General features: G+C 44.4%; 3 protein-coding genes and 1 pseudogene across 8 annotated transcripts; 2 read left to right on the top strand and 2 right to left on the bottom strand.

The window, feature by feature from the left end:
- Positions 1 to 17,997: 17,997 nt before the first annotated feature.
- Positions 17,998 to 22,726, top strand: LOC108938281 (diablo homolog, mitochondrial-like; annotated as a pseudogene).
- A 4,315-nt stretch (positions 22,727 to 27,041) lies between these two features.
- On the bottom strand, positions 27,042 to 29,167 carry LOC108938321 (testis-expressed protein 26-like). Of its 4 annotated transcripts, none has more exons than XR_001966407.2 (3): positions 28,874 to 29,167; positions 27,593 to 27,754; positions 27,042 to 27,486 (listed from the first exon to the last, which is right to left on the bottom strand). XR_001966407.2 is itself a non-coding variant. In XM_018758811.2 (3 exons), exons 1-3 carry the CDS (start codon positions 28,023 to 28,025, stop codon positions 27,347 to 27,349), a joined length of 471 nt encoding a protein of 156 aa, XP_018614327.2. In that variant the 5' UTR covers positions 28,026 to 28,606; the 3' UTR covers positions 27,042 to 27,346. The 4 variants fall into 4 exon arrangements, 1 of the variants encoding a protein (XP_018614327.2); XR_001966406.2 differs by having other exon boundaries at positions 27,042 to 27,754; positions 28,874 to 28,922; positions 29,063 to 29,167; XM_018758811.2 differs by lacking the exon at positions 28,874 to 29,167 and adding an exon at positions 27,857 to 28,606.
- Positions 29,168 to 29,209: 42 nt separating this feature from the next.
- LOC108938268 (diablo homolog, mitochondrial-like) lies at positions 29,210 to 34,221 on the bottom strand. Of its 2 annotated transcripts, none has more exons than XM_018758734.2 (6): positions 33,923 to 34,221; positions 33,351 to 33,486; positions 33,021 to 33,143; positions 32,495 to 32,605; positions 32,122 to 32,218; positions 29,210 to 31,815 (listed from the first exon to the last, which is right to left on the bottom strand). In XM_018758734.2, exons 1-6 carry the CDS (start codon positions 33,964 to 33,966, stop codon positions 31,613 to 31,615), a joined length of 714 nt encoding a protein of 237 aa, XP_018614250.2. In that variant the 5' UTR covers positions 33,967 to 34,221; the 3' UTR covers positions 29,210 to 31,612. The 2 variants fall into 2 exon arrangements, with proteins under 2 accessions (XP_018614250.2, XP_018614251.2); XM_018758735.2 differs by having other exon boundaries at positions 32,495 to 32,578.
- An 8,198-nt stretch (positions 34,222 to 42,419) lies between these two features.
- Positions 42,420 to 88,117, top strand: nectin3a (nectin cell adhesion molecule 3a). Of its 2 annotated transcripts, none has more exons than XM_018758829.2 (6): positions 42,420 to 42,764; positions 70,293 to 70,640; positions 74,840 to 75,139; positions 76,462 to 76,579; positions 78,817 to 78,968; positions 85,017 to 88,117. In XM_018758829.2, the coding sequence occupies exons 1-6, from the start codon at positions 42,578 to 42,580 to the stop codon at positions 85,679 to 85,681; spliced, it is 1,770 nt and encodes a 589-aa protein (XP_018614345.2). In that variant the 5' UTR covers positions 42,420 to 42,577; the 3' UTR covers positions 85,682 to 88,117. The 2 variants fall into 2 exon arrangements, with proteins under 2 accessions (XP_018614345.2, XP_018614346.2); XM_018758830.2 differs by lacking the exon at positions 42,420 to 42,764 and adding an exon at positions 51,469 to 51,492.
- The last annotated feature ends 22,029 nt before the right edge of the window (positions 88,118 to 110,146 follow it).

The following is a 110,146-nucleotide window of genomic DNA, read 5'->3' as shown; positions in this document are numbered from 1 at the left end:
CTGAATTGCTTCATGAAAACTTATCCATCCATCCATCCAGCCTCCTCTGCTTGTCCGGGACCGGATCGCGGGGGCAGTAGTCCAAGCAGAGCCCCCCAGATTTCCCTCTCCCCGCACACCTCCTCCAGCTCCTCTGGGGGAACCCCAAGGCGTTCCCAGGCCAGCTGGGAGGCGTAGTCTCTCCAACGTGTCCTGGGTCTGCCCCGAGGCGTCCTCCCAGTGGGACATGCCCGAGCCACCTCAACTGGCTCCTCTCGATGCGGAGGAGCAGCGGCTCTACTCCAAGCTCCTCCCGGGTGACTGAGCTCCTCACCCTATCCCTAAGGGTTCGCCCAGCCACTCTGTAGAAGAAACTCATTTTTACCGCTTATATCCGCGATCTCATTCTTTCGGTCATGATCCAGAGTTCATGACCATAGGTGAGGGTGGGAACGTAGATCGATCGGTAAATTGAGAGCTTCGCCTTACGACTCAGCTCCTTCTTCACCACAACAGACCGGTACAATGACCGCATTACTGTGGACGCCGCACCGATCTGTCTGTCAACCTGTCGCTTCATTTTTCCCTCACTCGTGAACAGGACCCCGAGATACTTAAACTCCTCCACTTGAGGGAGCAACTCCCCCCTAACCCGGAAGGAGCAAACCACCTTTTTCCAACTGAGAACCATGGCCTCGGATTTGGAGGTGCTGATTCTCATCCCCGCCGCTTCGCACTCGGCTGCAAACCTCTCCAGTGCACACTGTAAGTCTTGATTTGATGAAGCCAACAAGACCACATTGTCCGCAAAAAGCAGAGACGAGATCCTGCGGCCACCAAAACAGACACCCCCCATTCCCTGGCTGCGCCTAGAAATTCTGTCCATGAAGATAATGAATAGAATCGGTGACAAAGGGCAGCCCTGGCGGAGTCCAACATGCACCAGGAACAGGTCTGACTTACTGCCGGCACTGTGAACCAAGCTCCTGCTCCGGTCATACAGAGAACGAATAGCCCATAGCAGCGAGCACTGAACCCCATAATCCCGAAGTACCTCCCGCAGGATGCCACGAGGGACACGGTCGAATGCCTTCTCCAGGTCCACAAAACACAGATGGACTGGTTGGGCAAACTCCCATGAACCCTCCCAACACCCTAGTGAGGGTATAGAGCTGGTCCAGTGTTCCACGGCCAGGGCGAAAACCGCATTGCTCCTCCTGAATCCGAGGTTCGACTATCGGTCGGATTCTCCTCTTCAGTACCCCGGCATAGACTTTCCCAGGGAGGTTAAGGAGTGTGATCTCCCTATAGTTGGAACACAATCTCTGGTCCCCCTTCTTAAAAAGAGGGACCACCACCCCAGTCTGCCAGTCCAGAGGCACCGTTCCTGAGCTCCACGCAATGCTGCAGAGGCATGACAGCCCTACAACATCCAGAGACTTGAGAAACTCCACTCCTTGACACCGAGGAGTTTTTTGACTACCTCAGCAACTTCAGCCAGGGTAATGGACGAGTCCCCCTCCGAGTCTCCAGCCTCAGCTTCCTCTACGGAAGGCGTGTCAGAGGGATTGCCGCCGTGACAGGCGCCGGAGACTCTATGGCCGCAGCTCCGAACTGCCGCCCCGACAATGGAGGTGTGGAACACAGTCTATTCGGACTCAATGTCCCCAGTCTCCCTCGGGACCTGGTTGAAGCTCTGTCGGAGGTGGGAGTTGAAGACCTTTCTGACAGGGGCCTCTGCCAAACGTTCCCAACAAACCCTCACTATGCGTTTGGGCCTGCCAGGTCTGTCCAGCTTTTTCCCCTGCCATCGAATCCAACTCACCACCAGGTGGTGATCAGTTGACAGCTCAGCCCCTCTCTTCACCCGAGTGTCCAAGACATATGGCCGAAGATCAGAAGAAACGACTACAAAGTCGATCATCGACCTCCGACCTAGGGTGTCCTGGTGCCAAGTGCACTGATGGACACCCTTATGCATGAACATGGTGTTTGTTATGGACAAACCGTGACTAGCATAGAAATCCAATAACAACTCACCACTCGGGTTCAGATCAGGGAGGCTGTTCCTCCCAGTCACGCACCTCCAGGTGTCACTGTCGCTGCCCACGTGGGTGCTAAAGTCCCCCAGTAGAACGACAGAGTCCCCAGTGGGAGCGCTTTCCAGCACGCCCCCCCAGGGACTCTAAAAAGGCTGGGTACTCTACACTGACGCTAGGCGCATTAGCACAAACGACAGTGAGAGACCGTTCCCTGATCCGAAGGCGCAGGGAGACGACCCTCTCGGTCACCGGGGTAGACTCCAACACATGGCGGCTGAACTGGGGGGCTATTAATAAGCCCACACCCGCCCGCCGCCTCTCACCCTGGGCAACGCCAGAATAGTGGAGAGTCCACCCTTGGTCGAGAAGAGTGGTTTCAGAACCCAAGCTGTGAGTGGAAGTGAGCCTGACTATATCTAGACGGTATCTCTCAACCTCCTGCACTAGCTCAGGCTCCTTCCCCGCCGGTGAGGTGACATTCCAAGTCCCAAAAGCCAGAGTAGGTGCCCGAGGTATGGGTCGGCCGGGCACTCGGCCCCGACCACCACCCAAAATCACAATGCACCGGCCCCTTTACGTCCTCTCCGGCAGGTGGTGAGCACAACGAAGAGCGGCTCCACATCTTGGCTTCAGGCTGAGCCCAGCCAAGCCCTGGCATAGACCTGGCCACCAGGCGCTCGCATGCGAGCCCCCCCCCCCCAGGCCTGGCTCCAGGGTGGGGCCCCAGTGACCCCATACCGGGCGGGGTAAACGAGAGCCTTGATTTAATAGTCATAAGGGGGTTTTGAACCGTGCTTTTTCTCATCTGTCACCCAGGACCTGTTTGCCATGGGAGACCCTACCAGGGGCATATAGCCCCAGGCAACATAGCTCCTGAGATCATTCAGGCACTCAAACCCCTCCACCACGTTAAGGTGGCGGTTCGTGGAGGGGTAAAAATTATCCAGGTGTATAAATTGACTAGCTCATTGTAAGCAGCTCAGTATGCACACTTCATGGTAAGTCACTTCGGAGAAAAGCATTGGCTAAATAAGTAATAATAATAACGATAGCCATTGACAATAATATTGTAATGACGCTGGAGGGGGGGGGGGTGGTGTAGATTAAGGTAAACAGCTTGTGTTAGTGTCTATTCTTGTAGTCCTGTGTTCCTTTCTGATTGGCTGTCATGTTACTGATGCTCAGTCTGCCACTGGGGAATTCTGGGGTGTTCAAGGGGTGACTCTGTAACTACTGTGGGGTATAGGGGGGCTCAGAATGACCTGGGGGAACTCTCAAGTGTTCAGCAGACTGTCTTGTACTGCCTTTATCAGGGCTGCCATTGAAAAGCATGTATGCCTTTAATAAACAGCACTCTTTCAGAATTCTGTCTGCAGTAGCTCCATAGGGGGAAGTTTCAAGTTTATTGTCATAGGTACAGGTACCATGTACAAATATCATGCAATTCTTCTTGAATGATTCCCCACAGACTATGAGCAAAAACAATAGAAATACTGCACAAAACAAAACAATAACAATGACAATGAGTAGTGCTAATAACAATATCAATAAATAACGATAACTATAATAACAGTAGTCAGCCAGAGAACTCAGAGCATGAGAATGAGACGTTGATGGGCCTTTTTGATGGTTGGTGCTGTGTGCTCAGTCCATGTGAGTTTGGCAGTGAGGGTCACCCCTAGGAATCTGAAGCTCTTCACCCATTGTACAATGTCCCCTCCTATGTAGATGGGTGCATGAGCCGTTTCCTGAAGTCAATCACCAGCTCCTTAGTTTTACTGACATTGAGAGACAGGTTGTTGTCCTGGCACCACTCTGCCCGGAGCCTCATCTCCTCTCTGTAGACCGTCTCATCGTTGTTGGTGATCAGACCCACAATGGTGGTATGGTCAGCAAACTTTATGATGGTGTTCGAGCTGTGACTGGCCACACAGTCATGTGTGAATAAGAATACAGCACCAGGCTCAGGGAGCTTCCCTGTGGAGTGCCAGTGTTGAGGGTCAATGGGGAGGAGGTATTTCTGCCAATCCAGAAATACCTTCCACTTCGAAGAACTCTTAAACCCGAGTGACATGCCTCCCTTACAGGAGTCAGGGCCAGAGACTTTCGGGCCGTCAGAGTCCATTTCCCTGGTGGAAGTCACTGAGGTAGTTGGTAAACTCCACAGTGGCAAGGCACTGGGGGTGGATGAGATCCACCCAGAAATGCTTAAAGCCCTGTCATGGTAGACACGCCTGCAATGTTGCAAGGACCTCAGGGACTGTGCCCTTGGATTGGCATACTGGGGTGGTGGTCCTTATCGTTAAGAAAGAGGACTGGAGAGTGTATGCTAACTATCGGGGCATCACACTTCTCAGCCTCCTTGGGAAAGTCTATGCCAGGGTGCTGGAGAGGAGGCTCCGGCCTATAGCTGAACCTCAGATTGAAGAGGAACAATGCGGATTCCGCTCTGGCCGTGGAACAGTGGACAAGCTTTTTACCCTCTCACAGACCATTGAAGGGGCATGGGAATTTGCTAATCCAGTGTACATGTGTTTTGTGGACTTGGAGAAGGCCTATGACTGTGTTCCCCGGGAAATTCTGTGGGAGGTGCTTCTGGAGTATGAGGTACCGGGGCCACTACTGCGGGCCATTCGGTCCTTTTACATACGGAGCAAAAGCTGTGTCCGCATACTCGGCATTAAGTCAGGCCTGTTCAGTGTGGGTGTTGGACTCCGCCAAGGTTGTGCCTTGTCTCCACTCCTGTTTGTGGTTTTCATGGACAGGATATCAAGGTGCAGTTGAGATCAGGAGGGTATTCTGTGTGGGAGTCGGAAGGTGATTCTGCTTTTTGCAGATGATGTATTTTTGGCACCGTCACATGGCTGCCTCCAGCACGCACTGGAACGGCTTGCAGCTGAGTATGAAGCGGTGGGGATGAGGATCAGCACCTCAAAGTCTGAGTCTATGGTTCTCTCATGGAAAAGGATGGTATGCCCCTTCCAGGTAAGGGGAGAGTTTTTGCCCCAGGTGGAGGAGTTCAAGTATCTTGGGGTCTTGTTCACGAGTGAGGGAAGAGGGGAGCATGAGATCGGTCACAGACTGGGAGCAGTGGCAGCAGTAATGCGGTCGCTGTACCGGTCTGTAGTGGTGAAGGGGCAGCTGAGCCATAAGGCGAAGCTCTCCATTTACTGGTTGCTCTACGTCCATCTCACCTATGGTCATCAACTTTGGGTGATGACCAAAAGAATAAGATTGCGGAAACAAGCAGCCAAAATGAGTTTTCTCTGCAGGGTGCTGGGACTCACTCTCCGTGACAGGGTGAGGAGTTCAGACATCCGGGAGGAGCTCAGAGTAGAGCCGCTACTCCTTCATTTGAGGTGGTTTGGGCATCTGCTAAGGATGCCCCCTGGGTGCCTCCCTTTGGAGGTATTCCAGGCACGGCCAACTAGGACGAGGCCCCGAGGTCGGCCCAGGACCTGCTTGAGGTATTATATCTCACAGTTTGCCTAGGAATGGCTGGGGATCCCCCAGGTTGAGCTGGAGGAAGTTGCGGGGGACAGGGGCTCTCTCTGCTGGCCCTCTCTGCTCTCCCTGCTGCCACCGCGACCCTTTTAGGACAAGCAGGACAGAAGATGTATGGATGGATGGAGAAAACGCAAAAGCACAAATGGTTCTTGAAAAAGCTTACTAACTGTTTATATTTTAGCTTGTGCAGTTCGCTACAGATGCGGTTTGCTAACTCTGACTAGCACACTCTCTGACCATTCAATCAAAGGACGTGAAAATGCCGATGTTATTGTACACCTGCTAGATGGCCCTGGTGTCGCCAACTCGAAATCTGATTGGTTAAAGCAACAGTTTCATTGCCATTTATTTTAAGCTACAGGTGCCTGCATTGTTGATTCTGAAGGCCTTAAGGCAGATTCCTTTGACCCTGGCAACAAATGATGGCTGAAATATGATTGGATAATGCTCTAACATCAGCATACACTACTGGAAGCAGCCCAACCAAGAGAAAAGCTATGAAATGAAGAGAATAGACTATTGGGAATAATTTAATACACATTCATGGAAAAAAATATATTAAAATGGAAGTCAGTGATTCTGATAGTTTTAGGCCAGCAGAGAAGGCCTTGCTGGGCATGATGGTTCACCACTGCTTTTTCATGTCCCATCACTGGCACAGCTCTGTGTTTCTTGTGTTGCACTTTCCTACTACTCTGTTTGCATACTTGTACAGTAAATATGATTCAAGAAAAAAGGGTTTGCTAACTTTTTACAGTATAAAGAGAAGCCTCTTTATCCATAATGGTGTGTAAAGAAATGGTGGTGGTTAAATCTTTTTACAGAATACATTTCAGTGGAGAAAATGCCAGCCTCTTCTAACATCAGAAGTACAAGCTTTAAAGAATTATGGGAAACTTTTTCTTTTCCAGAATATATATTTGAAAAGTTAAGGTGTTACATACTGTGTATTGTGGATTACTTTAGGAGTAATGGATTATATCTTTCAAGTCTTTTTTGCTGGAATCAATGACTCATCCCCCATTACATTCGCCTGCAACGGCTACTGTTGTAAACATAAACATCTTAAAAATAAAAACTGCGAGAATTAAACCAAGTTTAACAGTACAATAATAATAAGGCTACTACATACATTGTACCGTTATTTGCTTCTTATGATATTGTTTTCCTTTTATGACTCCTATGTTAATTTCTGTTTTCTTTATTTTTATTTTCTTTATTTAGTTTTTCTGTATTTTACATTTTATTTAGTTGACAAGCTACTTGTAATGTTCAGGTATTTACACATTTATACATGGGTAGTTTTACTGTAGAAATTTAAGGTAACTGCATTGCTCAAGGGTACTACAGCTGGAGGTGGGAACCGAACTTGCAGCTTTTCAGTCCAAAGGGAATAGTTCTAACCAGTATGATACTAGCTGTCTCATGTTATCTTACAAGATGCAAGCTCTTTGAACTCAAATATACTTATACATTTTAATAAATATAAAAATATCCACAAACATATCAGCTTAGCAGACCTATGGAGACAAAGATAATTATATTTGAAGGTAGACAAATAATTTTAACAAATGTGTACTTACATCTAGCGAACGAAAGAAAAAACTTCACCAGATAATTGAATTAAAATATTTTATCATCTAAAACATACGGGTTCATGAACACAGTGTCACATTAGAGTATGCAGTACCCTAATGGTTAAATTATTAGAAACTCTTAATGATGCTACAAATGATAAATAAAATACCGCAGAATTAAAATAAGTTCGATATGATTGTCATGAACATGTCCACACCTCAACCAGAAGCACCTGGCTGTTATTAGAGCACCTGACTGTAATTAGAGCAATCAGCTATAAAGCGCACCACTTCCCAGTTGTGGAATCTCATCTGAGCTAACTGGCCCCTCTACGCTCACCAGCACCTTGAACCCAGTCCTTGCTCCATGTTCCCCTGCACAGCTCCAAGACACCCCGGTACTGACTTTCATCCTTCATGACCATGTCCCTGGATCTATGCTCCCGAACGATGTTTGCTGATCGACTGACCCTTGGCCCATTCCCCAACCACGATACTCACCTTGTCCTCCCAGTTCCCACAGCACCACCTGACAAAGGCTGGGCTTCCACACCGCCCCCCGTTGGCACCACATCGGTTGGCTTTCTTGTTCTGCGGGAGAGATCTTCCCCCTACTGCACTGAGTACAGTGGTGGGGGCCTACGCAGTTCTTGGCCAGGTGGCCTATCTCCAAACATCACTGGCATTTCATTGTCTTGCAAGATCATCCGGTATGTCCCTGATCAAGACACAAATGGCAGGAGGGAAGGCTGACCGTGATAAAATAGCACAAGGTAAAATACGCATGTTCCTGCATCTAACTATCCATCCCTGCAGGGTTGGGATGCAGACGAACTAAAAAGTGTCTCCATCCAGTCCAGATGCCCAGAAGGTCCTGGTCTTCCTCATGTCAGCAAAATCCCCCAGGAAAGCCACCATAATGTCACCCTGTGGGGATGGCAGTGAAACCACCCAAAACCTTGCACATTAGGCAAATAAAATAAAACAAACTCCTACAAGGGAGCAGCGCTTCGCCCCAGGAAAGCTGCAGACATGTCATACACAGTCCTGCATTAGGCTCCACTCTGCCCCTGCTAAAATCTCTGGAACAGCACTTTGATCTTAGCCAAAAGGTCGAGAAGCAATCAGCAAGATGTGATTATAATGGTTCAGGTCAGGCTGCTATTGGATGGACAGTCCTTTCATGGGTATGTTGGTGTATGGAAGATGTAGGCCAGTCGTATATTTTGAAGCCAGGAAGGGGATTGTTTTCATTTTTATGAGTTTTGAATGTATGTTATTGGAGCAAGACTTTATGTTACTGTATTGTGATATATTTCATTTAATGATTTCAGAGTTTTTTTGGGCAACTGTAGGAAATGTAGTTTTTATTTGTTTAGTTGTGAACTTATTGACAATTGTTTTTAACCGTGTATGATATTAATAACTTTACACTACGTTGAAGAAAATAACTTTCACCTTTTACTAACGATTTCCCTGGAGAGATTTGCATTTTGAAATTATTTTTGGAGGCTTCCTCTCCCAGAACGGGTAGTGGGCTACACCTTGTGTGTATTAATGACAGACAAGCGCTTCATGGTATGTTTCTCCCATCAGACCAGATTCCTGGTGTAGTTTTTTTTTTTTTTTAGGTCTCTTCACTTAAATTAAAGTGCAGTATCTCTTCTTATCAATTGCGTGTCTGATATGTTCCCCATCCAGGAACCGCGTAGCCTATTTCTTGAAAAAGGAGTCCAATGCTGTGCTTGGTCACATTTAAGCATGTAAGCATTTAGAAAAGCAACAACTTACATAGACACATTCATATTTGAGTAGTCTGACAGGTAACCAGATTTGGCTGGCAAGAACACAATTCAGCAGACATCATTTTGGGCTGTTAGAGAGGCAAACATTTCGATACTTGAAAACTCATTTTAACAGACTAACCTTTTTATCATTTTAACAGACTAACCTTTTTAACTCATTTTAACAGACGAACCTTTCAGCAGGTAAACAAATTGATAGGGAAGATCTCACATTGGCAGAAAGCATTTCAGTCTGCTTGAAAAGCAAGCATTGCAATAGTCAAGAAATGTTTTAGGGCAGTGACGCCAGTAACCTTTTCGTTAGGCAAACACTCACTTCAGTATACATGATTTGCTACTGTTAATTATTTTGATAGTCCACAAAACAAGTTGGCACACTTTTGAGCAGTTACATAAGGAAGCATTTCGGTAAGCAAGATCTCACATTGGTAGAATGTCTTTTAGGCTGTTTAGGAAATCAACATGTCATTTTTCACATACTCACTTTTGAGCAGATACACAAAAAAGCATTTTGGTTAGCAAGATCTCAAATTGGTAGAATGTCTTTTAGGCTGTTTGGCAAATAAGTATTTGGGAAATCATCTCATTTTCACATACTCACTTTTGAGCAGATACTCAAGGATGCATTTTAGCAAGGAAGATCTCACATTGGTAGAATGTCTTTTAGGCTGTTTGGCAAATAAGTATTTGGGAAGTCATCTAATTTCCACATATTCACTTTTGAGGAGATACTCAACAATGCATTTTAGCAAGGAAGATCTCACATTGGTAGAATGTGTTTTACGATGTTTGGCAAAAAAACTATTTGCCACATCAACATGTCATTTTCCATATCCTCTCGTTTGAGCAGATACACAAGAATGCATTTTGGTTGGCAAGATCCCTACATTTGTAGAATATGTTTTAGGCTGTTTGGCAAATAAATATTTGGGAAATCATCTCATTTTCACATATTTCTTAGCAGATACACAAGAAAGCATTTTTGCAAGGAAGATCTCACATTGGTAGAATGTCTTTTAGGCTGGCAAATTAGAATTTGGGAAAGCAATATTTCATTTTCACATCATCTCGTTTGAGCAGATACACAAGAATGCATTTTGGTTGGCAAGATCTCACATTTGTAGAATCTGTTTTCAGCTGTTTGGCAAATAAGTATTTGGGAAATCATCATCTCATTTTCACATACTCACTTTTGAGCAGATACTCAAGAATGCATTTTAGGAAGGAAGAGCTCACACTGGTAGAATGTGTTTTACGATGTTTGGCAAATAACTATTTGCGACATCATCATGTGATTTTCCACATACTTTTGAGTAGATACACAGGGAAGCATTTTAGTAAGCAAGATCTCACATTGGTAGAATATGTTTTAGGCTGTTTGGCAATTTGGGTTAGTAAGATCTCACATTGGTAGAATGTGTTTTAGGCTGTTTGGCAACTAAGTATTTGGGAAATCATCATCTCATTTTCACATACTCACTTTTGAGCAGATACACAAGAAAGGATTTGGGTTAGCAAGATCTCAGATTGGTAGAATGTGTTTTAGGCTGTTTGGCAAATAAGTATTTGGGAAATCAACATTTCATTTTCACATATTTCTGGGCAGATAAACAAGAAAGCATTTTTGCAAGGAAGATCTCGCATTGGTAGAATGTGTGTTAGGCTGTTTTCAAGTAAATATTTGGGAAATCCTAATTTTGACATACTCAGTTTTGAGCAGATACAAAGAAAGCATTTTGGTAAGCAAGATCTCACATTGGTAGAATATGTTTTAGGCTGTTTGGCAATTTGGGTTAGTAAGATCTCACATTGGTAGCATGTGTTTTAGGCAATTTGGGAAATCATCTCACTTTCACAAATTCACTTTTGAGGAGATACACAAAGAAGCATTTTGGTAAGCAAGATCTCACATTGGTAGAAGGTGTTTTAGGTTGTTTGGCAACTAAGTATTTGGGAAATCATCAGTTCATACTCACTTTTGAGCAGATACACAAAGAAGCATTTGTGTAAGCAAGATCTCACATTGGTAGAATGTGTTTTAGGCTGTTTGGCAACTAAGTATTTGGGAAGTCGTCTAATTTTCACATTCACTTTTGAGCAGATACTCAAGGATGCATTTTAGCATGGAAGATCTCACATTGGTAGAATGTGTTTTACGATGTTTGGCAAATAACTATTTGCGACATCAACATGTAATTTTCCACATACTCACTTTTGAGTAGATACACAAAAAAGCATTCTAGTAAGCAAGATCTCACATTGGTAGAATATGTTTTAGGCTGTTTGGCAATTTGGGTTAGTAAGATCTCACATTGGTAGAATGTGTTTTAGGCTGTTTGGCAAATATGTATTTGGGAAGGCGTTTCATTTTCACTTTTGAGCAGATACCCAAAGAAGCATTTTGGTTAGCAACATCTCACATTGGTAGAAGGTGTTTTAGGTTGTTTGGCAGATAAGTATTTGGGAAATCAACATCTCATTTTCACATACTCACTTTTGAGCAGATACACAGGGAAGCATTTGTGTAAGCAAGATCTCACATTGGTAGAATGTCTTTTAGGCTGTTTGGCAAATAAGTATTTGGGAAATCATCAGTTCATACTCACTTTTGAGCAGATACTCAAGGATGCATTTTAGCAAGGAAGATCTCGCATTGGTAGAATGTGTGTTAGGCTGTTTTCAAGTAAATATTTGGGAAATCCTAATTTTGACATACTCAGTTTTGAGCAGATACAAAAGAAAGCATTTTGGCAAGGAAGGTCTCACATTGGTAGAATGTGTTTTCGGCTGTTTGGCAAATAAGTATTGGGGAAATCATCTTATTTTTCACATATTTCTTAGCAGATACAGAAGAAAGCATTTTGGCAAGGAAGGTCTCACATTGGTAGAATGTGTTTTCGGCTGTTTGGCAATTTGGGTTAGTAAGATCTCACATTGGCAGAATGTGTTTTAGGCTGTTTGGCAAATAAGTATTTGGGAAATCACCTCATTTTCACAAATTCACTTTTGAGCAGATACTCAAGAATGCATTTATGTAAGCAAGATCTCACATTGGTAGAATGTGTTTTAGGATGTTTGGCAAATAAGTATTTGGGATCTCAACATTTCATTTTCACATACTCACTTTTGAGCAGATAGACAGGGAAGCATTTGTGTAAGCAAGATCTCACATTGGTAGAATGTCTTTTAGGCTATTTGGCAAATAAGTATTTGGGATCTCAACATTTCATTTTCACATACTCACTTTTGAGCAGATACAAAAGAAAGCATTTTGGTAAGCAAGATCTCGCATTGGTAGAATGTGTTTTAGGCTGTTTGGCAAATAAGTATTTGGGAAATCACCTCATTTTCACAAATTCACTTTTGAGCAGATACTCAAGAATGCATTTATGTAAGCAAGATCTCACATTGGTAGAATGTGTTTTAGGATGTTTGGCAAATAAGCATTTGGGAAGTCGTCTAAGTTTCACATATTCACTTTTGAGCAGATACTCAAGAATGCATTTTAGCAAGGAAGATCTCACATTGGTAGAATGTGTGTTACGCTGTTTCGTAAATAAGTATTTGGGAAATCATCTCATTTTCACATATTTCTTAGCAGATACACAAGAAAGCATTTTGGCAAGGAAGATCTCACATTGGTACAATGTGCTTTAAGCTGTTTGACAAATAAGTACATGGGAAGTCATCTCATTTTCACATACTCACTTTTGAGGAGATACACAAGAATGCATTTTAGCAAGGAAGATCTCACATCGGTAGAATGTGTTTTAGGCTGTTTGGCAATTTGGGTTAGTAAGATCTCACATTGGTAGAATGTGTTTTAGGCTGTTTGGCAAATAAGTATTTGGGAAATCATCTCATTTGCACATATTTCTGAGCAGATACACAAGAAAGCATTTTGGTAAGCAAGATCTCACATTGGTAGAATGTGTTTTAAGCTGTTTGACAAATAAGTATTTGGGAAATCAACATCTAATTTTCACATACTCACCTTTGAGCAGATACACAAGAATGCATTTTAGCAAGGAAGATCTCACATCGGTAGAATGTGTTTTAGGCTGTTTGGCAAATAAGTATTTGGGAAATCAACATTTCATTTTCACATACTTTTGAGCAGATGCACAAGAAAGCATTTTTGCAAGGAAGATCTCACATTGGTAGAATGTGTTTTAAGCTGTTTGACAAATAAGTATTTGGGAAATCAACATCTAATTTTCACATACTCACCTTTGAGCAGATACACAAGCATTTCGGAAGGCAAGATCTCACATTGGCAGAAAGCGTTTCAGTCAAATTGAAAAGCAGGCATTGCAATAGTCACGGGGGGTGCGGTGGCGCAGTGGGTTGGACCGCAGTCCTGCTCTCCGGTGGGTCTGGGGTTCGAGTCCCGCTTGGGGTGCCTTGCGATGGACTGGCGTCCCGTCCTGGGTGTGTCCCCTCCCCCTCCGGCCTTACGCCCTGTGTTGCCGGGTAGGCTCCGGTTCCCCGTGACCGCGTATGGGACAAGCGGTTCTGAAAATGTGTGTGTGTGTGCAATAGTCAAGAAATGTTTTTGGGCAGTGAGACCAGTAACCTTTTCGTTAGGCAAGAACTGACTTCTGTATACATGATTTACAGCTGTTAAACAAATATTTCTATAGTCCCCAACACAATTTGGCTCACTTTTGAGCAGTTACGTAAGGAAGCATTTGCGTAAGCAAGATCTCACATTGGTAGAATGTGTTTTAGGCTGTTTGGCAAATAAGTATTTGGGACATGGTGTGGTGGCGCAGTGGGTTGGGCCGCAGTCCTGCTCTCCGGTGGGTCTGGGGTTTGAGTCCTGCTTGGGGTGCCTTGTGGCGGACTGGCGTCCCGTCCTGGGTGTGTCCCCTCCCCTTCTGGCCTTATGCCCTGTGTTACTGGGTAGGCTCTGGTTCCCCGTGACCCCCGTAGGGGGTGAGCAGTTCTGAAAGTGTGTTTGTATTTGGGACATCAACATGTCATTTTCCACATACACAAAAAAGCACTTTGGTAAGCAAGATCTCACATTGGTAGAATATGTTTTAGACTGTTTGGCAAATATACATTTGGGAAATCAACATTTCATTTTCCACATACTCACTTTTGAGCAGATACACAAGAAAGGATTTGGGTTAGCAAGATCTCAGATTGGTAGAATGTGTTTTCAGCTGTTTGGGAAGTCGTCTAATTTTCACATATTCACTTTTGAGCAGATACTCAAGAATGCATTTTAGAAAGGAAGATCTCACATTGGTAGAATGTGTTTTAGGCTGTTTGGCAAATAAGTATTTGGGAAAGCAACATTTGATATCCTCTCGTTTGAGCAGATACACAAGAATGCATTTTTGCAATGAAGATCTCACATTGGTGGAAGGTGTTTTTAGGTTGTTTGGCAACTAAGTATTTGGGAAATCATCAGTTCATACTCACTTTTGAGCAGATACACAAAGAAGCATTTGTGTAAGCAAGATCTCACATTGGTAGAATGTCTCTTAGGCTGTTTGGCAAATAAGTACTTGGGAAAGCAACATTTCATATCCTCTCGTTTGAGCAGATACACGAGAATGCATTTTGGTTGGCAAGATCTCACATTTTTGGAATGTGTTTTAGGCTGTTTGGCAAATAAATATTTGGGAAATCATCTCATTTTCACATACTCAGTTTTGAGCAGATACACAAGAAAGCATTTTTGCAAGGAAGATTTCACATTGGTAGAATGTCTCTTAGGCTGTTTGGCAAATAAGTATTTGGGAAATCAACATTACATTTTCACATACTCACTTTTGAGCAGATACACAAGAAAGCATTTCGGCAAGGAAGATCTCACAGTGGTAGAATGTCTTTTACGCTGTTTGGCAAATAATTTTTTGGAAAATCATCTCATTTTGAAATAGTCACTTTTGAGCAGATACTCAAGAATGCATTTTTGCAATGAAGATCTCACATTGGTAGAAGGTGTTTTTAGGTTGTTTGGCAACTAAGTATTTGGGAAATCATCAGTTCATACTCACTTTTGAGCAGATACACAGGGAAGCATTTGTGTAAGCAAGATCTCACATTGGTAGAATGTCTTTTAGGCTATTTGGCAAATAAGTATTTGGGAAGTGGTCTAATTGTCACATATTCACTTTTGAGCAGATACTCAAGGATGCATTTTAGCAAGGAAGATCTCACATTGGTAGAATGTGTTTTCGGCTGTTTGGCAAATAAGTATTTGGGAAATCATCTCATTTTCACATATTTCTGAGCAGATACATAAGAAAGGATTGGGGTAAGCAAGATCTCGCATTGGTAGAATGTGTTTTACGATGTTTGGCAAATAAATATTTGTGAAATCATCTCATTTTGATATACTCAGTTTTGAGCAGATACACAAGAAAGCATTTTTGCAAGGAAGCTCTCACATTAGTAGAGTGTCTTTTAGGCAGTTTGGCAAATTTGTATTTGGGAAAGCAACATTTCATTTTCACATCCTCTCGTTTGAGCAGATACACAAGAAAGCATTTTTGCAAGGAAGAGCTCACATTTGTTGAATGTCTTTTAGGCTGTTTGACAAATAAGTATATGGAGGGAATGTAATGCATGTAAGGTTAGTTTATCTCAGGGAAGATATACTTGGAGGCATAATGAAGTGTTAAGATCCTTGACATGCTTGTTGGAGGAAAAGCGGGTTGAAGTTAATTCACTCCTGCGGTATGGAAGAAATAAGCTTATTTCTTTTGTGCGGGCGGGGGAGAGTGTTGCAAGTCACGCGCGTGGTCGTGGTGATATGAGTTTTAAATGGGGTGAAGTGCATGACTGGAAGTTGGTAGCGGACGTGGGAAAACAGCTGCAGATGCCACAGTGCATTGCGATCACGGCGTTGAGACCCGATATTGTGCTGTACTCCGAGGGCGCACGGATAGTGTACTTCATTGAATTAACAATACCCTTCGAAGACTCATTGGAAGATGCCTTTGAGAGGAAGAAATTGAAGTACACTGAGTTGGCTGGTGAGGTGAGGGAGCGAGGCTGGCAGTGCGTTATTAGACCAGTGGAGATCGGTACTAGAGGGTTTGTTGCAAAATCAACCACGGCGCTACTGTTGGAGTTTGGTTTTAGGGGTCAGTCGTTAAGAGCAGCCATTAAAGGCTTATCAGAGGTAGCAGAAAGATCCAGTCAGTGGTTGTGGGTGAGAAGGCACCAGGGTGTTTGGGGGAAGCACACTTGAGTGGGGAGTACTCGCCTAGGTGAACATCAATGGTTTGAGTTTTGTTGTCACCTCCATATGCTGATGTGGTGTATTGGTTGGTTGGGGTGGTTTTTTTTTTTTTTTTTGTGGGTGGAGTCGCTGGGATGGCACTGTGGGCATGGAGGGGGGTGGGTCTGGGACGTCAGATCTCGCCGTTGAGCCTTCTGGAGGTGTCGTGGGCTCAATTCAATGAAACATCAACGAAGGAAGGTGCCCACTTGACAACCCCAACGAAGTGCACGCGGTGGCTCCCGGCAAGGAGGATGGTGCTTGCCCATGATGTGGGCTGATTTTTTTTTTTTTTTTTGTGAAGGGAATTGTTTGGTGGGGTTTTGGGAGGGATGGAATATTGTGGCGTGGTTGGTTTGTGTCTAGCCCCCTTGATTTTGGCACGAGGGGTTGAACATCTTTCCCTGTGTATTATTGTATGTATGGGAAGTCGTCTCATTTTCACATACTCACTTTTGAGCAGATACACAAGAAAGCATTTGGGTAAGCAAGATCTCACATTGGTAGAATGTGTGTTAGGCTGTTTGGCAACTAAGTATTTGGGAAGTCGTCTAATTTTCACATCACTTTTGAGCAGATACTCAAGAATGCATTTTAGCAAGGAAGATCTCACATTGGTAGAATGTGTTTTAGGCTGTTTGGCAAATATTTGGGAAATCATCTCATTTTCACAAATTCACTTTTGAGCAGATACACAGGGAAGCATTTGTGTAAGCAAGATCTCAAATTGGTAGAATGTCTTTTAGGCTGTTTGACAAATAAGTATTTGGGAAAGCAACATTTCATTTTCACATCCTCTCGTTTGAGCAGATACACAAGAAAGCATTTCGGAAGGCAAGAGCTCACATTGGCAGAAGGCGTTTCAGTCAAATTGAAAAGCAGGCATTGCAATAGTCAATAAATGTTTTTGGGCAGTGAGACCAGTAACCTTTTCGTTAGGCAAGAACTCACTTCTGTATACATGATTTGCAACTGTTAAACAAATATTTCGATAGTCCCCAACACAATTTGGCTCACTTTTGAGCAGTTACATAAGGAAGCATTTTGGTAAGCAAGATCTCACATTTGTAGAATGTCTTTTAGGCTGTTTGACAAATAAGTATTTGGGAAATCATCTCATGCTCACTTTTGAGCAGATACACAAGAAACATTTCGGCAAGGAAGATCACACATTATTAGAATGTCTTTTACGCTATTTGGGAAATCAACATTTCATTTTCACATACTCACTTTTGAGCAGATACACAAGAAACATTTCGGCAAGGAAGATCACACATTATTAGAATGTCTTTTACGCTATTTGGGAAATCAACATTTCATTTTCACATACTCACTTTTGAGCAGATACACAAGCATTTCGGAAGGCAAGATTTCATACCAGCACTCAGCAAAAGCTATCAGCATGAATACTAGAAAAGATTACTTTTGATCCAAGAACCTCCTTACCGCCAAAGAGCTGCACCTAAAGCCATCTTTTCCAGCCTGTTGGCACCCTACAGGCTTTCTTCTCATTTTCACCGCTCAACACACTCACCCACTTAAATTCCCCATGAATTCCCACAGTGGTTGGACACTACTCCTTTTTACCCACAATCCAACTATTTACAATTAAACCATTTTCCCATTCAAACTCCTGGTAACATGGGTCATTACAGGATTTTGGTTATATAGTGGTATCATTTAATTTCTGGAGATCGTTAATTTGAGACCCATTGATATATTTTCAATACCGAAAAAGTTTGTTGTTTGTTTATATGCAAATGTGTATTTCTGAATGACTGTTTAAAACCAGGAAACAGTGGGGTGGCGGCAGTAACTTGTGCAGACTTGTGCAAACCCCCCCCATGTCTTCCAGTGGTGGGGCGCATGCTGACTGGGTGTCTCCCAGTGCGTGTGGAGGACTGTGCGCCATACCGCTTTCAAAGGCATGTGGCACAGCGGCCAGCACTGCCGCAGTTGGGACACTACTGTAGTGGAACAGCGACACACAACAGGCCCAAACATGTCCAGTAAACGTTACAGAAACGGCACCCTGTTGAGGTGCAGTAAATTGACAGGAAGGACAATGCAGAAGTGAAATGCAGTGATAGTGCATGAGCTTGGGCATCATTTGCCTCTTGTTTGTTGCACTAGGTGGAGGAGCTCTCCCATGAAGCCCTGATCCGCAGAGCATCATCCCTGGTGACAAATAGCGCTAACATGTACCTGTCCCAGACCGCCCTGGCTCTGATGGAGATGCTCACGCAGTACACCACAGTAAGGCACTGCGCATGAGGTGTCACAAGATTGGGACCTTTATTTTGGATCTTGTGTAAATGTAAAACCTGCACTTGTTTTTTTTCTATGAAAGGTATAAGTCTAAAAAAATAAAACCATAACCTCTTTCATTTTTTCCTGCATCATTTAGCTTTAAAATGTTTGCTTTGTAGAAATGAGGTGAACGTTTTGCGCTGCTACAGAATCAGAGTTTCAGTGCCACCTCCACCAGGTTTATTGTTGTAACTATTATTTCTGTGGGTTTAAATACACACCAGTTACTTTTTCCTTTTCTGGTGCTTTGGCACAAGTCCATGTTCTCAGATAGTCAAGTACCCTTTGGTTTCAGATGTGAAGCAGCAGTTGTGCTGTTTTTCATATTCTGGCCATATGGCCAAATTCTGCACCCAGCATTGATGTTTTGGCCCTGTGGACTATCCAGCAAAGTGTTGCTCTTGCTCACTCTGGCCACAGGCTGTGCATGCGGTCATTGCTCTGCAGAAGCGATATTTGACGTTGCTAGGAAAGCTCACTGAGAGGAGGAGGACGCCATTTGACAAGTGATCATTGCCCAGCTTGTGGAGGTAGGTGTGGTGGGTCAGTGCCCTCTTATTAATGAATGCATCTATTGTCACATTCACTGTCAATCGCTGAATGCTAATGAATGTAGTTTACGTTGTACGTATGTGAGCTTTTGGGGTGGGGATGAAAGTTGTCTTATGGAAGAAGATGTACAAAAGAAAAACAACAGGAAATCTAGTAAGGGATATCCCAAAAATTGGACATTCATTTTTTTAAACGTATCTGCTGTCCCTGTACATTACTTTGAAAGTTTGTCAGAAGAAATTACTATAAAATGCTCTTCCTCAGGATTCCAAAAATCAGAGAACATGAAAGGAAAACTGTTATGTGGCCGTCATTCTTTTTTCATTTTCTAGGTGGGTGACAAGCTGGATGAGTGCAAGTGATTTGAATCAAACCGGAGGAATGCAATCAGCCTTTATGAGCTTGCTGCTGAGACAGCACACAAAGCAGGTGTGTGCATGGAGGGTTGGCACTGTTGTTTATATAATAATGTTTTTCAGTTAGCAACTGTAGTTAAATTTAAACTATAAAAGCAGGAATTTGGAACTTTTAGTTGTAAATCCGTTTCCTTAACCCTTATGCTTTCTTGTGTCCTGACAGCGCGCTACATCTGCTGGGCTTCCAGCTGTTCAGAGCGGATCGCGACGCAGAATCAGCGGGGAAATTGCATGGCGGTGGGACATGCTTCTACATCAACGAAAGGTGGTGTACAGATGTAACAGCACTGAGAAAGATGTGCTATCCCGATTTAGAAGCGCTCTTCATCAACTGTAAGCCTTTCTACTCGCCGCGGGAGTTTTCCTCGTTCCTTCTCGTAAGTATTTATATTCCACAGCAAGCGTGTGTGAACGTAGCGCTGCAATAGCACCTGGACTCTGTTATTATCATTCTGAGGGACTTTAATAAAGCAAATCTCTCCCGTGAACTGCCAAAATACAGACAGCACGTTACATGTCCTACCAGAGACAGTAATATACTGGACCACTGTTACACCACAATAAAGGATGCATATCACTCTGTCCCACAGGCAGCTTTGGGGCTCTCTGATCACTGTCTGGTTCATCTTATACCGACCTACAGGCAGAAACTGAAATCAGCTAAACCTGTAATAAGGACTGTTAAAAGATGGACTGAGGAAGCAGAGCAGGACTTACAAGCCTGCTTCAAGTGCACTGATTGGAGTGTTTTTGAGGCTGCTGCTACCGATCTGGATGAGCTCACAGACTCTGTAACATCTTATATTAGTTTCTGTGAGGATATGTGCATCCCTACCAGGATTCATTTAACATACAACAATGACAAACTGTGGTTCACTGCAAAACTCCGACAGCTTCGTCAGGCCAAAGAAGACGCCTACAGGAATGGGGACAGAGTCTTGTATAAACAGGCCAAAAACACACTGACAAAGGAGATCAAAGTGGCTAAGAGAAACTGCTCCGAAAAGCTGAAAAGACAGTTTTCAGCCAACGACCCAGCATCAGTGTGGAAAGGCCTGAAAGACATCACCAATTACAAGACACCATCCCCCAACACTGAGTCAAATCAGCCACTGGCTGACGATTTGAATGAGTTTTATTGCAGGTTTGAAAAACCCAGTCTCACACCCCACACCCATTCTGACCCTCTCTCCACGCATCGATTAACACCTCCAGTAACCCCCACCGCACCTTTGATCTGTGAAGAGGAGGTGTGTCGGGTCTTCTGCAAACAGAAGACAAGGAAAGCACCAGGCCCAGACGATGTCTCACCAGCCTTTCTAAAAACCTGTGCTGACCAGCTGGCCCCTATCTTCACAAAGATCTTCAACAGATCACTGGAGCTGTGCAAAATCCCTTCCTGCTTCAAACGCTCCACCATCATCCCCATCCCAGAGAAACCCAAAATCACAGAACGACTACAGACCTGTTGCCCTAACGTCTGTGGTAATGAAGGCATTTGAAAGACTGGTGTTGGCCTACCTGAAGGACATCACTGAACCCTTGCTGGACCCCCTGCAGTTTGCTTATCGAGCAAACAGGTCTGTGGATGATGCAGTCAACATGGGACTGCACTACATCCTGCAACATCTGGACAAACCAGGGACTTATGTGAGGACTTCAGTTCAGCCTTCAGTTCAGTCTGTGGACTTCAGTTCAGCCTTCAACACCATCATCCCACACCTCCTCCTGTTCAAATTAACCTAACTCTCTGTGCCCACCTCCATTTGTTGGTGGATCACCAACTTCCTGACAGACAGGCAGCAGCCTAGTGAGGCTGGGAAAATGTTCATCCAATACTCGCATGATCAGTACTGGCGCCCCCCAGGGATGTGTGCTCTCCCCACTGCTCTTCTCCCTGTACACCAATGACTGAACTGCCAAAGACCCCTCTGTCAAGCTCCTGAAGTTCGTAGATGACACCACACTCATTGGCTTCATCCGGGATGGTGACGAGTCTGCTTACAGACAGGAGGTTAAAGAGCTGGCTGTCTGGTGCAGTCACAACAACCTGGAGCTGAACATGCTCAAAACGGTTGAGATGATTGTGGACTTTGGGAGAAACACCTCAGCATTATCCCCACTCACCATTATGAACAGCACTGTGGCAACAGTGGAGTCATTCAGGTTCCTGGGCACCACCATCTCACAGGACCTGAAATGGGAGTTCTACATAGACTCCACTGTGAAGAAGGCCCAGCAGAGGTTGTACTTCCTTCGCCAGCTGAGGAAGCTCAACCTGCCACAGGAGCTACTGCTGCAATTCTACTCTGCAGTCATTGAGTCTGTCCTCTGCACTTCTATAACTGTCTGGTTCAGCTCAGCTAGGAAATCGGACATCAGAAGATTACAGCAGATAGTTTGGACTACTGGAAGAATCATTGGCACACCCCCCCCCCAGCTCTCTAAGAACTGTACTCATCCAGAGTCAGTAAAAGGGCTAGCAAAATCATTCTAGACCCCTCACATCCAGGCTACTTCCTCTTTGAACCTTTGCCATCTGGCCGGCGCTACAGAGCACTGAGCACCAGGACAGCCAGGCACAAGAAAAGTTTCTTTCCTCAGGCCATCTACCTCATGAACAGCTAAATCCCCCCTACAGAGTAAACCAGTGCAATACACAAGGCTATTTATATCTATTTATCACATCATATCTCTTACTCACATTCCCTTGCATTTGTATAGAACATACATATAATGTCTAGTGACTGTTTTTGTATATTGTGTACTTTATATTTTTTGTATATTTTTTTTATCCTTTATTCACATATTCTATCTTCTCATCTGCGTCCTGTCACTGTCATTCTGTCTGTGCTGTGGAAGTTTCTGTCACCAAGACAAATTTCTTGTATGTGTGAACATACTTGGCAATAAAGCTCGTTCTGATTCTGATTCTGAGATTTAGGTCTAACATCCGTGGACATTCTCAACTTCTAGAGGAATTCTTGCATAGCTAATTTATGAATCATTTAATAGGGTTAAAATTACAGATGCAGTAATGAGCCCAGCCATTGACAGCTACGATCTCAGCATTCAGCCTGGTTTTGTGTTCCTAGGGGTCATTGCATCAGTCACAGCACAAACCAACCTACAGGTAGCGTAGTCCCAAGTAGACAAGGTACGGCAGCTGTCACTTGTGGCTGAGAGGAAGCAGTTGGAGACTAAGGCTGAGGAGATCCAGAGAATTCCAAAGTTTGCTGGTGCCATGGAGAAGGGGGCCAATGACATCCCAGAGGCCTACCTTTGAGAGGATTAAAAACTGTGGGAAAAAATAAGGAATACAAATTTATATCACAGTAATTGTAGTGGCTGCTAGTTTGCATTTTAATTGTAATGTGACATTTGTCCAGTGAGTTTTGTCACACACACACACACACATATAATTGATTTCTCTACAACTTTTGTGGGAGTTTTTCTAAAAAAGATCTTAATTTTCCCTGAACAGTCAGGAATAATGATGTGACAAATTGACACCATTTGACAAATTCTGCATGTATGGAATATTTTTTTAGGCATGTGAAAGTTGCCAGTTGGAAATGACCATCTCCCTGCAACTCTCCACCTTCATCACTAAGATCATCAACTCCTTGCTCTCCTCTGGCTGCTTCCCATCTGTCTTCAAAACTGCTCTCATTTCACCTCTGGTAAAGAAACCCTCTCTAGGGCCTAACTCGGCCCAGAACTATAGGCCAGGCTCCCTCCTATCCTTTCTGTCTAAAACTCTAGAACAAGTGGCCTGTCATCAACTTTCTGAATTCCTCACCCAAAACCATCTCCTCGATTGATATCAGTCTGGATTAGAAATTGGCCACTCCACAGAGACAGCGCTCCTGGCAGTGTCTGGTGCTCTCCAGTCAGCCAGAGCAGCCTCCCTCTCTTCGATCCTCATCCTCCTTGACCATGTCTGCAGCATTTGACACTGTCAATCACCAGGTTCTACTCTCTTCTCTTATTCAGCTTGGAATCAAAGGAACAGCACTTAAATGGTTTGAGTCCTACCTATCTGACCGATTCTATCAACTGGTCTGGCGGGGGTCCCGTTCTTCTCCTCTGACTGTTTTGCTCTGACTTCTCCTCAATTGGTGTCCTGCAGGGCTCGGTACTGGGTCCTCTGTTCTTCTCAATATGCACCTCCTCCCTCGGCCCTGTCATTGCCTCCCATGGATTCAAATACCACTGCTACTCTGATGATACCCAGCTCTTTCTCTTCTTTCCACCTGGAGCATCAGATATTTCCGCATGCATTGTTGCCAGGTGTCAGACATCTCTGCATGGATGTCTGATCACCACCAACAGCTCAACCTCTCCAAAACTGAGATCCTACACCTCTTAGCTGGCCTGTCTTCCTGTCATGATTTTTCAATCAAACTGGACAACTCACTCATTTTGCCTACCTCCTCGGCTAAGAGTCTGGGAGTGATAATTGACTCAAGTCTACAGCATCTTTTTCTCAGCACATTGAAGCCACAATCCAGACCTGCAGATACATCCTGCATAACAGCCGCAGGATCCATCCTTAACTCACAAACGACTCTGTGCAATTACTTGCCCAGGCTATGGTGACATCCTACCTGGACAACTACAACTCTCTTATTTGGCCTTCCTGCTACTGCTATCAAACTTCTAGAGCTGATACAGAACGCTGATGCTCGAGTTGTGTTTGACTTGCCCAAATGTTCCCATATATCTTTTCTACTTGTTTCTTTGCATTGGCTTCCCATAGCTGCCCGGATCAAATTTAACACCCTGGTTAAGGCCTACAAATGCATCAGTGGAACTGCTCCCAGCTATCTACAGAACTTTCAGTGTGGCACTGTTTTCCCTTTCTTCTCCCTCTGTGGTCAGCTGCTCCTGGACCCAGCATCTCCTCATCCTGCCCCCTCTCACTTCTTATACCACTGTGGCGCACAGAGCCGTGGTTTGGATAGAACGAAAATGGACGCGGAGACAGCGTTCCCAACAAATGATTTATTTGAACACTGGCACAAGGGAAATGATGCTCTCAGTCCAAGGCCCCCATTTCCTCTAGGACCTATACTTACAGCCAGCCAGCCCACGCTCTCTTCCTAACACACTAGGAGACACGGTCGCCCCATCATTTTCGCCTTAAGTGCCCTCAGTAGTTACACACGTTATTTACAATTTTCCCATAATGCAACTATTTACACAAAACCAGTAACGCGGGTCGTTACAATATAAATATATATATTTTCCTTGTCATTTAAAGCTGTAGCGCAACACTGCTGTGAATGGTATAGGGGCAAGTTTTTTTTTAAAAAAAAAAATGTGCATGTGTTTATGCTTAATCATTGTTAATAACTTGTTTCATAACAGAAAAGCCCATATGCAGCTACTCATGTGATGTATACTGGTCCATATGGTGATATGTGACAAATTGATCGTACTCTAGAATCACATCTGCATCCAAATCTCTCCTTCTGCTGATGAAATGTTCTTTTGTATTATATCATTGTATATCTGAGATGGACGTCGCTTTGGAGAAAAGTGTCTGCTAAATGAATAAACGTAAAAGTAAGAAAGAAAACCTCAGCTGTGAATGGAACTGAGATAAAGTTCTAAGGACACCAAGGAATGCAAGCTCTTCAGTCATTCTTTTTTGGTATCAAATGCTTATGAGCCTGAGTCTGCATCCTGTATGGAGCTTGTTAATGATTTGCAAGCTCTATCTTTTCATTTTTTACTTGGACATTAATCATGGCATTGGAAGGTGCAGAAAAGTCTAGTGCAACTGAAATAATCCTGCATTTGACATTCCAGCAAAAGGAAAAAGTTCAGTCCTCGTGTAGCCCTCCTAAACATGCCATTCCTGCACCTGCTTTCTTGCTTTGCCTTGATGGCATATTGAAAACCAGCTATTCCCAGTTGGGGAGAAATCAACAATGATATCTAAAGAAAACAGTCTGAGACCGGATAATTGGAAGGAATGTAGGGAGGGTGCAAGAGGGTTCCCAGAGCTGTACCATGGGAGCCTTCTGTTCTGCTGTAGTTTCTTTCCTCAGTTTGTGTCCGTTCTCTTGGTTTGTTTGGCTTTAAAAGCAACTGTGTCCGTGGTTGTTTTGGCTTTGTAGTGAGACCAAAACACTTCTCAGGCTTGAAACTTGCTGCTCCCATTTTTTTCTTACCCATGTGGCCACCTCCAGTCCATGTCAGGCTACATAAACATGAATAAGCCATAGAGTGCAGAAAACAGGATGATCAGAAGCCTAACCATGCATGTAATTTTTTGCACAACCCAGAGAAAACCTTTAGTGTGGTGGTTAGAGTTACTGCCTTTGGACAAAAAGGGTGCAGGTTTGAATCTGTAGTACCCCTGAGCAAGGTACTTACGCTACATTGCTCTGGTAATATTATCCAATGGTATTTAGGGGTAAGTAATTATAAGTAACTTAACACTGTAAGTTATTTTAGAGAAAAAAGTGTCACACACACACACATTTTCAGAACCGCTTGTCCCATACGGGGTCGCGGGGAACCGGAGCCAACCCGGCAACACAGGGCGTAAGGCCAGAGGGGGAGGGGACACACCCGGGACGGGGAAAAAAGTGTCACCTACATGAATAAATGTAACTTCAGCAAGGGGGTGCAGTAGATTTGGCCTGTACCTGCTCTCTGGTGGGTCTGGGATTCAAGTCCTGCTTGGGGTGTCTTGCGATATGTCCCATCCTGGGTCTGTCCCCTCCCCCTCCAGCCTTGCACCCTGCGTTGCTGAGTTAGGCTCTGGCTCACTGCAACCCTGCTTGGGACAAGTGGTTTTAGTTAATGTGTGTGTAACTTCAGCATATGGACTGAAGTCTTGTTTACCATGCTCACAGGCCACTGTACATTGTCTGACATTAAAAGACTTTGTTGACAAGGATTTTTTTAAATGAGCAAAGAGCAGAAACTGTAGAGAAATGACCAAGAGTTTGAGAAGACAATATGTTAGAATTCAAACTTAAATAGCATCAACAATTTCAGGTGGTTTTAAAATAGAAATACAGCCACTTTTACACTCAGGTGACAGACATGTTAAGTATAACAAGCCTTTGTCTTTCTGAGCACAGCAAATACCAGTTATCAGAGCACCACCTTGGTCTGTGTTTTTAGAACCCATCTGTAGTTTCTGTATAGCATCATGGTAAAAAAACCATTACTTTGTGGATTAAGTCTGGAGGTGAGGGAGAGTTTGTATAATTGTACTGCCAGCTGACAAATGGAGCATTTCAAAGCTTGCTTCTAGTTTGCTCTCATAGGAAATTAATATTGAAATAAAAGAATGAAGAATGATTTCATTACAGGCAATTTATTTTTATACATTTCAAACATCAATGTACAAAGAAACAGGTGAAACACTTTTCAGTTCAACCAAAATTAACATTACTATTATTTATTAATTTAGAGGGGTGCGGTGGCGCAGTGGGTTGGGCCGCAGTCCTGCTGTCTGGTGGGTCTGGGGTTCGAGTCCCGCTTGGGGTACCTTGCGACGGACTGGCGTCCCGTCCTGGGTGTGTCCCCTCCCCCTCCGGCCTTACGCCCTGTGTTGCCGGGTAGGCTCTGGTTCCCCGTGACCCCGTATGGGACAAGCGGTTCTGAAAATGTGTGTGTGTGTGTGTATTAATTTAGATTATGCCTTTTTCCTAAGTGACCTATGAGAGATTTATGAACTAAGCTACTTGAAATTATTTACACATTTACAGACTGGTATAAGTTTAGTGGAGCAATTCAGGGTAATTACCTTACCAGAGGGGACAACAGAAGGTGAAAAGATTCAAAGTTGGATCTTTTGAACGGAAGGCAACTGCTCTAACTACTATGTTACATGCTACCCCACATGACAAAGTCCAGCTTGGACTTTGGTTGACTGAAACCAGCCCATTTACAGAGGCCCCGGCCATTCTGATATCCATCCTGGTACGTGTTCGGTGACCTGAGGGTGGATAGTAGCCACATACTCTGTACTTTGTGCAGGACTGGATGGAGCAGGACTTTGCACAGCAGCTTCCAGGACCTGCTTATCTATAGAAGAACAAGTACCAGTCAGACTCCAGCTGCAAGACACATGGTAATCAAAAAATGTTGTTTAGTAAAATGAAAGCAAGAGAAGGTCTCAGCACTGTATTACCAGTGCCTGTAACATGTCCAGAAAGCTGCTGGTGCTCGCTGGGTTGCAGGGACATGAGCATACCACGGTTGTCCACTATTTTGACTCCAATGTGCCTGGAATAGGTGGTGAGTGGTTTCTTGGTCTCTTGATAGCGAATTTGACCAAAAACCACATTTGGGACTAGCAAAAAAAAAAAAAGAAAAGAAAAGAAACAAAGCTACTACTAGTTACATAAGCAACTGAATTGGTGGTGTATTATACTGCACTATATGTAAGGTGTACCTATGCCTTTGGCGTACACGCCATGCAGGGTGTTACATCCATAGCGGGAGGTGTTGTTCTTTAGCTTTGCTAGCTTTTGTGGTTGCTGATAACTGTGTCTCATTTCCGTCACAAAACACTGAGGAACAGCTTTCTTTTTCCTAGGAGCAGTTGCGGTTTCATATTTCATCTGAAACCCTGAAATGGGAAAAACCGCCAAGAACTATGCCTCCAAAAATGACGTAATGACGTTAGTTTCACCGTCATTTTAGAGTTTACATGACAAAATATGTCATTATATTATTTACCTTTGTGTGTACCCACATAGTCTGCTCTATAAGTGGAGAGATATTCGGTAGACAAGATATGTGTAAACTCTTGTCCAGATGGTGGCCTTTTCCATGGGGACCTGGCATCTTCTGAATTTGACTGAAATCCCTTGAGAAGCCATCAAATCATGAAATTCAACGAAATACCAAATGTGCAGCATTCTAGTGCTGAGATCATATGGGGATCTCGATTTCACTGGTGAGTTTCTATATATTTGGGGGCATGTAATAATACGGAACCTCGACCGTCTAATTTACAGACAGCACATCTCCAGCAAAGTGCTGTGGACATAATCAGCCTTTATAAAAACACTCCTAACATAAATTATATTTACACATGAGATACAATTAGTTTTCACCATAAAGTATGCGTATACTGGACACGTAATTCTCATACTCCTTAAATGGTCTTTACCTGAGACACAGCATTGAACACATTAAATTATTTCTATACCTTAAGACATTGTTCTTTTATGCCTTGTGCAAGTTAAGAGCAACTAAAGAGTAAGAGCACTTTCATCACTGGTTACCTGAGTATTGGTTATCTGATCATTGGTAACCTCACTGAGATGTGGGTTGTTACAGGTACCTCCATAACGTTTCGGTGCCATGGAGCTAGCAGTTATTTCAGAAAAACATGTTAAAACTATTAACAGAAAGGCACGTGGGCTATAAAAATGACCTCACATAAAATTTGTTTTGCTCCTACCGTTAACCTGGTATTTTCATACTGACCAGTCAGTTGAGGTGTTTTGGACCTGAAATAAGTAAATACAGTGTTTAAATTGTTGGAACTTTCATACTTCACACTGTAAAAAAAGTCCAAGGCATACTGTAGTTAGTCTAGCTGCTGTTGACCTGCCAGAAAGCATTTAAAAAGCTGCCGCAGCTCACCCACCAAAGCCACGTGTATTGCCTGTTTAATGTCACACACCAAATGTTGCTTTGTGATGTCATCATGACAACACAACAACAAACATGTTGATTGGCAAACTGTGTTTTGTTTCAGCTTATGAAGACAAGCCACTCTGATAAAAAATAACTAGAGAGAATGATTCACTTGATCGGAATGGGTATGATATATAATTTCTATATAATCATTGATGTACAGAGTATTACAGGCTTCACTCTTACTTTTTTTATGTTAACTGACATGTACGAGGCTTTTTCATGCCTCTCCTATCCAGCCAGTCATTTCCACTGAACAGAGTCCTGATAATTTCTAACATGCATTACATCATTGGCACAGTACATGCTTAGATTAACATTTATTGATTTAGCTGATGCTTTTCTCCAAAGTGATTTACAATTTTAAACTATTCACAATTATTTACCCACTTATACAACTGGGTCATTTTACTGAAGTAATTTAGGGTAAAAGACCTTGCTCAAGACTTGTACCAAAGCTGGAGGTGGAATACCAACCTGCACAATTTTCGGTGCCATGTAATTGTCCTAGATATATTGTAAATTCTTGTCAATCTCATACATGCATAATTTTCTCAAAACACTGCACAAAATTCTTTAACGTTTGCATAATAGTTCATATAACCAACCAGAACTTTATCAGGAAAAAAGCAACAGCAAATTTTTATTACTGTAACACATTTATGTACCATTTTTCCAAACGCAACAAACGAGACTCATTTGTTAAATTCTCAGTTACACATGGTATGTGTTCTCAATGAACCCCAAATTAATATCTGCTGAGTTATTAATACACACAATACAGGAAATGCAAATTTCATAATCGTTTACACACACACACACACACACACACACACACACACACTCCGAAGCCACTTGTTGCAAGCAAGGTTGCGGCGAACAGGAGCCTAACCCGGCGACACAGGGTGTAAGGCTGGAGGGGAAGGAGCACAACTGCAAGCACCTGCTCGCAAGCAAAGCAGCTGGGTATAAAGAAGTCTACTACTCGCTTGCGGAATCTTTTTGAGACAACCGTCCCTTCTGCGCTCACGATAGGCAGACCTTGCCTTACCTACCCTTCTCCATGTATTTCCCTCCTTGTTCTCTTGCCCAATTCCTTGTCCCTGTCTCTCACAGCATCGCCCACGTCTTCGGATTTGCCTCAGATTGAACCACGCCTGTCCCCAACCACGGAGCTTTTGCCCCTTATGCCTTTGTAATAAACAATCCCGCAACTAGGTCCACACCCGGGTCTCCTGTTTGCTCCGTGCGACAACTCTTAAGATCAAGTTGCTGAAATTTACATTCATTAATTTAGAAGATGTTTTCCCCAAAGTGACAGATAATCAAAACGGACATTTCACTAACAGCAAGAGAAACTGCTACATACAAGTCTCAAAGTAGCCTGCTAGCCCAATACCACTGTGCTACCAGTGCATATTACATTAGTAGCTGCAAGTAGAATTGATGAGCTCCTTACCAACCTGTCACATTCCACTTCTGAACTACAATTTAAGTAACAAACCATCTCTTGATCTCAATTAAGTTTGTAAATTAGAGAGCAACCATATCTGATAAAAAAAAAGTACAAATAACACAATATGGGATAATTATTTAATAACCTGCACCATTATTCCAAATACCCCAATAAGCTATCTCTCTTACTGTAGAACACAGTTCTACAGTTTAGATCAGCAACTTATGGATTTTCAATAAACTTATTTCCAGGTCTTGCCATAAAATCTGAGTTTTAGATCTGTTCTAAGATATGCTCTCACACTCTAGCCTAACTGCATTTACAGTACCTCTAGAGAAAAAAGAAAAAACTCCTGTAAGATTTAACATATTTAGTTAATCTTTATATTGTTTCTTCTTTACATATAAACAAAAAAAAAGAACTGACATTAACATGCAAATTCACTATAAAAATTTTTCAAAATGTGCAGTTAAATTTGCCTCCTAAACACTCCCCTCCTATCCAATTCCTCAACTTTTCTAAGTAAGCCACCTTACATAAATTTCATTGTGAACTCAGTCACAACCAGCAAGGCACTTAGCTTCTTGCTTAGGTCAGTGTATTAAATGTGATTTTCATGTGACCTCTCTGTCAAACATTGAAAAGCGGAAGCTTTTGTTTAGCAGACGCTTACAACCAGGATATAGACTTCTTTTATATTTCTGTAAGTGGATCCTGAGTATATTTTTGAGGCAAAGTACATCCCTTGTATAGTGTGCACAAGTTTATACCCACCTCAAAATTCCAACAGCACCCTAATTAGACTTTCATGAAACATTAAGCCTGGCAGTACAGAAACCATCTAAAAAGGTGCATTCTGTATTTACAAATAAGCAGATGCTGTATTTCGAAAACCCCTACAAAAGTCAAACTCACATAGGCAGTAATCAGAGCACTTTCCAGACAGGTTCCTCAGCAGACTGTCAAGACAATGCCAACATATTAACAGCAAGAGGCTCTAATTTATCAATTTGTGTCCCCCCCAGTGGTTAACAAGATATAAGATCAGTCTTCTCGCAGGTAAGCCTTTGGGGTGTCTTCGGTCCTCTTCTCCATGGCAGCTGCAAACTCTGCAATCCTCCGGATCTCCTCAGCCTTGGTTTCCACCAGCTTCCTCTCAGCCACCAGTGACAGCTGCCATACCTCCTCTACCTGGGACTGCGCTACCTGTAGATTGGTTTGTGCTGTGACTGATGCCTCATGGGCCCCTAGGAACACAAAACCAGGCAGAACGCTAGGATTGCGACAGTCAATGGCTGGACTCATTACTACATCTGTAATTTCAACTCTATTGCATGATTTGAAAATTAGCTTTGCTAAAATTCTTCTAGAAGTTGAGTGTGTAGTGTTCTTTCCACAGATGTTACACCTAAATCTCAGGACGTAAATGATTAAGGAAATTGATTTACAACTAACGATTTCAAATTCCCACTTTTATAGTTTAAAAGTAACTATAATTGCTAATAAAAACATTATAGAAACAATGCCAATGTGTATTGGTGACAGGGACATACCTGCTTTGTGTGCTGTCTCAGCAGCTAGCTCACAAAGGCTGACTGCATTCCTCCAGTTTGATTCAAATCGCTTGCATCCATCCAGCCTGTCACTCACCTAGGAAATGGAAAAAGAAAGATGGGACACAAGTTTTCCTTTCACGTTTTCTGACTTTTGGAATCCTGAGAAAGAGCATGTTATACCAATTTCTTGGAGTGGATTTACCATTTTTACTACATACGTTTCCTTCCGTAAAACAATTTTATCCCCAACCCAAAAACTCACATACATACATACATACATACATACATTTTAAAATCACTCAGCGATTGATGGTGAATGTGCCAATAAATGCATTCATTAAAAAGAGGGCACTGAACCCGCCACTTCTACCTCCACACGCTGGGCAATGATCACTTGCCAAATGGCATCCTCCTCCTCAGCAGTGAGCTTTCCTAGCGATGTCAAGTATCGCTTCTGCAGAGCGATAAGAGCGTGCACAGCCTGTGGTCACAATGCAGAGTGAGCAAGAGCAACGCTGTGCTGGACAGTCCACAAAGCCAGAACATCAGGCCAGAATATGAAAAACAGCACAACTTCTGTTTCACACCTGAAAGCAAAGGGTACTTGACTACGTGAGAAAATGGACTAGTGTGAAAAGACCAGAAAAGGAAAGAGAAACTGGTGTGTAGCTGCTCTACCATTTAAACCCACAGTAACAACACTTTCAACAATAAAACTGGTGAAGGTGGCATTTCTACAAAGCAAACAAAGGTAAATGATGAAGGAAAAAAAAATTAAAGAGGTTATGGTTTTATTTTTTAAAACATTCCTTTCAAACAAGTGCAAATTTTACATTTATGCAAGAACCAGAGTAAAAAAGTCCCAGTCTCACAACACCTCATGTACAGCGCCTTACTGTGGTGTACTGTGCGAGTGCCTCCACCAGAGCCAGGGTGGTCTGGGACAGGTATGTGTTAGCGCTGTCCGTCACCAGGGATGATGTTCTGCGGATCAGGGCTTCATGGGAGAGCTCCTCCACCTGGGGCAACAAACAAGAGGCAAATGAGGCCCGAGCTCATGCACTGTCCCTGCATTTTCACTTACTTGCGTGTACTTCCTGTCAATTTACTCGTCTCAACAGGACGCAGCTTAACGTTTACTGGACATGTTTGGGCCTGTTGTGTGTCGCTGTTCCACAGCAGTGTCCCAACGCAACCGCGACGGTGCTGGCCGCTGTGCCACGTGCCTTTGAAAGCGGTACGGCGCACAGTCCTCCACACGAGCTCAAGGACACCCAGTCAGTACGCGCCACCGCCGGGAGTCGCCCGAGCCACCGCCGAGGCCCTGCCGGTCTACAGCCGCTGAGCGCGCGCGCAGCATTCCTAGTTTCAAAATCAGAAGAAGTACACGTACGGTTACGTGATATAAATAAGCAACAAAAGCATTTTTGTTATACTAACTTATCAAAAAGGGTCCCGAATGAATGAGTCCCAGGCCAGAACCAAACAATACCGTTACCAAAAAAAACATCCAAACTGGCTAACAAATAAGCTTAACGACGGTAGGACGCGAACAGGGAAGTCACCCTGACATGTCTGGTGTTTACGTAGTTATTAGAAATATATTTGCAGCCCTGGTTGGTAGGACGACAATCGATCCGATCGAGCCAAGGCTGTCGGACTGCCTGCCCCAATTCTCACTCTTAACTGATTATCGAAAAAACAGTATGTAAGATTTAGTGCACGTATTGCGGAAAACGAAATACTAACACGTGTGAATGATAAAGAATGTTGAGAGCAGACAAAAAATTGTTTTCACCTGAGGAAGCTGTAGCTGAACGCTCCTTTTGCGGAGAGCGCCATGTTGGAGGAAGTCTGTGGACCAAGCAAGCAGAACTGTCTCGGCCCGACAAAACAAATTGCGTCTGAACCACTACATCACTTTAGCCCAGTACCAGTGTCTAAACTTGTATTAATGTCACTGCATATTGTTTAAAATAAAGCTAAATATAAATACTAATGATATGTCGGTGTAACGCTGTTATGACTGAAATGTTTTGTCGCTCCCTCCTGGCAGATTTGTGGAAATGTTTAGTCGCTCCCTCCTGGTAGATGTGTGGAACAATAAGCGCCCAATTTGTTCAGCCTTGTAATGTCTCAAGAGCCGGGAGTCGCTCAGGTGATGGACCGGACTCTATCAGCCACTGCAATCACCTGTTTACACAGAGATCTGAACAACACCCAGAAGGCGCACACTTTCTTTCACAACACCACATGTACTCACGTTAATTGTTAATCACTTAGTGGACCCTGGATTTCCTAGGCTACTGGTAGATTCACTCTGTTCATTTGTTTTGAACAAATAGACTCAGTTACTTATGAGGTTTCTTTGCATTGGTTAGTGTTTACAGGAAGCAGTGCATAAGAAAATGAGATCATTTGTAAAAATTACAATTTCTGGAAATATAGTGAATAAGCCAAATGAGCACTTTTTAATGAAACTTTATACTGTCATATTTAGTGACATCTTTAAAAGTCACTGAATAAAAATTTAAATCATAGCTGAGAACTTAAAAGTGTATTTTAATTCTAAATACATTAATATCCCATATCTTTTGTATTTATCACATTCACCTGGATTCTGCAGACCCTTCAGTCTTCCTCACTCTCCTTTCTTCATGCTCTGTTCATTTATCTGCCTCTCCTCCAACCCTCAGAGCAGAATTGTGACTGGATCTTATCTGTTCATGTGATAGAAGCCTTGTCTGTCATTCCTCTACATGTGTCTGAGCTGTGCTTCTTTTTCCATACCCCTTTCCTCCATTCTTTCTCCACCTTCCTCTGTTACCCTTAGTCAGAACAGTCCATCACTCTGTCCCACATTTTTTACAGCTTCTTATTTTTCCCTTCCCCAGTCTCCATTAGTTTTGCCAGATTTCTCTAGATTCTACCACTTATGCACTGTGACAACAGGCAATTTACGGAACCAAGCTTTGGCTTTGTTATGTTTTATTCGTCCACTACAAAGTAGAGCACAGGCACAAACTCTTAGTCCCTCCTCAGAAAACAAATACACAAACCATGGAGAACATGAGGTGCAGTAGAAATATTACAAATCTGCATGTGCAACAACCCACCCCAGTGGTTCAACCACCAGTAGGACAAAAAGAATAAAAACAATGTGAGATGCTTGCTAAATGTATGAAGTTGTTTAATGCTGTAAGTTGCCTTGGACAAGGGTTTCACTTAAAAAAGATTAGTAATTACTGTAACTGAAAAATAAATGTGAACATGGCATATGTAAACAGGACCAACAGCACATGATGTGGCATTTGTTACCCAGTGAACAATTTTTTGTTATATATATTATCATGATCTCTCAGAAGTCTCAGTAATGGTGGACTCAAATGCTGAGTTCATTTACAAGTGATATTTACAAATGCAAAGTGCAAGAACGTGGTCTATGCCATGCTGATAATGCGCAGATTGGAGGACAACACGGTGCTGGAAATTGAGAGCACAGACTGGTGAAGTTGGAATGTGGAGACATGGTAACAAGAACATGTAAAACACAGCAACATGGATCACAAGAACACAGGCAAACTGGGTAGTGCAAGCTCAGCCAGGAAGGTTCAATATCATGCACTGATGGAGATTCCTCAACTTATCTTGTAATTTACTCTCTTTTCAATACTTGTATGATTGAATGATCACTTGATAAAATGAAAATAGGTGTGCAGGAATGTACTGGGATGCTCTGAGTGATGGCCTCTGGTGCTCACTGCAGGTACTGTTCCAAGAAGTCATGAAAAAAACAAAACAATGCAAATATGGTACCTAAAAGTGGATGAGTCAGAAAGTGTTTTTGGGCTTTCATTTTCTAAATACACCACAAAGGAGCACAAAGGCTTTATAAAGATGGTCCCCGTTATTTGACACTCCATTATAAGTTCTGACTCACTTCTTTGGCCACTTGTGCGTCGAAGAACGGATACTGAGATATGTGATCTTCACTTAATACTGTAAGTACACCAGAGGATGGCGCTGTAATTCCAGTGAAATACTGTATACGTATTAAATGCTTCATACATTTTCTCACATAAGGAGAGATTCTTGTTTCTTCGCAGTGTGAAAGGTGCCATCCCATATACTATGCATCATGACTTTTGTAACATGAAAGTTCCGTTTTCCAGAAAATCAGTTAAATGTTACTGAAAAGATAATCAAATGTTATGCAAATTTAGCATAATTACATTTATTAATTTAGCAGACACTTTTCTCATAGAAAAACACAATGAGTGCATTACATCAACAGAATAATGCTGTGCAATTAAATGTTGCATCTATTCTCTAATAGAACGATTAATAAATGTGTTGTTTTCATAGGAAGGGCAGCACGGTGGTGCAGCAGGTAGCAGTGATTTTATACCTCTATTTGGTGCTGTGATTGGTGGTCAGTATCCTACCACCTTTGATTAGCTGTAGTATTTTAGTACTTTTGTGTTTGATTTTGATTGGTTATAAAACAAACTCAACAAGCTTTGATTAGCTATATAACCCAACTTCAACTGCTGTTGGCTATTACAATACAAACCTGACCAATTCTCATTTCCTCTCTACCTGGATATTGCACTTCATACGTAACTGTGACTGCTGAGGACCACATGTCCACTTCTCACTTAATTAATGCAAAAGGTTCTCCAGCATCAATTAAATAAAGTTTTCTATATTTATATAATATAAATATTGAAAAATCGTATATCTCTGACAGGGGGGGGTGCGGTGGCTGGGTCCCACTCTCTGGTGGGTCTGGGGTTTGGGTCGTGCTTGGGGTGCTTTGCGACGGACTGGCGTACCGTCCTGGGTGTGTCCCCTCCCCCTCCAGCCTTGTGCCCTGTGTTGCCAGGTTCGGCTCCGGTTCAACTTGACCCCGCTTGTGACAAGCGGTTTCAGACAGTGTGTGTGTGAGTATATCTCTGCTTATATTGCATATATACTGGACATGTAAAAAAAAAGAGAAAACAAATAATGCAATGACAGAAATTAAGAGACAATGGGCCCACCAGGTAATATCTTTTTGCTTTAACTCAGTGCTAGAGTCAAGTTTCTACATAGCCATATACCATCTCATTAAACATTCCGGAATCCAGGTGTTGGTGGGACTCAGTTCTGTTTAAAAATAAAAGAACAGAGTAAAAGAAGTTCCGTTCTGTAAGATGGAAGAGAGATACAGAGAAAACGGGGTGGGGAGGCCTCTCTCTTGCAGCATTAATCCTTTGTGCACTGAGTGATGTTTTACTAGTACAGAACAAACAAAAAAGCAGTTTACAAAATATATTGCCCTTAGAAAAAAATACACACTTTAAACATCAAGCATATTGATGAGTGTTTGATGCATATTTTTGGTGTTTAAGTGTATAGTTAAGTACATTAGTTTAAGATATAGTACTACAGACAGAGTCCATGGTTTGTTCTGCAGATTGTGTTGTGCTGAATAGACACTGAGATACTGTAAAGCCTAGTAGAAATGCTATACTGAGGAATGACAGGGAAGAAACATTTTACACATGGAAGACAGACAGGCCAGGGACCACAGAGAGGTCAACCCTTTGCCAGAATGATGACATTAGGGTATCTTTTATTAGTTTGTTTTCAAACAGCAACTTAATGTGATCTAATTGTCACTTTTTTCTTAAGCCATTCCCTAGATCAGAAAAAAAACACTGCTTTCTTGGGGAGTTAGGATTAATAAATGTTTATAATCTGAAATGAGGAGAAAAGTTTGTAAAAATACATTTGGTAAATCATTGTCCCTCCTTGCAATTTATTAGGATACTCTTCAGAGTTAAACCTCATTTCTTATTCTCATTAAACCAACGCCAGATGATTCATCACAATATGCGTCATGCTGGAGGAAACTAAAATATACAGATCAGCAAACTTCATGTGCACTTCGGAGAACTTGCTAGACTAGGGATTAAAATAAACACAAATTATTCATTATACTTTCTAGTTTCTTTCCAATTGTAAGAGACGAGGCAGGAGATGCAGTCACCCGTAGCTGTGGGCTTTTATTTGCCTAGACAGCGGAGAAGGCCAAAGATGGGAAAGGGGGAGCAGGGAGGGAAAGGTTTCATGCTGCCTGGAAGAGTTGGGTCAATCAGGACATGGGCTTCAGGACAGGGGAATCCTCCTCAGTCTCTTCTCTCTACTGGTGGGCACCGGGGAAGAAATAGGGGATGAAATCAGCCCCAGCTGTGGCTGCTTTAACCCCATCTCCGCCCCTTCCCCAGGTGGCCTCGGCGTGCTACACCAATTAAAGAAACAAAAACAGTTCAATAACAGCTGAGATGGAGTGCAGACCAGAACAGCCAATTTATAGGTGAAGCTGCGTGTCTGACTGATGATAATGCAGCATAACGGACACTGCAGAAAAATGGATGACTGTCATACTTTCACCACAATGTTGCTCTAGAGGCCCCTGGGAGGCCAGACTGCATTTTGTAGTGGAGTGTAGAGACTCTCTTGAATCATTGGTGCCCCCTAGGGACCAGGGGCTAACCCCATCAACAAACAATATGCAGCAGTCTTGACCAGAGCTGTCCAGTCATAATCTACGAGGATTTCAGCATCTGTGGGGTGTGCAGATATTTGCTGTGTCATTGTTCTAAAGTGGATGGCTGCAGTGTGTGTGAATATTTATCAGACCACACCACTTTCAAGGCAGAAGCAGGGTTTGGCCACATAATCCTACTTTCTTTCCATGAAAACTTTAATTAATTTATGTGCTGGACTGCAATGAAAGGCTTTAAACCCCATAGCCTCTTTACTAGTGACTGGGCCCTAATCAAGATTTTAAAAAGTATAAATACAAAACAAAATCTGATTTCAAGGCAAATGTTGGAAAATACAGCATCACTTCACTTTATTTTAACAAATACTTGATTTCCATAATCTTTCTGAAAGCATGGTGCCATAGTAACAATGATTTAATTATGGCGGGAGCCTTGAGATATTCAGTCATAAATTTTGCCTGCGTAAAAAGACAAAAAACAAACAGGCTAATATAGTAAATAAAACAAAGTTTTTTTTTTTTTTTTTTTTGGCAGTCCTGTAAAATGACTGACAGAAGTTAAGCTATAACAGGAAAAAGGATTAAATAAATACAGAATCTGGGAAATGTATATAAGGAAATAACAAAAAATAACATGAACACACCTGAAATGAAAAACTGGGTGGAATTCTAAGAGAACATAAATGAATGAGACAGCCAGTCGATGAAAAGAGAATGGAGAGCTCACAGTGGGCATAGTGTGTTGTGAAGGATTAAGTGTAAGAATGAACATGTTCATAATTAAAATCTATATATCACAGGCATGGGGGGCATGGTGGCACAGTGACACAGCAGGCTTGGCTGGGTTCTACTCTCTGGCAGGTCTGGGGTTTGAGTCCCACTTGGGGTGCCCTGTGGCAGACTGGTGTCCTGTCCTGGGTGTGTCCCCTCCCTCTCCAGCCTTGCACCCTGGATTGCCAGGTTAGGCTCCGGCTCGCCGCGACCCTGGTTGGGACAAGCAGTTTCCGACGATGTGTGTGTGGAAACAGACAATAAAGTGTTATCTTATCTTATCTTATGAAAGCTCCAGCAAGTTCTCTGTGCAATGGGGAAATGCTGGCTCTGGATTCCTGAGAGTTGCTAGGAAACCTTTGATGTAGTTTTGGATGAAAATAGTTCCTAATGGTCAAGCCTTGGAAGAAAGAAGGCAAACTCCAGTGTAATCTACTATAAGCAGGTCACATGTTCCAGCAAGGCAGCCATCAGTGATGCATGATGGGTCAACAGGAGGTGTGGAGAAGCATGTGCACTGACTTGGCACAAACAACTCACTTAAAAGGTAGCAATCCAAACCCACACGACAGCTGTCCAACTCAAGGAACTTCATGCATGGATTTTTGTATTGTATGTGTGAAATACTCAGCTCCAGTTCTGGTTCCCTCATTTAGCCCAGCCAGTGACGGTTCACTCAAAGTGCAAACAGAACAAAGTTCTCATCAAGCCTTTTTTCACAGACATGAGGAATACCTCACAGAACCAAGCTTCACCCCAACAGACCCAGCCCTTTAGAGACTCTAATTGTGATGCGCTTCTTGCCCTGTGTTTACTCCATCATGTTTTCGCTGGCAAGCCAAACCCCTTCATGGGAACACCGGCCATTTCATCTCTTACCAGACCTTTCCAGTTTGATTTCTGTTCCTGTCTCTCACAGCAGCAAAAATATGCTTTTTATTCCTCTCCAACATCAGTCTCTTTAAATTCTCTTGTCTTTGAAACCTTTATTCAAACATCCCCATCCAGTATTGTCCCTTGGTGCAGGTGGGGCTTTCCCAGTGCATCACTGAGTCATCCCTTTTTTTAATTGTTGAAATTATTCTCATTGTCTTATTCCATGTGCTAAACAGCTTTAAATAGTTTGTTTGTTGTTCCTACTGGTTTTCAAAAAGAAAAATATCTCAATTTATCTTTTTGCCCTTATTTACTGTGTTTTTCTTGTCTTTCATAGTATTGCAGTCATTCAAATATTTTTGGTGTTTTATAATAAAGTTACTCTTTTGCTCTGTGCCATTTTGGAGAGAAATGGTATTCAGCTGTTTGCAGTCAGAGGTGTCAAGCAGGTTTTTAGGATTAGGGGGATTAGAAGGTATGTTATGCATGTCATGGTAAGTCTGACAAGTTTTGAATGCTTTAACTTTGACACATGTGCAGTGACAGAATCACAGAGGTGAGTTCTGGATTGGTTGCTCAAAACTGCAATGTGGTTTCTCTCATGTGGAATCATCAGTGAACTTTCTAATGCACGCAAACAACACAGTTTTACATTGGAGTGCTTTGGCTGGTGAACGAGTTTCTTTTCAATCATTCACTTCTCCCAAATAGACTACTATTAATTCACCCTACATTTAAGTAAATCTCTAGCTATGTGGATTTAAAATAAATATATATATCCCTCTCACCCCCACATGGGATGGTGCATGTGTCTTACTCAAGCTCAGATCTTCTACCAGAGACCTCAGAGTTTGAGGATTCTGTGCAATATCTTAGGAGTCTAACCCTGGGGACTCTTACTTGAGGCTCACCCTGACCAGGATTTGAACCCGTCTCCTGCGTCAAAGTTGAAGATACTACCTCTATCTAGCCTTCAAGCTGCTCTCTCTCTCATATATATACACACACACACTTTTTTTTTTTTGAGAGAGAGACAGAGCAGTTGGATGGCCTACACGTAGTGTCATTGACTTTGGCCCAAAAGACTTCTTCTTGGTGGCAGAAAGGTAGATTGTAAAGAATATGTAAATATCATGTTATTGACTGTAAAGTTTAATTTACAGTCAATAACAAATCACATGCAATAAAGTGATCACACTTTGTTTTGTAGCTGCAGCTACTGGTGTCAGTCATCATTTGGATAAACCTCTTCAGTTTTGAAAAAAATGACAATCCTAGGTGTCAAAAGAATAGAGAACTGTAAAGAATTTCATTTAAATAAACTGTAGAAAGTTAGACAGATCACCAATAATACATTACCGATAATGAAGTGGTAACTTGTAATGTGTTAATCAGTAATGATGCAAACCACTCCTGTCCAAGTCAAACATACTCATCTGCCCAAACTTCTCCTGAATGCTGCAGGTTGCTCCAGGTTTTAGGATGAAGAGCAGAGCAGAAAAACTGATGCCTGATAAAAAAGAAGACCTAAACCTAGGCTGGAGACCCTGCCCTAACACCAGTGCCCCTTAAGGCAAGCAATAGAAATAACGTGGCAACAAGATCCAATTTAAAAAAAAAAAAAAAAACTACTACGGACTGGCTTTAGAACTTAGGTAAAAAAACACAGAGCCTGTGCGGTACAGCTTCCTACCAGTTTACTTTAAGATGATACTTCTCCAAAGCAACCTGTAATAAGGTACTTAAAATTAGTACCATATACTGTCGGGTAATTTCTTTTTTGCCCCCTTTCCTTTCGAGAGCAATTTTAAGATAAACACCTTTCTCAAGGGTACTACAAGAGAGAGGAGGTGGACATCAAACATGCACCCCGCTTGGGTCCAAACCAGCAACGGCGCTAGCCGGGTAGGGCTAACCACTACGCTACCAGCTGTCCCCATTTAACTGTGGCGTATCTTATAATAGAGACAGATATTCATAGCAGCAGCCTGCATTGTTGGGATTAATTTCTCTCTAATAATACTTTTTCCCTGCGGGGACCCAGCAGCCGGTTTCGAAGAAACCACGAGGCGCCCCAGAAGCTGCGCACTTTGCTCTGTGTGGGCTGCCGCTCTTCTCGCACTGTCCCAAATCAAGAGGGACTCAACGGGTGTCGTGCATGCAAGTTTTCCTCGCGAAAGTTTGAAGTGGCGGGAAGTTGGGGGAAGTGAAGGGCAGCAGGAAGGGGGTGCCTCCCCCTGCTCCACCGTATACATGGTACATTCACACACGGCTCGCTCCCTGCGGACGAGCAGGGCTCAGTGTGTAAACGAGCGGCTCGCGGCTGAGCGGCTCGGAGCGCGCATCATGGCGGGGAACTCATTGCGGCTTGGTCGCAGGACTACTTCGCTTCCCTGGGAACTGAGAGCAATCGCGCTGCTTTTCCTGGTGCGCCTAAGCGGTAGGTGTCCTGCAGTTCGTTCGCGCGCGGGCGGCGAAAGGTGAGGGTGCGCGCGCTCAGCTCGCAGAACGGAACAGAGCGCTACGGGACTGCGAGGTCCTCCCCACTACGGCCACGGCTTCTCATCTCTAGCTACTCCACTACTACCTGTGAAACGGTTGTATTCCCATATTTCTGATACGTTATACGGCTTTTTACGTGTTTCTTTTTGTTGTACCGTGTTATGTAATAGCGATTTTGACTTAGCACCGTTAGATTAGAATGATCCCTACAAGTTTCTTACTTTGCGACTAGTCGGGGAAGTAATGTGGCTTCGTATCTTTCATTTAAAAATGCCCTTGAGTCTTGACCGGTGCTATTGAAACACTCTCTAAGTCTAGTAATTGTGTTAGAAGGCAGGAAAATGGACATCCGTGGCAGTCAGCGGGGTAGGGGAAGTGGCCCTGATGCAGGCCTGCCCCGGTTCGGGGTTACCGAGTGGGGCAGTTGTGATCTCTGATCTGGGACCCATCTGACACCCTGCGGCCTGGCGTTTGTGTCGGCTTCGGTCTGCTGCCATGGAAACAGATGGTCCCACAGAAGTGGAGGAAAAGCAGCCCGTTATTGCGGAGACCCTAGACTCGAGAGGGCTGTACACCAGGGCTTTGGGGAATGTCACCCTACAGCATCCCCAAGATTTGACTAAAAATTTTACTCTTACCTTTTTTTAATGCATTGCATTTAGACACGTTTTTAATTGACTGACAAAGAAGCATATTGGTAATTTTGACCTGCAGATTACCCTCTTTAATAAAGTTCTTACAAAGCATGCATAGAATTTAGAAAAAAATACAAAACCTATTTTAACAATGAGTGTTTCAGTGCCATTGTGTATGTTACTTAGTTTCTGAATCAGTCAAGACTGTGTAGAATACTGTGTGCAGAGGTAAATGACATCCTGATCAGTCCGAAAGATAATGTATGAAGAAATGTTGGGCCGATATGTGTTCTGAAGAAGCTCACTGGGCTCATTTTAAGCCAGAGTAAGGTGCTTAATGAGTAAAATGTAAACCTTTGAAATCCTGTATATATTAATTTATCTATTAATTATTGATCACTGAAATATGTGTGTTGGGTACTTATACTATTTTTGGCCCCTGTACATGAATCTGACCACATAAATGTGTCAGCTGCACTGATTTATTGATTTATTGAGTTTGTCTGCCAGGACTTCATAAAATGAGCACTAAATGTTGGCCTTTGCTTATGAAAATACTGTTTCAAATCTGGGCTGCAGAATTTTTGTCATTAGATCCAGATAATTCAAGGAAGTTGTTTACCAGTTACTTGACTACTTCCTGCTTCTGTTCAAGGTTAATAATTGAAAAAGTTGTTTAATGAGTAATCTAGAGTTTTCAAAGTTACCAACTTTACTGTTTTATGGTCTTAAGTAAATAGAAATATGGTTAACACACTTTGAGCCATATGTAATTGTCATTACTGACTTTATAGTGATATGTACACAGTCTAACTGTTCAGTTTTGGTTAATTTGCCTTTACTATCACAGCATAAATCTTGTGATTTAGTCTGGAAAATTTAAACCCATGAAAGGCTGTCAAAAAAATTGGAAGAGAAAATGGTGAGAGGTGGATGGTTTTATATAATCTTCAATGCATTTTCATTTTTAATTCTCTTGACATTTGTTACTGCTATTATTGACGTTAGGAAAAAAGTACACAGAAACAGAAGGATGGGAAAGTGAGGTAGGTGAAAGAGAAAGGAAGGAGTGTGTTTTCCAGAGGAGACTTGAGGAAGGCAGTTAGACATGACTGAGGGGGAGAGGGAGGAATGGGACAGAGGAGGGCAGGACATACAGTAGATGAAGTCAGAAGAGAAGTCTCTCAGGACTGGGTGTGTTGAAACTGAGGGTGGAAATGAAGACGTATTTCAGTGAGTTGGAAGATGAAGGGGTGGGTCGCTGCCAAAGAGTCTAGAGGTATTGACCTGTCGGTGGGCTAGGAGCCAGAGAGCAAACCCACCCAGGCACCAAGACTGCTGCGAGGGTGGTGGGCCAGCGCCCACAGCTGTCCCAGACACAGGTAGGGAAGGCCCACTCAAATCACATTAGCACAAAGAAGCCTTGTCAAGGACATTGCCTCTACATTGGCCCCTATGCACTTTGCCAGGAGAAAGAGCACCGTGTAGTTTGCTGTTTCAGCAGCCGATGAAATGAAGCTGAAAGTTAATTTGTTTCTCAGTAACAAGTTTTGGTAGGGAAGCCCTTTGTGATTTGATTTGCTCGATTGTGTTAGACTGTTTCGTGTCTGAGTGTGCTTGCAACCTGTGGACTTACTCCATTCTGGGACACTGTCAGTGCAGTGTGACTGTGTTCTGCTCCATCCCGGCAGCGGGTTCCATGGAACCGCTGCTGTCACCAGCCCAGACCGCGCTCCCGGGGTGCGGCGTACTATGCAAAGCCGTCTGCCAATCAGTGCTGCCGACTGCCTACTGTTTGTACTTTTTTTTTTTTGCTGCTGAGTCTCAAATGGTGCCGATGAAGGAGGGGACGAAAGATATGGTTAGAGACACTGCGGTCTGTAATTAAACTGCACAGTTATATAGTTTAAGCTCTCAAAGGGTGTGTGATTTAAAATAAATATAGTAATGGAGTTTCCTAAATTGCAGGCTAAAAGGGGAAAAAAATTGAAAACACACAGAAGCATGTTGAGGGAGCAGGTCTAATGAGCGTTAAATGAAATAGGCCTTCAATCAGCTTTTCAGTTGGATTGATGTGTAGAGATGGACTATGGAGTTGTTTTTTTCTGTAAAAATCTGTTACTTTCTCTTCAGGTTTGTTTAGTAGTTTGTGGGTGTTTTCCCCCTCTCCCCCAAACCCAGAGGGCTGTTTGGGTTAACTGGCCACACAGGCAGTCATTTGTTGCTATTGAATTGGAGGTGCAATGCCGATGTGAGGTGTGAGGCTAGTTTATTTTCATATATTACCCCCCGCCCGATTCCAGTGTGTGAAGGAGAGGCTTTGCTGAGTACAGTAAGATGAGCAGTAAGCCTTGTTAGTCCGTTGCGGTACTTTGTCTCAGACACTTTTGGCAGCAGATAGAGGTCTCCCAATCATGCTGAAATGCCCTTTTGAAGGAAGCCCATCAGCAGATTCAGTGTTGTTTTTTATAGCAGGAGGGTGCGCTGGAGGAGTTGGAGGTGGTGAGGGGACAAACTGCAGTCACAGAAGAATTACACTTCTCTCTCCTTTGGGAGGTGGACTATTGTTGGACTAGGCTGGTGCCCAAGCATCCATCCATCCATCCATCCATCTTCCTCCGCTTATCCGGGACCGGGTCGCGGGGGCAGTAGTCTAAGCAGAGCCCCCCAGACTTCCCTCTCCTCGCAAACCTCCTCCAGCTCCTCTGGGGGAACCCCAAGGCGTTCCCAGGCCAGCCGGGAGACATAGTCTCTCCAACGTGTCCTGGGTCTGCCCCGAGGCCTCCTCCCAGTGGGACATGCCCGGAACACCTCCCCAGGGAGGCGTCCAGGAGGCATCCGGAACAGATTCCCGAGCCACCTCAACTGACTCCTCTCGATGCGGAGGAGCAGCGGCTCTACTCCGAGCTCCTCCCGGGTGACTGAGCTCCTCACCCTATCTCTAAGGGTGCACCCAGCCACCCTGCGGAGGAAACTCATTTCTGCTGCTTGTATCCGCGATCTCATTCTTTCGGTCGTGATTCAGAGTTCATGACCATAGGTGAGGGTAGGAATGTAGATCGACCGGTAAATTGAGAGCTTCGCCTTACGACTCAGCATTACTGCGGATGCCGCACCGATCTGTCTGTCAACCCCCGCTCCATTTTTCCCTCACTCGTGAACAAGACCCCGAGATACTTAAACTCCTCCACTTGAGGGAGCAACTCCCCCCTAACCCGGAGGGGGCAATCCACCTTTTTCCGACTGAGAACCATGGCCTCGGATTTGGAGGTGCTGATTCTCATCCCCGCCGCTTCGCACTCGGCTGCAAACCTCTCCAGTGCACGCTGTAAGTCTTGATTCGATGAAGCCAACAGGACCACATCGTCCGCAAAAAGCAGAGACGAGATCCTGCGGCCAGCAAAACAGACACCCTCCGTTCCCTGGCTGCGCCTAGAAATTCTGTCCATGAAGATAACGAACAGAATCGGTGACAAAGGGCAGCCCTGGCGGAGTCCAACATGCACCGGGAACAGGTCTGACTTACTGCCGGCAATGCGAATCAAGCTCCTGCTGTGATCATACAGGGAACGAACAACCCGTAGCAGCAAGCCCTGAACCCCATAATCCCGAAGTACCCCCCACAGGATGCCACGCGGGACACGGTCAAATGCCTTCTCCAGGTCCACAAAACACAGATGGACTGGTTGGGCAAACTCCCATGAACCCTCCAACACCCTAGTGAGGGTATAGAGCTGGTCCAGTGTTCCAGGGCGAAAACCGCATTGATCCTCCTAAATCCGAGGTTCGACTATCGGTCGGATTCTCCTCTCCAGTACCCCGGCATAGACTTTCCCAGGGAGGCTAAGGAGTGTGATCCCCCTATAGTTGGAACACAATCTCCAGTCCCCCTTCTTAAAAAGAGGGACCACCACCCCGGTCTGCCAGTCCAGAGGCACCGTCCCTGAACTCCACGCGATGCTGCAGAGGCGTGTCAGCCAAGACAGCCCCACAACATCCAGAGACTTGAGGAACTTGGGGCAGATCTCATCCACCCCCGGAGCCTTGCCACCGAGGAGTTTTTTAAATACCTCAGCAACTTCAGCCAGGGTAATGCACGAGTCCCCCTCCGAGTCCCCCGGTCTCAGCTTCCTCTATGGAAGGCGTGTCAGAGGGATTGAGGAGATCCTCAAAGTACTCCTTCCACCGCCCGAGGACATCCTCAGTTGAGGTCAGCAGCGCACCACTTCCACTGTAAACAGTGTTGGCGGAACACTGCTTCCCCCCTCTGAGTCGCCGGACGGTTTGCCAGAATCTCTTTGAGGCCGACCGAAAGTCTTCCTCCATGGTCTCACCAAACTCCTCCCAGGCCCGAGTTTTTGTCGCGGCAACTGCCAGAGCCGCTTTCCGTCTGGCCCGCCGGTACCCGTCAGCTGCTTCAGGAGTCCCATGAGCCAGCCAGGCCTGATAGAACTTCTTCTTCAGCTTGACGGCATCCCTTACCTCCGGTGTCCACCACCATGTTCGGGGATTGCCGCCGCGACAGGCACCGGAGACTTTATGGCCACAGCTCCGAACCGCCGCCCCGACAATGGAGGTGCGGACTTAATGTCCCCAGTCTTCCTCGGGACCTGGTTGAAGCTCTGTAGGAGGCGGGAGTTGAAGACCTCTCTGACAGGGGCCTCCGCCAAACGTTCCCAACAGACCCTCACTATGCGTTTGGGCCTGCCAGGTCTGTCCAGCTTTTTCCCCTGCCATCGAATCCAACTCACCACCAGGTGGTGATCAGTTGACAGCTCAGCCCCTCTCTTCACCCGAGTGTCCAAGACATATGGCCGAAGGTCAGAAGAAACGACTACAAAGTCGATCATCGACCTCCGACCTAGGGTGTCCTGGTGCCAAGTGCACTGATAGACACCCTTATGCATGAACATGGTGTTTGTTATGGACAAACCATGACTAGCACAGAAATCCAATAACAACTCACCGCTCGGGTTCAGATCAGGGAAGCCGTTCCTCCCAATCACGCCCCTCCAGGTGTCACTGTCGCTGCCCACGTGGGCGTTAAAGTCCCCCAGTAGAACAACAGAGTCCCCAGTGGGAGCGCTTTCCAGCACGCCCCCCAAGCACTCTAAAAAGGCTGGGTACTCTACACTGCCGCTAGGCGCATAAGCACAAACGACAGTGAGAGACCGTTCCCTGACCCGAAGGCGTAGGGAGACGACCCTCTCATTCACCGGGGTAGACTCCAACACATGGCGGCTGAACTGGGGGGCTATTAATAAGCCCACACCCGCCCGCCGCCTCCCACCCTGGGCAACGCCAGAATAGTGGAGAGTCCACCCTTGGTCGAGAAGAGTGATTCCAGAACCCAAGCTGTGAGTGGAAGTGAGCCCGACTATATCTAGACGGTATCTCTCAACCTCCTGCACTAGCTCAGGCTCCTTCCCCGCCAGTGAGGTGACATTCCAAGTCCCAAAAACCTCGGACGCCAACTCTGGTTTTCGGTCGACCGGGCACTCGGCCCCGACCACCGCCCAAATCGCAATGCACCGGCCCCTTACGGTTTCTCCGGCAGGTGGTGAGCCAACCGAAGAGCGGCTCCACGTCTTGGCTTTGGGCTAAGCCCGGTCAGGCCCCGTGGGCATAGACCTGGCCACCAGGCGCTCGCATGCTAGCCCCCCCCCCCAGGCCTGGTTCCAGGGTGGGGCCTCGGTGACCCCATACCGGGCGGGGTGAACGAGATCCTTGATTTAATAGTCATAAGGGGATTTTGAACCGCGCTTTGTCTCGTCTGTCACCCAGGACCTGTTTGCCTTGGGAGACCCTACCAGGGGCATATAGTCCCAGGCAACATAGCTCCTGAGATCATTCGGGCACTCAAACTCCTCCACCTCGGTAAGGTGGCGGTTCGCGGAGGGGTGGTGCCCAAGCAACACATTAGCAGATGTGAGGGGGTGACCTCCACCTTAGCACCATCTCCACCCACAGCCACATCCTCTATCCATTGACTCTGGAAAAGCAGTGTGCAGTTTCTGTGGCATCCTGTCTTTGTTGTAGGGTGTTTGCTGTTACTTTTTTCCCCATGATCCCTTATTCTTTCTAATTGGATCATTTCTGGATGCCTGCCTCCCTCCATATTGCAGTTGCCTTCCTTTGCAAGCCTTGATGTTTCAGGTTTAGTAAGGTTGGAGTTTAAGAGATTTAGGCTCAGAACTCAGGGTGAAAGTTTCCTCGTAGAGTATTCAATTCAATTTATTTTTATAGAGCTCTCTTCTCACGCAGTGACACAGAGCACTTTAACACAGGCATAATGCTGTATTCCTCCAAACTGGGATCATTATGTTGTTATGGGTCTCCTAGACATGATCACACAATGATAACCTGGGCTGAAACCATTACCTGAGTCGTGGGGTGCAGTGAGCGATCAGGGAGGGGGTGCTCACTGACCATGTTATTTAAGGATGCATATAGGGGTTGGAATTGTTCGTACATCAGTGCTTAGCGTGTATCTGTGAAAATAGTACGTAGCTAGTTAGGGTCTGGTGAAATAAATCCAAGTTAAACATTAGAGTCCAGAAACACTGCTCTTTGGTTAAGGCAGCATTGATGGCTCATGTAGTGGTGAAGATGGAAAACATACTATTTTAGTAAGCAATTAGCCGTTATTATTAAGAAGATTAAAACCACCAAGCAACACAAAAAATGTGTACGTACTTCAATAACTTATAGCCAAAAGCTGCCATTTTAAAAATGTGTGCATGCACGTCATGAAACAAAACCTTCATTAGCATGGTCTTTTGATTCTGAACACAGAATTGTACAGCTAGGAAATGTGTAACTCATTTTCTGCAAAATGAACAGAAATTACTTTTATAGCACAACTGCACAAAACTGGGGAACTAGTACTCTTAGATTTTGCCTTACGCATGGTTTTTGTAGGGCAACATATCAGCATTTTCTAGAGGCTAATACAAGTGCGTTGACCTTCCAACTTGCTCATGACTGATAAAGATGACTACCAGTTAGTTAATACATTTGACTACGCCGAAGCATAGCATCAGCTTGGTTTTCTCACAACTTGCCATTATCAATGACGTTATCACGTGCATTCACAATTTTTTTTAATCAAAATTGTTCATATACTTGCCGCTTTTCTCAAAATGCTTTGGCAGTCAGCCTGTGCAGGCACCAGTAGGGTACTGTGAGTATAACCTGCTGAAGCTCATGCAGAACTATCAGGTTACAAAGGACTGATTTAGCAATGACTGAGTGATAAACCCCCAAAATAGTGAGGGATGCAGTGGGCCTTCAAATCAGGAAGGAAGAGAGCAGTATTGAGAAATAGCTGTTCAGACTCAATTAGCAATACTAGGAAAAATGCAAAATCTGTCTATGTCCTTGTTGCTTATGTCAGATTAGTTTCAGTTTAGTAAACAAGACAGAACAGTGCCTGTATAAACCAGAAGCTTTAAAATATTAAAAGGTGTGTTTACATAGGGAATGTTGTGAAACTTTGAGTTTCCACTTTTATTGTCAATATTAAAATGATTTAAAGTCTATATGTAACCCAGAATCAGCAACTCTGCACTATCTTTGTATATACAGTATTTTAGTATGCAGTCATTGAAATATAAAAAATTAATGCAACAAGGATGTAATTTTGCATGTCACTGTGCTTAGTAAGGAATGTTTGATGGCTCCAAAGACTGAAGTGCATGTTTACATGTAAAACCATTCATGTCTGTTACAAAACCAGGAAAGCCTTTCTAAAATGTCATCCCTGTTTACCTGGCTGATCTGGCATTTGGGTGTTTGTAGCAATGTAAGACATTTCGCTGTTGGCGGCATGGCTGAGGTGTGTTCTGACAAATTGTTGTTTCTGCAGAGCTCTCATGATCTGTCCCAGTAAACATCTCGCGCTCCTCCTGTTGTGAGTGTCAGGTGGCTGCTTGGGGGCATTTTGCCTACACCATGATGACTATTATGAGGAGGTGGAGGGGAGTCTGAGTCAGGAGTAGCAGCCAGCAGGCCAAGGTGGTAGGATCTGATGTGAGTCAGTGCTGTGGGTGTTGTCGTGACACAGGTATTTAGGTGCTTTTTCCAGCCTTGTTTTCTGTAAGTTTCAGCTACTGTGATCATTGAATGAAGGTGTTTCTTGAAAGCAGAAAGTGGTGTAAAATAACAAACTAACTGTGCTTTAGAATCATGCATCTGCTTCTAAGTCTCTTTCTGGTGATGTAAGACACACAATGTATTTTCTGTGAGATGTACGTCGCTTTGGAGAAAAGCCTCTGGTAAATGAATAAATGTAAGTAAACATCTCCTGAATGCAGTTCCTAAAATGCTGCTTTTTCATGCATTTCTCTTTGAATGCATTTCATCCATAGACTGCTCCAGTCTTATACCCAGACTCCAGTCTGACATCTTTGTTCACTTCTTGTTTGATGGGCACAGAACCCATCTTGCTTTCTACATTTCTGTTCCTCCTCACTGGATGCTCTAAATGCCCACTGTGTTCAGCCCACATACACAGTATACACTCCTAGAATTGGTCCTATTTACAAACTAATCAAAGTGACATTTAAAGGGCAGTAGGGTATATCTGGGTTCAACCCCTAAATTCTGCCTCTTCATTAGTGAATTGGAAAGGCATCTCTCTCACTCTCATCCTCTTGTCCATTTGTAGGTATTCACTTTCCCCTGTTCTTAGTGGTTGTAATGTAAACATGCTGGGGTTTGGGATGTGGTGTTTTTACCTGCCTCAGCTGTGCAGGTGGTATGTCTCCAACAGGATTTTGACTTCAATTATCTAAATGACTTGGATGACAGGGGTGCTATTATAAGTTTAGCAGAATGAGCTCCATGTCTCATACACTCCTGCGGCACTCATGATTAGGTGGAGCTAAGTCTCTTTTTAAAAAATACTTATCACGAATGGTTGAACTGACAGCAGTTGACAGCTGAGCCTGTATTTTTATTATCCCCAGTGACAGTGTAAATTAGGATGTGATATTTTTATGGGTGGGTGTGGCAATATCATTCCTTCTTAAATACAACAAACTGTGTTTTGGTCATGGATTCTATTCCAGGAATTCATCTCATACTTGCAAAATTTCTTAAATATTTATTTATTTATTTATTTATTTATTTATTTATTTATTGAAGTGGTTCTGAATTGCAGTCTCATTTAAAGAAATTACACACCACGATATAGATATTTTTCTGAACTGCAATATTTAAATTCCAGTAGGAGTGCATGGAAATCACATAATATTGGTATTGTATTTTTTTAAATATGACATATAGATTTCTCCCTTTATTTCTTCCTTCAGTTGAGTCTTTAGCACTTAATGTGCTGTTTTTCTTGAGTGCTATAAATCTGAGTCAGAATTGTAATTTATATTGCCTTTATAGGAAGTCTGCATTCAGCCAGTTAGATTTGTTCTTTGAGAGAAAAATTATGGGTGGTTTTTACACACACACACACACACACACACACACAGAGTCAGAAACTGCTTGTCTCAAGCGGGGTTGAGGTGAGCCGGAGTCTAACCCAGCAACAGAAGGCGCAAGCCTCGAGGGGGAGGGGACATAACCCGGACGAGACACCAGCCCGTCCGTTGCAAGGCGCCACAAGCAGGACTTGAACCTTCAGACCCTCCAGAGAGCGGGACCCGGCCAAGCCCACTGCGTTACTGCGCCCCCATGGGTGATTTATGTACTTATTTATAGACTTATTTATTGGATCAGAGTGTAAAATAGATAGGGAACCTATGTCCTCCATGCACCACAGGATCTGCTGGTTTTTCCTTCAGTTGATGACTTAGTTGCTCAGGCTTTTTGCATTGCACAGTTCTCATTGTGCAAAACTGAGAGCATAAGAAGAGAACTCTTCTTTGTATTAAACCAAATTAATGTTAATTAGGGAATAACTATCGCAGCAATGACGGCATAAATAATGTTTCTTGTTTTTACTTTTGGTGCTTAAAATTAACAACATTGTTAATAGTTTCAAACATTCTGCTAAAATTTAGTTTGAAGCAAATGCAGTGTGCTATGGATCACATTAACTGTATGCAGAATACTCAGTCTGTCTGATAAACATAAAGACACATTTTTGTTGTGCTGTTTATGCTTTATTGTGAACTTAGTATGATTAAAAATAGGTATTTTTCAGCAGAGTGTTCTTTTTGTGCCATCTGAGCATACAAGCCACTATTGTATTAGGGCTGATTTATTTTCAATGTATTCATGAATATGGAGTCCCATGGCAGATAGAAGTCTGGAGATCTTTTATATTCATAGTTGGCTCTGCAATGATCATCTCTGCATTTATTTTGCCTTTATGTATAAATGTGTATTTATTTTTGAGTCGCAGTAAATGACTTTTCTGTTATGCACTGGAAGAGACTATCATTTTTAGTAAATAGTTAAAACTGGATAACCTGGAATGGCAAGGAAATTTGGAATATTAAAGCAGATGAATATGTATTTGTAATTACAAGTTGCCTTCACTGTGCAAACAGTTAGTTTGTAAGAGACCTGTATGGCACTTTTTGCCATTCACATGACTAGTTATAATGAACCAAAAGAAGTACACAGTTTGCTGTGGCTCAAATTCCTCTGTGACAATTTTGTAATTGATGTTGGTTGAATTTCTTTTTGCACTTGATCAAGGAGTTTTTAATTGTAGCTGTAGAAAAAAGCAAAGTAAAACCATAGAGAACAGGCTCAGTGGCTGTTTATATGATGCGGAAAGTGGAATGTTGGTGCGTCTCTAAATATCCGGATGAAAAAAAAGTCTATGCAGACAAATGATGAAGATGGCTCACTTCGAGAAAGGAGCCTGTCAGTGAGAGAGACTGTGATGATGGTGTGTGGAAATATGATGCTTGGTTTTGTGGACAAAGTCCACATAGATTTAGACATTGATATGTGGTCAGAGCATGCCCTGCCCTACCCCAATCCCAGCCCCCAGTAATGCAGACAATCTAAACGCAAGCCTCAGAACTTTCTGGTATCCGTGGCATTCAAAGAGATGATTATGAAAAGAGATGGATTCCGAGATGTAGAAATCAGAAAAGGGGTGAGCAGAGAAACTGACTGGAGTGACTGGAGTCTATACATGTAAGAGACATGTCCTTTTGATCTTCGTGTTTTTCTGTCCACTTTTGTTTGTTTTTGCCTTTTATTGCACTTGGTACATTATGCTTTGTGGAATAAACATTCTTTAGCTATGAGGAAAACTGTGATCATCAGCCTTGGTGGGCCTGTATGCTGAAAATGACCAATGAATGAGTAATAGGTGCTTTCCTAACATTTGCAATTTGATTTTTGGTCCAGCTTCTAGCTTTAATGAGGCTCCAATCATATGTACATGTGGTTTAGCCTGGTCTTTGTTTGATGCATTCCAGTTTGCTGAATGAGATCTCTGTTTGGAGTTCATAAAGAGATACACAACACATTTGCATGCATTTGCTTGTTTTTGTTTCTTGATCCATTTAACAAAAAAACATTTCAAGTATGAAATGACCTTAAATGTTTCCCCTAGGTCAAACACACATTTCTAAACTACAGTTACTGTAATTTTAAGCGCTGTGGACATGTTTGAAGCAATTACTTATGAGTCAGGGAAAACGCATTGCAGAAATACCAGTGTGTGTGCTTAATAGCTGCCATCCAGATATAGTCCTAAAGTTTGTACACTCACACAACAAGGTCCCATACAATGAAAACTAGATTACAAAAATATGTATCCTTTTTCATGCAATGGGCTTTTTTCCTCAGTACAATGATATGTTTGCCTGTTATGCGGTCATTGTACTTCCATGATAGGTATTTTAATCTGTTCGAGGACTGGTATCTAATATTTTGGTACATAGACATACACTTAATATCTCAAAACTGAAAGGTTTTTGTTTCTCAGCACTATAAATCTGACTGTAGTATTTTCTTGCTGAATTTGCTGCATTAACTGTACATTGTCCTGAAATCAATGACCACTAGTATACAAGTTGGGTTCAAATGTTGGTGGTTGGACTTGTTTCCTGTAACATAGGTATAAAACTTCCTGCCTTATCAGATTGACAGTCTCAACCAAAAACAGAAAGCAACTAAGGTAAATCTGAATCTCAACTGAAATAACAGATTCAATATGATTATTATCTGACAGTTTTGGCCAACCAGGTGTGCAGGTGTATTAAGCTACCTATAGTCATTTACCCATTAATACATACAGCAGCTTTTTTTCTACTAATTCATGGTAAGTATCTTGCTTCAAGGCTATTGCAGCAGGAGTGGGGATCACATATTCAGAACACCTCTAACAGCACAGCATATGTAAACTTTGCAGAGTGAAAGACATGGGTAGTGATCTTGTGAACTTTGTCTTTACATCATAAACACAGTCAGCCAAATCAAACATATGTCTCTGTGTAGGGTATACCCTGTTTCATACGCTATACTTCCATGATTGATTCTGGACCACTGTGACCCTAAAATTTGAGAGACTTCAACCTGAAATTTTATGTCACAGTTTTTTGTCATTCCTGTATATAGCTTCTATACTGTGGAACGGAATCTGGTTTCTCCAGAGACCATGGTGCAACACAGAACATGAATACAGGACAAAACAGAAAAAGAGCTATACTGAAGGCAGTCTGTAGTGTATGAAGTCATGCTGGGTTAGCTGTTTAGACTACACGTAACGTGCACCATATTTGAGGACCCGAAATGGCCGCTGCGTGCTACCACGCCACCATCTTGAGAAATCAAATCGAATCACATTAGAACAATTTAATTTATTCAAATAAGTTATTTAAATTATATTTTAAAGTGATCCTCTCAAAGTTTGTGTGTGTCTGTATGCATGTGTACTATTTCTGATATTAAATTCATCCATTGAAAACCATACTTCAGCTGCATTAAACTTTTAGTTCCTATAAACAATGAGCTGTTCAGAAATCTGTGAGAGCAAACTGCTGTCAAAGGGAGCAGATTTGCACCGACTCAAAGAATTCCTAGGGGTCCAGAAGAAATGCTACTTCCAGATGATAATGCTGTAATTATTCAGCATTTTAATATTACTGAGTAAGATCTGTTGTTTAGGCATTGATATATGTGCTGTATATGTGTGTCTGATTTTACTGTGTTTTTCTGAATTATGTGTGTGCTGACAGGTAGGGGGTTTAAATGTTAAAATAATGACGCCTTCAAAGGGGAATACCTTTGGCATACCTACAGGAATACGACCCTGTATTTCAGTTCAAATTTTCAGAGTGAAAAGTTCCCTGAAGCCTCATCAGTTTGCATGTGTGCATGCCTGTGTGAGTGTGTAAACATGTCTCTTTTAGCATAATAGTCTGCATGCCTGAGCGTGTATTATTGTGTTTGAGTGTCTGACCACAAATGCGTTCCTGTGTGTGCGCGTGAGAACCGGGACGGTATAGGCCTGGAGCTGACCCGAGCCTTGGCAGCCGGACGGGCACACCGGAGTGGACTGTGGTCTGAAGGAAGCCATATGTGGACGGCGATGGCCGACTGAGCTCCTCAGGTGCCTGTACCGTGCACAGTGTCCTGCAAAGAGAAGACATCATTCCTGCTTCAATTAAGTCCAGGCTGTGTACAAATGGACTCCAACTGAGCATCTTTTTCATTCTTTGTCCGAGAACACTGGCTCAAAAGGTAGTGCTGTCACCTGCGAGCTCAGGGCTGCAGGTTTAAATCCAATCTCGGCTCTGTTGTAATGTTCCCCCTGTGTTGGTGTGGGTCATTTCTGGTCCAGCTTTTTGCAGCAGTCTGAAGACTTGTTGTGTGCGTGTGTACATGCTTTCCCTGTCGTGGACTGGTTTCTTGCTTGATGTCTGCCCTGCTTTCTGCGCCGCACTTCCTGGGATAGAATCAGGATCAGTGAAACCATAATTGGATAAGCAGTTTCTGGTAATGGATAGATGAGAGCTCAGTTTCGCGTAGTATAAATTGAAGCTCAGTGAAGACAAACGTGAAAGAAGCCAGCTGAACTAAGCCTGTTGGAAACAATCAGGTTTTTCCTTTTTTGTGTTTTGCTGGCTACTCGTGCTGACTGGAGTTCAAATGCAGTCCATTGGATGTGATTTTAAATGTGTGGCTGTGTAGCTGCAGTGAGATTGATTGGAAGCAAAAACTGCATTCATGGGTTGATCCAAAAGGGGGATGGGGGGGGGGAGTAGCAGCCTGATGCTCCTGTCATCTGCTAATGTCATTACGGCGTAATGGCTTGTGAATTTCATGGCTGTCAGAGCTCAACGAGCAGAAGAAATTTTGTTTTTCAGTGTGTTATTCATTTGTGCCTCTTATTTATGGGTGTGAGGAATAGAACCAGACCAAACCACAGATTGAACTTTAAACCCTGCGTGCCCTGTCATTTCGGGAGATCTTAGCTAGTGAGTACAAGAAAGCTCAACGGCATTATGCTTTTCAAAGATGATGTTGGTATTTTGAAGATTTTTAAGTTAACTTTATAAAAGGCCCTCTTGTGAGTCCAGTGCATGCATTCTGTTCCTCAGCATTTAAGTGCTGCTCCCCGCTGTAGGGTTCGGAGCAGACAGTATCTGAAAGTAACCTGTCCCACAGAGCCATTGCTGGTTTGTGAGGTCAAATATGGACGAATGTGTAACTGTGCTCTTTCTTTTCTCTTCATCAGGCAGTCTTTTCTGACATTTTTATGTTTCAACCCCTTACTGAGCTCTGTGTGTTATCTTAGCAAGCTAGCAGGTTGTCATGCCCAGGGTTTACTCCATCCTCACATCCAGCTTCTGGACTGCAGTAACCTGCCCCTGTGCCTGTATCCAGTTTAAAGGCTTCTCGTCTGCTTCCTTTGTTTATGTGGAGCCCAGTTGTGTTATGCGGACTCCAATTGATCACTTCTGTCCCTCAAATCCGGCAGCAGCACCTGTGTCATTCTCATTTGCAGAATTGTGTTCCCTGTGATCTAAATAAATCCAAATGCTGTAAATATCCAGTATCTTTTTTAGGAAAAACACGCCTGTGGATCTAGAATCTGTCACGCCACTAAAGCCAGGAAGGGTACATACAGGCATGAATGACTAAGTGGGGTTGTAATTGCTTTTAAAGTTATTATATAGACAAATGCCCTGGGATTGTTCAGATTGCCTTTGCCTGGCAGGCTGAATGTGCCTGTATAGTTTGCCGCTGTGGGGGTCACCACCCATCCTGACTGCTTGAGCCATTTACATTGCTCCCCAGATGGCTGTTCCTAGGGTGACGGGGCATGTCAGAGAATAGAGCTGTAGAAGGGTCGGAAATCACCCATAAACCCATCGGCAAGGTCCACTGCTGTTGTGAATTAACCAGCTGGAATGCCCAGCAAGGAACAATACCAGGAGAAATGTGGCAGGTTAATGTGAACCTGAATGCTGTTGGTGTGTTTTGTTCCCTCCACGCATTGAGGTTTAACCTTTTGCAGTTTTATTGGACTTCAGGTAGTTCTGTGTTACGGCTAAAATTAAAGTTTTTTTTTTTTTTTAATTTGCAATGTACCTGCACAGCTTCTGCCAGGAGTTAAACAGGCTGGACTGCTGTTTGGCCAGCAGCACAAACAGGGCTTCTACTTCAATTCCTGGTAGTCAGCAGCTTTGTTTAACAGTGAAATGAGCTGCAAGCCAACAGATTTTAAATGGCCAGTGGGGAGCACTGAGTCAGACTCACCAATATCTCTCTGGCATCTTCATCACCTCACAGGACTGATGGTTCACACTGGACTCCTGCTAAAGGTTCTCCCAAACCTGGGTGAGAGCATGGGATAGCTGTTGGCTGTTTGTCTTTAGGGGGTTCTTTTGGGAACCCTAGTGGGTTTTGTGGCTCTGACCTTCAGTAGTTTGTTGATGGTGGATGAGGGGTTGAGGGGGTGGAATGTTCAGGGATCATGGTGCTCTGAAACCTGAAGAAGAGGAACATGCATTGACTGTAATGATTTAACATTTGTCTTCTACACATTTCAGTGCAAACACACTAAAACACTCTTACACACACGCACGCGATCTTGGAACTTGAACCAGGATGGTGATAATTTAAAACCAGCAAATTCTTTTTCTCTTTGCAATCCAACACCAGTACTTTTGTGAATAGCATCATTACCCAGAATGATATTTTTCATTAATGATGTTTATATTTGCACCATTTTCTCTTTCCTCTTCTTGTACCTTGTGGCTTCTTGTAGGGAGCACAGAGTTCCTTGCTCCCACCCAGATGATCGTGTCTTGGAATCTGTAGTTATGTAAGAGGGAAGACAGAAAGGTCATGGCAGGTGTAGAGCTGTACCATGGTAAAATCAGAGAATCAGCACACAGTAATTGGGAGTCTTTTCATATTTCTGGTATTCGTTTGTATGGAAAGATGACACATGGTCCATCTGTTCATGTGTGACTCCTTCAGAGCAGTATGAGGATGTACATTTGCTCAGATCAGCAGAGCTACCGATTTGAACAAGACAAATGGGCTCCTTTCTGACATTCCCCTAAAATTAGCAAGGGTGTCCAGTTGCAGGAACTGTTCTTTGCTTATCAGGCAAGTACATAAATGTGTGTGAATGAATATGGGGTGTGTACCTTTGAATCTGTTCTTGCTCCGTTGTGGTGGAATGACCGTCCCCTCTCACTCAGAACTGCGGAAACTCTGTCTACATTCAAGAAGGGTCTGAAAACTCATCTTTTCCAACCCATTTCACCCAAGATCTCTCCAGCTTGTCTATCTTATAATAATAAAAAAAAAATTGGTAGGAGGGTATCAGGATTTGTCTATCCAATGTTTTATTCACCTACTTGAACGATGAACTTCGGTGCAGCAAGTGGTAGGTAACAAACTAGGTTTACTTGAGTCACATGTCTGCAGCTATGTCTCTCTTAATATAATGCATAAATTGTACTTTTGCTGAGATGTACGTCGCTTTGGACAAAAGCGTCTGCTAAATGAATAAATGTAAATCCTGAAGCGAGTACGCTTCACAGGGTCTATATGCATTTGAGCCTGTTTGTATTTACTGGAGGGGTGCAGTGGCGCAGTGGGTTGGACCGGGTCCTGCTCTCCAGTGGGTCTGGGGTTCGAGTCCCGCTTGGGGTGCCTTGCGACGGACTGGCGTCCCGTCCTGGGTGTGTCCCCTCCCCCTCCGGCCTTACGCCCTGTGTTGCCGGGTAGGCTCCAGTTCCCCGCGACACTGTATGGGACAAGCGGTTCAGAAATTGTGTGTGTGTGTGTGTGTGTGTGTGTGTGTGTGTGTGTGTATTTACTGACGAGTATAGGTATTTTGTATGTCCAGTAATTTAAAAAGAAAGTACATCCTCTTTTAGTTCAATGGCTTCACATAACATGGCATAAATAGCAATCATCTGGTCTTCACCAGCTGCCAGTCTTCCCAGGAGTGGGCATCCAAGCAAGTTCACCATGGTAGGACCATGTAACAGTCAGAGAATTTGCAGGGCACCCAGGAGCTACATCTAGGGATTTACAGGTCTCGATTAACGTATTAAATGTTAAAGTTCATGACAATGCAATCAGAAAAATGCTGAGCAACTATATCTTTCCTGCTTTCTTTTTTACATCACTACATGTATTTGGGGCAACACGTGGCATGTTGCAGTGCTTCCTTCTCTGTTCCTGCTCCTCAGGACTTGGCTGTCCTGCCAGGTTTGAAGGGGAGAGGGGCTCTTCATCTTCTCCACACTGTCGCACTTTCCTGGAAATCTGCTAGTAGTAAAATGTTGGGTGGCCTTAACGCCAGGCACTGATCATCGCACAACTTCATCTTAGTGTGAAACATTGGTCCAACATAAGCCTCCTACTGAGCTATGCCCAGGACAGCTGCCATGAACCAGATTTACTAGGGTCCCTCTAGACAGGTGGCCCTGAGTCCAGCTCAGGACCTCTGGGTTTCCTGCTGAGAATGATTCCTTCTACTGTCTTCTTCCTCCAAGAAGAAAGAAGGTTCAAGAGTCTTCTCACATTTCACAGTAACATCTCCACATGTCATCTTATTACCTTCCTGCTCTATATTGCCTCTCCCTCACTCTTAATGTGTTTTCCACTTTGTGGACTAGTTTAACCTTATCAACTCAAAAGGAGCAATTGCTATTGTTACTAAAAAGCTGAGAGAAGGTGTGGCTTCCTCCTTTGTTATTCAACGGTAGCATAGTGTTTTATGTATGATGGAAAGGTCACTGTGAACACAGTGATGGTGACCTCTCTTGTGTATAAGCTTTTTGTCTGTATGGTCAGTAGGTGGTGCAGTGGTTATTTAGATTTTAGATTTATTTATTTAGCAGACGCTTTTCTCCAAAGCAACTTACAATGGATACTATGTAGTGTTACCAGCCCGCACACCTTATTCACCAAGGTGACTTACACTGCAAGATACACTACTTACAAAGCTGTACTCATCCATACATCAGTGGAACACACTCTCTCTGTGTCACTCACACAGATTATAACTGCTGCCTTGTACCTAAAGGACTCAGGTTTAAGTCCCATGTCTTGCAGTACTACTCTGGAGGAAAGTACTCTGAATTGTTCCATTGAAAATTACCCAGTTATATAAAGCATCAATTTCTTTGTAAGTTGCTTTGGAGAAAAGCATCAGCTTTGCTAAATGTTAAAGTTTCCCAGCTTTTATTTACTCATTTATACAGTTTGGTCATTTTTGCTGGAGCAATTTTAGGGTATGTACCTTGCTCAAGAGTACTACAGCTGGAGGTAGGATTAGAGTGATTAGTTTAGATGGAGATTCTACTGATCCTGCTAGTTTGATGGCCATACTTTATACTCTGCTGTATAAAAACAAAACTAGATGGGTGTAAAGTGGTAACTTCCACCTAAACTGTTCTGCGTGGTCAAACCATATTATGTAAATCAGCAGCTGTTAGTGATGATTAACAGTTTTTCTGGTCTTCTGTGTGACACCTTTACAGAGTATGCTGCTGTTTGACCGTTATTATGTTATGTTGTGTTTATAATGAGAAGAAAAATGTGCTTTCAGACCAATTTATGTGTTGGCATATAAGTATATCTGAGTGTAGTGTGGTACACAGATCCTGTTTTCCTGTGCAGTGCTTGACTGTGAGCTTGCCACATATCTTTGTTCTGGCAGTGTGAAGGTTGGTGTTGGGTTTTGTGTGTCTGTGTGGGATGTCTGGTTCTGAAGCGATGTTTTATATTCCTGTAACTCTGCTGATTCAGAAACTTAAGTCATTTTGTCCAAAAAGAGATGCAGTGGGTCTTTATGTTACGAACATTTGAGTCATTAATTTTCAGAAGTACAACCTTTTTTTTTTTTTGTTCAACATTTTCTTCGCTATTCTGTTTTCTTTGTGTACGTACAGCAAATAAATCAAGGTATGTCTAATGCTTTTATTGATTGTAATATCAATAAAAACAACATAATATAACATGAGAGTGGCTAGATGCTGACAAATATTGCACATGCTTATATGATGCGTCAGCAGGTGGTTGTAAAGGCAATGTATTTTTATTTGCAGTAACTTTAAGGGAGACTTTTTTTTTTTTTTTTTTTTTTTTTTCTCCCCCTTTCAGTTTAATAAAAGGTAATAAATCCTCCAGCATGTGCCCTACGTCCATCCATCCATCCATCTTCCTCCGCTTTTATCCGGGGCCGGGTCGCGGGGGCAGCAGTCCGAGCAGAGTACTCCAGACCTCCCTCTCCCCGCACACCTCCTCCAGTTCCTCTGGGGGAACCCCAAGGCGTTCCCAGGCCAGCCGGGAGACATAGTCTCTCCAACGTGTCCTGGGTCTGCCCCGAGGCCTCCTCCCAGTGGGACAAGCCCGGAGCACCTCCCCAGGGAGGCGTCCGGGAGGCATCCGGAACAGATGCCCGAGCCACCTCAACTGGCTCCTCTCGATGCGGAGGAGCAGCGGCTCTACTCCGAGCTCCTCCCGGGTGACTGCGCTCCTCACCCTATCCCTAAGGGTGCGCCCAGCCACTCTGCGGAGGAAACTCATTTCTGCCGCTTGTATCCGCGATCTCATTCTTTCGGTCATGATCCAGAGTTCATGACCATAGGTGAGGGTAGGAACGTAGATCGACCGGTAAATTGAGAGCTTCGCCTTACGACTCAGCTCCCTCTTCACCACAACAGACCGGTACAATGACCGCATTACTGCAGACGCCGCACCGATCCGTCTGTCGACCTGCCGCTCCATTTTTCCCTCACTCGTGAACAAGACCCCGAGATACTTAAACTCCTCCACTTGAGGGAGCAACTCCCCCCTAACCCGGAGGGAGCAATCCACCTTTTTCCGACTGAGAACCATGGCCTCGGATTTGGAGGTGCTGATTCTCATCCCCGCCGCTTCGCACTCGGCTGCAAACCTCTCCAGTGCACGCTGCAAGTCTTGACTTGATGACGCCAACAGGACCACATCGTCCGCAAACAGCAGAGACGAGATCCTGCGGCCACCAAAACAGACACCCTCCGTTCCCTGACTGCGCCTAGAAATTCTGTCCATAAGGATAATGAACAGAATCGGTGACAAAGGGCAGCCCTGGCGGAGTCCAACATGCACCGGGAACAGGTCTGACTTACTGCCGGCAATGCGAACCAAGCTCCTGCTCCGGTCATACAGGGAACGAACAGCCCGTAGCAACGAGCCCCGAACCCCATAATCCCGAAGCACCCCCCACAGGATGCCACGAGGGACACGGTCGAATGCCTTCTCCAGGTCCACAAAACACATATGGACTGGTTGGGCAAACTCCCACGAACCCTCCAACACCCTAGTGAGGGTATAGAGCTGGTCCAGTGTTCCACGGCCAGGGCGAAAACCGCATTGCTCCTCCTGAATCCGAGGTTCGACTATCGGTCGGATTCTCCTTTCCAGTACCCTGGCATAGACTTTCCCAGGGAGGCTAAGGAGTGTGATCCCCCTATAGTTGGAACACAATCTCCGGTCCCCCTTCTTAAAAAGAGGGACCACCACCCCGGTCTGCCAGTCCAGAGGCACCGTTCCCGAACTCCACGCGATGCTGCAGAGGCGTGTCAGCCAAGACAGCCCCACAACATCCAGAGACTTGAGAAACTCGGGGCGGATCTCATCCACTCCCGAAGCCTTGCCACCGAGGAGTTTTTTGACTACCTCAGCAACTTCAGCCAGGGTAATGGACGAGTCCCTCCCCGAGTCCCCAGCCTCAGCTTCCTCTACGGAAGGTGTGTCGGAGGGATTGAGGAGATCCTCAAAGTACTCCTTCCACCGCCCGAGAACATCCTCAGCTGAGGTCAGCAGCGCACCACTTCCACTGTAAACAGTGTTCGTGGAACACCGCTTCCCCCCTCTGAGTCGCCGGACGGTTTGCCAGAATCTCTTTGAGGCCGACCGAATGTCTTCCTCCATGGCCTCACCGAACTCCTCCCAAGCCCGAGTTTTTGCCGCGGCGACTGCCAGAGCCGCGCTCCGTTTGGCCCGTCGGTACCTGTCAGCTGCTTCAGGAGTCCCATGAGCCAGCCAGGCCCGATAGAACTCCTTCTTCAGCTTGACGGCATCCCTTACTTCCGGTGTCCACCACCGTGTTCGGGGATTGCCGCCGCGACAGGCACCGGAGACCTTATGGCCGCAGCTCCGAACAGCCGCACCGACAATGGAGGAGCGGAACATAGTCCATTCAGACTCAATGTCCCCCACCTCCCTCGGGACCTGGTTGAAACTCTGTCGGAGGTGGGAGTTGAAGACCTCTCTGACAGGGGCCTCCGCCAAACGTTCCCAACAGACCCTCACTATGCGTTTGGGCCTGCCAGGTCTGTCCAGCTTTTTCCCCCGCCATCGAATCCAACTCACCACCAGGTGGTGATCAGTTGACAGCTCAGCCCCTCTCTTCACCCGAGTGTCCAAGACATATGGCCGAAGGTCAGAAGAAACGACTACAAAGTCGATCATCGACCTCCGACCTAGGGTGTCCTGGTGCCAAGTGCACTGGTGGACACCCTTATGCATGAACATGGTGTTCGTTATGGATAAACCGCGACTAGCACAGAAATCCAATAACAACTCACCACTCGGGTTCAGATCAGGGAGGCCGTTCCTCCCAATCACGCCCCTCCAGGTATCACTGTCGCTGCCCACGTGGGCGTTAAAGTCCCCCAGTAGAACAACAGAGTCCCCAGTGGGAGCGCTTTCCAGCACGCCCCCCAGGGACTCTAAAAGGCCGGGTACTCTACACTGCCGCTAGGCGCATAAGCACAAACGACAGTGAGAGACCGTTCCCTGACCCGAAGGCGTAGGGAGATGACCCTCTCATTCACCGGGGTAGACTCCAACACATGGCGGCTGAACTGGGGGGCTATTAATAAGCCCACACCAGCCCGCCGCCTCTCACCTTGGGCAACGCCAGAATAGTGGAGAGTCCACCCTCGATCGAGTAGAGTGGTTCCAGAACCCAAGCTGTGAGTGGAAGTGAGCCCGACTATATCTAGACGGTATCTCTCAACTTCCCGCACCAGCTCAGGCTCCTTCCCCGCCAGTGAGGTGACATTCCAAGTCCCAAAAACCAGAGTTGGCGCCCGAGGTTCGGGTCGGCCGGGCACTCGGCCCCGACCACCGCCCAAATCACAACGCACCGGCCCCGTGCTCTACGTTACGTTACATACTGCATTTTCCAGTATAGACGCTGGACACTGCAACCCTTCTTAGGGTGACTTGTTGATATAAATCAAATAACTAAATGAAAGGGTAAGAGCACATTTTTAGTTATATTATCAGAGGTTTTTACAGAACCTATCCATCCATCTTCTATCCCGCTTGTCCTAATCCTTATCCTGAACCTAGCTTCTGGGTAAATTGAGGCATGTCTGTATTATTACTTTCATTGCTCATGACAAAGTAGTGGGATTTACAGACAATTTGAGTTAAATCTTCTGGTCATGAATTTGTTTGTAAATTGAATGGCCAGTGTAGTTCTTGAGCCCTGATTAAGCAAGTACAATGAAATCTGTGTACAATAAACTGTTCTGCTTTTGGGATGTTTGTGTGTGTGCCATGTGTTAGCCAGTAGTTCCATGTTCATGACCCTTCACCTTTGAATGAGAACTGCTGACTTGAACAAGAATCTTACCCTGTGCTCACTGTCAGTGCCTCGGTGTCCCTCTGCCTCTTCTGAGCTCATGACCTTATGGTTGCATTGACTCAGCTGTGTTCCCTTTTTGTCTGCTGTGTTTGTGTATGTCTCTGTAGTTCTCTTTTTGTTTAATTTCCTATCATACCTCCTTTCTTCTACAGCAAACTTTGAGACTTCCCAGTGACGTTGTGCCTGAGGTGTGCATTCCTGTATCACTGTTGGTCAGAGCTTCTTAATCCAACTCCTGATTGTAGTGTGTGTGGGTTTTCCAGCAGTCTTTCAACCCCTGTCAGCTTCACTGTTGGAGTATGAGGCTAAATTAGTTCAGTTAATGAAAATTAGTTAAATAAGAAAAAACATGCAAATGTAGCAGCCTTATAGGACCAAGAGTTTGGAAACCCAGGTAATGGAACATAAATTATTACTTTTTTAGATAATCCAACAGTGATGAGGTTAAGCACCATTATGTACAACTATGAAGTCCCATGGTTCATTGTGGTCTGCAGTTAATGTGCTAAGTAAGCCTATGCATTCTCTACATCTAAAGCAGATTTCAGGTCACATGTAAAATTGATTTCAGATTTCCCAAGATGAGCCACCTGTGACATCATAGAATTTCTCATATTAATATAATATTGGGGATTAGTAGTAAATGAAAATCGTTCCACAGATTTGTTTATTCTCCTCCTCCTCTCCTGAGGTATGGTGTGTCTGTGTGTGTTTTTGAAGACTTTTAAGTTAACTTTCTTAAGGCCCTCCTGTGAGACCAGTGCATACGCTCTTTCTCCGCATTTAAGTGGTGCCCCAGCTGTAGGGTTTGGGTTGGGGGGGGGGGGGGAATCATGAACACAGTTTGGTCAGTAAGATATGGGAAGGGGCTTGGCACCTCAAGCTGGCCTACATGGGATGTTTGTCTGTTGCTAGGCGCTGTGGAGACTTCTGATTTACCACTACATTGTCAGAGCAGCTTGTCACAATTAGTGATGTAAGAGGCTGCTTTGGAGAATAAAGCATAGCTTTTTCATGAATTAATTCTTGCCATGCTTTCTCTCTTCTTAGTCATTTATTAGTATAACCATTGATGTCTTCCCAGGGGTGCAGTGGTGCAGTGGGTTGGACTGGGTCCTGCTCTCCGGTGGGTCTGGGGTTCGAGTCCCGCTTGGGGTACCTTACGACAGCCTGGCATCCCGTCCTGGGTGTCCCCCCCCGGCCTTACGCCCTGTGTTGCCGGGTAGGCTCCGGTTCCCCGCAACCCCGTATGGGACAAGCGGTTCTGAAAGTGTGTGTGTGTGTGTGTGTGTGTGTGATGTCTTTCCTCACTGGTATTTATTTAATTTGACTCCTTTGCTCATAAGTATCTTTGTACCTTTTCATCCACAAACTTTTCTTTGTTCGGTGAGGACACACACCGCATCTTTGCAAATGGGCATTCAACTTCAAAATGTCAATTAACCAGTGTCAGTAAAGGATAAATATTTTCAATTCACTTCCATTCATTTAATCATTTAAAAGCAGAGACAACGTTCTGTGATTTTCCTCAATTGTACCTGGAGCTTAAAGTTGAACTAAATTACTTCTAAATTTCTAAATCATTTGATGGGTGAAAAAAAGCAATCCTTGATCTCTTGGTGCTCCGTGAAATTGTTCACACAGAAATAAAATGCAGTTACATGTTGTGCTGAGCCCTTAGGACTTTGCCTGCGGTGGTCACTGACTATCACAAAGGGGCATTCGAAGAACTGAAGCGTTACGGGTACTGGTAGTCACATAGAATCTAGTCATATTTTAAAACCTCCTCATATTAGAATTTTATGCCATTTATCATTAAATAAAAAAAGATGAGTTTAGTAGAAGCGTTGTGTCTGGTCAGCTGTTCTCTTCTGGTGAAGTGCTTGCTGTCTGGCTTAGGAGTCGATCCTCTCACTGGGGTTTGGGTGTCCTGTACCGTGGCCATCTGTCTCCCCTCTTGTGGTAAGGGGGACAGAACTACCTCCTTACTGTCAACCTCTGAGGTGCACATTATAGTCCATATCACACTTCAGTCGACACTAAGATTCTGTTGGGATCCTGCTCCTAAATTAACAGAAAACGGTAAACTTTCCACTCATAACATAGTACATATCCTAAAGTAATGCATTTATTAAAGTGTCACCTATTATACCTATGTATATTTAGTCTATTTCCACTTCATACAACTTGGCCTTCTCCATTTTCTTGCCGTGACTTGTTCTGGCCCGGTATAGGTGCCACTGGTCCAAAGCAAAATGGATGAATTGGAAGTGTTTTCCTTTGCTGATCCAATGCCCGGCCAGCTGCTGCAGGGAAAAGCCATATTTCCTTTTAGCCCTGTGTGTGTGTGTGTGTGTGTGTGTGTGTGTGTGTGTGTGTGTGTGTGAGAGAGAGAGATTGTCTTTATTCCATTATCCTTTTGCTTAGCAGATGGACTTATGTAAAGCATCTTTGCCTGCAGTATGCACATTACATGTTTTGTCTCAGTATTTGTGCTGCAGCAGTTCAGCTAAAATACTCTGCAGAGTGGTACACAGCTGAGCCCCCTCCCAGGCCTTGAACCTTCAGCCTTTTTGTTTCCAAGTCCAATTCCTTTGACCGTGTTGATCCGTAGAGTTGCTCCTAGTGTAATGTCAGTGATTTGCTGGAATGGTGATATGTAGCTGGAAGTCATGTGGAAACATTGCAGAGAAAGTAGTGAAACCCCACCCACGCTGCCTTGCTTTGACTGTGCTTTCTTCGCACGCACCCAGGGCTGGGGTGAAGGGAGCCGAGGGAGGTCGGGTTACAAGGGCTGTTGGGGGGGTTACGATGGGTTGTGAGGAGTGCCAGATGACACGGCTTGGAGACTGTAGGAGTGTCTTTTTTCGATGTGGCCAATGCTGAGCTGTCGGAGAACCAGTCACTGAGTATTTGGTTGTTCGTGTTCAAACTTCTTTCTCTCATAAACTGCCTGTAAGCTTCCATTTGACCTCAGATGAATCACTCTGCCCCATACATCAGAACATACGCACACAGCTTAAGATGTCTGTGAAGAAGGATTCTTTTGCTTTCCAACCCCTCCTCCCTGGTGATGTTAATGCCATTCTGGCCACCCCTCACATGAGTATTTCCCTCCCAAGGTGCAGAGTAGCTTTGTTGCAAGCTGGAGTTAACTTTATGTTCAATTTGTGTACAATTATCTACATGGGGGACCCAGACATGCACTGAAAGCTTGTAAACAGGCAGGAAAGATGGTCAAACTGCTCAAGTCTTTTGATCGTGTTCCAGTGCTTTGAGGTGTTTCCTCGTTCAGCATGTTGTGGTGCCAATTAGTGGAAAGGACAGCAAGGGCATCCCACGGTAAGCAGGCAGTGTTTCATTAAAGCACAGAGCTCCAAGAGGTGGCCTGTGCCAGGCTGCTTCTGTCCCCTTCCCCTCCCCTGCTGAGAGCCTTGGACCTGGGAGATCAGCATCTTCTGCATGAGGGCAGATGTTGAGCTTTCCTACACGTTCCTCGAACCCCTTACTAACCCACAACCAAATGAACCGGTCAGCGGGCTCAGAGATCACAAGTGCCCCCTGTTTCTTTGATGCAGTTCAGACTGTGTGTGTGTGTGTGTGTGTGTGTGTGTGTGTGTGCGCACAGTTTCGAACCAAGTGAGGCATGGTGACAAACTGTACAAATCCTGTTCCTCTTGATGACTTTGGCTCACAGCTGTCACCTATCTCCTTTGCTCTTTCCCCACAGGGGCGCTCGCTAACCAGGTACTGGTCCCCAGCAATGTGAATGCTATTCTGGGAAGGAACATGACGCTGAGCTGCCTGGTGGAGGTGGGCGCCAACCTCAGCCTCACCCAGAGCTCGTGGGAGCGTAGCCTGTCCACAGGCACCATCACTCTGGCTGTCTTCAATCCCGAGTTTGGAATCTCCATCTCCCCAGAGTACAGGAAGCGACTTTCCTTCCACTCGCCATCCCCACAGAATGTCACCGTGGTGCTGCAGGATGTGGGCTTTTCTGACTCAGGAGTCTACACCTGCAAGGTGGCCACCTTTCCCTTGGGCAACACCCAAGCCTCTACCCATGTCAGCATCATGGGTAAGGAGGACTCTGCTCTTATGTACCATGGTTCCACATGTTACGAATGTTCAAAGACACTAACATTTCTTCACCTTTCTGTTTTCTAAGGCTTGCTGCAGAGCAAAAAAATTGCCTGCTTTCCTGTGTCTTCCTGTTGCTGTTTGCAGCAGAAAACACTTGGATAGAATGAAAACACAAAAAAGCAAAGGACCTTTTTCATTTAACATGCTTCTAGAGTTTACAGTTTTACGTAGGTTATTTATTTACTTATTTATTTATCGTATGATCAAAGACAGATCTTTAGCAACATAGTGCAAGCTTTAAGCTGTAAAATTGGCTTCATGTAGCCAAAGTTTAACATCTGTGTCATCGACGTTCGTCAAATCCACTGGTGTGGGTGTGTACGTGGGGCAGTAATGCAGCAGATGTTCTGCAGTTTGTTGCTCCTCTTCGCATGGGCATCCAGGGCTGTCTACTAGTCCCATTTTGTACATGTGTGCCCTAAATCGGCCGTGTCCGGTGCATAATCGGTTTAGGTGCTTCCAGCAGCGTCGGTGTAGCTGGCTTCCACGCGGTTCAGAGGATGGCACTGGGATAAATATGTGTAGCCATGAGTCACCGTCCTTTGACCATTGCTTTTGCTACTCAGCTTCCGCCCAGGCCTTTGGTGACATGCCACTGCTGCTGTCAAGCAGCTGCACCATGCTCCGGTGGAATGGCTTTCGAGATTTCAGGTGGAGTTGCTTTTGCTGGCCAGGGGTAATAGCGGTTAGGTGACTGTAAAACAATGAGCTTTTTTCGTTTAAGGAATGTTTTGCTACGTAGATTGTTGAAGTATTTGACTGAAAAGTCTTAAGTATTTTAATTTACTGTAGCTCAAGAGTTTTATGCAACCTTGCCCATAAGTAAATCATACATCTTTATTATAGAGCTTTTATTAATTGTGTGGATGACAAAGTTTAAAGGGGCCCAATGCTGATGAACATTGTACGTATTTATGTGATGAATTGGTCAACAACGTTGAACAGGCAGTTGTGGAGATGATGCATTTTCGTTTTCAGGAATTTTAAACAAGTTTTGATTTTTAATTTTGTTTTATAAAAAATGTGTTGCACTATAAAGTAATATAATTATGTCTGGGATACACCCTGCCTCATGCTGTTTCCTGGATATAGTAGACCTACAGGACCTATTTCCAGACAAGTGACTGTTGATAACAGATGGATGGAAGTGTTACAGAGTGTGTTATTTATCATAGCTTTTTGTAAAACCTACCTTATTAATAATTGGAGGGACATATGCATTGTGTGGTTTCTTTGAGTAGAGTTATGAACAGACTTCTGGTCTCAATTGTGTGTGTCAGTTGAGGACCCGGTGTATATGCATGGTGGCTCATGTATATAATCAGTACGTATGTGTCTACATATGCTTATATATGGTATGTATTTTAGTTTGGTGCTCTCTTTGCACTCTTCCTCATTGTTATGTCATAAGAGTCTAGAGTTTGGGGGGGAGTAGCTCGCTGCTGGAGAACTGAGAAGCGCATGGGTAAGATGGAGCTGACACTGCTCCTGTCTCTCCCCCTCCCTCGGGTGGAAAGCCATTACCTCCTCCGTGGGCATTTCCTACCCTGCCAGGGCCTCCCAGTTAGGCATGTAGACTAGGAGGCAGAGTGATGACAGTGCAATACCAAGAAGGGGTTAGCAGGGGGCAGAGAGGGAGGTTGTGGGTGGAGGAAAGGGGGCCAGTGGGCATGCATAGTGAGAATGGGAGGAATGCTGGGAGGGGCTGTGCTGGCCAGGGTATGAGGGGGACAAGAGGAGGTGTCAGTCTATTTTAGGTGTAGAGGTGAACCAGAGAGATGTATGTGTTGATTCAAGCATGGCCAAATATGTGGATGGACACAGAGAGCAAACTTGGGCACATTTGGGGCAGGAGTTGTTTTAGGCTCCTACTTTTTCTAACCCTGTTTGTTCTATATAAAGCTTGTATTTCAGCTGTAATACTGAGCCTACACTTCCTTCATGGCTGGCACATTAAACTGTTTTAATAAATCAGTGCTTTGTGGCCATGAAAGGAGCTTCTTCTTGTCTAGTTGTGCAGACTGAGTCTCTTAGAAGGATGTATTACACAGAAAAGGCCCACCCCGTATCACAATGGTGCAGTTTCATTGAGGAAAAATCTATGCTGTGAAACACTGCTGACGGAACAGAGGACTCTTCTAAGAGGGCCCAGCTCTACCGCACGGACACCGTGAGACAGGACAGCACAGGGGAATGGGACACATCACAGATTCACAAACTGTCATAGTCACTGTCAAAATATAATAAAATATATTTTGCCTCACACAAAATATCTGTATGCACGAGGTAGTAATGAATGTATTATTTATTACTGTTTACACTGGCTTACTGAGAACACTCCCTGTGGAAAATTTTACATATGTTCGTAGAAAGTGAAACTGGAATATACAGATGCTTTCACATCGGAGTGGCCGGAAACTACATTTACTGCTGTATTTGGCATTTACAGTCTTCCCCCACCTTGAAAAGGTAATAATTCTCATAACTCAAAAACATAATTACCATTAGTTTCAATGGTAAAAATTTTTGCATCCCTAGGATGTAAAATTATCCATATATGCTAAACTATCACCAAATAGCATTCAAATGGACACAGTTACTTGACTAACATTAATGATAACACAGCATAAGATAATTCTCCTTCCCTGTTTACTCTAACACTGTATGGCTGTTTACCTGCAGTTGTTCAGCTTTTGTAGCTATCATTAAACTCTCACAAACAACATATACATAAAGTACAAATGCTTCATGTTTATGTGTTCATTGAACTTTGAACTATAAAAACAGAACAGTAAAGACAAAAGAAATCAATGAAATTGATTCAAATGAATACACACTCATCAAACAAGTTGACATGTTGTCTCATAGTGTCTGCTGTGTGATTTGATGTTGGTTTGGTCCTTGCTGAGTTTTGTGGAGTTAGCGTGTTTTCCCTATCTTTGTACAAGTTTCCTCCCAGACATGTTTCAAGCAAACTGGAGGTTCGAAATTGTGCTGTAGTCTGAGTTCTTCTGATATACAAATGGGTGATTGACTGTAACGAGTTCACTGTAGTGTATCTGCCATTCTAAGTCACTTTGGACAGAGGTGTCAGCTGAATACTACAAAGTAATCTTTGAACATCTCTTTGGAGAAAAGTGCTAAATGAGTAAATGTAAATGCTTTGTCCTCCTCAGCTGTCAGGTAGTGTGTGAAATCCAAATTCTGTCCTTCTGAACACCAAGAAATGCCTCAAGTCGAAGTAGGAGTATTAAATTTAAACTCTCGTAGAGTCATTTTCTTTGAAACTTTAAAGGGCAAATCTGAGTGTGACTGTGAGTACAGGACTGCTGTTTCTTTCTTTCATTCTGACGCTGTGGCAAAAGGGACTTTGGATTTACGAACAAATGGATTTATGAACGGACATCTGGTCCCAATTGTTTTTTTTTTTTTTTAAGTTGAGGAGCAAGTGTAATGGAAGAACTTGGGAGCTGTGGAAAGTGATGGTGTTTGCATTACTTCGGCATGATTCACAGTCATAGCCATAGGGCAAGGAGGCAAGATAGATAAATGTACATATGTTCTGGCGATAGCATATACATGCAAATACTTGTGTATGAGAGACCTTGCACAGAGACATAATGAAAGAGTGTCTAGCACACTGTTTTTGCTGTTTTGTGCCTGACTCGGTGCTTATCTGTGGTCTACTTCTGCTTGAGCCAGAGAGAGATATATGAGCATAATTGCCTCTGAAACTTTACTACTTCCAGGATACTTCTACTCGGGTTTGTTGAACTCAATAGCAGGCTGTATTCGCAAGGTCAGAAATGCAGCGGAGACTCTCACTTCTCAACTGTTACCTCTGCTTGTTCTCTTTTGCTCTCCAAACCAGTCAGCCCCTTCACACTGTCCAGTAGGGGTTTAAATAACAAAACTGGGAGTCATGGGGGCAAGGTGTCTGTTTACTGTAACTAAGCATATGCGTTAAGGAGGCATGGTAACCAGCGTGGAAACCTAGTACAGGTGTTGGTGTCCCTCCCTGTTGTGTGCCATATCTGCCTATTTCTGTCTTGCCTTGGAGTTTTTTGCCAGATTTTATTTATTCATCCATTACAAAATCAGTAGGAGTGACTCATTGTGTCTCCTTTGTCTCAGTGAAGCCTGAGGTGTACGTGTCAGCGGGCTCCGCTCCTCTGCTGGATGGAGGCAATGAGTCGCTGGTGGCCACCTGCATAGCTGAGCGAGCACGGCCCCCTGCAAATGTCTCCTGGGAAACAGAGCTGTTTGGCCGCTCACAGGCGCATCAGCAGGCAGAGCCCAATGGCACAACCACCTCCCAAGTGCGCTACCTCTGGCGCCCCACTCGCCGTGCACAGGACCACCCACTCACCTGCGTGGTGCAGCATCCTGCCCTGCCCACAGAGTTCCGAATTCCATATCAGCTCAACGTGCAGTGTGAGTTGGGGTTGGAAGGGTACATGGGGGGGCAGGGTGTAAGGGGAAGCATACATAGGGGCTGGAACAATGTTGTAGCATAAGAGAAGATCCCCCCAAACGCGAGCCCACCAATCAACAGGAAGCAATCAATCTTACAACACTGTTGGCTGCCCATCACTGCAAGCAAGGACATCTGGTTCTCATTTCAATGCAATGCTAGGGAAGTGCATTACTGTTCATATAAGAAGCACTGATAATTGCCAACATTTCTCTCCTAGTTTCTTGTGTGAGAACATTCTCAAAGAAGGTAGTTTACCAATGCCATTTTTTGCATGAAGGCTCCATTAAAGAGTTATCTAATGCGTGTTTTCTGGGTGTGCTGAGCTCTGGTGGTGTTGTGATTGCAGTGTGTTAGTACTGGTTAGTAAAAGAGGGCTACGAAATATTGATCAAACCCATTTCACCCACAGCCGTAGGTGGACACCGGGGAGTAGGGGTGGGGATCCACTATCGGTGCGGTAACACACATGCATGAATGATCGTGTAAGCACGCGCACGCACGCATGCACGCACACACACAAAACAGTATTACATCCTGGGTTGCTCATCAGTGGGACTGTTCTGCAGGCCTTTGCTTACTTAGAGGACCTGCACATTAACACACAAACTGAGTTTTTAGTTTATCTTGGTTGTACTGCCTCAGTTCACTTCTGCCACAAACACCTCATTTTTCATGCTGTTACTGTGGAAGAGGGGTGTGGAGGAGTCATAATGCAATTCCATTAATGTACTTGAATGGTACAAGACTGTTGATAAGGTGGCAAATGTCTTCATGGTAGGTGTTGGTCACAGAAGTAAAATCAAAAATTGAATTTAATTCACATATTTAATTGCTGTAGGGGAAATGCAAACCTAATTTCCCCAAATAGTACATCTAAACCCACTTGGAATGAAACTTGAACTTGAAGGGAACAACCTTGGGGGGGGCGCGGTGGCGCAGTGGGTTGGACCGGGTCCTTCTCTCCCGTGGGTCTGGGATTCAAGTCCTGCTTGGGATGTCTTGCGACAGACTGGTGTCCCGTCCTGGGTGTGTCCCCTCCCCCTCCAGCCCTTCGCCCTATGTTGCCAGTTTAGTCTCCGGCTCCCCACGACCCTGTACGGGGCAAGCAGTTTCAGATGATGTGTGTGAGAACAACCTTTGGCATGAAAGTAATATTTCTAAAGGACTGTCTGTGTATTGGTGGCTAATTATGGGCAGCTTTTGCCTGAGTTCTTGGTATTGGGTTTTTTAACTGACAAAAAAATCAGCTGTTTGAACCTTGGTGTGCTGTCTCTTTCAGATGCCCCTGAAGTGACAGTGGCTAGGTCTAACGGAGAATGGTATGCTGGACGGGAGAATGCGCAGCTCCAGTGCCAGGCCAACGCCAACCCGCCTGTGCACTATTGGCACTGGTCCAGGTGGGTATATCTCAGTGGCTCACTGCGTTGAGTTGCTGCAGCTAGATACGGGTCTCTGTTCTGAATGCAAAGTCTCTTTTGAACAGCATTGACGTATGACGTGGAATGATCGAGGATCCTCCAGTTTGTGAAATTGTACTTGTAGAACTTGTTCTTCTCAGAAAGTTAGTGACATAGTTTTCAGTATGTTGTCCAGGAATCAAGAATTATGCATAAAATAAATACCACCAGACCAGTAGCTGCCCATCTTATGATAGATGGGAGCAGGTAGCGTAGTGGTTAGGGCCACTGCCTGTGGACATAAAGGAACCTGGTTTGAATTTCATTTCTGGCTGTACTACTCTTGAGCATGGTGCTTATCCTCAGTTGCTCCAGTAAAATTGCACTGCTGTATAAATGGGTAAATATTGTAAGCAGCTTAACATTGTAAGATACTTTGGAAGTAAGTGTCAGATAAATGAATAAATGTGAGATGATGAGCGGAAATACTCTCAGCCTTGTTGAGTACCATAGCTGCAGGGAAAGAATTTTATAATTCTTATAATATAAACTAGGGGAGGCAGACTAATGCCAAGGATCCAACTGAACTGTTGCCACTGACTTTTTTCCGGAGACTAAGCTACACTATGAAAACGTGTTATCTTTATGAAACTGGAAACAGAGAAAGATGGGTATACAATGTTTAATGTTTTTAAGAAAAAAAGAAAAAGAGAATAACTGATCCACCCCTCTGTCTCTGTAGGTTGCATGTAGATTAATACAATGATTAAAACAGTTGATTTGTAGGGTCTCATGTAGACAATGTCATGAAGATGTAACGTTCTTCCCACTTCTGGTCTGAGATAGGCTCTTTTGTGATGATCACTGTTGACAGTTCTGAATCTTGATGATGATGATGTTACATCTCTTCCAACACAACTGCATCATGATGAATAAAAAAATAACAGGTTGATAACCGAACTGCTTCAGGTTAAGTACCTTTATGTTTTTCATGTGAACTCTTCACGATCATATAGGTTGAGTACCTCCAGAATCCTCTGTCCTCCGCTTGTGACTTTTATATTGAAAAGGGGGGTGTGTCAATTGTCAGTTGAGTTTATCTGTTTGCTCTTTCATGTTCTTTTTCCTCCAATTTACCCAACGGTTTGGAAAACATTCTAGTAACTTATTCAAAGTATGATAACCTCAGTCTCACCATTTTTGCATCCAGTGAGAATTCTGTGTTGATCTGTAGGACACAGTTAAGGACAGCAGAGCACAACTTAATTCTTCGTTGATAAAGCTTCTCTGTGTGTTTGAACACACCTTCAAGGGTTGTGGTTCTATTCCTTTTGAATGTCATGACTGCAGTTTCCCTTTTATCCACCTTGCCCAATTGCCGTGCCAGCTGTTTGGAGGGAAAGCCACATTGTGGGATGAGACTGGAATTTTAGTGTCTTTCTGGTAGATCAGAAGCTCCCTGTACAGTGCTATAAATTGTACTTTGTTGCTTGGAGATTTGTTGATTACTTGCAGAATAAGTTTTCAAGTACATTTATTCATTTAGCTGATGCTTTTCTCCAAAGCAACTTATGATATTAAGCTTCCTAAAATTACTTACTCATTTGTACAGCCACGTAATTTATACTGGATCAAGTTATGCAAGGTACCTTGCTCATCGATACTACAGCAGGAGGTGGGATTTGAACTGTTAACCTCAAAGGCAACTTTAACCATCATGCCTCTAGTGCTCTTATCTTTGTGTGTGCTCTTTTGGTGTTTTTGAGCAATCTAGATATACAAAACAACATAAACCTGGGAAACAGTTTGCATAGTATTTAAAGATCAGGACTTGTAACCTGAAGGCTTCTAGTTAAAGGGCAGGTTCCAGTACTGATTATAGTGCCATTGAGCAAGGTAATTATAGTAAATTTCCTGTAATAATATCCAGCTGTATGAATAGGTAAAATAATTGTAGTAAATAAATTATAAATAATAATTTTACATTGCACAGTGATTGTGGACACAGACCAGTGAGGTAAGGTGTTTTTTTTTTTTTTTTTTTCCCCTCCCCCCTCTCCTTCTCTTCCTCCTCCTCCCCCCTAGAAAGGGTCTTGCACTTTAATTGTGACAGTTAAGTTTACTTCACCTGAATTACTCATGTAAAATGGTCTATGAATTAAGAATTTATAAACCGCTTCAGGTAAGCACCCTATTGTGATACCAAATTGTTGTTACTTTTATTTGTCCTGGTTCAGACTGGACGGACCCATGCCAGAGGGAGTAGAGGTGCTGAACAATACGCTGCTGTTCACGCTCCCACTGCATCAGAACGACTCAGGGGTGTACCGCTGTGAAGTGGCTAACGACATTGCCCAGAAGAGCAGAGAGACTCGCATCTGGATCCAAGGTGAGTAACACATATTCCTTTCGTACCCACATCTAGCTCTTTCCCATCTTCCACTCACTCGTCCAGGGAGGCCCCTGTGAAGATTATTTTCGTTCTGAGCCTGGTGCCCACCTGGAGAGAGGTTCATTCCAAAGGGAGGATGAATGAAAGGGTTAGGGGCTTGTGTTCACCCTTGGGGGCATTTTTAGAAGGCTGTTGCGATGATAAACAATGGAATTATAGAGTTCGGCGGCATCAATTTCCGCAGTAACTCTCCCCTTCCTGTCCACACACTCCAAATTGGTTCCATACAGTAAACCCTAACACCTTCACCTTCAAATTAATCACAGAACAGACTTCATTTTGTAGCTCTTTTTAACACTTACTTTGTCATCTGTCACTGTTGTAGTGTCACTTCATGTTCATAGATGTGATGTCCTCAGAGTTGGTGGTGATGGGCTGGAGGCAGGCATAATTGAGACTGGCGCTCAGCCAATTGCACCTAAGATGTACTCAGCCGTGGAGGTCTTGTGTGGGCGACAGCAGTCTGCCTTATGCCGCCGTATCTAAAAGCGGACAACCTGACCCGGGAAAACAAATGGCCCAGATTAGGACAACATTTACCATTGTGTTCAGTTTATTTTTGTTTTTCTTACTTCCTTTTGCTATTCAGCTTGTCTACAGCAGATTCCCATACTAGCTTTTGTTTTGGTTCTGATCCAGCCTTTTCTTGCTACAACATCTTTTCAAAGTTATGCAACATTTATTTTGTATTAGCATTGTCCTGTCATTTTGTGGTTTTGTCTAAAACGGTGAAACCTTGTCTTATTTGGTTCATTAAATCATTTAGCAGACACCTTTTCCCCCAAAGTCATGTACAATGACTGCTGTGTAGTTTTAAGATGGCTCCTTTATCCAAGTAAACATACAATTGTACATACACGTCACTAAACCCCCTACAATCATTTGCCCATGTACCCAGAGCATTGTAGCACATAACACAATTACAGTGTCAGCAATAGAGAGACTATTCCTACATCTGTCGATTTCCATTAGACCCTTGTTTTAAAACGGGGTCATGGGGGTCTGGCTCCTATCCCAGAATCACTGTGCACACTGGGCTGAGGGGAGTAAACCCTGGACAGGATGCCAGTCCATCACAGGGTAGCTACACACGTACGTACTTAATCATGCATTGTGGAAAATTTAGCATTCAATTTATTTTTATATAGCGTGTGTGTGTGTGTGTGTGTGTGTGTGTGTGTGTGTGCGCTTTTCTCACGCAGTAACACATCACCAGTCCACCTGAACTGCATGTCTTCGCACTGTATGAGGAAACCAGAGCAGCTGTAGGAAATCCTCATAACCACAGGGGAGAACATGCAAACTCAACACAGACTGTAGATATGAAATCTACCCCTATAATCACCCAGCCCAGGAGCTGTGAGACTCCAGCCCTGGTTGTCACCGTGCTGCTGTAATAAGGGTTAATATTCAGGGTAATTCATAATGCAGATTATGTTGTTCAGAAAATTTGTGAACACCTTGTTTTAAGTGTTCCCTGAGGATTGCTGTTGAGAAGCTGAATAAGTCAGTTTAATGGACATGATTACCTGCCCTGTGGCATTCATGTAATTTGGCACTTGTGGACATGTTTGCAGACAGGCTCTGTTTTCTTTCCCATGGACATTCTTGGAAGATTTCAGATAGTCTGACTATGGTCTTCTGTGGATCTGTCTCACTTTGTGCCTGTCATCGCTATCCCAAAAGGCAGGACAAAGGAGGGGTTGTTCTCTACCTTTCTCACAAGCCCTACTTTACTTGTATATCTAGGAAAGTGACACACAAGCTTCCGGTTAAGCGTCACCTAAACCCCCCCCCACACACTAAAAGCCACAAATAGAGATGCTCAAGTAAAGGGCATTCTTGGGTATCATATTGGTTCCTGGCCCTTATGTTAATTTTAGCTCTCATTTTCGTTAAGCGGTGCTTCTAAACCTGTGTATCTAGAAGTCTCAGTCCAACCGCTGACAGCTTCTCCCTCCATGAAAATCAAAATTAATGATCTGAAACCAAAGTACACTGAAGTCTGTGGGAGATTGATCCATCTATCCATCCATTTTTTTGACCGCTTGTCCTTCTAGGGTCGCGGTGGCAATAGGAAGAGCAGAGAAGCCTGTCCCTGTCCCTTACAATTTCCCCCATCTCAACTCGGGGGATCTCCAGCCACTCCCAGGCCAACTGGGAGATATAATCTTTCTAGTGGGTCCTGGGCTGACCTCTGGGTCTCCTCCTAGTTGGCCATGCCTGGTATACCTCCAAAGGGAGGTGCCCAGGGTGCATCCTTACCAGATGCCTGATCCACCTCAACTGGCTCAATGCGGAGGAGTAGCGGCTCTACTCTGAGTTCCTCCCAGATGGCTGAACTCTTCACCCTGTCACAAAGAGTGAGTCCCACCACCCGATGGCGAAGACTCATTTCAGCCGCTTGCATCCATGATCTTATTCTTTCGGTCATTACCCAGAGTTCATGACCATAGGTGAGGGTAGGGACGTAGACCGACTGGTAAATAGAGAGCTTTGCCTTATGGCTCAGCTCCCTCTTTGCTGCTACAGTCCGGTACAGCAACCGCATTACTGTTGCCGCTGTTCCCAGTCTGCAGCCAATCTCGTGCTCCCTTCTCCCCTCACTCATGAACAAGACCTCAAGATACTTAAACTCCTCCACCTGGGGCAAATTCTCTTCCCTTACCTGAAGGGGACGTACTATCCTTTTCCATGAGAGAACCATGGACTCAGACTTGGAGGTGCTGATCCTCATACCAACCGCTTCACACTCTGCTGCAAACCGTTCCAACTCGTGTTGGAGGCATCTATGTGACAACGCCAAAAGGACATCGTCCACAAAAAGCAGAGGCATCACCTTCCGGCCCCCACATAGAATGCCCTCTTCACCTCGGCTGCGCCTTGATATCCTGTCCATGAAAACCACAAACAGGAGTGGGGACAAGGCGTAACCTTGGCAGAGTCCAGCACCCGCTTTAAACGGGCTTGACTTAATGCCGAGTACAGCTCTCACTCCATGTGTACAGAGACCGAATGGCCTGCAGTAGTGGCCCCTGCTCCTCATACTCCAAAGCACTTCCCACAGAATTTCTCAGGGAATGCGGTCGTAAGCCTTTTCCAAGTCTACAAAACACATGTAGACTGGATTAGTGAACTCCCATGCCCCCTCAGTTATCTGTGAGAGGGTGAAAAGCTGATCTGCTGTTCTGTGGTCAGGACGGAATCTGAATTGTTCCTGTTCAATCTGAGGTTCGACTGCAGGCCGGAGCCTCCTTGCCAGCACCCTGGCATAGACTTTCCCAGGGAGGCTGAGAAGTGTGATACTCCGATAATTGGCACACTCTCTCCTGTCCCGTTTCTTAAAGTTAGGGATCGCCACCCCAGTTTGCCAATCCAGAGGCACTGTCCCCGAAGTCCATGCAACATTCCAGAGGCATGTCAGCCATGACAGCACCACAACATCCAAGGCCTTAAGCATTTCTGGGCGAATCTCCTCCACCCTTGGTGCTTTGTCACTGTGGAGCTTTCCTACTACCTCAGTGACTTCCAGCAGGGAAAGGGACTCTGATACCCTGGAAGCCTCTGGCCCTGACTCCTGTAAGGGAGGCATATCTCTCGGGTTTAGGAGTTCCTCAAAGTTCTCCTTCCACCTCCCAACAATGTTCTCATTTGAGGCCAGAGTTTCTCCACCTTTGCTGAGCACAGCTTCAGTGAAGGTCCTCCGACCCCTCCTGAGCCACTGGGTGATTCTCCAGAACCTATTTGAAGCCGACCGAAAGTAATTTTCCACGGCCTCTCCAAACTCCTCTCATGTTGTAGAGTTTGCTTCTGCAACCACAGCCACTGTCGTCTTTTTGCCTGCTGGTACCTATCTGCTGAGTCAGGAGTCTTCAGAGCCAACCAGGCCCTAAAAGCATTCTTCTTCAGCTGGATGGCTTCCCTCACCACCAATGTTCACTAGCTGCTTCTTAGGTTGCTGCCGTGACTGGCACCAGCAAGCTTTTGGCCACAGCTGAGCCTGGCTGCTTCCACAATGGAGATTTTAAACAGGGACCATTCCAACTTCATGTCCTCTACCTCTTACAGGACATGGAAGAAGTTCTGTCTGTGGGAGAGTTCTGTGAAAGCAGATATTGAGATGATCGGTGTAGACGTAAATGGGCATTACACACACATTTTCTGAACCGCTTGTCCCATTCGGGGTCGCGGGGAACCAGAGCCTTCCCAGGAACACAGGGCGTAAGGCTGGAGGGGGAGGGGACACACGCAGGACAGGACGCCAGTCCGTCGCAAGGCACCCCAAGCAGGACTTGAACCCCAGACCCACCGGAGAGCAGGACCCGGTCCAATCCACTGCGCCACCGCGCCCCCGTAAATGGGTATTATTGTCGGAATAATGGCTTTGTCTTGGTTCCACAGAGGCTCCTCTTGTATTTATTATACTTGTCCTGTGCTAGTACTGACCTGCACACAGATGTTTATGTTGTGAACCATTTAGACGCAACAAAGGGCAGCCATAAGATGATTGCTCTTCATCAGAACGAATCCTATGCAGACATTTCCTTTGTGGATCAAATTCAGCTGATCCTGAGTGGAAAAAGTAACCTAAATTGGAGCCAAATTAGTTTCATTATAGGAACATGAAGTGCAAAAATCCGCTGGCACTTGAAGGTTTGGTTACTTTGATATTGCTGTAGTGATGAGCAAAGAGATCCTCATAAACCAGGAGCAGGAGGTCTCAAGGTAGTTAGGGCTGTTGTCTTGTAATCTGAAAGTTTCAGGTTCCAGTCCCACTGCTGCAGTAGCCCCTTTGTGCCAGGTACATTTAACATTTCTATTAACTCATTTAGCTGATGCATTGTAAGCTGCTTTGGAGAAAAGCTAAACTACTTGCAATTATTTACCCATTTATACAGCTAGGTTATTTTACTGGAGAAATTTTAGAGTAAGTACCTTGATCAAGGTTATTATAGCTGGAGGTGACAATCAAACCTGCAACCTTTGGGTCTGAAGGCAGCAGCTCTAACCACTACTGTACCAGCTGTCCCAGGTACTTTCCATTAATTCATAGCATGAGAATACCCCCCCCTGCATAACTATGAAAATCCTATTAATCCATACAAGGAAATACACAAAAATTAATGGGTAAATTATTGTAAGAGTGTTTGGAAGATTTATTTAAGAGGCACTAGAAAATATACTATGACGTATGACAAGAGCAATATAAGCAGGTATTAGTAATATCGGTTGGTATCGATACCATTAACCTTCTGAAAGGTGGCATGCAGTGACATTTGTGGAGATAGCAAATAGCATTGATAAACATGGATTGTTTAATTACGATTAATGGCAAAATTCCTTTTCTCATCTTGAATCACCTCAGTTTCTTGCTTTCACCAAGTAACAGGAGGACTAGAGAGCCAAAAGTAATGGTCTACTTGGGTGTCCTCGGTTAATGAAATAACTGAGTGCAGACTATCAGGTTGATATTTCTAAGTGTAGTTATACAATACTGCAAGTCTTTGGCATACGCAGGTTGCTAGGTGTGTTTACAGAAGGAGAAAAATCACTGTTGACCAGCCACCTCTTCTTATCATTGATAGTATTGAAAAACTGACCCATCACTTTTGTACGGTTTCAGTTGTAAAATCTTGTAATTATTTGAAATCTTCCTCCTTCTAACACATTGTTAGATCTTTCATTTTCCAGCATCCTCACATGGTTCACGGAGCTTGGTTTGTTGGATTTGGTTTCCTTATGTATGTGTTTCGTATGTCAAGATATTGCTGTGTACTGTTATTAATCCCTTCGCACTAGTGCCTTCTGACATATGTTCTCTCATCAGACTCAGAACATGCAAAATTCTGCACATATCACACACTAACTTTCAAGTGGTATTAGTTGCTGAACACTGTTTTTAAGTTGCTTTTCTTTCTCCAACCCCTTTCTCTCCCATTCTCCCTCTACACCCCCTACTGAACATCCCAACCCTTTCACTCTTAGAGCCACCCCCCACAACAGCCACAACTTCCACCACTCCTGCGCTTATCCTCCCTGGCAATGACTTCTCCAATACCGCTCCAGCAAATAGGCGTTTCCAGGTCAGCTCCCCAACCCTGGGCTCTCTGCCAGACAGCAGCCTGGGTGCCATTGTGGGCGGGGCTGTGGGCGGGATCCTGCTTTTGGTGCTCATACTGGTACTGGGTGGGGTCTGCTACATGCGGCAGCGGCGCACCTTCCGAGGCGACTACTATACCAAGCAATATCTGGGTCCAGCTGACATGCAAAAGGAACCCCAGCTGGACATGCTGCAGCCACATGAGCTACAAGAGGTCTACGGCAGGGGTGGCCCACCTCAGGACAGCCCGGACCTAAAACCCAAGTCCTGTGCAGACATCGTTCACTCAGAATATGACACAGAGAGGAAGGACCGGGAGGACTGGGGTGATGGTATGTGCAACAGCCGCAGAATCCACAGAGAGGAGGTCTATTATCCAAACCACCACAGCCCACACAGCATACACTCAAGAGAGATGCCCATGCACTTATCCAGTGTGAACAATGGCTCCCCCTATCTGTCGGAGGACTTCTATGACAATGGCATTGATAGCGAGTATGTTTCCCATCTGGATGGATCTGTTATCTCGCGCAGGGAGTGGTATGTGTGAGTGGAGCGAGAGACTGAGACAGGCATTTAGCGAGATATTTAGCTTTAAGTGGTAGATGACATTTTGGTGACACACAAAAAAAAAATGTAAAACCAATACAGTATACTTCTTTTGTCACTCACTATCAAATTGCATAGTGTGAATTCTGTGGCAGGTGAATATGTAAGTGAAGGATTTCTAATTGGAAGTAGCTTTGCTTTACCTGAATGTGTTTGGAAGAGTGCTCCGCCAGTTCCTACAGGTGTGTGTGTGTGTGTGTGTGTGTGTGTGTGTGTGTGTCATCTCACAACCTCGCATACCTGCATCACTCCACCCTCCTTGCCATAGACCTGGTGCTCCAACATTCTTACAATTTGTATTTTACTTGAAACCAAAAGCAATTCTGTTTTAATGCTGCATTGATTTGTCATTAAATGCAGTATCCTTTTAAATCAGGCATTAAGCTGTTATGACCAATCAGTGAATATGGTTGTTTTTTGCTGTAGAGAATCATGTTGTAATATATCATCTTGACTAAAGGACAAAGGACAACAGTATTAAGTGAAGTAGCAAATGCTGTTGGACTTTAGGACAGAGTATGGGACCTTCTGTTGTACCCTTTGATCAGTGTACTTAACCTACTTTGCTTCAGAATTGTACAGCTGTATAAACGGTTTAAAAATAGTAAACTTATGTTTCTTCAGAAGAAAATGGCTGTTAAGTCAGCGAAAATTCCCCAGCAGTCTCCCCAGTCCCCATTCCTTTTAGTCTACTGCCTTGGAGCCTCAAGCAGGTGACACTGGCTGGAGAAGGAGAGCTTGGGGTCTGCGAGGATCATAGCACTTCTGGCATTGGCCAGCCTTTATTTTTTTTCTGTTGCATATTAACAGTCCTCTGAAAATGTACCACCAAAGATGGGTGTAGAGGGTCCACTTGTGTTTCCACATTAGATTAAGGCTGTCCAACTGATGTTAACCACTTGTATTTTTTTTACCCATTATACAGGATGCTAAGAAACTGGGGTAAAGGGATCAATGCAACTGAAGATACTCAGTCCATGGTTGGGCTTTTTCTGCCCACTAAAGTTAAGGCTGGTTATACATTCTGAGCAATAGCCTCTGGTTCCCATATGGCTCTCCAGCCTCCTCATGGGCTGGTTTGAGGGCACTGCCTGGCTTTTTAATTTACATCTTCCTTTTTTTTGTCCCCTCTACCTTGTCACCAGTTTCCCTTATACTCCCAGTAGGAAAAGCTCTCATGTCCCAGAATAACCCAAGATGTGTTTGACCCAAGCCTTGCACATCTGCTCTGCAAGGGCCACCCCACCCGTCTTCAAAGCCTGGTGGCTGCCTCAAAATTTAGGCCTTTTTAATTTCCACCTTGGGCTGGGTGGTGCATCCACATGGTGTTGTGGCTGTGTGGCAGACTTATAGATGGTGTACAGTCGGGATGAAGCCAGATGCCCTCCTGACTGAGTGGCTGGAGAGCAACTTGTAAGAACATATTGGTGATGCTGGTCACTGGTCCACTGCTCATCTCCAGGTTATGTTTTGAACGGTATACAGATGTTATCATTACTGGAGCTAATTGAAAAATCGTGTGACCCACCTTTCTGTTCAGGTCTCTCTACTGGATGTCATGAACTTGATAAATGGAATTGGATTTGTTTACATCTACTGTGCCATTTTGTCTGGTAAAGTTTTTTAATACATATTTGCTTCATTATTGATGGAAGTTTTGTGCCTTTATGTTTTTCTTAATTTATCTTCATTATGGAGTGTGTATACAGACATGGATGTGTGTTAGTCCCACGTGTCAATTTACAGCGTATAAAGCAGCACTGAGGTGGAGTCATTCGTGCTCTCGCCACAGCTTGTATTTGTGGACATGGTTCCGGGTCTGTTACTCCAGTACCAGACACTTTTCAAGCCAGCGGGACCTCAAATCACATGTTGACACGTTGGTAAAGAAAGTAACAAAATGGAAGACATGGGAAATGTGTCTTTTCTAATTGCAAACCACTCATAAGAACTATGTTATGACTGAAATTAGATACTCCAAGATGGTGAAGATGATGATGGTGATTATGATGATGATGAAAGCCTGTTTCCATATTTGTTACAGCATAAGTCACTAATGTTAAATTGGTGCCTTCACTGGGGTTTGCAGTGTGTTTTTAGCCTTATGAGGATGTTACTCTGTACAGTAGAGTCCCAGTAGCAGGAAAAGAATATAAATGAACTGCAAAAGAGTGGCGTATGCCATCAGTAAGTTCTTTATGATTCTTCTGTGCCATATGAGATGAACAAGGCCCTCCTAATGACATTTGCAACATCTAGGTTGCAATGCATCTTTTTAAACTGGGCTTTTTGACCAGAGTTGAATGGAAAAAAGTCTGTAAATATGTCTTATCTTGTTGATGTCTTTAGCTTTGTATTTTGCAAAGCCTGACTGGGTTCACACTGAGGATTTCTTTTTTTTTTTTTTTTTTTTTTTTTTTTAAATTTGCTGTTCTTGTGTTTATGGTTTATTTTACTGTCTTTCAAAATTTTTCTATTTTGTAAATTAAAAAATTGTAGAAATTATTCACTGCAAGATAGGAAAATGGAAAAGCTCAAGTAGGTTGATATTTGCATTTTTGTTTTTTGAATAGATGCATTATGTTTGAAATAAAGCACTAAAGCATTTTTGAGAACTCCCCCCCCCCCTCCCACCAGGTGTCTTTTCTGACAGTTAAATGTGGCAGTTTGAGCAGCTCATGATGACTATTTATGTGAAATTATCCCCAGATACTCAAGAGAAGGTGACACTAAGGTTTATAATTGATTCGTTAGGTTGTAGAAGTACCTTCACACAGAGTTGTTAAATTGTGTGACAGGCTGACCAGCAGTTCCAACATTTACATTTATTCACTTAGCAGATGCTTTTGTCCAAAGCAACTTACAATGCATACTATGTAGTGTTACTAGCCCACACATGTTATTCACCAAGGTGATTACACTACTTACAAGGGGTTACTCATCCATGCATCAGTGAAACAAACTTACTCTGTGACACTCGCACACTATGGGGGAACCTGAACAGCATGTCTTTGGACTGTGGGAGGAAACCAGAGCACCCAGAGGAAACCCACACAGACACAGGGAGGACATGCAGACTCCACACAGAGTGAGCAGTGATCGAACCCCTGTTCTCTCGCACCACCCAGGCACTGTGAGACAGCAGCGCTACTCGCTGTGCCACCATGCACCACCCTGTACCACTGTGCACCACCGTTCCTCTGACCAACCACATGATTTCAGTTGAGGGAGACCACATGGACACATCACTGCGCCCTGGTGGGTGACAAAGGAAACATGAAATTCTGCAGGTCCTCTGTTGGCCCTCAAACACCAAATGACATTGTTCTACAGTTCCTCCACTTTCTTTCAGCCCTGGGTACTGTCCTGGAATGAGATGAGGCCAAGAAGATGAGATGCCAAGTTATAACTCTGTGATGTGGGCCACCATCAAAACAAACAAAATCTATGATCCTAATGGGAAAGATTGTTTTGCAAGCATGCTGCATATCTCAAGAGGTTTACTATGAGATTAAATATTTAAACACGCCAACCTGACTTTAGACAAACCCTGCCCTTAAGTGAAAAAGCACACTGATAGCCTGAAGTTAATGTACAGGAGGTCTAACAGATTACTACTGTAGTTATGTGATTCTCATGTGATCAGGTGTTAGATGGTAAGAAAACAACTTATGTATTATGATGTGTGGTGGAGCAGCGTAGGCAAATGTGATAAGTACGAGCCCAGACCTTGGACAGAAACTGATCAGGATATGAACAGTGTGGTTGTGTCCACCTGCCGACTTTGTCCTTAGAAATGGGGAAACTCATGAATGCACGGGAGGGAGGTGGAAAGTAGCAGTGGTACTTCGATTTCTTTGTACTCCCCTGGACTGTGGAGAAAGAAGCACAGACCAAAGCGAGATCCAGCCTGAAGGGAGCACCTGCACTTGGGGGGATCTTTTGCCACATTTGTTGCCAGATTTCTTATTGAAGTCTTTCAGTTTGAAGCCTGGTTGCAACAGGCTTTTTCTGTTTTATCCTTTTTTTATTTTGCAAAGTTCATGGTCTCACATTGTTGTTTGATTTTTTTTTCTTTTTTTTTTTTGGTCCCATTTCTTTTTACAGTAAAAATTGTTTTATAAACCAGTTTTTTGTTTTCTTCACCCAATCCCTCACCCTCATTACAGTATCCAGTCTGCCCAAAGTGAAACAGATGCCAGTTCACTGGCAATCTGAGCTCCTCCTGCCCACATGAACTCAAAAGGTGTAGAAGATTGTACCATAGCAATATAATCAACCATTCTGCTCTAACCTTATTAATATTCATTTTATAATATTGGCATATTTTGACTCATTTTTTCCTTTCAAAAACCACATACATAGTGCTTTGTGACAGATTTCATATAAAAAAACAAAATACCATAAAAATATATTCTGCTGAAAGTATTTTGTTAAGTGAAGTTGTGTTTCAGCTCCACTTGCAACATCTTTTGTCATGTTGTGGCAGAGATGAGGTAACTGATGCTCAGTAGAAAATTCCAGCAGTCAGGGAACCGAGGCTGCCCATTCTGCCCTGGTCAGGAGATCTATCTTATAAATTTTGGTTCCTCTGTTGCTTTCATTCAGATGTTGCTTCTCCAGTTCACCTCTTCCAATTCTGGTGAATCATTAATCCATCGCAGTAAAGAGCCATTAGTCATGCTAGTTACTGGAAAAATAACTCTGAAATTGTAGAGAAGATGCCCCTCTAGTGCCTTCTTTTCCATCTGAAAGGGGTTTGCAATAAATTGTTGCGTTCTGTTTAAAATTGTGTTTCCCACAAGTCTTTGGATGAATGTGTTCTGAAGGTCCTACACCCTATAAAAAACAGTTTGTACACATTGTTCCTTTCTCTTTCCCTAGCCTGCAAATCTGTGTACTGGAGATAACATCATTTACATCAATCACTTCCTTAGCTTGATTCCTGTATCCAAAAAGAAATCTACTTCAATATTTGTCATAGTAATTTCAGGGTACTTTTGTTACAACCAGTTCTGTAACAGATCAACATTCCAATTATTAACCATAAATACATTTTTTACAAGAGCTATTTTATAAGAGGTGATGTGGCTGCATTAAAACTTTTCCCCTTCCCTTTTATTTGCTTCATGTTTGTATTAATTTGAAAAATTCAAATGGAAATATCTAACATGCATTTTAATCATCCATCCATCCATCCATCTTCCTCCGCTTATCCGGGACCGGGTCGTGGGGGCAGTAGTCCAAGCAGAGCCCCCCAGACTTTCCTCTCCCTGCACACCTCCTCCAGCTCCTCTGGGGGAACCCCAAGGCGTTCCCAGGCCAGCTGGGAGACGTAGTCTCTCCAACGTGTCCTGGGTCTGCCCCAATGCCTCCTCCCAGTGGGACATCCCCGGAACACCTCCCCAGGGAGGCGTCCAGGAGGCATCCGAAACAGATTCCCGAGCCACCTCAACTGACTCCTCTCGATGCGGAGGAGCAGCGGCTCTACTCCGAGCTCCTCCCGGGTGACTGAGCTCCTCACCCTATCCCTAAGGGTGCGCCCAGCCACTCTGCGGAGGAAACTCATTTCTGCCGCTTGTATCCGCGATCTCATTCTTTCGGTCATGATCAAGAGTTCATGACCATAGGTGAGGGTAGGAATGTAGAACGACCAGTAAATTGAGAGCTTCGCCTTACGACTCAGCTCCTTCTTCACCACAACAGACCGGTACAATGACCGCATTACTGCGGACGCCGCACCGATCCGTCCGTCAACCTGCCGCTCCATTTTTCCCTCACTCGTGAACAAGACCCCGAGATACTTAAACTCCTCCACTTGAGGGAGCAACTCCCCCCTAACCCGGAGGGGGCAATCCACCTTTTTCCGACTGAGAACCATGGCCTCGGATTTGGAGGTGCTGATTCTCATCCCCGCCGCTTTGCACTCGGCTGCAAACCTCTCCAGTGCACGCTGCAAGTCTTGACTTGATGAAGCCAACAGGACCGCATCGTCCGCAAAAAGCAGAGACGAGATCCTGCGGCCAGCAAAACAGACACCCTCCGTTCTCTGGCTGCGCCTAGAAATTCTGTCCATGAAGATAATGAACAGAATCAGTGACAAAGGGCAGCCCTGGCGGAGTCCAACATGCACCGGGAACAGGTCTGACTTACTGCCGGCAATGCGAATCAAGCTCCTGCTGTGATCATACAGGGAACGAACAGCCCGTAGCAGCGAGCCTTGAACCCCATAATCCCAAAGTACCCCCCACAGGATGCCACAAGGGACACGGTCAAATGCCTTCTCCAGGTCCACAAAACGCATATGGACTGGTTGGGCAAACTCCCATGAACCCTCCAATACCCTAGTGAGGGTATAGAGCTGGTCCAGTGTTCCACGGCCAGGGCGAAAACCGCATTGCTCCTCCTGAATCCGAGGTTCGACTATTGGTCGGATTCTCCTCTTCAGTACCCTGGCATAGACTTTCCCAGGGAGGCTAAGAAGTTTGATCCCCCTATAGTTGGAACACAATCTCCGGTCCCCCTTCTTAAAAAGAGGGACCACCACCCCAGTCTGCCAGTCCAGAGGCACCGTTCCTGAGCTTCACGCGATGCTGCAGAGGCGTGTCAGCCAAGACAGCCCCACAACATCCAGAGACTTGAGGAACTTGGGGCAGATCTCATCCACCCCCGGAGCCTTGCCACCAAGGAGTTTTTTGACTACTTCAGCAACTTCAGCCAGGGTAATGTACGAGTCCACCTCCGAGTCCCCGGCCTCAGCTTCCTCTACGGAAGGTGTGTCGGAGGGATTGAGGAGATCCTCAAAGTACTCCTTCCACCGCCTGAGGACATCCTCAGTTGAGGTCAGCAGCGCACCACTTCCACTGTAAACAGTGTGGGCGGAACACCGCTTCCCCCTTCCGAGTCGCCGGACGATTTGCCAGAATCTCTTTGAGGCCGACCGAAAGTCTTTCTCCATGGCCTCACCAAACTCCTCCCAGGCCCGAGTTTTTGCCGCGGCGACTGCCAGAGCCGCTTTCCGTCTGGCCTGCCAGTACCCGTCAGCTGCTTCAGGAGTCCCATGAGCCAGCCAGGCCTGATAGAACTTCTTCTTCAGCTTGACGGCATCCCTTACCTCCGGTGTCCACCACCGTGTTCGGGGATTGCCGCCGCGACAGGCACCGGAGACTTTATGGCCACAGCTCCGAACCGCCGCCCCGACAATGGAGGTGCGGACTCAATGTCCCCAGTCTTCCTCGGGACCTGGTTGAAGCTCTGTAGGAGGCGGGAGTTGAAGACCTCTCTGACAGGGGCCTCCGCCAAACGTTCCCAACAGACCCTCACTATGCGTTTGGGCCTGCCAGGTCTGTCCAGCTTTTTCCCCTGCCATCGAATCCAACTCACCACCAGGTGGTGATCAGTTGACAGCTCAGCCCCTCTCTTCACCCGAGTGTCCAAGACATATGGCCGAAGGTCAGAAGAAACGACTACAAAGTCGATCATCGACCTCCGACCTAGGGTGTCCTGGTGCCAAGTGCACTGATGGACACCCTTATGCATGAACATGGTGTTTGTTATGGACAAACCATGACTAGCACAGAAATCCAATAACAACTCACCGCTCGGGTTCAGATCAGGGAAGCCGTTCCTCCCAATCACGCCCCTCCAGGTGTCACTGTCGCTGCCCACGTGGGCGTTAAAGTCCCACAGTAGAACAACAGAGTCCCCAGTGGGAGCGCTTTCCAGCACGCCCCCCAAGGACTCTAAAAAGGCTGGGTACTCTACACTGCCGCTAGGCGCATAAGCACAAACGACAGTGAGAGACCGTTCCCTGACCCGAAGGCGTAGGGAGACGACCCTCTCTTTCACCGGGGTAGACTCCAACACATGGCGGCTGAACTGGGGGGCTATTAATAAGCCCACACCCGTCTGCCGCCTCTCACCCTGGGCAACGCCAGAATAGTGGAGAGTCCACCCTTGGTCGAGAAGAGTGATTCCAGCACCCAAGCTGTGAGTGGAAGTGAGCCCGACTATATCTAGACGGTATCTCTCAACTTCCCGCACCAGCTCAGGCTCCTTCCCCGCCAGTGAGGTGACATTCCAAGTCCCAAAAGCCAGAGTTGGCGTCCGGGTTTGGGTCGACCGGGCATTCGGCCCCGACCACCGCCCAAATCACAACGCACCGGCCCCTTATGTCCTCTCCGGAAGGTGATGAGCCAACCGAAGAGCGGCTCCACGTCTTGGCTTCGGGCTAAGCCCGGCCAGGCCCCGTGGGCATAGACCTGGCCACCAGGCGCTCGCATGCGAGCCCCCCCCCCAGGCCTGGTTCCAGGGTGGGGCCCCAGTGACTCCATACCGGGGGGGGGGTAAACGAGAACCTTGATTTTGTAGTCATAAGGGGGTTTTGAACCGTGCTTTTTCTCATCTGTCACCCAGGACCTGTTTGCCATGGGAGACCCTACCAGGGGCATATAGCCCCAGGCAACATAGCTCCTGAGATCATTCAGACACTCAAACCCCTCCACCATGTTAAGGTGGCAATTCTCGGAGGGGTGCATTTTAATCATGTCTTGTGAAATGTATTTGCTTTGAACTCATATTCATTGGAAATGACTTAAAGTAGTTTCAAGTTATAAGTTCAGAGCAGAGTACATACAGCCTGCCACATATTACTCAAAGGTACCACAAGAGTTTACCCCATGACCCTTGGACTTGCAGCATTCTGGTCACAAACTCTTTTAATCAATGAGTCCTACCTGCAGATTCATACGTGAGCAAGACACACAATATGAATAACACCAATAAAATATCCAGTTGTTTCATTTAGAAAAAATTTAGGCTATTTTTAACTCAGGTCAGCAGGTCTTGTAACACTCTGAGCTGCCACTTTTGAACTTGGAAAAACCTAGGTCCAAATTTCAGTTCCTGCTCTTTACAAGGTGCCTGAATTGTTCCACTGAAAAAATTCCCAGTTGTATAAATACGGAAATCATCAAATCAAAGTAGTGAAAATTTTAAGTCAGTTTGGAGGAAACTAAGTGAATTAATGTACAGACAACTCTTGACTTTCGTAAATAGACCATTCTTCAATCCCTTACGTAAATCAAAATTTACGTATGTCGGACCCCCTCCCCCCACCATTCAGCATAGCAATAATTTTTCCATTTCAGTTATTGCACCTTGACATTTCTTTGTTATTGTTGTTTACATGATAGCTGTTCCTTTCACATGCTCCTTTATACGTGCAGCATCCTTCACTATTTCTTTATAGTCGATACGGTTAAACCTGGTTCCCATGCTATAGACGATAATCTTTGTCCTTATTATTTTCAGTTTCATCACCAAACTGATTGCTGTGCGCTTGCGAGATGGTTCTCGTTTTCCTTACATTTACATGTATTCATTTAGCAGATGCTTTTCTCCTCAGCAACGTACATCTTATAGAAAATACAATGTGTGTATTACATTAGCAGAAAGAGAGACTTTGATGCAGACATGTGATTCTGAAGTACCTTTAGTTTCTTACCACCATATGAATTGATGTACATCACATGGGTGGCTGTATAAAACTATCTGAATATTGATGATTCCTTCCTAGTATTTCTTTTAATATATATACACTCTACACGCATTTACATTACAGGAGTAGTTGCATGAAGGTTTATCCATTGTTCAACAGATATGATCTCAAAGTTGTAGTTCATGAACATTCATTCATTTAGCTGATGCTTTTCTCCAAAACAGCTTGCAGTGTTAAGGTTACAATTATTACATGCTTACAATCCTTTACCCATTTATACAGCTGGGTAATTTTAGGGTAAGTACATTGCTCAAGAGTACTACAGCCAGAGGTGGGGATCAACCCTGTAACTTTGGGGTCCAAAGGCAGTAGCACTAACCACTACACTACCAGCTGTCTCATTTACATATTAGCCTACATAAACTTAGTAGATCATCGTCAAAGTTAGTCCGGAGAGGTGAGTTTTAACACCATTTTAAATATGGACAGAGATTCCGCAGTAAGTGAATCCTTAAAGTACACGTCCACAACCAGGCATTGCGAATAATGAAATGGATAAAAATATACATAATACATATTATATATGCGTGAAAAAAGCACTACACTAATGCGAGGAGATGTGTTCGTGGCTCAAAACACGAGAAATGGGAAGATGCAGCTTCCTGCCTTGTCTGGATACACTGACTTGCGCTTGTGTCAGAAGTTTTGCATAAGCACTATCCGTAAATAATGTGTATTACGGGAATTTTTACATCAATCTGGATTTATGTAAGTGAAATTTATGTAAGTAGAAACATGTCTGTAAATGTATAGAAGTAATGTAATAATACAGTATGTGTGAGTGGAGTTATTGACAAACACAATGTCTACAACCACCTGTCCTGAGTAGGGTCACAGCAAACCAGAGCCTAACCCAGCAACACAGGGCACAAGGCTGGAGGGAAAGGGGAACACACCTTGGACAGGACACCAATCCACTACAAGGCACTCCAAGCAGGACTTGAACCCTAGACCCACCACACAGTGGGCCCTGGCCAAACCCGCTGCACCCCTTCTAGAATTATTGACTAAAAGTTATTCAGCCTCTGCAGAATTACACAGTATAGTTTGATCTTTGAACCAGAAATGAGCTTAAGTGTGTGTGCAGCTGAAGGACCTCCCACCACCCACACACACCCACACACACCCACACACCCAGCCCACAAAGCAGAGCTTCACACCCCATATTCCATCCCATTCCCTGGCTTCCAGGTCAACAGAGCTGAAGCTAAGGGTGTCCTTCCCATATGACTCCTTGGAATAAAAGAAATCAAACCACGGTAAGTTAATTAACATGGCCAGAGTGATGCGCAGTGAACATCAGAGGCTGCAGCTGACACAACAATAGAGACAGAATGGGCCTGGAGGTGGGCAGTGATGGGGGCTGGGGGTTTGAGTTAAAACAACTGGAAAGCTGCTGAAGGTTAAACTGTGTAGGCTTGTATTGTAACAAACAAGCTGTCACAACAGAATATTGTTGTTCAGTGCAGCACGTGTGGAGAAGTTACAATACACACTAGAGGTGTTGTGGATTGTGCTTCACCAAAAAAGTTACTTTTCTGAAAAGTAATGAATACTTCAATATATATGTGAGGTTGAGACTAAGAAAGAGTCTGATTCTGTTTCATTGTTGTGGGACAGCGTAGTGGTTAAAGCTGCTGCCTCCCATTTGATAGACCCAGGGTTGAATCTCACCTTCTGCTATAGTACCTTTGCAAAAGGTGCTTACCCTGGATTGCTCCAGTAAAAATTACCGAACTGAAATGGGTAAATCATTGGAAGTCACTTTGGAGAAAAGCATATGAATGTAAAATGAGGTCCACAGCACTCCAGCCCAAAATGAGGGCTTTTCCAGTCTGAAGTACTGAAGAATATCTACATTGTCAGGGACAATATGCCTGGGGTATTGGCTTTAAAGGCAGTAATACTCAAGATGTATATACCCTGTATTTGATGAGAATGTAAATCAATGGGGAGGGCGCGGTGGGTTGGACCAGCTCCTGGTCTCCAGTGTGTCTGGGGTTCGAGTCCTGCTTGGGGTGCCTTGCGACGGACTGGCGTCCCGTCCTGGGTGTGTCCCCTCCCCCTCCGGCCTTGCGCCCTGTGTTGCCGGGTAGGTTCCGGTTCCCTGTGACCCTGTATGGGACAAGTGGTTCAGAAAGTGTGTGTGTGTGTGTGTGTAAAACAATGTGGTAGAGGACATACATAACCCAAAATTGTAACAAATGAAATAAGCCCTGTTTCTGCAGTTCTGGAACAATGGTTGCATAACAAAGATACTCTTTATTTAGAAGGGGAACCCATCACTAAGGACACAGTGACAAAAATCTTTGTCTCTTTAGGTTCTGGGTGAGAGCAAAAGTCCAGGCCATGGAAGGGCTCTGTGACACTGCCCATTGTGGCTTTTCTTGTTTTCAAATGGTTTGGAGCCGATTTTTTTTCCAAGGACCCTTCTCAACCACTCCCCAACCCCTGGGACTGTGGTTTTCCTTTTGACTTTGTCAAGATTTTGTTTTTCATCTGTTCAGAGAACAGTGATGGTGGAGGCGGGGTATGGGGTTCCATCCATCCATGTGACAGTTTAATTTCAGAAAAGCCCAGAGCACCCCTAGATATCCAGGGAAGCATGATTCCCTAACCTCCCAAGAGCTGCTTGTGGTACCATATAGTACAGCATGTTTGTAGAGACACAGGTTTAAACCCTCTTAATTGGACCCAGTGGCAAGTAATGGGCTCTGAACACATTGGGTGGCCATTTGCCTCACCAAGAAGAAGGGTGAACCCTGCCCCCTCCCACTCTCCTTCTCATCCATTGTCCTCCAGCACTGGAGCAGCTATAATCCTGGCATGTAAATTCCTCCCAAACCCCAACAGCTCCTGAGGACAAGTGTGGAGAAAAGCAGCAAGGTGACGGGTTCACACACATGACTGAAGATTGTGGAAACACCAAAGACATCTCCAGAGTCTGGGATTTTGGGTGGGTACTTAATCTACTAAAGGAATGGGAAAAGTACGTACCTCATGGATGCTTCGGCAGTTATTTGAAAAATCATCTGGAAATGACAGTGCATGCAACTTGTTTTCTGAAGGGTCATTGCAAAAAGGAGCAGGAGAACTGGCATTATTATCCCATATTATTACATATTTCATGCATTCTATACATTCAATGACATAGTTTACACCCTGCTGATGTCCTTCAAAGGAATCTCTTAAGGCCAGCAAACGCTGCATTTTTGGATGATGAATCAACTTTTAAAAAGTATACATCTATGCACCCACTGTGCTTATACATTTACATTTATTCATTTAGCAGATGCTTTTCTCCAAAGTGATGTACATCTCAGAGAAATACACTTTGTGCATTACATTTGGAGAGAAACATACTTCCAGACATGTGATTCTTAAGTATACTTAGTTTCATTCCGCTTTACGTATCCATGTTCATCACACAAGTAACTGCATAAAACACAGAATAGATGATTCCTGATCACCTTCCTACAATTTTTTTTAAGGTATACAAACATTTAAGTACAATACAGGAGTAGTGGCTGTGAAAAGGCTTATCTGGATATGGTCATAAAGTTATGGTGCATGAACATTTACACCATACATGAGCTAGAGAGATCGTGGCTAAAGTGAAACTGGAAGAGGTGAGTTTTTAGACCCTTCTTAAATGTGGACAGAGTTTCAGTCGTTCTGAGTGAGAGGGGGAGGTAATTCCACCACAACGGAGCCAGAACTGAGAACCTCCATGCTTTACCTTTCATGTGCAGGACCACCAAGCGGGCAGAAGTAGATGAGTGAAGTGGTCTGGTTGGGGTGTAGCGGTTGATCAGCTCTTGTAAATGGCTAGGAGCAGTTCTATTGATGCATTTGTAAGCAATAACCAGAGTCTTAAATTTGATTCGGGCAGCTATACAAAGCCAGTGCAGAGAAACGAGTAGAGGAGCTACATGGGAACGCTTTGGCAAGTCAAACACAACTCATTCTGTATCAGCTCCAGAGGTTTGATGGCAGTAGCGGGAAGGCCAGACAAGAGAGAGTTGCATTAGTCCAGATGAGATGTCACCATGGCCTGGACAAGTAGTTGAGCAGAGTCAGTTGTGAGGTAAGGACGGATCCTGCGGATATTATGCAGAATGTATTTGCTGGTCCGAGCTGTTGTTTCGATGTGCTGAGAGAAAGATAAGACTTGAGTTAATCATCACCCCCAGACTCTTAACCGAGGAGGTAGGCAAAATGAATGTGTTGTCCAGTTTGATTGATAGATAGTGAAAGGAAGACAGGCCAGCTGGGAGGTGAAGAATCTCTGTTTTGGACAAGTTGAATTGGAGGTGGTGATCAGATATCTGTGCAGAGATGTCTGATAGGCAGGCAGCAATGCGTGCAGAAATGTCTGATTCTCCAGGTGGAGCAATACAATACAATATACAACAAACCAATCAGTAGCATGGTGCTTACACTCAGAAACACCTTGGTGTTAAAGAATTTTATTCCTACTCTTTAAAATTTGGGTTTGGCTTGGTGTGAACAACAAAGCACTTGTTGTGATGGTTGCTTAGTAACCAACTCACATGGGGAGTAACAGCAAAGTGGCACAGCCAGCAGGCACAGAAAGTCTTGGGTTTTAGGTCCAGTCAGGTTTGGTAATGTTGGGCCTGGATCATTCTAATGCACACTCAGGTCACCTGTGCAATCATGCTCCAGTGAACCATGTTCACTTTATTGAGCAGCAGGTGGCAGCCTTTTTTTTCTGTGTGCTCTTCCTTAATAAGGGAGAAACTAGAATTACTTATTAAACTAATTATTTGTAACTATGATTATGAATTGTTTCATCCATACAAATCCTTTGTAAATATCTCTGTTAGCTTTTTAATATAAGTTCAGTGCAGATAAAAAAGGAACAGAGAGCTTGGACGTATTATTTGTGTAACGTTATGTGTAACACAGCAGCTGGTAGCATCATGATTAGCAGCTGCTGCTTTTGAACACAAAGGTTACAGGTTCAAGCCTTCAGCTACAGTACCATTGAGCAAGGTATTTACACTGAATTGCTCCAGTAAAAAATTGCCCAGCTGCATAAATGGGTAAATATTTGTAAGTACCTTAACAGTATAAGTCCCTTTGGAGAAAAGCATCAGCTAAATGAATAAATGTATATATGTAACTACAGTTTGCACAGATGAATGTCTGGGGATCCATTTGTGACATCAGAAACATGGTCCGTCACTCTGCCAGTGCCTCTCACAGGGCTGTGTGACACTGGAGATCACAGGTAACTTGTTTACACTGTGTACTATATACATATATAACTGGGTGCCTGGTCATTTGCCTGCATGTCATTACTTCTAAGTATCATTGGTGACTGTGTTTCACATTCCAGGCTTCAGTCATTGTACTGCATACATGGGTATGTAACACAAGAAACTAAGAAAAACAAAGTGACATTTGCAAGGAGGAACGTGTCAAACAAAAGCAAGTTGGAGAGGCCTGAGTTAGAATGGAAGTGTTGAGCTGCATTGATTTTTAAAGGAGGTGACAGCTGCCCTCATAAGCACAGCCAAGTGAGAGCGAGAGGGAGCCAGCAGGAGATCAAGTGTAAGATGCCATCTGGTCAGGCTTCTCCGTCTGTTGGTGGAACGGTCCAGACCCTCATTCACTGCTCATCCCCTTCACTCGTGCAACAACATTTGCCGGGAAGCAGGAAAGTTTGCTGTGTCCACCTTTCCTTGGAGCTACCTCTTGAGGGCAGGCAGTCAGGATCTGGGTGACTACCTCACCTCCACAATGATACTGTCTGCTCCCATGCTGGGTGACAGGTGGGGAAAGACGTCACAGTAGCCTTGCAATGAGTCTCCAGCTAGCCTTCTTTCCTAGCACAGGGCAGAGTGGAGTGAGCTGGAGATCTTACAGAAAAGGTGTGGTCCAGTGACCAGCACAAAGGCAGCATTGCCCACATAGTTGTGGCTTTGTGTTCTCCTATGAAAAAACATCCTTTTCCCAAGGCCCTTGTAAACCTCAACAATTGCTCTGGTGGCTGCAATCCCACAATACTTAGCATTCCATAACACTATTTTTCACAGCTATTTTTTCCAGCTCCAAATCTGAGGTGTTTACAGTGCATAATATCACACCTCGAAGTCCAGGGGTATGGGGAAAAGGGACTGAAGAAATTTCTGAATACTGGAAATATTCATTCGATTTATAACTGTTGTGGCATGCGGCGCTCTGAGTTTTGATGGGGCAAAGAAAGAGACACAGGCAGCATTTGTTGAACACCACTAGAACACCAGCACACAGGGAAATAATGTTCTCGATCCAAGCCCCCCCTTCCTCAAAGACCTGCACGTCAAGCCAGCCTTCCCAGCCTGCTTTGCGCCCCCAGGCTTTCTCCACACACTGACAAACACAGCCACCCCTTCACACTCCCCGTTTTTCCCCCCCTCCAGTGGTTGAACCATTTATTTACACTTTACCCAGAACCCAACTATTCACAAGTGACTCGTTTCCCGCCAAAGCTCTCGGTAATGCAGGTTGTTATATTGCCCCCTGTAAAAAAAAAAAAAAAAGATGCAGCGTCCCTGTTGCTACCTCCCCCAGAAGTGTCCCACTGTCCGCCACTGTCTCTCACGTGCCTCCAGTTTAAGTACAGGTCCCGGACACTCAGCACTGGTTGTTGTGGCAAGGACAATTGAAGTAGCCCGTCATGGCGGCACACTCAGTGGCCAAGGCGGCCATCCTTGTCCCTTGTCTGCCCAGCCTCGGTCCCAGCACAGCTCCTTCACATGCACGTGGCACGTACCAGGTTTAGCGGCGCTCATGTGGTTTTCACCGACCACCTTGTGCTCCCCACAGCTGACTAGCTTTCATGGGACCGTTGGGTTGACTCTTCGTAGCCGCTCCCGCTGTCCCAGCTCCATCGTCAGGGACGAACACCCCTCTTGCACCCCTGGTCATCTCACCGCACCTCTCACCACTCAGCCACCTTTTGGCGAAGGACCCAGGCAGGCCGCCCTGCATGCTGCTGACGCCTCTGTGGGCTCGCCACACGCAAAGTCCACCACAACGCTTGTGAAACTGACTGCCTATGTTTGCACAGCCCTCCTTCTTTTGTAGCATTTGCTCTGCCGCGCCGCCTTTTCTTTAGAAAGCTTGTCGGGGCTTCAGGCAGGCTGGGCGCTTTCTCCATAAAAGGGGCGATATCTTCACCCATGAGCAAATTCGCGTTCAAAGATTCACTCACTTCAGCTACATAGCCCTGCCTGTCCGTCGTCTAGGTATGCTGTTCCATGTCATCCAGCACATTGTCCAACTTCTTCGGGAAAACGTCACTCTCTGTGGGGGAACTTTCCCCAGGACCTGCACTTGGCACTGGTTCACTGCCTCCACTTCCTGCTTTTATCCTGGGTGTAGGGAGACCCACTGAACCTGCTCGCCCCTCTTCAGCAGCACCTTGCAGTTCTTCTACGCCATATTCGTCAGAGCGCACACTTTCTTGGAGTCCCGCTGGACACCTGTGCTCCACAACAGCTCCTTCATCTCAACCCCTATTGTTACAGGTGCTTTTTTTGCCAGACACTGTTCCGTCATCCTGCTGACTTCTCTCCTCGCGACCATTTCCTCTTCCTCCTTTTTGGTGTTCCACAGTTCCCAAATCTAGCCTCTCATTTTCCTGCCGCATCCCACTTCTGACACCAGTGTGGCACACGGTACTCTGGGTTTGGATGAGGCAAAGAAGGTCACACAGGCAGCATTCATTGCAAACGTGTATTTACAACAGAGAGAAATAATGTTCTCGATCCAAGGACCTTGTTTCCTTAAGGACCTGTTCATCGAGCCAGCCTTCCCAACCTGCTTAGCACCCCCAGGCTTTCTCCCAGGCTTTTTTTTATTAGTATATAATAAACACAGCCACCCCTTCACACTTCTCGGAATTCCCCCCAGTGGTTGAATACTTTATTTACAATTTACCCAGAATCCAACTATTTACAATAGAGCCGTTTCCCGCCCAATTTCTCGGTAGCGCGAGTCATTACACTGTTTTGCTTTCAGCACATTGTACAGTAATTAAAAATAAAGCACAGAAACCCGAAAGCTGTCGGTTCAAGTTCTATATAGGGCCCTCTTGCAGTACCTTTGAGAAAATTCCTTAGCCTGAAATGAAACTGAATTCATTTTTTTACATGATTCCATTTGTGATATATTTACATGTATTCTTCATACATTTTTTATAATTAACTTCTTATTTATGCATTTATACAACTGGGAGATTTTTAACTAGTAATTTAGGATTAGTACTTTGATCAAGCATACAAGAGGTCAAATTTGGACCTGGATCATCCAAGTCTACAGCAGGAGCTCAAACCACTACACCACCTACTGGCAAAATTTTGTTCTGATAAAAGGTATTCCTGTATAATGGAGTGATGCTGTGAGCACCAAAGTTAAATAACTGTTTTGCAGTAATTTCCTCACTTTTAGGTGTTCTGAAGGTAAAGACATGCAATGACAGTACATTTAGATCTTTACAGTGGAGTACTCCAGCCAGCATATTGAGAGGATTAGTCTCTATCACCCTGTGGGAACTCTGCACATTCCTCCTTTTTGGATAGTAGCTTTATTCAGAATCATTTTCACTGGATGATGAATCTGTTTTCACATTTGCTTAATCTCTAGTCTCCCATGGTCCCTCTGTTTCCAGCCATTACAGGAAGCCTTACTGCTTCCTGTCTGAATGACTGAGATCTTCCCAAACCTTCCCTTCCCCTTCCTCAAGTGTTCTCTCTCTCAGCACATCAAAAATTTCTGCTGCCTTACAAAAGACATTTTCAACCTCATCTGGCGGGGGGGCAGGTATAAGTATGTGAGGAGGGAGGTCATGTACCTTCCGGGACCCTCCTTAAGCACAGGGCCTTGTATAAGGCCATGGTCGAGAGGAGAGGAACTTAAGTTCTTCTGGGGCTCGAGGAGGGCATGTGGGCCAGGATTCAGCCAAAGGAGCTCGACCATCATCTGCAAGACTTGAACTAGCATTGTCTACAAAGTAAGTTGTCGGTCAAAGTAGTCCTGTACAAGCACAAATTGACCAGCCACCGAATCTGCCTGTGACTCCAGTGTGGCAAGAGTGAAACTCTCACACATGCCTTTTGAGACTGAGGACAGGTGTGAGAGGTCTGGCGTTTGGTGACTCGCCTGTGCAGAAAGATCGATCTGCAGATGGTTTTGATGTACGACAAAGTCTTGAGGGGATGGAACCCTGGCACTCAAAAGGCAGCAGCCGCCCGGACATGGCTGGTGATCAGCGTAGCCAAGAAAATACTTTGGAACACAAGAACTCAGCTGGTCAAGACAGGGGTAAACTTGGGCATCCAGCATGTGTATCATAAAACCCAGGCCGACCTAACGTTTAGGATGGAGAAAGATGTCACGCAATGGGGTTACTTAAAAGGCACAGAGAAGTGGAAGGACCTCTTTTGGCTGTAACCCCGCAGGTTTGTGGCAGATCCCCATCCTTGAGTAAATAACACACGTCCTTTTGCACTTACAAACTATTGCAATCCCTATTTTTGGTGAATGTAAGTTTTGTAGTGTTTTATGTGTTTTATATTAGGTGTAGTGTTTTTAATCCTTTATAGCGCACTTTATTTAATTGCACATTTTTATAATTTAGAGCACTTATTGCACTTTAAGCAGTCTCTTGTAAATGACTACGTATGTGGTGTGTTCGTATTAATTTATTTATTTATTGTCATTTGTTCACTTTATTTTATCTTTAGTGTAGTGTAGGTTAATTTGTTGTGTGGGTGCTTGTTAATTTTTTTTGTATATGTATTTGTAGCATTCACCTATTCCATTAAAATGTTAATAGGAGAGACTTATTGTGAAAAGCAAAACACCCAAAAACAGTAAGTAAGGTGTAAGTATGGTAACACCCTGGGAACAGGCCAGGGGACTGTAGTGGGAGGTTCTGCTTTCATATTGCCTCGTTCTGGTATAATAAAAAAACTAACATGGTGGCGCCCGAGTAATAAAGCAGTATTAAAGAAATGTCTGTGTCGCAGTTTATATATGAAGCGTCTTGAAACCCCAAGAACACTACATGGTGGCAGCGGTGATAGAAAGGACCACGAAACATACAGTCCCAGCAGAGGTACCAGCTGTAGGCTGTGAGTACGGCATTTTTTTTCCCGTATTGAAATTCACTGCGTGGCAGCAAGTGCACCGCCGCCGTAGCGTAGGTGCATTCAAGCCGAAATCGCTTCATAATGCGGTCGCCGCTCAGCAGTAATCACCCGTGCAAATGACGTCGAGATATCCAGTTATGCAGTGGGATGCTGCTGATCTCACAGAAGCGTTTAAGTTATTCAAGCAGAAAATGCTACTGGTGTGCGAGGATGTTACTACTACTAAGGAGTTACTGAAAAAGGAAACGCCATACAACTGGTCAGAAGATCACCAACGAGCCTACGATATGCTCAAAGATGCAATATCAGAGCATTCTAGTATGGCATACTTTGACACCACGGCTTCAGTAACACTTGAAGTTGACGCCTCGCTGAAAAGGCTGGGTGCGGCACTCTTACAAAATGGGCACCCAGTGGCATTCGCGTCAAAGACTCTAACTCCTACTCAAGCAAATTATAGCAACATCGAACAGGAAATGCTTGCGCTTGTGCATGGAATAGAGAGGTTCCATACTTACCTATATGGCCAGCATTTCTATATCAACACAGATCATAAGCCCTTGGAGATGATCTGCAAGAAACCAATAATAACAGCCCCACCACGACCGCAGCGCATGCTCCTCCAAATCCAAGGATATGACTTCACCGTCACATGTAAGCCAGGGCATCAGATGGTTCTGACCGACACGCTATCACGACTGCCAAACCCAGAGGACAACACCGCTGTGGAGATGGAACCAACCGTCCACACAATCACTTTTGACCTCATAAACTTCAGCCTCGAGAAACAAAATGAGCTGAAGGTCAAGACTTGACAGTGCCCTGCCCTCAATGCACTTGCTGAGGTGGTGTACCAGGGATGGCCTGAGAAACTCACAGAGCTACCCAGTGATCTGAGAATATTTCGGCCATATTGAGACACAATCAGCATCGATAATGGCATTGTCTTTAAAGGAAAGCAAGTCATCATTCCAGAAAGAATGAGGCATGACATCCTTACACAGCTTCACAGCAGCCATCTTGGTATCGAGAAGACAAGGCTGCTTGCAAGGGATTCTATCTACTGGCCGAACATGAGCAAGGATATCGAGAGGACTGTAAAGGCATGCCGATTCTGTCAAGAGGCTCAAGACCAAAACAGAAAAGAGCCAATGATCGAGAACGAGGTGCCACTGAAGGCATGGCAGACTATTGGAAAGGACCTTTTTGAGATTAAAGGAAGGCAGTTCATCATCATTGCGGATTATTACTCAAAGTATCCATTCGTAAAGGAACTACAAAGTCCAGTGACATCCAAGTCTGTCACGGATGTTTTCAAAGAATTATGTGGCATGCTCGGAAGACCTGACCAAATAAGATCTGACACACACACACACACACACACACACACACACACACTTTCTGAACCGCTTGTCCCATACGGGGTCACGGGGAACCAGAGCCTATCCGGCAACACAGGGTGTAGGGCCAGAGGGGGAGGGGGCACACCCAGGACAGGACGCCAGTCCATCACAAGGCACTCCAAGTGGGACTCAAACCCCAGACCCACTGGAGAGCAGGACCCGGTCCAACCCACTGTGCCACTACACTCCCTTAAGATCTGAGAATGGCCCACAATACTCAACAACAGAATTCACTAACTTCTGCAAAGAATGGGGTATAACACACACAATGTCGTCTCCCCACTATCCCCAATCCAATGGTTTTATCGAGCTCCAAGTCCGAACCGTGAAATCATGCATTAAAAAGTGCGTAAAAGCCAGAGAAAGCATATCACAGGCTCTTCTCAACATTCGCACCACCCCAGTTGACAATAAACTCCCGTCCCATGCAGAAATGCTGTTTGGCAGAACTATTGCCACCCTTCTGCCATCACGAAAAGGAGACGCGGATGACAATGTCAAACACAGACTCATGCAAAGAAATGATGATGAAGCACCAGTATGATGCCCATGCCAGGAAAGGTCCACTTCCATCACTGTACCAAGGGCAAGGAGTGCGGGTCCTGGACAATTCTACAAAAACCTGGACTCCTGGAAAAGTCATAACTCAATGCCCAGAGCCAAGGTCATATGTTGTTGAGACTTCCAGCGGCGCTTCCATAAGGAGAAATAGGAGACACTTGAGAGAAGCACATCCACCACTAAGTTCAACCACATTGCAAAGCGACACACCCCAGATCACTGATGATACCATGCAAGAGTGCCCGGTTACCGAAACTGAGGTGGGAAATCACCCTGATGTTATCTGTACATGATCTGGCCGTACCGTTAAGAAACCAGCAAGATATCAATAAAGGAAAAGAACACATGTCAACACGGGTAAGGCAGTCTGCCCCTAGGTAACTTCACTAACAATTTCTTAGAATACTTCTGTTCCAATGTGAAGACATAAAAGGGCACGAACTCTTGCTGTCTTATGTTATGTATATTAATTTATTTTCACACTTTTCATTTACCAGTGTAACCTGGGGGGAGAGTAAGTTTGTACGTACTTTTTGTGGAAGCATCGTTATGTTGAGGGATATTATTGATAGACCTTGCAGTTGTATATTCCAATTGAAAGATCTTTTCAAAGTTTGTAAGTAACCTTGTTTAATGTGATATTTATTTTCGTTGTATAATGAGGGGGTCTAGTGGGAGGTTCTTCTTTCATATTGCCTCGTTCTGGTATAATGAAACTAACATGGTGGCGCCCACATAATGAAGCAGTATTAAAGAAATGTCTGTGTCGGAGCTTAAATATGAAGCGTCTTGAAACCCCAAGAACACTACAGCGACTGCCCCTCTTGAGCAGTGAAGTTACTGGGAAAGTTCCTTTTCGTTATTTATGGTTTTAAGACTTGGGGTATGTTTTTTAGCATTTTAAAGGTTCTGTCATGCAGTCCTTATATTAGTTGGTCTTATTGATTTTTATTGTTTTATTTTAGATTTTATTATTGGCATGACAGTTTTTAGGATTTATTTATTTATTGAATAAAGATTTTTATCATTGGAAATGATGAATAGAGAAATTTTTACCTGTCGAGTTGGACAGCGTGTGGAACCAGACACCTTTGGTGGGCTGGTAATCCATTCTGATCCATGGGAAAAAGAAATCAAAAACCCCTGTTTAAGCACTCTGTAATATGTTTTTTTTTAATTTTATTTTAATTCCAGTGACCGTAAGAAGTGACATTGGAATTAAAAGTCACACACACATTTGTTTGTATATACAGTGAACAGTATGTGTGTATACAAATGTTTACATATATGTGTATAGAATGGACCCTAAACTATGTACAAAAATGTATATGTGTGTAAATATGTACATTACACTATGCATACTGTACGAAAACATATGGATCTTGTACTATATACAGTACTCTGTAAGTTTGATTTGGTGATAGAGGAATCAGTGGAAACTCTTTCATTTCAGAACCTTGAATCTGTCCCTTTGTTATCAGGACTTCACCATGAGTTTGTATCCACAGCATCCTTTTCATTTCAGAGCAAAAGCTGTCATAAAATTTCAGCTGGAAGGCATATCTCCAGGTTGCTGGAAATAGCCCTGCCTGCATGTGAGAGTTCGATTTCTTAAAAGATTAACTAAAGATGTATCTGCAGAAGTTATATACTTAGGTCCCTCTCGTTTGTTGCAGGCTCGGATTAGGTGAGGGAGATCCAAGAAACAAAAATATGGCTCATCTGACTATCAGAGTAGTGAGAGGCCACTGTGGGGGACCTTTGAATTGCAGCCCTTCTGGTCCATTTTCCAGTTGCCAGCCTGGTCCATCTGGGCAAAACTCATGGAGCAGCTCCTGTGCTCAGCATGAGCTGAGCCACAGTCTCAACCTTATGGTGATTAGACTGCGTCATACTTTGGTCTGGGGTGAGCTTTGGAACACGTGTCATTCCTGGAGACTGAGTCAGGGAAGCCCGTTGGCTGTGGGCTTCTCGTCTGCCTAAAATGTAACAGAATGCAACAGGATGTCTGGGCCTTTGTCTGTCTCATCTCCAACATCACTGAAGGACCTTTTCTGTGCTTTCAAACCTCTGGGCAAAGGCGTTGCCTGAAACTGAATTCCAGCGCCTGCTGGTGGCATCATTAGATGTTAAAAATGGTCCTTTGACATGAGGGCAATCACTAATTATACTGAAGGATGATGAACTATATATGGTCATCATTAATAATGTTTAATAATTATAATGAATTAAAGCGCTGCATGTATATAGGACTAGAGGAACATTATAATTATATATTTTTGCAGTAATAACCATAGCAAGTCACTGTTTAGCTGTTTTGTATATATAATTTACATTTAAAAGTGGATCTCCATCCTGACCAGATCAAAACTGGTAATGCTGTTACTCGGGGCTGTGGTGAGTCTAGCAGTATTTCTGCATATTCAAGGTACTGATTATACAAATGATTGTAGGCTGGGGAAAACCATCTACTGTTGTTGATGGATCACATTTCTTAAGAAGTCAGTAGAATCAATAGTTTTGGTAGATATAATAAGGCCCTGCTTAAATTAAGTGTTGGAGCTGAAGGAGAAGGGGGCAACAAAGAAGCCCAGAAGTGGTTGGATCACCTCCCCTCAAGATACTCTCTGTGCTCAGTCTTCCCTCGACCCTGCAGCCTCCCTGCTGGAGTCAAACCACACCCTGCTTGTACAATGGCCACTGCTTCCTTCACACTGCAT

The sequence above is a fragment of the Scleropages formosus genome, chromosome 10 (genome assembly GCF_900964775.1).
Source record: "Scleropages formosus chromosome 10, fSclFor1.1, whole genome shotgun sequence".
Taxonomy (NCBI): domain Eukaryota; kingdom Metazoa; phylum Chordata; class Actinopteri; order Osteoglossiformes; family Osteoglossidae; genus Scleropages; species Scleropages formosus.
Note: the sequence above shows the minus strand (reverse complement) of the source record. Positions and strands in the feature narration are given on the sequence as shown.

Bases quoted from the DNA above. Each gene is read 5' to 3' on its own strand.
- LOC108938268 (XM_018758734.2), bottom strand. From the start codon at position 33,966: ATGGCGCTCTCCGCAAAAGGAGCGTTCAGCTACAGCTTCCTCAG. The intron at 33,487-33,922 runs GTGAAAACAATT...TTTTGAAACTAG, and splicing joins TTCAGCTACAGCTTCCTCAG to GAATGCTGCGCGCGCGCTCA. The intron at 32,606-33,020 runs GTAAGGCGCTGT...TTGTGACCACAG, and splicing joins CACTCGCACAGTACACCACA to GCTGTGCACGCTCTTATCGC.
- nectin3a (XM_018758829.2), top strand. From the start codon at position 42,578: ATGGTACATTCACACACGGCTCGCTCCCTGCGGACGAGCAGGGCTCAG. The intron at 75,140-76,461 runs GTGAGTTGGGGT...TGTCTCTTTCAG, and splicing joins ATATCAGCTCAACGTGCAGT to ATGCCCCTGAAGTGACAGTG. The intron at 78,969-85,016 runs GTGAGTAACACA...TTTCACTCTTAG, and splicing joins GACTCGCATCTGGATCCAAG to AGCCACCCCCCACAACAGCC.
- LOC108938321 (XM_018758811.2), bottom strand. From the start codon at position 28,025: ATGAAATATGAAACCGCAACTGCTCCTAGGAAAAAGAAAGCTGTTCCT. The intron at 27,755-27,856 runs GTACACCTTACA...TTTTTTTGCTAG, and splicing joins CGTGTACGCCAAAGGCATAG to TCCCAAATGTGGTTTTTGGT. The intron at 27,487-27,592 runs GTAATACAGTGC...GTTCTTCTATAG, and splicing joins TGGACATGTTACAGGCACTG to ATAAGCAGGTCCTGGAAGCT.